Source organism: Zingiber officinale, chromosome 8B, assembly GCF_018446385.1.
Source record: "Zingiber officinale cultivar Zhangliang chromosome 8B, Zo_v1.1, whole genome shotgun sequence".
NCBI lineage: Eukaryota > Viridiplantae > Streptophyta > Magnoliopsida > Zingiberales > Zingiberaceae > Zingiber > Zingiber officinale.
Window position 1 is genome coordinate 48,137,163 of NC_056001.1, and position 144,179 is coordinate 48,281,341.

At 37.8% G+C, this 144,179-nt stretch overlaps 4 protein-coding genes across 4 annotated transcripts; 2 read left to right on the top strand and 2 right to left on the bottom strand.

Moving 5' to 3' along the window:
• The first annotated feature begins 28,268 nt into the window (after nt 1-28,268).
• On the top strand, nt 28,269-32,077 carry LOC122016626 (calcium uniporter protein 5, mitochondrial-like). Its single transcript, XM_042573998.1, has 2 exons — nt 28,269-28,816; nt 31,510-32,077. Exons 1-2 carry the CDS (start codon nt 28,421-28,423, stop codon nt 31,948-31,950), a joined length of 837 nt encoding a protein of 278 aa, XP_042429932.1. The 5' UTR covers nt 28,269-28,420; the 3' UTR covers nt 31,951-32,077.
• Nucleotides 32,078-38,615: 6,538 nt separating this feature from the next.
• LOC122015317 (probable magnesium transporter NIPA1) lies at nt 38,616-77,403 on the top strand. Its single transcript, XM_042572142.1, has 9 exons — nt 38,616-38,757; nt 38,876-38,932; nt 57,703-57,793; nt 57,866-58,026; nt 58,474-58,601; nt 58,677-58,814; nt 60,635-60,727; nt 71,052-71,154; nt 77,336-77,403. Exons 1-9 carry the CDS (start codon nt 38,631-38,633, stop codon nt 77,401-77,403), a joined length of 966 nt encoding a protein of 321 aa, XP_042428076.1. The 5' UTR covers nt 38,616-38,630.
• LOC122015316 (FHA domain-containing protein FHA2-like) lies at nt 72,345-77,363 on the bottom strand. Its single transcript, XM_042572141.1, has 3 exons — nt 76,691-77,363; nt 73,322-73,479; nt 72,345-72,757 (listed from the first exon to the last, which is right to left on the bottom strand). The coding sequence occupies exons 1-3, from the start codon at nt 77,361-77,363 to the stop codon at nt 72,548-72,550; spliced, it is 1,041 nt and encodes a 346-aa protein (XP_042428075.1). The 3' UTR covers nt 72,345-72,547.
• A 53,333-nt stretch (nt 77,404-130,736) lies between the features above and the next one.
• Nucleotides 130,737-131,825, bottom strand: LOC122013766 (adenylate isopentenyltransferase-like). Its single transcript, XM_042569994.1, has one exon. The coding sequence runs from the start codon at nt 131,823-131,825 to the stop codon at nt 130,737-130,739; it is 1,089 nt and encodes a 362-aa protein (XP_042425928.1).
• Between the last annotated feature and the right edge of the window lie 12,354 nt (nt 131,826-144,179).

Consider the following 144,179-nt stretch of genomic DNA (forward strand, 5'->3'; position numbering starts at 1 on the left):
CCCCAATCGATTGGGAGTCTTCGAATCGATCGGGATCCGACCGTTGCGTCGTATTTGAGCTGCAGGCGGGCGTCTCCTTCAGCATCCCTTCACCGATTCATTTCAGATCTCTCGTCAGCACCTCCATAGCTCTCTCCAAGCTCCAGATCGCTAGTTCTTGAAGATTCTTTGAGGCTTTTCCAAGTCAAGAGGCGGATCAAAAACAAGAAGAAGAAGTTAGGGTTAGGGTTTTTATTGCACATCTTGTAAGCTTTTGCTTATCTTGTATTTTCCTTTCTTCTTCTTGTATTGAGAGTGTTGTAGAGCTTCTCCACCTTTGATAGTTACCATAAAGGAGTGTTATTCATAGTGGAGGGTGCGTGAGTAGGTGTGGATCCTTGGACTAGTCACCTCTTGTGAGGTGGATACCAAGTAAACCAACCTTGTTAGCGTTGTGTGGTTTGTTTCTTGTATTTCTGCTGTGCATCTTTGAAGAAACAAGCAACGACGAGCATCTAGCACGCGACGAGCTATTCACCCCCCCTCTAGCTACTTTTCGGTCCCAACAAGTGGTATCAGAGCGAGGCCGCTCTTCACCGGAATCATCGCCGGAAGGGTCAAGCATAACAAAAAGAGCTAGAGGGTGAAGAAGTTGAAGCAAAATTGTCAAAGTCAAAGAAATTCAAAAGCTCAACTTCTACAATGGAATTCCGAGATGGGCTCGGATTCGACACGAGGGTGGCTCCACCATACACTTCCACGAGCTTCGATTCTTGGAAATCGAGAATCGAAAATTTTCTTATGATGGAGATTGAGCAATGGTTTGCTCTTATCGAAGGCTTCAAGACTCCAACAAATTCAAAGGGCAAAGTTCTCAAGAGGAGTAAGTGGAGCCAAGAGCAAGTTCAAAGATGCGAGGCCAATGACAAAGTGACCAAGCTTTTGGTCAATTTTTTGCCAAGCACCATCCTTTGCAAAATTGGAGAATTTGAAGATGCAAAGGAATTATGGAGTAAATTGGCCAAGCTTCATGAAGAGATCCCCTCCACTGTACAAGAGCAAGAAGAATCCAGAGAGGGTGACTCCTTGGAGCAAGACCAAGAGGAGGACTTCGAGGTTGAGAGATGCTCAACCTCCGAAGAAGAAGTCCAAGAAGAAGCTTCATGTTCAAGGGAGTGCAATGAAGAGAACAAGGAGGGAGCATACTCCTTGTTTCATGAACAAGATGATGAAGCCTCCACCTCTAGGATTGAGGGGGAGCAATATTTGGTGACGCCGGATCAAGAAGAAGGAGAAGCTTCTACATCCGGGTCAAATGGAGAAGAGGCTTCCACCTCTACAAGTCAAGCAAAATCTAATGGAGGAGCATCATCATCGGATCAAGAGGAAGTCTCAACCTCCAGATCCAAAGGATAAAATGCCATCCCTACACAAGAAGGTATAAATGTTTCAATTAAAAATAAAAATCATATAATATGTTTTGAGTGTAGGGAAAGTGGGCACTACAAGAGCAAGTGTCCCAACTTGGCCAAGAAGAAGGGTCAAGTGACACAAAAGGGCAAGGAGAAGCCCAAGGAGACCACCCCCGGGACAAAGAAGAGCAAGGAGCACATTGTGTGCTTCTTGTGTCAACAAAAAGGGCATTACCGAAGTTAATGCCCCAAGGGGAAGAAGATGGTCAAGGCTCAAGGAGACACTAGTCAAGGGGGAGCCTCCAAGGTAAAGAAGAAGGTAACGTTTATTGAACCTACCCTTTTACGTTATGGTAAAAAGCATGATAGTTCTAATTTCTATCATTTTAATGCTATTTACCATGAAAATAGGAATCATGATAGTGTTAAGGAAAAACATATAGCTTTTCATGCTAAAACTACCACACCTAGGGTTAGGAAGGTAGATGAAAATCTAGGTAAGAAAACTAAAGGTTTTAGTTATAAGCCCAGAAATAAAAATGCTCATGGGTTTAATGAAAAACCAAAATCTAAGGATTTAATGGTAGAAAATCAAGCCTTGAGGTCAAGGCTTGATAAAATTGAAAAGACCCTAAAAAGGATGAAAAATATCCTATTAGGGCAAAATGAGCATAACCTAGGTTTAGGGGTACAAAAGTCATCCAATGGCCATAGAGGTTTGGGATACAAACCCAAAACTAAAAAGGATGTGCCTAGTTATCATAGGGTTCCATATAGTTATGGAACAAGCCCTAAGTCTAGTGGGCAAGCCAAAAATACAAGGGAAGATATCCCTAGAAGTATCTTTGCAACCAAAGTGACTAAGACTTCTAAGAAGTCTAAGAAAGTCACTAACAAGGTCACAAGGGAGGCTATCCCTAGAGTTGACCTAGAAAATGTGACCAAGGCTTCTAAGAAGCCCAACAAGGTCACTAGGAAGGTATCTAGGGAAGTTATCCCTAGTGAGTACTTAGAGCATCCAAGGAGCACCAATAGGTGTTGGGTTCCTAGGAGCATCTTCTCTACCCCATAGATGGGTTAGAAAGTGTCAACTCCGATTAGAAGGGTAGTTAACCCAACTTTGAGGAAATTGACACTCAAGGAGCATTTTCAAGGTTTTTGTTAACCTTTGAAAATGAAATGGAATTATTATTTACTCTTTGAAAGAGTAAAATGTGCCTAATGGTGGAAAATTTGATTTTATCTTTAATGGCATAAATTGGGAAAACCTAGAGAAATACCAAGTTGGGATTTTGGTATTCTCTTAGAAATTTAAGGTAATCCGGGCCTTGATTTATGCGCTTACTCTTGAGGAAAAATGGAATATGCCAACATTTGAGGATATGCTTAATTTTTAAGTGGCATAAACAAATCAAGAGAAATAGAAATGTCAATTTAGGTTTTGGCACTTCTTTGAAGCATTTAGGGCAATCTAGGTTTAACGTTTTAAGTTAAAACAAGTGGAGATAGCTAAGTGGTTAAGGATACTTAGATAGACAATCTAGATATATTTTATTTATGCTAAACCTTGCCATGATTGTTTGCCCATCATATGTCATGACATCATGTCTATTTTTGCATTCATGTTTTACTATGAAAAAAATCCAAAAATACCATGTCATGACATTCATACATCATGTAGTTATAGGATATTTTCGTTTGAAAAATTATTTCCTTTTGATGTATGCCATAACATGCATCATGTCTATTTCCTTAAAATTAAAAATGGCATTTAATAATACTTATTAACAAGTGACATCCTAGGTGGATGTCTAATATTTCTAAAATACCTAGATATATATGCATGATCCCTAGAATAGGGCAAAACCAAAATCTCACATCTCACAAGGACTATAAGGTGACTTGTATGTGTTTTAGTGCACATTAGGTACAAGTGAGATGTTAGGAAGATGAACAAAACTCAAGATGCTGATTTAGTGCATTCTTTTGAGTTTTAGGTTCATCAAAACACATAGTAATGTGTTTTCCCATCATTGGGAAAGCTAATGTACAAGTCATGTGCATTAAGCCCAAGGAACATGGTGAGATATTGGTTTTGAAAATGTTTTTAAAATAATTTTGGAAAACATTGGTGAAGGCTATCTTTTGATAGTAATAACCATTGAATTGTTAGACACAAACTTGAAGAAAACACTAAAGTTTTTGCAAGTTCTCAAGTTTGTGTAAATCTTTGAAAATATGATGTATTTTCATAGAAAACTATTTTTCCATGATAAATTATACCCTAAATAATGTCTACACAAATTTTTACGATTTTTGGAATTTTGTAGAATTTTCTAGGGGTTTCTGAAATTGGCTGAAATTGAATTTCAGCAATTTCAGGCCTTCAATCGATCAGTGGATCGATTGGAGTGCCTCAATCGATCAGCCGATCGATTGAGAAGGCATTTCTCGCGAGTAGAAGCTCGCTGGATCGATCAGCCGATCAATCCAAGAAGACTGAATCGATCAGTGGATCGATTCAGCAGGGTTCAATCGATTGGAACCCAACTCCAATCGATTGAAGATGCTAATTTTGGCTGGGAAAACTTATTTTCAGCATTTTTGAACCTATTTTAGTCTAGGTAACCATTCCTAACCCTTCAAAATACATGTGTATACATAAAAAGGGTGTTTTCATATTGAAAACAAGGATGGATTGGTTAAGAAAGACTAAATTGAAGTTTAGGTTGAGGTTGATTTCAATATTGAATTTTTGAACCTTAAAACTTCTAAATTTGGATTTCCTAAAGGTTTAGGGATTCCAAGTCATTATTGGTGCAATGATAGAAGTTACCACCATGTCTTTAGGGGGAGGGACTTTTTAAAGACATGAACACTATTTTTTCATGAACCTTGGAAGGTGGTTAACCTTTTTTTTTCGGAAAATGCTTATGAATGAGCGTTTGAACTTGAAATGGGGAGTGTATATCCTCATTATTTCAAGTGGTATTTCAAATGTAGGGAAAATGAAGGGTATGGGACCTTCATTATGATGTTGATTGCGACCTTGAGAAACTCTTCAGGGGGAGAGTTTAAAAAGGGATAAAGGTTCAATGAGTGAAGTTGTAACCAATGATGAGTATCTCTTCAGGGGGAGAGATAATGGTTGTTTGATGTGTGCCAATAGGGGGAGAATGTGTGGTTTAAGTTAGGTCTTTATTACCTATGGGGGAGGTCATAGGGGGAGAATGAAGGGAACCAACATTCATACTTTGGCATGAAGAGAGTTAAGGCTGTGGGATTAGCTTAACTCAGAGTAGTCCTAACTTAAAGGTATTGTCAAACATCAAAAAAGGGGAGATTGTTGGTGCAATATCCCTTAGGTCAAGGTTGACTGGTTTGACCAAGCTTGAGTCTTGGTCATAGTTTCGATGTTTGACAATACATGTAGACACATGGACAATGCAGGTGCAGTTGTTCATATGGGAAGATTCTGATCAGGGACTGATCAGTATGAATGAAGAAGAGTCAAATAGGTCAAAAGTGACCGGATACCTGACTGGGAAGTCCTAACTGGAAGGTTAGGCAGAGTGAAAGTCTTAGTGAGTGAAGCTAGGTAGAAGGAAATCCTGGTGAGTGAAGCTAGGTGAAAGTCCTAGTGAGTGAAGCTAGGTGAAAGTCCTAGTGAGTGAAGCTAGGCAGATGGAAAACCCTAGTGAGTGAAGCTATGTGAAAGCCCTGGTGAGTGAAGCCAGGCAAGGGAAAATCCAGATGGATCAAGGATGATCGAACATCTGGTGTTGGGAAGTCCAAGTAGGTCAAAGGATTGACTGGATACTTGGCACGAGGAAATCTAGATGGGTCAAGGTTGACCAGACATCTGGTGGAAGTCCAAGTAAGGTCAAGGGAGTGACCGGATACTTGGCACGAAGAGAAAAGTCCAAGTGAGTCAAAGGGATTGATCGGACACTTGGTGGGTCAAGGGAGTGACCGGATACTTGGCACGAAGAGAAAAGTCCAAGTGGGTCAAAGGGATTGACCGAACACTTGGTGGGTCAAGGGAGTGACCAGATGCTAGGTATGATGTACCAACAGGTCAAGGTTGACCGGATGTTGGTTTGAGAGGCTTGGGACTTAGTTTTGGGCAAAAACCAAGAGCTGGATCGATCCAGGCCTTTCCTAGCGAACAGAGAGCCTCTGAATCGATCAGTGGATCGATCCAGAGGTCCCAATCGATCAGCCGATCGATTGGGACACTGTTGCTTCGCTCGATAAGCGCTGGATCGATCTGTGGATCGATCCAGGCGTTTTTCCAGAGCACAGAGGCGCTCTGGATCGATCCGTGAATCGATCCAAAGCCTCCCCGATCGATTGGGAGTCTTCGAATCGATCGGGATCCGACCGTTGCGTCGTATTTGAGCTGCAGGCGGGCGTCTCCTTCAGCATCCCTTCACCAATTCATTTCAGATCTCTCGTTAGCACCTCCATAGCTCTCTCCAAGCTCCAGATCGCCAGTTCTTGAAGATTCTTGGAGGCTTTTCTAAGTCAAGAGGCGGATCAAAAACAAGAAGAAGAAGTTAGGGTTAGGGTTTTTATTGCACATCTTGTAAGCTTTTGCTTATCTTGTATTTCCCTTTCTTCTTCTTGTATTGAGAGTGTTGTAGGGCTTCTCCGCCTTTGGTAGTTACCATAAAGGAGTGTTATTCATAGTGGAGGGTGCGTGAGTAGGTGTAGATCCTTGGACTAGTCACCTCTTGTGAGGTGGATACCAAGTAAACCAACCTTGTTAGCGTTGTGTGGTTTGTTTCTTGTATTTCCGCTGTGCATCTTTGAAGAAACAAGCAACGACGAGCATCTAGCATGCGACTATCTATTCACCCCCCCTCTAGCTACTTTTCGGTCCCAACACATGTGTCCATGAATATAATACTCTTAATATGTGATGCTTTAGCTAAAGATTTTGAGTAACAATCCTGACAAGTGGTCATAAGTGTTAGTGCAAGAAGCATCCGATGATTGAACCTATGTTTTGATTATGTCAAAGGGTTCAAGTTAAGTTGGTTTGTTATTTAATGTGCTTGAATGAGCTTTGCAGGAAAGTCCTAATTAGTGTTCTTAGGCAAAAGTCCTAGCTGCGGTTAGGCAGGAGAAAAACCCTAGGGGGTGGTAACCCTAGGTGGTGGAAAACCCTAAGGGGTGGTAACCTTAGGTCCTAGGGGTGGTAACCTTAGGTCCTAGGGGTGGTAACCCTAGGTGGAGGAAAACCCTAAGGGGTGGCAATCTTAGGTCCTAGGGCGTGGTAACCCTAGGTGGAGGAAAATCCTAAGGGGGGTAACCTTAGGTCCTAGGGGGTGATAACCCTAGGTGGAGGAAAATCCTAAGGGGGGGTAACCTTAGGTTCTAGGGGGAGGTAACCCTAGGTGGAGAAAATCCCTAGAGGTGGTAACCCTAGGTCCTAGGGGGTGGTAACCCTAGGCGAAAAGTCTAGTCGGTCTGGAGGACCAGATTAGCATCAGGTATGCTCTCCTGGATGGAGTAGGTGAGGACGTGTTCCCCGGAAGAGGGAATAATAGGCGTCGATTCGACCTAGGGTTTCCGGTCGGAAATCCAAAGTCAGAACCGGACAGTCTAGAGACTGTCAAAACTTTCATATTATTATATTTATTATATGTGCTAACTTTGTTTTACAGGATATGTTGTTGTGTTGTGGACTAATATGTTGTGCAGGAACAAAGGAGCAAGATTAGCCTCGGATGAATAGTACCCAAGGCACCCTCATGGAGCTTGAGGCGCCTCGGGTGAAAAGGTGGGCTGGCTGCGCAGCAGGCCTGGAGGCGCCCTCAGAGACAGCTGAGGCGCCCTGGACGCTTGGTTGGAGGCGCCCTTAGTGGTTGATTGAGGCGCCTCCAGGCATATAACGGGCAGGCAGCGAAGACTCATCACAGCGCTCAAATCGGGATAAAGCTTCACCTTTAAGGCACTTCCATGAGGACTTAGAGGCGCCCTCAACAACCTATTTAAGGATTCTTCAACCAGTAGCTAAGGACAACAAATTCCAAGTGATCTTCTTCATCTTGCTGATCAAAGAAATGTTCCAAGAAAGACTCAACCTAACGCCGACGACTTGGAGCTTCGAGACTGCTATTTCTAGTTTGTCGTTGGTATATTTTACTACTGTCGATTGTACTTCGTTTGTAAACACTTTAATGCTATTATAGTTGTCGCCCAATGTAAACGCTCAATGAGCGTGGGCTTTGGAGTAGGAGTCGCCCTAGGTTCCGAACCAAGTAAATAACTTGTGTTCGCGATTGTTTTCTGTTTTATTCTGCTGCATTACTCGTTACGTTTTCGATTACGTCAAGTGAAAGCCACGAGTGCTATTCGCCCCCCTCTAGCGCTTCTCGATCCAACAATTAGTATCAGAGCGGAGTCACTTTGATTTGGTGCAATCACTAATCAAGCAAATTTTTCATGGTGTTTTTCAATTTTTTCAGAGTCGATCGGAATCTGTATTCTTACCGTATTCCGATCTAGTTTTTCGTAATCAGATTCTTTTCTCGAAGTAGGTGCAACACCACTCGAGATTGTATTTTATTTCTATTTTTAAATCGCACTACTAATCCAGGATCAAGTCCTGTGACTCGTTTCTTTTCTCATTTCTCGTGCTAGATCATCAATGGCTCTCCAAGAAGGCTATAGCACCGCTCACCCACCGCTCTTCACCGGAGATGACTTTGGTTACTGGAAAGGACGAATGGAGGCGTACCTTCTAACCAACTTCGAAGTCTGGATGATCATCAAAATTGGACTCGAGCTTCCACTCGACGGCTCTGGAGAACTGGTTTCTTGCGTGAACTGGGATGCAAGCATAATCAAGAAGGTAGTGTTGGTGCAATTTGCACCAGAATCAAACCTAAGTTTTGATGTTGTCAAAGGTTCAAGTTAAGTCTTGTTGTGAATCTAACAAGTTGACTGAGTGTGCAGGCTGTTTAATCAACCAGAAAGACCTAGTTGGAGGCTAGACAGGAGAAATCTTAGCAGATCGTGAAACCCAGGTGCAAGTCCAAGTGGGTCGAGGGGACCCGAAGCTTGGCGGTACGATCGAGAGGTCTGGAGTACCGAAGATCAAGGAGAAAGTCCTGGCAGGCCGATCAAAGCTAAGTGAAAAGTCTAAATTAGATCTGGAGGATCTAAGTTTGGCAGGTAGGTTGAGGTAAACAACTGGAGGAGCGACAGTGAGGTCGGGTTCCTGTAGGGAACAACCTTAGGTCGCTGATCCAACTGAAGAAACCGAGAAAGTTTTCAAGTTGAGATCGAGACAGTTCTACTGTCTTTTATATTACTCATGCATTATTATTGTTGTGCTAACATCTGTTTTACAGGTTTATTGCCTAACACTATTTTGTAGGTCCGATTGGATCGGTCGACCGAACCGCTGGATCGGTCGACCGAACAAGGCAAAATCAATATAGTATTCAGATCAGGTCAGAACAGATCAGAGTTTGATCAAACATTGATCGGTCGACCGAACAGTATGACCGGTCGACCGGACCATGATGACTCAGCACCAGTTCATCAGCACCGATCAGCAGCAAAGGAAAAGAAGCGGATCGGTCGACCGAACATAGGGATCGGTCGACCGAACCAATCAGCATTAATGGTGCATTAACTGTTGATCTCGACAAATCATGACGAACAGGGAAGGAAGCTGTTCGGTCGACCGAAAAGTTGGATCGGTCGACCGAACCCTTTATGATCAGTAAATGTAAAAGATCGAGCCAGCGTCAGACTCCAGCCGGGAAGGAAGGGAGCGGGTTCAGTCGACCGAACAGTGGGATCAGTCCACCGAACGTCCAGTACACCTATAAAAAGAGGCTCAAAGTCTGCGTCCAAATAACACTACTGATAATCTAAAAGCTCTTCTTTGTAAACAGATCGTGCTACAAGTCATCATCCGCTGTGCAAGATACTCCATCTGGAAATACTGACCGCGCTTCAACCTTCAATTAGTACTGTCGGTATACTTTACTCGTATTGCATTTAAATACAAATAAGATAGTAGGATTGTTACTATCTTATATTTTTGTATCTGTACGATCTGCTTCTTTCCGAAGAATTTCGGAAAGAAGAGTTATAGTGATTGCCCATCGGTGTGGTCAAGGATCGCGGGCTTTCGAGTAGGAGTCGAGCTAGGCTCCGAACAAAGTAAATGAATTCGTCTCTCTTTATTTTCCGCTGCACAATTCTGATTTTAAAGTTAAAGAAGAGTTTTAAAAGAGCGCGATATTCACCCCCCTCTATCGCTCGCATTCGATCTATCAATTGGTATCAGAGCCTCGTTAGCTCTGAAAGTTCTTAACCGATTTTCAAAGCACTCTTTAAAACTGTTTTCTTTTCTTGTAGAATAATTCTTTTTCTCATTTCTATTTTTCAAGCACTACTAATCCCAAGACAAAAGTCTTAGAAATATTTTCTCTTTTAATTTTTTCTTACGAGGATGTCAAACTCGTATCAAGAAGGTTACAGTACGGTCTGACCTCCACTATTCAAAGGAGAGAATTTCAGTTATTGGAAGAATAGAATGGAGTGTTACTTGAAGTCCGACATCGAGCTCTGCTTCACAATCTTAAAAGGCTATACTCTTCCAATGAAAGATGGAACAACATTAGAATTAGAAGAATGGACTCCCCAAATGATCAAGAAGGCACAACTGAACTACAAGGAGATCAACATCATTCAGTACGGGCTCACAATGGAGGAGTTGAACCGAGTCGGCCCCTACGACAACGCCAAAGAACTGTGGGACTCGCTAGTCAAACTACACGAAGGGACCGATGAGTCCAAGGTAAACAAAACGAGATCTACTTTTAAATAATTTATTTAATATAAAAATATTTCGCGGAGAGACGGCCTTGCAACTACACGCTCGACTAAAGGACATCCTAAATGGCCTCCACCTGATCGGGCATAATCTTGAAAATCGCGACACGATAAAGTATGCTCTGAACGCTTTTCCGAGGAATGCTTTGTGAGCATCAATTGTAGATGTGTACAAAGTTTCTAAGGACCTTTCAATACTTAAGTTAGATGAATTATTTTGCGAGTTGGAATTACATGAACAATCTAACATAAGCCATGTCGAGAAAGGAGTTGCTTTGTATGCAGGTCCAAGCAAGGAGACAAAATCAAAAACCAAGATTGAGTCTGAAAGCGAGTCAGACTCTGACTCAACTAACGAAGAAGAGTTAGTCAACATGGTCCGGAGACTTCTGACGAAAAAGTTCAGAAGAAATGTCAAGAAGACACTGCTCAACCAGACCCAAAACAAATCAGAAGTGATTTGTTACGGATGCAACAAAAAGGGGCATTTCAAAATCGACTGCCCAAATCGGAAGGAAGAAAAGTCTAGATCGACTAGACGAAAGAAGGTTCTTCAAGCGACATGGGACGAGACTTCTTCCAACGAATCCGACACGGAGCAAACAAAGCATTCGAGCCATCTTGCATTTATGGCAAGAAACAAAAACTCCGACTCCAAGTCCGATGAAGAGTACGAGTCCGAGAATGACATCGAATTCGAGGAAGGTTGCGGATCCGAAAATCCAAATATGGTAACGATTTATTCCAAGTCTAATTTACTTACAGTAGTTAAATGCTTATTTAAAAAATTGTCAAAAATCTGAAAAACAAAATAATTTGCTACTTAAGGAAATAGACCACCTTAAGCAACAAGTTAACTTGAGTAATTTGACTAACCAAGTTCAAGTCGGAACCTCAAGTCAAGTTGAAAAACTTGAGGAAGAGAATTCCAACTTGAAGGGTCAAGTCTGTTAGGACCAAAAGTAGCTAGAGGGGGGGGGGGGTGAATAGCTCATCGCTCGCTCGTTGCTCGACGTTGCTTGTTTCTTCTAAGATGTGCAGCGGAAAATACAGAAACAAATCACACAACGCTAACACGGTTGGTTTACTTGGTATCCACCTCACAAGAGGTGACTAGTCCAAGGATCCACACCACGCACGCACCCTCCACTATGATAACACTCCTTTTCGGTAACTACCGAGGGCGGAGAAGCCCTACAAGACTCTCAGTACAAGAAGAAAGGAAAGGGAAACAAAATACAAGCGCAAAGCTTACAATGAGTACAGAAAACCCTAACCCTAGCTTCTCTTCTTGCCTTTGATCCACCTCTTGACTTGGAAAGCTTCCAAGATCCTTCAAGAACTGGCGATCTGATCTTTGAGAGCGCTGTGGAGGAGTTGGCAAGGGATCTGAAGTGAATCTGCGAAGAGATACCGAAGACAACGTTCGCCTGCGGCTATAAACCCGACGCAACGGTCGGATCCCGATCGATTCGAATGTTCCCAATCGATCGGGGAGGCTTTGGATCGATCCACGGATCGATCCAGAGCGCCTCTGTGCTCTGTAAAAACGCCTGGATCGATCCATGGATCGATCCAGCGCTTATCGTGCGAAGCAGCCGCGTCCCAATCGATCCACTGATCGATTGGGACATCTGGATCGATCCACGGATCGATCCAGAGGCTCTCTGTTCGCTTAGGAAAGGCCTGGATCGATCCACTGATCGATCCATCTCCTGGATCGATCCAGCACTTGGTTTTTGCCCAAAACCAAGTCCCAAGCCTCTCAAACCAACATCCGGTCAACCTTGACCTGTTGGTACATCATGCCTAGCATCTGGTCACTCCCTTGACTTACTAGGACTTCCCACCAAGTGTCTGGTCAATCCCTTTGATCCACTTGGACTTTTCTATTCATGCCAAGTATCTGGTCACTCCCTTAACCTACTTGGACTTCCATCAGATGTCTGGTCAATCCCTTTGACCTATCTGTATTTCCTCGTGCCAAGTATCCAGTCAATCCTTTGACCTACTTGGACTTCCCAACACCAGATGTCCGATCATCCTTGATCCATCTGGATTTTCCCTTGCCTGGCTTCACTCACCAGGACTTTCACCTAGCTTCACTCACTAGGGTTTTCCATCTGCCTAGCTTCACTCACTAGGGCTTTCACCTGGCTTCACTCACCAGGACTTTCACCTAACTTCACTCACTAGGGTTTTCCATCTGCCTAGCTTCACTCACTAGGGCTTTCCCCTGGCTTCTCTCACCAGGACTTTCACCTAGCTTCACTCACTAGGACTTTCCTTCTGCCTGGCTTCACTCACCAGGACTTCCATTCTACCTAACATCCCAGTTAGGACTTCCCAATCAAGTATCCGGTCAACCTTGACCTACTTGACTCATCTTCAATCAATTTCTTATTGTCAAACATCTAAACTCAAACCAAGACTCAGCTTGGTCAACCAGGTCAACCTTGACCTGAGGGATGTTGCACCAACAAAGTCGAGCGATTCAAGAAAATGTTGGAAATGTTCGAATTGGGAGCCAAGTGTCTAAATATGGTACTTGGGTCACAACGAGCCGTGTACAACAAATCAAGACTTGGCTACAACCCTAAACAAACAAACAAATCATATTTGTCTTTAATTAGTCAAAAAGTTAGAAGTCAAGTCCAAGCATGGGTCCAAACAAAACATTTAATCAACCCAATTAAACCAAACCTCTACTTAGTCCCTAAGAGTCAAATTCATTACTTAGATAGACCTTATCTAAGCTATGACTCAGGGGGAGCAAGTAGAAAAATAATACAACCAACTTGATTAACCAAACTCATACACTTAGGATTAGGTTTATTTTCTGCTTAGAATGGTTAGATGAAAAAGGTTTACCAAACTCTACAACATAGCATCGGAATGGATTGGGATGATAGTACGTCAAGGAAGCTTTGTCGAAGGCATGTCTAGGCTGAATATGGAATTCTACCTGGTGCACTAGACTTAGTGGATCTGACCGAAGCTACCCCAGTCAAACATGGGCTAGTTGGACCAAAATTTAGTATTAAGTTTTTTGAGCGGGAACAGTTTGAAAAGTCTTCAGCAAGTGGTCCACCGTTGATACACAAGAAGGTCACAAGCCTCACCACTGAACTGAAAACTTATCCATAGGAAGTCTACTTGATTAACCCAAAGTTAAGTTTGAATCTAACATGGGTTCAATGATATTTTTCAAACCTAATTAAATTTCAAATATAATTAAAATTTAAAAATTTATTTTAAACTTAATTAAAAAATTATTTTAAACTTAATTAAAAAATTATTTTAAAACTTAATTAAAAAATTATTTTAAAACTTAATTAAAAATTATATTAAACCTAATTAAAAAATTATTTTAAACTTAATTAAAAAATTATTTTAAACTTAATTAAAAATTTATTTTAAAACTTAATTAAAAATTATTTAAAACTTAATTAAAAATTATTTTAAAACTTAATTAAAAATTATTTTAAACCTAATTAAAAAATTATTTTAAACTTAATTAAAAAATTATTTTAAACTTAATTAAAAATTTATTTTAAAACTTAATTAAAAATTATTTTAAACCAAATTAAAAAAATTATTTTAAACTTAATTAAAAAATTATTTTAAACTTAATTAAAAATTATTTTAAAACTTAATTAAAAAATTATTTTAAACATAATTAAAAAATTATTTTAAACTTAATTAAAAATTTATTTTAAACTTAATTAAAAAAGTTATTTTAAAACTTAATTAAAAATTATTTTAAAACTTAATTAAAAATTATTTTAAAACTTAATTAAAAAATTATTTTTAACCTAATTAAAAAATTATTTTAAACTTAATTAAAAATTATTTTAAAACTTAATTAAAAATTATTTTAAACCTAATTAAAAAATTATTTTAAACATAATAAAAAATTATTTTAAACTTAATTAAAAAATTTATTTTAAACTTAATTAAAGAATTATTTTAAACTTAATTAAAAAATTTATTTTAAACTTAATTAAAATATTATTTTAAACATAATTAAAAAATTATTTTAAACTTAATTAAAAATTATTTTAAACTTAATTAAAAAATTATTTTAAACTTAATTAAAAATTTTTTTTAAACTTAATTAAAAAATTATTTTAAACTTAATTAAAAAAATTATTTTAAACTTAATTAAAAAATTATTTTAAACTTAATTAAAAAATTATTTTAAAACTTAATAAAAACATTATTTTAAAACTTAATTTAAAAATTATTTTAAACTTAATTAAAAAATTATTTTAAAACCTAATTAATTTTTTTTAAACTTAATTAAAAAATTATTTTAAACTTAATTAAAAAATTATTTTAAAACTTAATTAAAAATTATTTTAAAACTTAATTAAAAATTATTCTAAACCTAATTTAAAAATTATTTTAAACCTAATTAAAAAACTATTTTAAAATTAATTAAAAAATTATTTTAAACTTAATTAAAAATTATTTTAAACTTAATTAAAAATTATTTTAAACTTAATTAAAAAATTAATTTAAACCTAATTAAAAAATTATTTTAAACTTAATTTAAAAATTATTTTAAAACTTAATTTAAAAATTATTTTAAAACTTAATTTAAAAATTATTTTAAAACTTAATTAAAAATTTATTAAAAAATTATTTTTAAAACTTAATTAAATAATTATTTTAAACTTAATTAAAAAAATTATTTTAAAACTTAATTAAAAACTTTTTAAAACTTATTTGAAATTATTTTTAAAACTTAATTAAAATTATTAAACTTAATCAAAGACTCATTAAACATTAAAAAAAATTAAATGCAACTCAACTAACTTAAATTGAAAAACTTACCCACTCAATTTCATCCTGTAACCAAACTTTAGTTTAAATCCTACGTTTTGTAGGAATCCAAAACTCTGGATAAATGGATCTTGGGCAGCGGCTGCTCCAGACACATGACTGAGGATTAGCACAAATTTATCGACATTGAATTAAAAAACTTAGGGTCAGTTGCCTTTGGAAACAATGACAAGCTAAAGGTAATTGGTACAAGTGAAATTCAATTACAGTCTAACATTTCAATTAAAAAAGTTTTACTTGTTGAACATTTTAATTATAATCTACTTAGTATAAGTCAACTCTGTGATTCATGATTTAAGGTTAAATTTTTTTCTTCTGAATGCTTGATAAGTTACAATGACTCAACTAATATATTATTAAAAGGCTTTCAAGATAAAAATATATATTCAATTCATCTACCTAAAACGATACCTAAATGTTTTTTAACAAATGATGATGAAACTTGGTTGTGGCATAGGAGATTAGCTCACACTCACTTTAGAAATTTACTAAATTAAATAAGAATGGTTTAGTAAGGGGTTTGCCGAAGTTAGAGAATCCTATAAATAAATTTTGTAATTCTTGTCAACAAGGAAAATAAATTAAATCAACTCATAAACTTACTAATCAAAATAGAACAAATAGAATACTTGATCTAGTACACCTAGATTTATTTGATTCTCATGGAATAAAATCTTTAAATGGAAGTCTTTACTGCTTAGTAATCATTGATGACTACTCTAAATATACTTGGGTTAAATTCTTATCTAATAAAAATGAAACCTTTGAAATATTTAAAAATTTCTGTAAACAAGTAGAAAACGAAAAAGAGATTAAGATTAAGAAAATAAGAAGTGACAATGGAGGTGAATTCAAAAATCAAAACTTTAATAATTTCTTTTTAGAAAATGGTTATCACCATGAGTTTTCGTGCCCTAAAACTCCACAATAAAATGGCTTAGTAGAACGTAAGAATAGAACCTTACAAGAAGCTGCACGAACAATGTTAAATGAATATGATATACCAAAATATTTTTGGGCTGAAGCTGTTAATACAGCTTGTTATGTCCAAAATTGAATTATAATTAATAACGATCAAAATAAAACATCTTATGAAATTTATTTTAACAAAATTCCTAACATAAAATATCTTAAAGTATTTGGTTGTAATGTTCACATTTTAAATCTTAAAGATCACTTAGGTAAATTTACTTTAAAAACTAACCAAGGAATCTTTCTTGGGTATTCATCTACAAGTAGGGCCTATAGAGTTTACAATAAATCTACTTTGAAAATTGAGGAAACCACCAATGTAACCTTTAATGAAAATGATCATATTTCTATTACTCAAATGATTCAGATCCTAATCATCTAGTTAATCAAGAAGAAGAAGAAGACTTAACACAACCTAAAGAATCTGAAAATTCTAATCCAAGAATAGTAAAATCTAATCCTAATCATCCAGTTAACCAAATCATAGGAAATCCTGAATTAAGGGTTCAAACAAGATATGCCTTTAGAAACCTAAGTCAAATAGCATTAATATCTAAAATTGAACCTAAACACATAAGTGATGCATTAATAGAACTTGATTGGATAATTGCAATGCAAGAAGAGTTAAATTAATTCGAAAGGAATAAAGTTTGGGATTTAGTACCTCCACCAAAAGGTAAGACAATTATAGACACCAAATGGGTATTTAGGAACAAATTAGACGATCAAGGTGAAATCCTAAGGAATAAAGCTCGTCTAGTAGCCAAGGGGTTCAGTCAAGTCGAAGGACTAGATTACGATGAGACTTATGCCCCGGTAGCCAGACTTGAATCAATTAGAATGCTGCTCGCCTATGCAGCATTTAAAGGTTTCATGTTATACCAAATGGAAGTTAAATCCGCTTTTTTAAATGGATATATTAAGGAAGAAGTCTACGTGAGTCAACCACCCGGTTTTGAGGATATAGAAAACCCAACATATGTCTTTAAGCTAAAAAGGAATTATATGGACTAAAACAAGCACCTAGGGCTTGGTATGAAAGACTGTCTAGTTTTTTAAAATCTAAAGGGTTTAAAGAAGGACAAATTGATCCTACACTTTTTATTAAAACCTTTAATTCAGACATTTTCATAGCTCAAGTTTATGTTGACGATATTGTATTTGGTTCAACCAACTCAAAATTCTTACACGAGTTTGTAACTTTAATGGAAAATGAATTTGAAATGAGTTTGGTCGGTGAATTAAACTATTTTTTAGGTCTTCAAATTATACAGACTAAAGATGGTAACTATGTACATCAAACTAAATACACAAAAGACCTTATTAAGAAATTTGGTATGGAAAACTCCAAAGAAATTAAAACACCTATGGCAAGTAATATAAATCTTGATAGTGACGAAAATGGAAAATTTTTTGACTTAAAATTGTACAGAAGCATGATAGGAAGTTTACTTTATCTAACGGCAAGCCGACCCGACATTTTATTTGCCGCTAGTATGTGCGCCCGATACCAAACTTGTGCGAAAGAGTCCCATTTATCATTGGTTAAAAGAATTATTAAATATTTAAAGGGAACTATTAATGTAGGAATATGCTACCCTAGAACTTCACAATTTGACTTGGTCAAATATTCTGATTCTGATTATGTAGGGTGTAAGTTAGATAGAAAGAGTACTAGTGGAGGATGTCAATTACTAGGATCATCTTTAGTTAGTTGGTTTAGTCGTAAGCAACAATGTGTTGCATTATCAACCACTGAAGCCGAATACATTGCAATGGGCGAATGCGTAGCCCAATTGCTATGGATGTCACATACCTTAAAAGATTTTGATCTAAATTATAAAAATGTAAAAACTTACGTTGATAATATTAGCTCTATAAATCTAACTAAAAACCCAGTTCATCACTCTAGAACGAAACATTTAGAAGTAAAACATCATTTCATTAGGGATCATGTTTCAAAAGGGGACATTGAACTTAACTATATTAAATCTAAATCTAACTTAGTGGATATCTTCACTAAACCATTACCTGAAGAAGAATTTAGTAACTTAAAAAGACAATTAGGAATATGTTTTATAGAGTAGGTTCTTTTATTTTTAAAAATTATTACTCAGTTTATTTTTCAAAATTATTTTTGTAAAAATCCCTCTTTCAAAATTTTTATTTTCAAAAATATTTTAATTTTCTGGAGTAGCCTAGGTTCTACCGTAGAACTACATGTTCCTATAGTTCTAGAAGTCAGCATCTCACAAGCACAGTAGAATCCCTTGCTTGATAACTTAGAATGAGTGAGATGCTTAGGACTTAGCCTAAGATTTCAGATGCTTATTTCAGTGCATCGCTATAAATTTGAGCTTTAAACAACATACATGAATCAATTTGAGTTAACTAGCTAGTAAAAACCTAGTTGGTCCTAAACACTCAAATTGACCAACCTAAGTCAATAGCTACTATCTTGTAGTAGTTAGCCTTGGACAAAGATTGGACATTTCATCATAAGGACATTTTTCCCTAGTCTTTTTGCCCATGCTTGGACTTTTAGGTTGTCATCAATTCTAGGGGGAGCCTTGAACTATATTTTTTATTATTTTTTTTGAAAAACTTTTTCAACTTCGTTAAAATTTTCACATTTTTATGTATCTTAATTTCAAAAATTTTGAAAATCCAAAATTTTCAAAAATTTATTTTTCAAAATATTTCTATAATTAGATTTCTAAGTTATTTTCCAAATTTACTTTTTATATCTAGTAGATTTCTAGACTTATAAAAGTGTTCAAAATTATTCAAAAACTTTTTATATTTCAATTTTTAAATTTCTATTTTTCAAAAACCTTTTACACTTAGTAAAATTCTTATTTTACACTTGGATTTCATATTTTTAGACTTTTAAAAGTGTTTAAATTTATTATCTTTGAAAATTCAGGTAAAATATTTTTCTAAAAACTTAGTAAAACTTTAAAACTTAGTAAGATCTTTTTAAAATTTGGTAAACCTTTAAAAATTACTATACCTTGAGAATTTTAATGGATTGTTAGTGTTCTTTTACAAATAAAAGGTTAACTCTCTTTATAAACCTAGCTAAACTTTTTAAAGTGTTAAATTTTTCAAACTTCAAGGTTCAATCTTACTTATACTTGATTTTTGTGTCTTCCCCTATTTTTGATGTGTGTCAAAGGGGGAGAGATAGTGAATTCAAGGGGAGTTGTTTAACTCAGGGGGAAGATTAAAAGATAAATTGCTTGTTTATTTAATTTTTGCATATTTTAACTTAACTTTGAATCTTGGTTGCCAAACATCAAAAAGGGGGAGATTGTTGGTGCAAGTTGCACCAGAATCAAACCTAAGTTTTGATGTTGTCAAAGGTTCAAGTTAAGTCTTGTTGTGATCTAACAAGTTTACTGAGTGTGTAGGCTGTTTACTCAACTAGAAAGACCTAGTTGGAGGCTAGACAGGAGAAATCTTAGCAGATCGTGGAACCCAGGTGCAAGTCCAAGAGGGTCGAGGGGACCCGAAGCTTGGCAGTACGATCGAGAGGTCTGGAGTACCGAAGATCAAGGAGAAAGTCCTGGCAGGCCGATCAAAGCTAAGTGAAAAGTCTAAATTAGATCTGGAGGATCTAAGTTTGGCAGGTAGGTTGAGGTAAACAACTGGAGGAGCGACAGTGAGGTCGGGTTCCTGTAGGGAACAACCTTAGGTCGCTGATCCAACTGAAGAAACCGAGAAAGTTTTCAAGTTGAGATCGAGACAGTTCTACTGTCTTTTATATTACTCATGCATTATTATTGTTGTGCTAACATCTGTTTTACAGGTTTATTGCCTAACACTATTTTGTAGGTCCGATTGGATCGGTCGACCGAACCGCTGGATCGGTCGACCGAACAAGGCAAAATCAATATAGTATTCAGATCAGGTCAGAACAGATCAGAGTTTGATCAAACATTGATCGGTCGACCGAACAGTATGACCGGTCGACCGGACCATGATGACTCAGCACCAGTTCATCAGCACCGATCAGCAGCAAAGGAAAAGAAGCGGATTGGTCGACCGAACATAGGGATCGGTCGACCGAACCAATCAGCATTAATGGTGCATTAACTGTTGATCTCGACAAATCACGACGATTAGGGAAGGAAGCTGTTCGGTCGACCAAAAAGTTGGATCGATCGACCGAACCCTTTATGATCAGTAAATACAAAAGATCGAGCCGGTGTCAGACTCCAACCGGGAAGGAAGGGAGTGGGTTCAGTCGACCGAACAGTGGGATCAGTCGACCGAACGTCCAGTACACCTATAAAAGGAGGCTCAAAGTCTACGGCTAAATAACACTACTAATAATCTAAAAGCTCTTCTCTGCAAACGGATCGTGCTACAAGTCATCATCAGCTGTGCAAGATACTCCGTTCGGAAATACTGACCGCGCTTCAACCTTCAATTAGTACTGTCGGTATACTTTACTCGTATTGCATTTAAATACAAATAAGATAGTAGGGTTGTTACTATCTTATATTTTTGTATCTGTACGATCTGCTTCTTTCCGAAGGATTTCGGAAAGAAGAGTTATAGTGATTGCCCATCGGTGTGGTCAAGGACCGCGGACCTTCGAGTAGGAGTCAAGCTAGGCTCTGAACGAAGTAAACGAATTCGTCTCTCTTTATTTTCCACTGCACAATTCTGATTTTAAAGTTAAAGAAGAGTTTTAAAAGAGTGTGATATTCCCCCCCCCCCCCCCCCCCTCTATCACTCGCATCCGATCTATCAGGTAGAAGCAAATGCCAAAGCAACCTGTATACTACAGTGCGACCTAACCAAGGAGGAGTTGAACCGCGTCGGCCCATTCTCGAGCACCAAAGAACTATGGCAAAAGCTGATCGAGTTGCACGAAGGAACGTCTGACACGAAGGTAAGTAAACGTGATTTACTGCTTAACAAATTGTACAATATTAAAATGCAGGAAGGTGAGACGGCTAGCCAGATCCACGCCCGGATACAAGATCTACCCAACGGGCTTCACGCGATCGGACAAAGAGTGGAAAACCACGACATCTTAAGGTATGCCTTAAACGTCTTTCCGAGGAATACCTTGTGGGCATCCATGGTAGATGCTTACAAGGTTTCTAAGGATCTCTCCTTAATTAAGCTAGATGAACTTTTTGCTAAATTTGAATTGCATGAACAAGTTAACGCCCAATCGATCGAGAAAGGTATAACTTTGATTGCAGGTACAAGCAGAGCACGCAAATCAAAACCAAGACGCAGAACCGAACCGGAGCTTGAAGAAGAACTGGATTCCGACGATGACGACAACGAGATCACCGCAAAACTCATCAACTTGGTAAGAAAGCTCTGCAAAAAGAAGAACATCAAGAAGGTGATCCAGTCCAAGAAGGACAAGACTGGAGTCACATGTTACGACTGCAATCAGAAGGGACACTACAAGCCGGATTGTCCAAACCAGAAGCAATAAAGAAAGAAGGTATTAAAAGCAACATGGTCTGAATCATCAGACGAGTCCGATGAAGAAGAACAAGCAAGCTTCCTCGCACTACCAATTCAAGCAAATATTGTCAAAACTGAGTCCAAATTCGAGTTCGATTTAGAAACCGAGGATGAATCGGAAGCTGAGTCCAAGAGAAGTCACGGATCCGTATCCGTTTCCGAAGGGCCTAACCCCTCTGTAAGTGTTTCTTGCTTATACAATTTAATCAATTATTTAATACATAAATTAGCAAAATCCAACATTCAGATCAAATCACTTCTAAAGGAGGTAGCATTCCTTAAAGAAGTGACTAACTCCGAATCCTTGACTGAACTTGTTCAGACTAGAACCTCAACTCAAGTTCAAAAGCTTGAGGAAGAGAATTCCAACCTGAAAACTCAAGTCAAGGATTTGAAGATTGCATTGGAACGGTTTACACTGAGTTCCAAGAATCTTGACTTGATTTTTGGAAAACAGAAAGTCGTATACAATCGATCCAGACTAGGGTTTAAAACTAAAAGGAAATATCGGTCTTATTTATCGCTTATTAATAGACCGAATATAAAGATAGTCCAAGCATAGGTACCTAAGTCGAACTTGGTCAATCAAGTTGGACTTGGTCAATATTGGGTCCCCAAGGATTAAGTACATTACCTTGATAAACCATATCGAGACTATGATCTAGGGGGAGCCAATAGGAAAACTATCTTAATAAATAGATAAAATTGCTTGATGCTTGTTTATTTTCTTTTCCTTGCAATCAGTATGTTTAGATTAGGATAGATTAAGGACTTAGGTATAATTTACACTTGTTTAGTTAAACCTAGGGATTTCAAAAAGGAAATTAAATATATGATTTCTTTGAAAGACTCTGTCTAGAAGTGGTGGATGATCTCATACCCAAGAAAGTCTAGTGCCTCACCACAGCCTGGGAGCCAATATTTGAAATGTGTATTTAATTAACCAATTGGAAAACCTAAGTTTAACTCAAATATAAATTAATCCTTATAAATAATCTAAATCTAAAGATAATCATCTCACAAAAATCAATAAGGTTCCCTAGTTGACAACTTAGAAAAGGGTGAGATGGATCTAGGCAAAAATTTAGAATTAATTTACCAATTTAATTAACAATTTAATTCACCAATTTAATTTACAAATTGTAATCAACAATTGATTAAAATACTTAATCAATTCAATTAAATTAACTTAATTAATTTTAATATTAATGTTTAAATCATAATTAAATTATATATATATTTTTAATTAATTTCAAAAATATAATTAAATCAAAGTAAATTAATTATTTTTGATATTTTCAAAACTTAAAATCATTATTTACAAAGTTATAATTTCAAACCATAATTAATCTCACTCAATTTGAAAATTATTTTAAGAACCATAATTAATCTTACTCAATTTGAAAATTATTTCGAAATCTTACTTAATTTCATAATTATTTTTAAAGATAATTAATTTCATAATTATTTTTAAACTCATAATTAATTTCATAACTATCTTTAAAATCATAACTATCTTTAAAATCATAACTATTTTTAAAATCATAATTAATTTCAAAATCTCAATTAATTTGAAAATTATTTTAAAAATCATAATTAATCTCAATTAATTTGAAAATATTTTTAGAAATCTTACTTAATTTTGATTTTCAAATCTTAATTAATTGTTAAATCATATTTGATTCAAAATCTTAATTTTAATTAAATCATATTTGATTCAAATAATAATTAATTTTTAAATTATATTTAGAGTCTTAATGATAATTAATTTTTAAATCTTAATTAATTTTCAAATCATATGTTCAACTTATAATTTCAAACTCAATTTTCAAAATATTCATAATTTTAAATGTTTACTCATTTGAAATTCAAACTCAAACTTATTTTAAATATCAATTACAATTTAAACAAAGACAACTCCGTCTCACACTCACTCATAAGTTGAACTTACTTGATAACCTAGAATGGGTGAGATGGTAAATTAGGAAAATAATTACCTTTAAATACATGCTTGGACTATAGGCATTAATTAAGGGGGAGTGAAATTTTTTTTCCCAAGTTAGTTTTTTTCTTTAAAATAAAAATTATTTTTGACTTAACTTTAAAATTGAAAACTATTTTTGGCTTATCTTCAAAAATACAGAAGTACTTAAACTAAAATCAAGAAAATATTTCAAAAGTCAAGCTTTTATCGATACTTTTAATCATCTTAAGAGTTCAGTTTTTCAAACAGTAATTATTTTTAAATGCTAAATTTTGCTAAGTTTTTATTGAAAGCGCTAAGCATTTTCCAAAGTATTTTCAAAATTTAGCTAAATATTTTTCAAAACAATTCTTTTTGAAAAACTAAGTCTTTTTAAGGCTATATACTTGACAAAATTATTATTTTCAAAAGTTTAACTAAGTCTTTGATAAAAATATTTTCGAGGCTAAAAAATTTAGCTAAGTTTATTTGTCGAAAGAAATATGCTTATCTAAGTTTTGTTGAAAAAGTTAAGCATTTCTAAATTGGCTAAGTATTTTTAAAACCTCATTCATCTAAGTGCTACTCTTCAGGAGGAGTTTAGAATTACATAGAATATTTTTTCTATTTTTCTCTCTACTTATTCTTTTTGATTTATGTGGGGGCGAGAAAAGTCAAAGTAAAAGAAAATTAAGAATTAAGAATTTAAACATAAGGAGGAGCATAAGTTTTACAAATTTTTACATTCATGCTCATGTTTAAGTTTCTTATTTATTGTCATATTTTTTATTTAATTTTGAACCGTATTACTATAATAAAAAAGGGGGAGATTGTTGGTGCAGAAAGCATCCGCCGATTAAACCTATGTTTTGATTATGTCAAAGGGTTCAAGTTAAGTTGGTTTGTTATTTAATGTTCTTGAATGAGCTTTGCAGGAAAGTCCTAAGTGTTCTTAGGTAAAAGTCCTAGCTGCGGTTAGGCAGGAGAAAAACCCTAGGGGGTGGTAACCCTAGGTGGTGGAAAACCCTAAAGGGCGGTAACCTTAGGTCCTAGGGGGTGGTAACTCTAGGTGGAGGAAAACCCTAAGGGGTGGCAACCTTAGGTCTTAGGGGGTGGTAACTCTAGGTGGAGGAAAATCCTAGGGGGGGTAACCTTAGGTCCTAGGGGGAGGTAAACCTAGGTGGAGGAAAACCCTAAGGGGTGGCAACCTTAGGTCTTAGGGGGTGGTAACTCTAGGTGGAGGAAAATCCTAGGGGGGGTAACCTTAGGTCCTAGGGGGAGGTAAACCTAGGCGAAAAGTTCAGTCGGTCTGGAGAACCGGACTGATATTAGGTATGCTCTCCTGAGTGGAGTAGATGAGGACGTGTTCCCTGGAAGAGGGAACAGTAGGCGTCGGTTCGACCTAGGATTTCCGGTCGAAACTTCGAAGTCAGAACCAGATAATCCGAAGACTGTCAAAACTTTCATATTATTATATTTATTATATGTGCTAACTTTTTTTTGCAGAATATGTGGTTGTGTTGTGGATTAACATGTACAGGGACAAAGGAGCAAGATTAGCCTCGGATGAACAGTACCCAAGGCACCCTCATGGAGCTTGAGGTGCCTCGGATGCAAAGGTGGGTTGGCTGCGCAGCGGCCTAGAGGCGCCCTCAGAGACAGCTGAGTCGCCCTTAGAGACAGCTGAGGCGCCCTGGACGCTTGGTTGGAGGCGCCCTCAGTGGTTGATTGAAGCTCCTCCAAGCAGATAATGGGCAGGCAGCGAAGACTCATCGCAGCGCTCAAATCAGGATAAAGCTTCACCTTTGAGGCGCCTCCATGAGAACTTGGAGGCGCCCTCAATAGCCTATTTAAGGCTTCTTCGACCAACAACTAAGGCCAACAAATTCCAAGTGATCTTCTTCATGTTGCTGATCAAAGAAACGTTCCAAGAAAGCCTCAACCTGACGCCGACGACTTGGAGCTTCGAGACTGCTATTTCTAGTTTGTCGTTGGTATATTTTACTACTGTTGATTGTACTTCGTTTGTAAACACTTTAACGCTATTATAGTCATTGCCCAATGCAAACGCTCAACGAGCGTGGGCCTTGGAGTAGAAGTCGCCCTAGGCTCTAAACCAAGTAAATAACTTGTGTTCGCGATTGTTTTCTATTTTATTCCGTTGCATTCTCATTACGTTTTCGATTACGTCAAGTGAAATCCACGAGCGCTATCTCCCCCCCCCCCCCCCCCCTCCTCTCTAGCGCTTCTCGATCCAACAATATGATATATATCTTCTTGTAAGGAGTGGTGAATCCTTTATTGGCTATCCAAACACCTTCGGACACTTCGACTTATACCTAATTATCCCAGGTCAGCACCTCTACGAAGATACTTGCTTACGATGTCAAAGTATAACTCTCCATAACCAAGGTGACTTGAATACCTTAAGTCGAAGGAAACTTGCACTCGAGCTGCAATGAGATATTTATTAACATATCTATATATGTAGAGAATCATATGAAGTCTCATAGTAGGTCACTACAATAAACTAGTTACCATAACTAGCATCCACGTTTAACTCTCAATATCCTAATATCTCAGACTAGTGATGAACAACTGCTTGGTTAGACCAAATAGTATAACTTATGCTAGTCTCACAGAATCAATGATGTTTGAACTCATCAATTCTTCGACTAAGGATTATTTCAATATATTCATAATTACGCATATAGATATGCTTACAAGTTGTGATCCAATCATAAATTCTCTCATACTATGAATCGTGTTGCAGACATTCAGTAAATAAGTTTAAAATCAAATCATACACATAGAGATTGTGCACTCAAATAGTGAATTTATATTTATCCAATAAATAGTACATACCATAAAGTGATTGCTTTAGGACATCTCTCAAATATAACATTTTGCATCCGTTGAGAATTGACCCCAAAACCTATTAGAGTAAGCACCCATATACATACAAACTACATCAATCCATGGGGACAATTCACCACAAACAAACTTAAATTCTTCGTTGCTATCATCTAAACAAACTTAAATTCTTCGTTGCTATCATCTAAACAAACTTAAATTCTTCGTTGCTATCATCTAAACAAACTTAAATTCTTCGTCGCTATCATCCAAACTAGGAATGAAAGTTCTAACCATCTTTCTGTTTTTTTTCTTTTTAATTAATGATTGACAATTTATTTAAATTAGCTAAATAATTAGAATGTCAAACTCCCCTTTTACCTATGCTACCCTAACACTGTCGGGATGAGGTTAGCAAATTTTCATTAACGGAAGGGAAAGGGAGGAGAAGTAAAGTATTTAATTTAACCTTGTTTGGGAGATGAAGAAGGTTTATTAATGTAATATGTGTTACTTTATTTAGGAGGAAAAGAAGGAGAATGAATGTTAAATAGATAAAGTTAGAAAAATATCTTTACTTTTTAAATTAGATATTTTTATAATATTAATATTTATTTTATAAATATAAATTAGATATTTTTAAATAACAAAATTAATTCTTTTATATTATCATTTAAATTAGTTATTTTTTAATAAAAAAATTAATTCTTTTATATTGAGAATTATGAAAATAATGAATTACTGATAATAAAGTAATTAAATGAAAAATTATGAAGATAATGATTTTGAAACCTCAAATAAAAAAAATTGAAAGATAATGCTATAACAAGAATTCTGGTTGTTTTAAAACTTATTAAATTTTGATGGCAAAATTAAACAAACTATAGATTTTTTTTTTATTTTGATGAAAAAAATAATTTTTTCCTGTAATTCAGTCAAAAGATGTGTCAAATACCATCTTCCGACGATTCAACGATAAATGAGCTGTGAAGAAGGTAAGGTAATTGGACTTCGGCACTTCGCCAGCATAGCAATGTTAGAAATTGGAAAATTTCTTAAACTAATAAGAATAAAAATAAAATTGGGACAAAAAATTTTATATTTTTCCTTACTCTTCCTTACACTCCAATTCGGAGTGTAAGAAAAATCTCGCTGGTAGAAAAAAATTAAAACTTACCCTTTTTTTATTTTTCTTTTCTTTTTTCACTCCTTCCCAAATAAAATTTAAAGTACTCCTTCCCAAATAAGATTTAAAGTTCACCTTCCCTTTATTTTTCCATCTATTTTTTCTCCCTCATCTCCTCCTAAATAGATGGTAGGAGATAATTTTTTTTTAAAAAAAAATATAGCATTACTTAAATGTCATATTCTTCCCCTTTTCCGCATGCAAAAATGTAATTACTTAAATTGAAGTATTAAATTTATGGTTATGATTAGTGCACTTTCAAAGATAATTTATATTTGTAACCGCTTGAAAAAATTAATAGTCAAGAGGTACAGTTAGTCACATTCATAGATCGAACCCAAGTTTGACAAATAACTCATGCAATTGTTAGTAAATAATAGTCACCCCGGAATTTGGCAGAGTTAGTAAGCGTACAGGGAGCTATTCGGTCTATCTATCCTAATTTAAATTATAATTTTAATAAAAAAGTAAATTAAAAAAAATCATAACAAATTACAATTGAATTACAGCCACGATTTGATATAATTATATTATGGATCTCTTGATCCATAAGAAATTGATCGGGGATCCTCTCTCACCGTAGTAGTTAAGTGATATATAAAGTCAAGTCAAATTTTAAAATGCCAAAAATAGAAAATAGAAAATAGAATTGAAACATAGTAATAGTTAATTGATTCAAACACGTCGGCAAAGACGTTCATCCTCCAGTCGCGATCCCGTTCGCCGCGTTTGGTTTGACCTCTTCCTCTCCCTTTGATCGGTTGTTGCCTTAATTGATTCGCCTTTTACTCTCCCGCCTTCTCCTTCCTCCGCGGTCCGATCCGATCACGTTCCCCGCCAAGCACAATGTGGCGTTCCTTCTCTTCCTCAACCTCGCGAACCCTCCTACGCAATCTATTCACCTCCAGACCGGCGAAGCACCCTATCCCTCCCTGCCTCCTGCCGCTTCCCCACCGCTTCTGCTCCTCCGGCAACGATGCGTGCGACCATAGATCGCCGCCGACGGAGTCGATCACGCTCGAGGAGGCGAAGCGGATGATTCGTCTGGCGAACGTAGAGGCCCTGAAACGGAAGCTGGAGAGCGAGGGAGAGGAGGTCGTCGGGTACGCTCAGCTTCTGGAGGAGTGCGAGGGGATGGGAGTGGCGCGCTCCCGGAACGAGGCTGCCGCCTTTGTCCGAGCGTTGGATGAGGTCGGCGTCGTCCTCTTGTTTAGGGACAAGGTCTATCTCCGCCCCGATAAGGTAATCCAATTTCTTCGATGGTTTGCTCGCTTTTTGCAAATATAGATTTTTTTTAAAAAAAATATTTCTTCGATTTATTTCTGCTTTAATGATCTATCTGGTCCATCCTTATTCTCGGCTCGACTTTGATCTGAATTGGTTATGGAACTAGAAAGATTCGACCTTGGAATTCTCCTGTGTTTAATACGTACAAATCTAGTGCCTTCACGATCCGAAGAAAGATCGACTAAAGAACAACGAATTACAATTTTCTTCGCAGATACTATAAATATAATCTATAAACTGTTACTTATCACACACACACAAAAAAAAAGTTATATCTTTTTTTAGCTAAATGAGTTGTTCTTTTTCTCACATTCTGTCTTTATGATTAATATTGTCCTATCCAAGAACTCATAATGCGTTCCAATTTTTTCTGCAAATTATACCTAATGTATGAAAGATACATTTCCAGGCTCAGGAAAATGAATTCTGATAAGGTGAGATCTTAAGTAAAATTTGGACCATCAAATATCCAAGTGGTGTTATGACTCTTATGATAAATTATAAGTTTTCCAATTATGTTAAGTTGTCTTGTACCTAAATCTGAGATCGTAGCCAAATGAGTGCAAGTCGGATGGGTTTGATCAATATTGATTGGAGTTTGTCTCAGTTTGCCCAAGTTGGACACATTTCAGTTGAGGTTGTTTCACTTAGGTGAATTGTGGCTACTTTGGTCCGCTCAAAGGCAATGTGTCTAGGCCAAATGTTAATCCTTCAAGTTTGGCTGAGGTGGTTGAAGGTCACCTGAGGTGAGTTAGTTGAATGGTAAAGAGCTGGATTACATGTCAAAGTGTGGATAATGAGTCAAAGTGAATCACTTAGCCAAGATCATGTGGCTTCTCTCTCTGGGGAAGCTTCTATTAAGGGCTTAAAACACTAAAAAGCTACTCTAACCACTCTAGCACTACCATTTTTTTTTGTAGGTCCTTAAGGTGAGTGCCCTTTAATAGCTTCGACAATGTGATGACCTTTGGTTGGCACAACTCTAATCCCACAGATTGGCTCATTCTCACACTGTTAATCATTGTTTTTATTACTGAGGTTGTACATATGGAGGCTATTTAACAGTGTTTGACTGTCAATATTATTTCCTTCAAGTTTTTTATATGAAGGGTGTAAAATATGTTTCTCAACAAAAAAGATTTGTTAGATGGATGCATGAGAGTACAATTTTGTCAGCCGTCCTCATAATATTAGATATTTGCACTATGATGTTCTGGCATTCTAATAAAGTTTTATTAAAGAAATTTTGTTAGGTTGATGTTGAGATATTCTTCTAAAGATGGTTGAATTGTTCTATTTTTCTATGATCTTAGTGTACTTAATTTTTAAACCAGGTATCAACCTTTAATGATATTTCATTGATATTATGCGCTTACATATTCCTAAATTTTTGGTTTCCACTAGGAACTTTATCTTTATAAGAAAACATTACTCAGTCTAATAAAAATGATTTAATTCGTATGAATATGATTAGTGATATTGCATACAGAGCTCAATGAAGTGATAAGATTAATCTTAATTAAAAGAAAATTAAAATAGTTGAGGCATAATGACTTGATGATTATAATGATTGTTGGGATTTATTTTGTGTGTGCTCCATCAATCTCGATTTTTGCAGCGTCATCTAGATAATACATACCATGATCTTGTTTGATGCTTTCCTATAATGAGATATATGTTCCTTGATATGACCAAGTTCAAGACTTGTTAAAAAAAACAAAACACAAAGAAACTGGTAATGTTGAATTTTCTTCCTTTTTTCCCCCATCACTGCAAATTTTGGGATGCTTTCCTTCTTTTAGAGACTCTTGTTGAGATATTTGATGAGCAGTTTGGTTTCAAACACCTGTTATCTCTAACATTGTTCCTGCTTGTTCTCACAATTGTGGGACCACTATCATGACTATTTACTAAAGATTTGTAATGCATTTATTGTAGCCAACAAACTACATGAACATTCATCCATTTTCTGGCTTCTTAAACAATATTCAGCTGAAAAAAAAAATCTTAGGATCTTAGAATGAAGAACATAATCCAAGAGTAATTTGATGAAGAGTAAGTTCTTACTGCATGCTTTGAAATTTGACAACTTGTAGAATCAGTAATGACTATTCAAGAAAAGTTTCAACAATCAATGATTCAAATTCTAAACTATAATGTTTTTTTACTTGACTTGTGATCTGAAACTTCACGACTTTGCATGATCAATGTTGACTGAAATATTCATGAAATTTTCAAGAAATAATATTCTTTTATAATAGGTTTCCTCTTGGAAAGATGAACTTCTGTAATATAAATCATTCTTTATTTGGGTTTGTTTCTAAGGTTTTCGTGCTCTAACTGCTCTTATTCATTCTTATTTGGATTTTGAGTACTTGATTTCCCAATCATGTCAAGGTCAGAAAGTATGCAGAACCAGATGAGATGAATAATTTATGTTTCATTTAGATGCCCATCAGCCTAATTAGATTCATGCTATTTAATCAGTATGTGTTTATATGAGGGTGCATCCTACTATTTTACACTTTGATCTTTTATTTTGTTGGCTCTTTTCTAAGTAAAGCCAGTTCTTTCTTTTGGCACGGCTAACCAGTTAAAATCACTGGGTGTTCAACAGTCTGACGCTTCCAGAACTCGATATTCTACAGGTTTTGGATCTCGTCAGAAAGGTTGTTCCCTTTGCTCTGACACCTGAGAATGATCCCAGAAGAGAAGAGTTGAAGGAATTGCAGAAAAAGAAAGAAGAAATTGACCAGCTTGCCCACAAGCAGGTTCGACGCATGCTTTGGTCAGGGTTAGGCTACTTCGTTCTTCAGATTGGTCTATTCTTTCGACTTACCTTTTGGGAATTCTCATGGGATGTCATGGAGCCGATAACATTCTTCTCCACCGCAGCTGGTATCATTGCAGGATATACCTATTTCCTTGTTACCTCAAGAGACCCAACTTACCAAGACCTCATGAACCGGCTGTTCTTGTCTAGGCAGCGGAAACTAATTCAGAAACACTATTTTAACGTCGAAAGATATATCGAACTGCAAAAACAATGCAAGCATCCACGGGAGAATGTAGAGTCATGGCATTCTTAATCTAAAACTACTAATTGCCCTTGTTTTTATTTTAAAAATAGATAAAAACTTGCAATCTTGGATGCATTGCAGAATGCTTCATGACAAGTTTGTAGCTGAAAGTAAAGATTATGGCATCGAATGACTGCTTTATCTTAGACACGGTTGATGAGTTGTGCATCCTAATTACTTACCCTTTATCACCATAATTGAAGTTTGTTTCTTTGAACATGTAAAGGCTTTAATTAGGGTGGGCTTGTCTTCTCTACGAGTCTTTCACCAAACATACACGAACACTCGGTACATTTTTTTGCATTCCCCTTCTCCGTAATGCTACTGTAATTGGGCATTGAATATAAGCCTTCGTTGATCATGGTAGAGCACACGAGGAAGCCACCAATTAGAAAAAATAAAGTTAAAAGAATCATCGATCGTGATGTATGTCTAGGCGGTATGACCGATTCACCACTTAGCACTCTTTATGCTCCATAGAATAGGAATAGACTTGAGGTTGAAGAGTATCCACATCAATTTCTCTATTACTATATCTTAAATTTAAGGTAAATGATCCACTTTATTAAATTTAGATAATCATTTTTCACTACACACTACATCAAATACCCTAAAATTTCTATCATCCTTAATTTTTTATTATTTTCTACTCTTTTTTCTATTTTTTATTATTATATTTATGGAATTAGTGGAAGGAGAGAGATTGAGTGGAAGGAGAAAAATTAAAAAGAAATATTATTTTATTTTTAGGGTAGAAATTTCATTTCCTAAATTTAGAGAATCATTATTCATCAAATCTAAATTTAGAGAATGAATAGAATAACTGATGCAGAGGATTTTGAATTAACCTATCCAAAATTTAGGGTAAAATCTTTGAATAGGGTAACTGACGTGGATCCTCTAAAGGTGTAGTAATAATTTTATCTGTCAAATTTCACTTCTTTATTAGTAAAATTTTAAAAAAATATGTTAACTAATTTGACAATAAATAATAAATTATTATAATACTATTAATATGCATTTTAATTACTATTCTAAAAAAATGATCAATCAATTTTAACTTTGATGAAGGAAAGACTTGACATAACGGTAAAAATTAGTATTGTGTGACCTAGATATAATAGATTCGAATAGTAGATATAGACACTGTGTACAATAGACTCTTCCCTATGATCACATATTGACAGGACCTTCATAAATCAAGTTGTTTTTTTATCAATTTTAATTTTGATAAATGATAAATTAAATTTATTTAGTCAAAAATATTTAACTAGTAAACATCGATGGTTTTGAAGAGTAAGGACACAATAATAATGGTATAAAAATGATAATAAAGTAAAAGAAAGAGAAAAATAAAATTTAGAGAAAAATAATAGTACAATATTAAATATGTTTTTGACTTTCCAAAATATTTTTATAAAAAAATATCAATTAGGTATAACCAATAAGTATTTATAATTTATTAACCAAATTTAATTTTGATTATTAAATTAAATTTTCATAAGTAAAAAATAAAAAATTATGATTTAAATTTTAATAAAAAATAAAAAAATTACCAACTAAATCTAATTTTAAAATTAAAATTATCAATCACATCTAATACAAGTAAACAAAATAAAAATGATTAAATTTAACTTTAATATATAAAAAATTAAAAATTATTGATTAAATCTAAAAATTAAAAATTATTAACCAAATATAATTTGACTAGTAAAAAATTAAAATTATCAATGAAAATAAACCTTAACTAAAATTTATTTTAACTATAATTTTAAATAATTAATATCCAAACTCATATATTTTAAATTTTAACTATATAGATATATAGATATAAAATTTGATGGGCCCCAATATAATAGGAGCCCTGGCATACGCCTTAATGACCTATACCTTGAGTCTGGCCCTGGGAATGGTTCACCGAGTTGATCATGTGCTCGTTAAGAACGGCTCACCGAGTTAATCAACTCACTTAAAGATGATGCAGAATTGAATGACCTAAAGAGATATCGATGAAGCAAATGGTGTGATGGTAAGAGGTGAGACAATCTTCCATGCAACGCGGGTTTGTAGGACTTAAAGAGCTTGTGATGTTGGGTCACGCGTCAGGACTCATTTGCGCTTTCAGATTTATCTTGGTGGCCTATAGAAAATTTTCGTAAGACCAGATCAATCACCGAAGAGCTAGACTTTTATCTTCTTGGTGTATGGTCTTCCTAACCATCAGGACTTCTTTTGTATGGTATTTGATTTTGTTATTGTTGGTTAATCCTAGGAAAATGTACCGGTTCCACTGTACAAAAATTTTTTGTACAAGTGTCGAACCTTTCCTTAAATAACCTATTGTATTATTTAGAAATTAAATCAGGAATCGCAGACGGAACTTAACATCATTGATTCCAAATTTAACTTATTTGTTCTTAATGGTTTAGATTTGAATCGCAAGCGGAACTTAACACTATTGATTCAAATCTACCTAAATTATTAATTCCATAAATATTAATTTCCAAAATTGGCTTCCAGGACTGCATGGCGAGGCACATGACCTTCTTGGATATGGGAGCAACCACCACTGCCTAGGCAAAGCTTTTTAAGGAAAGCTAATATTTATTTCCTTAAATAACTTTAGGTTAACAAAAAAGAACAATCGAATCACAAATTCGAAAAAGAAGAAAACACAAAATCGAAAAATAAATTCGATAAACTAGATCTAATTGCCTCTTGTATTTAGAATTCATACAAAAAAAAAACTAGTATGATGTGGAAGAAAAATACTAGTTATACCTTCTCTTTGTAAGCTAATGACCTCAAGATCTTCTGCCGTATTCCTCGCCTCGCCTTGGACGTCGTGTGGGCGACGATCCTCCAAGATAAACACCACCCAAAAGCTTCCTCCTTCTTCTTCTAAAATCCGGCCACCACCACCACCAAGGAGAATAGAGCAAAGGGAGAGGAAGAAGGGAGAGGGCCGGCCACCAAGAGATCACCCAAGCAAAAGAATAAGAGTTGTGTCTCATGAAGCCCCCTCACCCCTTCTTTTATATTACTTGCCCAAGGCAAATAAGGAAAAACCTTTTACAAAAAATAAAATCATCCAAGAGTTTTTCCTTTTTCCTTTTCTTTCCTTTTGATTGAATCAATCATCAATCAATGGTTGAGATCAATCCTATTTGGTTTAGGATTGAATTTGGTTTAATCCTATTGGCCGGCCCTTGCTTGGGCACCAAGCAAGGTGGTCGGCCACAATTAAAAGGAAAGGAAAAATAATTTTTTAAAAATTTTACAAGAAGAAATTCTCTTATAAAATTTACAAGCTCTCTTTCCTAAAGTATGAGTTAAAAAAGGAAAGTTTCTAAAAATTAAAACCATGTTTTAAAATTTAAAAACTCTCTTATAAAATTTCTTTTTTTAACATGGTGATAGAAAATTTAAATTTTAAAACTTCTTTTCCTTTTTTTTCTTAAACCATAAGGATGGTTAAAAAAGGAAAGTTTTAAAATCTTTTAAACTGTCTATTTAAACATGTGGCTTAATTCAAATAAGGAAAGTTTTTAAAAATTAAAATATCTCTTTTAAAACTTATAGTTTTCTACATAGAGAAGATTTAAAAAAATTCAAAACAACCCTCCCTTTTTGAATTATTATGGCCGGCCCCTACAAGCTTGGTCACCAAGCTATAGGGTCGGCCCCTTCAAGAGGATGTGGGCGGCCATTGCTTGGTCACCAAGCAATGGTCCGGCCCCCTTCTTGGACACCAAGAAGAGCCTTACATTTGGATAGACTTGAGACTATAATGAGGCTACGACAGAGACCTAGAGGAGAAATTGGTTTTGGCCTTCCGATGAGCTTGAGTGTCCCGTGTTCGCCCCGAACACACAACTCAAGTTCATCGATAATAACTCATTCCACTAGAGAGTTATTACCGCACTATCGCACCAATCCCAAATTACATTATGGGTTCCTTCTTATCATGAGTGTGTTAGTCTCCCTGTATTTAAGATTATGAATGTCCACTAATTAAGTAAGTTACCGACAACTCACTTAATTAATATCTGGCTCCAAGAGTAGTACCATTCAACTTTATTGTCATGTCGGACTAGGTCCACCTGCAGGGTTTAACATGACAATCCTTATGAGCTCCTCTTGGGGACATTCTCAACCTAGATAACTAGGACACAGATTCCTTCTATAATCAACAACACACACTATAAGTAATATCATTTCCCAACTTATCGGGCATATTGATTTATTGAGCTAAACCTCACCCTTTGATAAATCAAAGAAATAAATATTAAATATATGTACTTGTTATTATATTAGGATTAAGAGCACACACTTCCATAATAACTAAGGTTTAGTTCTTTTACTAAGTCAGTATAAAAGAACATACATAAATGATCCTACTCAATACACTTAAAGTGTATTAGTATAATTTATTAGTCAAGATAAACTAATACTTAATTACACTACAACTATACTGATGAGTTGTTCCTTTCCATCTTAGTCGTGAGCAACTGTTTATAATTTATAGAGAGCCGACAACATTATCTTCTGAGTGTGACACTACACTCCATGTTATCTACTATATAAATTAATTGAACAATTATATTTAACAAATAAATACAGAAATTGACCAATGTGATTCTTTTATTTCAACAAATAAATGTTACAAAAGTTAAGCTTTTAATATACACTCTAACAGTTATCCCATCGAGATTTTATCTACATAGTATGTGATTCTTTTGACTCATTGGACTTTCTCTTGCTTGCCGTTTAGTCTCTTCTAATCAACTGGGACTTTATTTGCTCGATGTTAGGTTCTCTGGCCTATCAAGACTTCACTTGCTTGGTGTGTGATCCATTCAACCCACTGTCAAGTTATCTGTACTTAATGCATATATTAGAACATTTAATGTTAATGTTCAATTTTAAACCCTTTGTTATATATCAAAAATATTAATTTGATATCCACGCCTGCACCACCAATAGTGTCTTCCTCTTTCAGCTAGTTTTTTGTTCTTTAATATCCCCTTGAGACACCTGCATCATGTGATTTTCATCCTCCTAATGTATTATACAATAATAAATTTAATAAATTTCCATAGAAGTCTAAACTAGAAGACATTTGGGAACCAAAACATTTACTTTATTGCAATACATTATTAGAGGGGAAGAATGGGCAGAGCGCAAGATATTCAAGAGCGACTGAAATTAGTCATTCTGAACCTAGAGGTCTATCATTAAATTTTGGACAAAACTTATTCTGAAACCTCAGATTTTGAACATGATAACAATGGGTTATTTAGGACTTCTTGAGATAAAAAAAAATTTCTTAGTTTCAAACTACCATGTGATCCTAAACATTTTAATGCTAAAAAAAAAAAATCTTTGGAGATGATGGAGACTTTGAAACACTATCTTATGTCATTGTGTAAAAGAAGTTGAGTTGAAAACAGAAACTTAGCTTTACCCTAAATAAAAGTGAATTATAGAAGGAGAGCAAGGGCGGAGCCAGGACTAAATATCGAGGGGGCCAATAATAAATTTGAGAAAAATCAATTATTTATTATATATAACAATAAAATTTAAATATATCATATTTACATCAAATAATACATCAATATAGAACATCCACCATCAAAGTTTCCACGAATAACAAAAGTTCTGACATAAACAAAGTAGCAGAAGTCGGACATTTAAATATAACAATAAACTTCTGCTACTTTAAATCCTTATTTCTAAGGACGTATTTCTGAAGGGGGCCAATACATAGTATCCCTCCGCCCCTAAGGAGAGCAAGGAATAAACTAAAGGAAAGGAGCTACCAATGGGACATTGACCTCCAGGAAGCTTGTATTAGAAATTCTATGTTTTCCCATGAGAACATCTAAAGAGGGAAGCTACAATTAGGATTTCTGTGTTTCAAGGATCTTACTTGAAGAAGAAAATAGTGAAATGAAAGATTAGGTATATTTAAGTCAATTTTTTTTATGGTAATTATTTAATTCTTCGAATTGATTAATATTAGAGAAAGTCAGTCCTACACTCCTACTCTACATATGTGAAACTGAGGTGGTTCGGATTGTTCAATTGGTTCGGAGCAATAGCAGTTTGGGAGAAAAGGTATTTTTGAATTAGGTGCGCTATTTATTAAAAATTAGAATATGATGTGTGATTTATAAATTCTCGAAACCTATGTACCATATTCATAATGCTTTGACAGAAGTGGAAATTATTTGGGGGAAAAAGTAAAATTGAAGGAACAAAGTGAAAAATTCTTTCTCCAGCGCAACGGTCCCCTATTTGAGGCCAAACTGTATTCGATCGACGGTGCATTGTTCTGCATGCGACTAAAATGGCGGAGGCGGAACGGCGGGCACATAAATGGCGGAGGCGAGGCCTGTCTTCTCTCTCTAGAGCCCCCGGAAATCGAAAGGATGAAGTGCCTCAAAGCGGTCTTCTGCACCCTCCCCCTCTCCTCCTTCGATGAACTTCTCCCAATGCGCTGATCCGCCAATTCCTTCGGCTTTCTCGTCCGGTGCCGATCGTTTTGGTGGGTGTTCATCTTGGTATGCAATATTGTCTTTGTTTCTAGGAAAATATACGCCTTTTTTAGAAAAGGATGCAGTTCTATGTGAACTTTGTTTTTGTTAGAGCCAGGGATTTAACTCGACAAATTTGGGTGTTTCGTGATGGGGGTGTCGGAAGACAATGTTCGTGGGCTCGTGTTGGCCATGTCCTCCAGTATTTTTATTGGATTAAGCTTCATTGTGAAGAAGAAGGGGCTGCAAAAGGCAGGGGCCAATGGAGTCCGAGCAGGTTTGTTTAAAATGGGAAAAATGACTGTTTTCCCCCTTTTGGGTATGAGGCCTTGTGTCGAAAAATTGCTTTTTCCTCGTGCCTAAATTGCAATGATGTTTTCATTTTCAAATTTCAGGATCCGGGGGTTTCTCATACTTATACGAGCCTATATGGTGGGTGGGAATGCTCACCAGTAAGTAAGAATGTTGAATATTTTTGATTCGTTAGGTATTAGTATCCAAGTAGATGAATAAGTAAGTCTTTGATTGTAGAATTTCTACATTCTGTTTTGACTGTATGAATCCTTGGTTAACAGTATTATTACATCAATAGGTAGTCCCTAGTCAGCAGGAATCAACCATCATATGCATAACTACTTGCTTTAGTCTGTGTATCGTTGTCATTCATCATATTTTTTCCATCATGTTTTAGTTTTCACATTACATTATAACCAGTATTTCATTATTACTGACCAATATATTTAAATGAATGAGAAGCAAAACTATTGATAATAAATACATGAAAAATATAACTAGTAGAAGGGAATAAAATCAGTTGCACACATATAGAGGATGGGTTTAGATTCATAGATACTTGGTTGAATAATACAAATATTTTATTGAATATTATCCTTCATACACAACTTTATTCATATTAGGTACCTTTGTCTATGACCACACTATTCTATGCCTAGAGAAGAATTAAGTTGTTTTCTCAAACATAGGCATCTTAACACAGATGCCTCTAACTTTGATGGACCATTACACCCTAATACAAGCTTCTTGATTAGTTAATTGAAATAAAAGACTATCTTGATCAGTATGACATGACCGTTATCAAACAAGTATAATGTATCGAATACAAACTAGAGCTGCTAAGAAATTCAACAATTTAGACAACCACTAAAATATAGAACTGAAATGCAATGTAATCTTGAATATGGATATTCCTAAATGTTTCATTTCTAAATATCTTGCTGATGAATTATAGTAAAATTTATAAATCTAAAATTATCATTACTAAAGGTGTCAAAATCTTATGGAGTTGATTGCTTGTTTACTATTTGTAATCACTCAGATTTCTACTTAAACTTTTATGTGAGAGACACATAGATAAGAGAAAAGAAATTATACTATGTAGGGATTCTTTTTTAGTGCCCAATGCTATAGTAAGTTATCTTCATGCATCCATGAACATGAATCCTAAGAGTTGTGTAATTTATTTAGCCTCACCATTAACATTAGTTTAATTTTTGAATTTGAGGATATGATATTTTACTAGGAGACATTCAAGCTTTTCTTCTTATATGTTGTCTTTATCATAGGGTGTTCTTCTATGGGGTTTCAAGGATTTCAGTGTTGACCCATGCTATTCGAAACAAACGGTTTTTACATTCCGGCACAAGATCGACATTGATACCCTATAAGTACGGATGTGCCGACAGCTATGCAAGAATCCTATGCTCACATACATCCTAGCATGAATTGATTCCTTTTGTCGATTACAAGAAATTAAAAGGCATGGATGGCTATAAATGCTTGAAAACTTACCCAGTAGCAACACATGTAGATTAGTGAGAGAGATTAGCAGCAGCAAGGATGGGCGATGACTCTTCTGTTGAATAAATGAATGGAGAAGAAATGGAAGAGGAAAGAGGCTCCATTGTGAATGAGACTTTAGTCCCACATTGGAAGTTTCAAGGCAATTTTGTTGGTTTATATTGATTCACATACATTGAGGTTGTGAACAAATGCATGAGGAGAGGCTCTCTCTCACGTGTGGGTGCGCAGGGGGGGTGCAAATCTAGGGTCCAGATTTGCACTGAACCAAGTTGACTAGTGTGCGAGCGCGACCTGCGCACACAAATGCCGGACCGGTCGGGGCAAAAATTTGCCCAAGTGGAACAACCAACATTTTACCACATAGATCTTTGGCTGCTGTGAAACGGACGCAATAAATTCGAGATTAATGTAGAATAAAACCGGCCGAGTAATAATGAGTGAAACGGTGGTCGTTTCATTGCTCGGCTAATAATGACCATTAAGGTCATTAACTCTGGCCACTGATCCGAGCTACTATATAAGGAGGCTCCGATCATAGACAGGACACACAAGATAGCAAAGGCTCTCCATTTTCTTCCTCCTCCTCTGTCATGCAGCTCCTGCTCAGCGGAGTGCCCGTGGTAGCATTCGGGTGCCACCCAGTTCGCCGGGACCACCAGTGTTTGGTCGGATTCACGGTCGGCCGTTGTATCCTGGGAAACAAACGACCTTTGTAAGCCTCGAAACACAGCAAAGGTGGGCGTATCTGTTTCAAGGAAACTGCGACTCGCAGGCCTCAGTCAGCTTTTCTGCCCATTAGGCCGAATTGCCCGGCTGGTCTTTCGCTCTGCAGACCAGCCCTGTCATTCCGTTCTGCAGACCTGGTCTTTCGCTCTGCAAACCTGGTCTTCCGCTCTGCAGATCAGCCCTGTCGCTCCGCTCTGCAGACCTGGTCTTCCGCTTTGCAGACCAGCCCTGTCGTTCCGTTCTGTAGACCTGGTCTTCCGCTTTGCAGACCTGGTCTTCCGCTCTGCAGATCTGGTCTGGCGCTCTGCAGACCTGCTCTACCTCTCTAGTCTTCCGCTCTGCCTGCAGACCTTGTTGTAGGTGCAACGGAGGCCGGCAAGAGGGGGTGAATTGCTGCAAACAAAAATAAAACTACCCTCCTCGGATTTCAACTCAGAAAAGCAATAGTAAAATTAAAACAAGCAAGGAAATAGAAATTCAGTAGAAGACAGGATTTAACTTGGTTACAACCAAGGAGGTTGTTAATCCAGGGCAGTAGAAAAAGCTCAGTAGAAAAATCTCCTTTGCTGAAGGCGGAGAAGCCTTTTACACTTTGGAAGCTTAGAACTATTGCTAGGAAAGAGTACACAGTTGATTGCTTGAGTTGTTTTGAATTCCTAGCTCCAGGGGTCTTTTTATAGCCCTTGAAAATTCTATCCCGAAGCTCCAAGGCGCCTCCATTAAGGGTCTAAGGCATCTCCAAGCTGGGTCAGCGGATAAAACTTTATCCGCGCACGAACGGTCTATTTGACCAGGTTGAAGGTGCCTTGAACAAGCCTTGAAGGCGCCTTCAAGACTGTTGAAGGCGCCTTGAGCTGGATTTTCCAGCTCAGCTCCTTTTTCCAGCTCCTTTGCGTGGGCTTCCGATGCTCCGATCTTTTGGGTGATTTCGGCCAACCGGAATAGAGCTCACCCGAACCCAATTCTCGGTCTTCTCCTCGAGCAGCCTTCCGTCCCGGCTTAATGTCTCTCGAACGCCGCGCACGCTCTTCACGCCCACCGGAGTACTCTTCCGCAGCTCTCTCGTCCTTCGGACGCACCGAGTCCGTCGGCTCCCTTCCCGTGCCGTCCTTCACGCTAGCTGCGTCTTCCGCTCGACTTCCTGTGCTCCTAAGCTCCTGCACACTCAGACACAGGGATCAAACACAGCAGGACCTAACCAACTTGGTTGATCACATCAAAACTACCACGGGGTCCAACAATCTCCCCCTTTTTGATGTGCATCAACCCAAGTTCAAGTTAGGGTTAAAATAGACACAAATAGTAATTTTAAAGGAAATTACTAAACTAACATAATTAAGCATAAGTTTTGCAATAAATAAAATTGCAACACATTTTGAAAAAAAATAAATAAAATTTTAATTTTCCTAACTCCCCCTAAACTTGTACTTTTCTCTCCCCCTTTGATCACAGCAAAAATGGGGTCCTAATTAGAGGGAACTTAAAAAAATTCTAAGTAAATGAATTTTCAAACAGAACTTTCCAGAAAAAATATTCCTACCAATGAATTTATAAACAAAATTTTCAAAAATGTTTGATTAAACTTTCAAAGCATTATTTAATTCTAATTTTTAATGCTTTTTCAGAAAGTTAATTAAACATTTTCTTTCAATATTTTAGCTTCCGGGTTGTGGCGAGGCACTAGGCCTTTTTGGTTATTGGAGCAACAACTACTTCCTTAGACAAAGCTTCCATAAAGAATTTCAATGTTTAATTTTCTCTCTTAAAGCTTTTTTAAAAAAAACATTAATTTAGCACAGATTTTGAAACCCAGTAGAGGTTCCTTCGTTATTCAAAAATTTAGGGGGTATATAGTTTCTTGGTACTTTTCTAAGTTGACCCTGATGATTTCTAATGTACCAATTTAATTTACCATAAATTCTAATTTTTGAATTTGGAAACTTCTTTAAGCATGCATCGTTTTTTAATTTTGTATTTTCTAATTTCAAAGTTTCATTTTTCTTTTCAAATTTATCTAATTCTTTAGAAAGTGCTTTTATAAATTTAAAGGACTGAGTCGGGGTTAGATTGCATACCTTACTTACCTGACTTGGTGATGCTCCCCCTTCACTGCAGTTTTCCTCTTCTGACGTTCCTCCCCCTTCATCGATGTTCATCTTTGAGCTAGACGTTTCTTCTAGCTGATGGTTGACCATCAGTGCTAGTCTCGAGAATTCTTCGACTTCCGATTCGGAGGATGACGTATCATCCCACGTGGCCTTTAGGTTGTGTTTGGTTCGAGCTGGCTTCTTGCTCCTTTCCTTATCCTTCTGTTTGCTCTTCAATTTTGGGCAGTCCTCCTTGATGTGACCTTCTTCGTTGCAGTTGTAGCAACGGACTGTCCTTCTCTTTTGACGATGTTTACTTAACTGCGATCTAAATTTGTTAGAGTTAAAAAACTTATTAAAATGTCTTACCATTAATGCAGCTTTGTTTTTGTCGATTGTCGCTTCGGAGTCAGGATTGTCCTTTTCGGCTCGTAGGGCAATGTTGAGGTTCGACTTCTCTACTAGATTCTCTGCAAGTCGAGATTCGTGAAGTTCGAAGGTTGAAAACAATTGTTCCAATGTACTTACCTCGAGATCCTTATAGATGTAGTAAGCATCTACTAAGGAAGCCCAATCGGGAGTTCTCGGGAAGGCGTTGAGCGCGTACCGGATAGAGTCCCGGTTGGTTACCTCTTCTCCAAGATTGGTTAGTTGCGTGATCAGCTTTTGATCCTTGCTTGGAGCTGCGCTACCTTTTTGCCTTGGTTCATCCGGAGGTTCGTCAACTGGTTCCGGAGGATGTCGCGCCTGACTAGCTTTGCTTCAAAGGTACCTTCATGAAGCTCCAGGAATTTCTTCCAGAGATCTTTCGCAGAGTCGTAGCTTCCGATCCGATTTACCTCCTGAGGTGGCAGTACACTGAGTAGATGGAACTCAGCCTTTCCGTTGGCGACGAAATCGGCTTGCTCCTTCTTGATCCATGTGTTTTCTTCTTTATCTTTCGGCGCTGCAAAACCATATTTCATTGTAATAAGAATATCAAAATCTGTTTTAAAAAATACCTCCATTTTGCGCTTCCATGTGGCGAAGTCTCCGTCGAACTTCGGGGGATGAATGTTCGCTCCGGCCATCGTCTTGATCGTAGTGCTTCAATTGGCGGTTAGTCCTTATGAGGCGATCAGGCTCTGATACCAATTGTAGGTGCAGCGGAGGCCGGCAAGAGGGGGGTGAATTGCTGCAAACAAAAATAAAACTACCCTCCTCGGATTTCAACTCAGAAAAGCAATAGTAAATTTAAAACAAGCAAGGAAATAGAAATTCAGTAGAAGACAGGATTTAACCTGGTTACAACCAAGGAGGTTGTTAATCCAGGGCAGTAGAAAAAGCTTAGTAGAAAAATCTCCTTTGCTGAAGGCGGAGAAACCTTTTACACTTTGGAAGTTTAGAACTATTGCTAGGAAAGAGTACACAGTTGATTGCTTGAGTTGTTTTGAATTCCTAGCTCCAGGGATCTTTTTATAGCCCCTGGAAATTCTATCCCGAAGCTCCAAGGCGCCTCCAAGCTGGGTCAGCGGATAAAACTTTATCCGCGCACGAACGGTCTATTTGACCAGGTTGAAGGCGCCTTGAACAAGCCTTGAAGGCGCCTTCAAGACTGTTGAAGGCGCCTTGAGCTGGATTTTCCAGCTCAGCTCCTTTTCCAGCTCCTTTGCGTGGGCTTCCGATACTCCGATCTTTTGGGTGATTTCGGCCAACCGGAATAGGGCTCACCCGAACCCAATTCCCGGCCTTCTCCTTGAGCAACCTTCCGTCCCGGCTTAACGTCCCTCGAACGCTGTGCACGCTCTTCACGCCCACCGGAGTACTCTTCCGCAACTCTCTCGTCCTTCGGACGCACCGAGCCCGTCAGCTCCCTTCCCGTGCCGTCCTTCACGCTAGCTGCGTCTTCCGCTCGACTTCCTGTGCTCCTAAGCTCCTGCACACTCAGACACAGGGATCAAACACATCAGGACCTAACCAACTTGGTTGATCACATCAAAACTACCACGGGGTCCAACACTTGTCTTCCGCTCTGCAGATTTGATCTTCCACTTTGCAGACCAGCTCTGTCGCTCCGCTCTGCAAACCTGATCTTTCGCTCTGCAGACCTGGTCTTCCACTCTCCAAATCTGGTCAGCCGCTCTCTAGATCTGCTCTGACGCTCTGGTTTGCCGCTCTGCAGACCTGCCTAGCCGCTCTTTGGCACGTAGCAGAAACCAACCCCTGTTGGCAGCCTGAGATTATCCGCTCAGGTCATTCAGACTGTAAGTTGAATTTAATTCAGTGTAGCTTAAATTCAACTAATAACTGTAAATCTCCGACATTAGATTGTTTGTATCCAACAATCTTGAAACAGAGTCGACTCTGTTGAGATGGCCACGGAATGAAATGTTGAGGTGCAACAGACTCAACACGTGCAGGCCTCCTCCGCCCCAATTAGAACTGTGACAATCAACCACGAGGAAAAGCCAGAGAAGTTCAGTGAACTGAACTTCAAGAGATAGTAGCAGAAGATGCTCTTCTACCTGACCACGCTCAATCTAGCTCGGTTCTTGACCGAGGACCCTCCCAAGCGTGCTGAGGATGCTGATGCGCAAACCATCAGTACAATGGAGGCATGAACTCATTCTGAGTTTCTTTGCCGAAACTATATCCTTAACTGTCTTGCCGACTCGCTGTACACTGTGTATAGCATGAAGAGAACGGCTAAGGAGCTATGGGAGTCCCTGGACAAGAAATACAAGACGGAGGACGCAGGGGCAAAGAAGTTCATTGTGGGTCGATTCCTGGACTACAAGATGGTTGACTCCAAGACGGTGATCAGTCAAGTCCAGGAGCTTCAGGTGATCTTGCATAAGATCCACTCAGAAGGGATGGTTCTGAGTGAAACCTTCCAGGTGGCTGCTATCATTGAAAAGCTGCCTCCCGGCTGGAAGGACTTCAAGAACTACCTGAAGCACAAGCGGAAGGAGATGAATGTAGAGGAACTCATTGTTCGACTTCACATCGAAGAAGACAACAAGAGTTCAGAGAGGAAACTGTTCTCTCAGGCTACTGTGAAAGCCAACGTGGTCGAGCACAGTCAAAGCTCGAAACGGAAGAACCTTAAGTCTTCCAAGATGGGACCCAGAGGAGGCATCAGCAAGAAGAAGTTCTCTAGGAAGTGCTTCAACTGTGACAAAGTGGGTCACAAATATTCGGAGTGCAGGAAGCCGAAGAAGAAGCAAGAGGTCAACCTGAACGAGGGACCAGAAATGGACGACCTCTGCACTGTGGTCTCTGAGTTAAACCTGATCGGTTCAAACCCGCGGCAATGGTGGATCGATACTGGAGCCACCAGACATGTGTGCTGCAACAAGGAGCCGCTCCACAACTTCGAAGAAGTCACTGGAGACAAACTATTCATGGGGAACTCAGCAACCTCGGACATCATGGGCCAAGGAAAGGTGGTGCTGAAGATGACTTCGGGCAAGGATCTCACTCTGAACAATGTGCTGTATGTTCCGGAGATTCGAAAGAATCTAGTGTCCGGATCACTATTAAGCAAGCATGGCTTTCGCATTGTCTTTGAGTTGAACAGAGTTGTATTGTCCAAGAATGGAGTGTTTATAGGAAGAGGCTATGTATCTGATGGGTTGTTTAAGCTCAATGTAATGGCGATTAGGCCTAAGATAAATAAAATTGAAAGCTCTTCCACTTATATGCTTGAGTCTTCGTGTTTGTGGCATGGTAGACTAGGACATGTTAACTATGATGTATTGCGTAGATTAATTAATATGCAAAGCATACCTACATTCCACCTTGACGCAAAACACAAGTGTGAGATTTGTGTTGAAGCGAAAATGACAAGGTCATCCTTTCAACATATTGAAAGAAGTAATGAACCACTTGACCTAATCCGCACTGATGTGTGCGACCTAAAAGGTACACCAACACGTGGTGGTAATAAATACTTCATCACTGTTGTATATGATAACACAAAAATATTGTTATGTGTATCTTCTCAAAAGTAAGGATGAAGCTATAGAGAAATTTGCTCTCTATAAGAATGAGGTTGAAAACCAACTTAATAGGAAAATTAAGGTGGTTCGAAGTGACCGAGGCGGTGAATATGTGTCACCGTTTGCTGAGTTGTGTGCTGAACATGGGATCAGACACGAAACAACAGCTCCTTATACTCTTCAGCAAAACGGAGTTACTGAGCGAAAGAATCGAACTCTAAAGGAGATGATGAATGCTCTTCTATTGAGCTCTTGATTACCAGAGTTCATGTGGGGGGAAGCTATGTTAATAGCTAATTACCTTTTAAATAAGGTGCCCCGGAAGAAAATAGATAAGAGTCCTTATAAGTTGTGAAATAGAAGACAACCATCCTATAAATATTTACGAATGTGGGGGTGTCTTGCCAAAGTGTTGGTGCCTGATCCGAAAAGGGTTAAGATAGGACCAAAGACCGTTGATTGCATATTTATTGGATATGCACATAACAGCAGTGCTTATCGATTTTGTGTGTATGAGTCACACATACCAGAGATACACAAAAACTCGATAATCGAATCGAGAAATACCTCGTTCTTCGAGCATGTGTTTCCGTATAAGACCCGAAAGGATGCTAGCTCCTCAAAACAGGCAAATGAAACACAAGGCGAAGAAGAAGATGATGATGATGATGATGAACCAGTTGAGGTTGAGCTTAGACGGAGTAAAAGAGCTCGGGTAGAAAAATCCTACAAATCGGATTTTATCACTTTCATGCTGGAAAGTGAGCCCCGGAGTTACTCAGAAACAGTAAGCTCGTCTGATGGACCTCACTGGAGAGAGACAATTGCATCTGAGATAGAATTTATCTTGCAAAATCACACTTGGAAACTCGTGGATCTTCCTCCGGGAAGTAAACCACTAGGATGTAAGTGGATCTTCAAGAAGAAAATGAAATCAGGTGGCACAATCGATAAATACAAGGCCAGATTGGTTATCAAAGGATACCGACAACAAGAAGGCCTTAATTATTTTGATACATACTCTCCGGTGTCGAGAATAACTTCCATTAGAGTACTGTTGGCTATCGCCGCTCTATGGAATCTCGAAATACATCAAATGGATGGAAAGACAACTTTTCTAAACGGAGATTTAGAAGAGGAAATCTACATGGACCAACCTGAGGAGTTTTCTGTGCCAGGACAGAAAAACAAGGTATGTAGATTGGTGAAGTCATTATATGGCTTGAAACAAGCTCCAAAGCAGTGACATGAAAAATTTGATAATGCCATGAAGGAATGTGGATTCAAGATCAATGAATGTTATAAATGTGTCTACATGAAAGTCACAAAGAGTGACTATGTCATCTTGTGCCTCTATGTAGACGACATACTTATCATTGGAAGTAATGATAAGATAATAAAATCCATAAAAGGTATGCTGAGCTCAAGATTTGATATGAAAGACATAGGCCTAGCTGATGCGATTCTAGGAATTAAAATTCTTAGAACGACAGAAGGACTTGTTCTTAGTCAGTCCCATTGCGTGGACAAGATTCTTGAAAAATTCACCAAGGGTGATACAGTGTTGGCATGAACGCCGATAGATACGAGTCAACATCTAGCGAAAAATCGAGGTGAAAGTATCTCTCAAATAGAGTACTCTCGAGTAATTGGAAGTCTGATGTACTTGATGAGTTGTACACTACTAGACTTGACCTACGTAGTAAGCAAACTGAGTAAATACATGAGTAATCCCGGTGTTGAGCACTGGAAAGGGATAACAAGAGTACTAAGGTACTTGAGGTATACTCGTGAATATGGACTGCACTATACAAGATATCCTGCTGTGATCGAAGGTGTAACGACCCGCCTTCTAGGTACTAGGCTGTAAGACGAATCGCTACAGTTATTGCTAAACTATACTGTGCGGAAAGCTAGGCTAATTAAAATTTTTCTACTAAACTGATCAAAACTTAATGCTTTGGGTGTACCTAGGAGTTGTACACTTGCTAGGGGAGACAACCTATGCCTCCCGGATGACCTGCTAGCTGTAATCAGGCATTTCAATCGATCCACAGATCGATTGGGCTGTCGGATCGATCACGGGATCGATCCAGCTTGATACTGAAGTCCCTGGATCGGTCGGCTGACCGATCCATCTTCTCTTCTTCTGTACGCACCTGGATCGGTCTGCCGACCGATCCAGGACCTCACTGATCGGTCGGACTGACCGATCAGTGAGCCTCCGTGCGTCTGCTGCGTTGGGCGCAGCTGGATCGGTCGGTAGACCGATCAGTTCACCTCCCATGTCTCTGTTCGCCTCTGGATCGGTCGGCTGACCGATCCATGAGGATACAGTAGCATACTGTATCTGTCTGGATCGGTCGGCTGACCGATCCAGTGACACAGCCAGGCCCTGATCGGTCTGGAGACCGATCAGAGTTCTGATTTCGAATCTGAACTCTGATTTCAGCCCCTGGGTTGTGCCAAGACTCCACCTATCAACTATCCCATGCATGATAACTATTCTAACAACATGTAATAACAATTTTAGACTTAAGCTAGAGTAAGGTTCACTGGTTCATGGCATTTTAAGTCACTAAACACATTTAACAATTGAAAGTGTATGAAAGTAAAAATTGCTAGAGTTCTAATTGGTTAAACTTGCTAAGTCCCCTAAGGACCTTTGATTCCGGTTCCTGCCACACACACCATCTTTGCATTGCCCTCCAGCTTCTTCTGTTAGTCCATCTTTCCTTTACCTTTATCTGCAGTATAAGGAAAAGTAGAATCTGTAAGCTTAAAGCTTAGTAAGAAACCATCTACCTCACAAAATCATGCATTCGATGCAATATGCTTTTAAATCATGCTATTTGAAAATATGCGCTGAACTTGCTAAGACATGGTATACTGAAATCGTAAGGCATAACATATAAGCATGGCATAAGCACTGAATCTTGGCAAAGCAACCAAATAAACACTGAACTGAATATAGGCTAAACTAACTGAAACTAAATCTGTAACTAGAAACAAACTCAACTAGCATAATTGATTTTGAGTTTTGAAATCTAATACATAATAAGTGAAAATACATAATCATCTTTTACTACGGCGCACATCCCTAACTAGACCGGGTTTGCAAGTCCGAATCTAGTAGGGTTAACTAGGTTATCTAAACCTAGAGGCACGTGTGGAGTCCAACCCAATGGATATCTCGATCCAGTACAGTGCCAATAAAATACTGAATATAGCTAACTGTTTTAACTTGCTCTAGGTTATCGAACCTAGAGCTAGGTTATCTGAACCTAGAGGCGATGGGGAGCCACCCATTGGACCGTAGTCCCATATAGCTAAAATAAACTGATTTACTTGTTTAAACGCTTCTAATGCATTTAATCGTACTATTAAAATGCCTAAGTTGCATTTTTATTGATCTAGTTATTTTGTCGAACACTTAGTGTGCCCCACTCTCCTCTTTATTAGGAGATCACCTTTAGGCACCCGACAACGTCTACAACCCCAACTGAAGGAGTAAGCGTGTCCCGCCCATCTAAAGGTGCTCAACTAAATCCTAAATCTAAGAGGAGGGTTAAAACACCCTACATGTCAACAAAATCTGCATATTACTAATCTAATGCATAGAAAATCCAAACGGAGCTATTATACTGCAGGTGAGGGGTTTCTTACCTCTTGATCGTAATTTCTTACGATTCTATTCGCTAGAGTTCCGGTGGAGATGATCCTCTCGACGATCCGATCACGTCTTCGCGTTCCTCTCGCGGAGAAGAACCTCTTTCGTGTTGGAGTCGTCGCCGAAAAGTGATCCGAGAGCTCTTGGGACTTGGGCGCCGAGAGAGGAAGAGGAGAAGGGGTGTTCGGCGTTGAGGGTTTGGAGAGGGAAAGTGGCGTGAGGCTTTCGTGAGGAGGAATTGCCGAACCAACTTGAAATTAAACCAAACCCCAACTTAAGTTCTTATTTATATTAAGTGGGTAACTAGGCCCAACTCTAATATAAATATAATCGATTCCTCTTTCTTTCAGCACGGCCCTGCTGGGTTCACCGGTTACTAAACTTACCCGTAAACCATAGGTCTCGGGTTCGATTCCCGCCTAAGCTATTTTACGGTTCTAATTATTTTTGTTACTTCCGCTACTCGGAAAATTCCGGAAAAATATCTAAAAATTCCAGAAAAATCATACTATATTTCTAAAACAGTTTTGAGAATTTTCGGGCTTTACAGAAGGATACAGTGATGTAAGTTGGATATCTGATATAAAAGACTCTAAGTCTATGAGTGGATATGTCTTCACTCTAGCAGGTGCAGCCATTTCCTGAAAATCTTCTAAGCAAACTGTAATAACCAGATCCATGATGGAATCTGAGTTTCTAGCTCTTGACAAATGTGCTGAAGAGCCTGAATGACTACGACAATTCTTAGAAGATATTCCACGATGGCCGAAACCTGTGTCGGTGATTTGCATACATTGTGATAGTCAATCAGCAATCGGTCGGGCACAGAGTCATCTGTATAATGGTAAGTCTAGACATATACGTCGTAGACATAATACCATTAGACAACTACTCTCAACAAGAGTTATCACTGTTGACTATGTGAAGTCAAAGGATAACCTAGCGGATCCGCTAACCAAGGGGTTAAATCGAGACTTAGTTGCAAGCTCATCATGAGGAATGACCTTGATGTCGTTGTCAGCGATCAATGCAGAGGACACCCAACCTATGCTGACTGGAGATCCCAAGAACTAGGTTCAAAGGGACAACTAATGTGCACTGGCTAGACATACTGTAGGGGGATAGCCCAATGAAACAGTGACTAGACCAGGGTAAGCCGATGGGCTTTTAATGGTCAAGAAGAGTAGATGACAACTCTTGAGGGATCACCTATGTGAGAAAGAAGTGGGGCCGCTTCGAAGAGAATTAGAGGCACAATTCTTAGAGCTTCTCACAGAACCAGGCGTGTTCATGGCCAAGAACGAACACACTCATGAGAACTGAGTTGTATCAGGGAGAGTCTTGGGTGAGATTTGTCACTGCTTACACAGACGACAATATAGTTCAAGGACATTGTGTCTACTATTGGCCAGTAAGTAACCAAATCTTCACAAGGGAAGGTTCAAAGGGTAAAACCTACCTATCCTATACTTGACTCAACTGCTAAATGCTATCACTTACCCTATCTCCATTCATGTGGGGGATTGTTGAATAAGTGAATGGAGAAGAAATGGAAGAGGAAAGAGGCTCCATTGTGAATGGAACTTTAGTCCCACATTGGAAGTTTCAAGGCAATTTTGTTGGTTTATATTGATTCACATACATTGAGGTTGTGAACAAATGTATGAGGAGAGGCTCTCTCTCACGCATGGGTGCGTAGTTGGGGGGGTGTGTGTGTGCAAATCCAGGGTCCGGATTTGCACTGAACCAAGTTGACTAGTGTGCGAGCGCGACCTGCGCACACAAATGCCGGACCGGTCGGGGCAAAAATTTGCCCAAGTGGAACAACCAACATTTTACCACATAGATCTTTGGCTGCTGTGAAACGGACGCAATAAATTCGAGATTAATGTAGAATAAAACCGGCCGAGTAATAATGAGTGAAACGGTGGTCGTTTCATTGCTCGGCTAATAATGACCAATAAGGTCATTAACTCTGTCCATTGATCCGAGCTCCTATATAAGGAGGCTCCGATCATAGGCAGGACACACAAGATAGCAAAGGCTCTCCATTTTCTTCCTCCTCCTCTGTCGTGCAGCTCCTGCTCAGCGGAGTGCCCGTGGTAGCATTCGGGTGCCACCCAGTTCGCCGTGACCACTAGTTCTTGGTCGGATTCACGGTCGGTCGTTGTATCCTGGGAAACAGACGACCTTTGTAAGCCTCGAAGCACAGCCGGAGGTGGGCGAATCTGTTTCAAGGAAACTACGACTCGCAGGCCTTGGTCAGCTTTTCTGCTCATTCGGCCGAATTGACCGGCTGGTCTTCCGCTTCGCAGACCAGCCCTGTCATTTCGTTCTGCAGACCTGGTCTTCCGCTCTGCAGACCAACCCTGTCGCTTCGCTCTGTAGACCTGGTCTTCCGCTCTGCAGACTAGCCCTGTCGTTCCGTTCTGCAAACCTGGTCTTCCGCTCTGCCTGCAGACCTTGTCTTCCGCTCTGCAGATTTGGTCTTCCGCTCTGCAGACCAGCCCTGTCGCTCCGCTCTGCAGACCTGGTCTTTCGCTCTGCAGACCTGGTCTTCCGCTCTCCAGATCTGGTCAGCCGCTCTCCAGACCTGCTCTGACGCTTTGGTCTACCGCTCTGCCCAGCCACTCTTTGGCACATAGCAGAAACCAGCCCCTGCTAGCAGCTTGAGATTATCCGCTCAGGTCATTTCGACTGTAAATTGAATTTAATTCAGTGTAGCTTAAATTCAACTAATACCCGTAAATCTCCGGCATTAAATTGTTTGTATCCAACATCTTCAACTCATAACATCCATGTTTAGGTAATATTTTGATGTCTTTGGAGTCTCAGAGGAGAGGAGAGGAGAGGAGAGGAGAGGAGAGATGGTCGGTCGACTAGCAATTGTCGTGGTTGTTGACCAATTCGTGTTTGTCCAAACAAATCACAACCAACAACGACCTAGGAAGGAGAAATAGCGAAGAAAATCACAAGGGGAGAAAAGTGATTAGAGATTCTAGGAAAAAGAATTTTAAAATGACTATTAATTGAAACAAAAAAAAGTGATATAAATTTATCATAATGTTATAAATAATTAGTATATATCAATTTTATAAGTTGTTATAAGATATATATGAGTCGTTTAAATGCATAATAGTGATATGATTAATTATATTAATGTTATATGGTTTTGTAACAGTGTTATAAAATCTTTATAATATCGAAATAGGGTTATAATAATTGTACATATATTTTATATTTTTTTATTATTTTTAAATAAGTTAAAATAAAAAATTAAAAATATTTGAATTGAAAATTTTAGTATTTTCAATTAATTCAAATTCATAATCAATCAAACCTTAAAATTTTAAATTTTTGAATAATTTTAAATTAGTAAATAATTTTTTAAAATAGTAAATAAATTTAAAAATTAGTAAGTGATTTAAAAAATTTTAATTTATTATTTTTAAAAAATATATATATGATTCTAAATGTTTTAAATAAATTTCCAAAATATAATTTTAATGTTTAAATTAATTTTTTTAATGATAAAATTTCAAATATATTAAAAAAATAATTAAAGACCTTAAATAACTTTAAAATATGATTAATAATTTTTACAATTATCCTTGACTCTTTAAAAGGTTTTTAGAATTATATTTGAACTCTTAGTTTTATTAATCTCTATATTTTTAAATACAAAAAATACATTAAGAATTACATTAATTACAAGAATAATTTGACGTTGTGAGAACTTGAGTTCATTGTAGATCTATATAAATATAACATGGCAATATCAATAATCATGAAATCTCCAAATTTGTGACAATTTGAAGTCGAAGACCCATCTTCATGACATGCACATGTCCTCAGACTCAATGTATTTGCAATAAAAATTTAAAAGATTAAGACTATTTTATTATATGCAATAATAAAAAAATATAAATTTTGAATACCTTGTTATAGCTGTTGCAAAATTTAATAGACATCAAACATTTCAAGAGAACACATTGAAAGAACTTAGCAATAAACACCTGAAATATAAAATCAATAGTAAACACTTATAGCAAACAAATATTAATAAAAACACGCTATGGTAGTACTGAGATCGTATTGTTCCCGACCATACCAAAACTTCTATATAGCTCAAAATTTTAACTTCTCAACTTTATCATTTTCATCCCGCTAACTAATTTTAGAGATGAGAACATCATCCTAGCCTAGTGATCAATTGAGATATCTTTTATTCATTGGAAGAGACAATCAAAAAGAAATAAAATGCACACATTTCTTACTCATGGAAGGAATGCCAAAGAAAGATAATGAATCAAGTCTATGCTAAACAAATTTGGAGAGTTAGTGATGCTATTCTTCCTTGTACTTGGAAACAAGGACCTAAAAAATATGCAGACAACTTGCTTGAAGGTGACTTCTTGTTTGGGGAAGAACAACTTGCTTGAAGGTGACTTCTTGTTTGGGGAAGAATAGTGTAAACTAGGAATCAATTTTTTAAAAAATGTTTTTAATTATTTTGATAGGTTGCCTTTTCTAGGGCTATATTGAAGTGCATGTAGAAGATTAATTAAATTGGTTCATTTTCTAATATGTAATTATTTCCTAGTTTAGATGAGTAGTTAATGTTTTCTTTTTGATGATTTTAGTTTATTTTCATTTTTTTTTCATTTTGGAGGCATTAAAAGGACCTCAACTTCCCCTATGTTAATCAACCTTTGACCTAAAAATATTCCTCTTTATGAGTTTTCATTCTCTATGTGAGATCAACACAAAATTTCTCATGAGACGTGTCTAGATGTTGAAACTTTTGCCAGACCATATGGAAGTGATGAAAACTATGAAACTCTCACGATTATGTCTCCATGATATAGTTGTCTACTTGACTCTTCTAATTTTACTTTTTTTTTTCTTTTAATAAAAGGAAGTGCAATCTGTCTACCCAGGTGTTGTGCATATCTCTGATCCACCATTTACTCTATGTAATTATATATCATTTCTAATATTCAGATCCTGTAAGCCACTTCTATTTTTGTTAAGAAGATTTTGTTTTTTTCCTCTACAATTGCATCTTTAATCCTAATTGTTTTGACTTCTCTAATTATAAAAGTTATTTTGTTTTGAACAAGTCTATAACATCTTAAGCAATTTTCTGCTCATTTATTATCTATTATCTATTGGAGCTATGTTTAACTTCTCTAGGTTGGTAGTACCTTTTTTCTAACATTCTTTTTTCTACTATCTTATGTATATTATTTTTAATTATCCAACATTATCCCATAAAGTATAAGAGACACAAGTTTAAGCTTTGAAATCTCTCCTACACTTCAATCTATAAGTCTTTATACTATTTATGGTATCTTTGCCAATATTGCCTAAGAAGCCTACCTAGCTTTAACTAAAAAAAGAGGAGTGCTTCACCTAATGATTATGCGGTTCCCTTTAGGGAATTGTTCCAAAGAGTTGTCCTCTTAGGCTGGAGTAGTCTAGGAGGAAGTCTAGCCGTCTAGGTGAGTTTATTTAAAAAATAATTTATTTATCTTATTGGTTCACTTGAATACAACGCTAATTGCCCAACCCATCACAACAATCCTCTAATATATTATATGATTATCTAATTACGTTATATGTTTTTTCATTGGAATGTGAAATATGATGTGGTTTATTCTTTTTTATGTAGTTACTTATATCTTGTTTACAGGTGGTTATTTTTTTGATTGATTAATACACTTAGTTGGCAATAATACATGCAATGTTTATGTTGTCTTGTACAACTACTGAAGCATTATTGTAGATATGCCAAAGTGTGCCACATATATTGTAGGAATTTTAGTCAAGTCATAATGCATGCTTACAACTCTAGGCCAACAAATATGTGAAAAACATCAAGAATAATGGGTCTAAAACTAATTCTTTGTTGATATATATACTCTTTGTTATTTTTTTTTACTTTTCTATTTTATTGTAATGTTATCCGCTTAGACCGTCGTATAATGTCTAGGGTTTATGCAGTGAATCAATCACCTATCACTTGAAACAACCGTTTAAAACCTTGAAAAAGGAATAAAAATATTGAGTGGGAGACGGGTCATCTATGGTTCATACATGATAACTAAACATACCTTTGTCCCCAAATATTGAGTCTCCAAAGTCTAAACAATCATTTAATGGTTAAAATTATTATTATTAGTATTTGAAGGAATGGAAGGTTGGTAGCCTGCCATATGTTGATCACTACGGTTTATGTACTCATCCAGTCTTTAAATGTTGAGTGGGAAAATAGGAGTGTTTTTCCATTTTTACTCACTATGATTATCATTTTTTTCTCTATTTATCAGTATGATGTTGGTGATGATACTTATAAGATCTTGGATGCTATATTTTCCATGCCAAAATATGTACCTCAAATGGATAACTGAGTTTTTAAATTAGGAAATTTAGTCTGTTTGGTAGTTGTCCTAACTTTTAGTGTATATCTGTCTTCCACCTTTATAATTCAAAATCAATAACCAAATATTTTGGACAACACATTCATATTTTTCTTGCAACAAACAAGAACTTTACAGTTGATTTTGTGGTTTTATTGAGGATTTTCTTCCTCTTAGTTCTGAGTTCTTGGTGATCCGCCCTTTGAATATATTGATAACATTTAGTACAACTGTATGGAGGAATAATGCTGAAGATTTTTTGATGTTCCTAATGCTTTTCTTTTTGAACAAGTAAATAGGACGCCTATAAGAGTGAAATTATCTTATAGTAGTAAGAACATTCAGGAAAAGAATGCTCATACTTTAGTGTTCACAGTCATCTAATTCACCATGCCGCTGCAGTTTTATGATTTTTTTTACCAAACTTGATCAATGTCTCGCTTTAGATTATGTCCACTTTACATGTATCTGACCATTTTTAGTGATTAGCTCATGTCAACAATTTATCATCTCCAGTGATACTTGGCGAGGTTGCTAACTTTGCTGCCTATGCATTTGCTCCTGCCATCCTTGTCACTCCTTTAGGAGCATTGAGTATAATTGTCAGGTATGGTGATAATTTTGCTGACTAGAAATTATCCAGTATTGTACATTATCTAATGAAAGCTATTTTATGCAGTGCAGTGCTAGCTCATTTCATGTTGAATGAAAAATTGCACATATTTGGTGTCCTCGGCTGCATTCTCTGTGTTGTGGGTTCTGTTAGTATTGTATTGCATGCTCCAAGAGAGAAAGATATTGTATCAGTTAAGGAAGTATGGAGCCTTGCCACTGAACCAGGTTATCCATGCATGCATACCAAGATGCTTCAATTAGCAATTTCTAATAAATGTTAACATAACCACATCTCATGCCAATTTGACTAATATATTGCATCTATAGCAATTTCAACATAAACCTTTAATTGACGTATAAATTATGTTTGATGTGTTGTATTGTGCAAGTAATGTGGTAACCCTGTAGTTGGTATGTGAAAAGGATAATTTTGTTGTATGATTCTTCTCTTTCTGCTGCACTCATTTTTTTATGCCTTCTATTCTAAGCTGCAGAATACTGTACTAGTATTTTCTCCTCTATGGTAGAATTTATGATGAGGTTCAACTAGCTTAATCTACTCTGTGCTACTTCTAATGTTAAAATATAAATTCGTAACAAATTAGAAGAATCTTGTTGATATTCAAACTTAAGAAAATAGCCAAAACTAATAAAGTAATTTCTTGCCTTCAGGCTTTGTTACTTATTCTTGTCTTGTCCTGTTCCTGGTTGCGTTCCTCATTGTCCAGTTAGTTCCACGTTATGGTCAAACACATATGCTGGTATACGTTGGAATTTGCTCACTAATGGGTTCCCTAACGGTATGTCTAGTGCATCAAAATGTGTATTTTTTGGCTATGTAAGTTGTATCTTACTTTTCCTTTTCCTTCATTCAGGTCATGAGTGTAAAAGCAGTGAGCATTGCATTAAAGCTAACATTTTCAGGAATGAATCAATTTGTCTATTACCAGACTTGGTTTTTTGCAGCTACTGTAGCATTTTGCTGTGTTATGCAGATTAACTATCTGAACAAGGTAACCAACTCTGAGGCATCTGTATATCAATCAATAAGCTTATTCAAAATATTTTCTAATTGAAGTTGAATAATAGTCTACAAGCAAAGAGTTTGACAAATATTGAGCAGTATATTTTAAACCAATCAAGAATTTAGTTACTACTAAAACAAACAACTACTGTTCAGTTGTCAGAAAAGAGGTCAGTCTAAATAGGTTTTACCTTTGTAGCATGGTTTCAAGTGCACAAAGGCATCAGTCAACACCTTTGAAAAGTATCATTCTGGTTGCCCATGACAGATATTTTCTTGTATAGAAAGATTATATGACTTATTCTATTTGCTGGTCATGAGGAGGAAATGAAAATAAAAAAGAGGGGAGGGAGAAGTGCCAATAGATAATTCCAGTTGAGACAAGAAGATTTTCTTCTCATGATTCAGTCAGCAATCCTCTGGTCATGAGGAAGCAACAAAACATTAAAAAAGAGGAGCGCTCAAGATGAGATGCAGTAATTGAAGCATTAGTACTGGCAGAGAAGAGTAACTACATAGTCAGAGAAAGACTGAGTGTTTAATGGCCATATTGAGTGGCAATAGATTTTTTTTTTTTCCATCTGTCCATAGGAGAATTTTTTCTTTTTCCTTCGTCCATCCATGATTAATTCATGCATCCACGAGGTACACATAGAGAGAGAGAAAAAAAAAAGACCTTTATAAGGATGAAGATACAAATTATTAAGAAAAAAAATATATAATATGATATAATTTCTAACTTTATAAAATATACTATTACTAATGAATTAAATTATTTTATATATAAATTTAGTTTAATTTAAAATTTATTATAATAAATTCAAAATTAAATCATGTTTAACCTCCTTGATCATGTCATGTTTACATGGTGAACTTAAGTTAATCTAAATCGACTTTTGCCAATCAAACATTTCACTTGCAATAGACCCAATGTGCAACGGTAAAGTTGCTGCCGTGTGTCCTTATAGTTATGGGTTCAAGTCGCATAAACAATCTCTTATAATGTAGAGTAAGGCTGCATACAATAGATCCAGTGTGATCTAACCCTCCCGCATGACGCGAGTTTCATGTATCAGAATGCCCTTTATATTTTAAAAAAAAATACCAAAATTATATCAGTATTGAAACCGTATTATTTTGGTCATAAATCAAAATTCTGGTACGCTTCAAAATTTTAAACCTAAGTGTGAATCTCTTTTCTGATGATGTGGATTAATTGTTGTATGAAATTGGCCTTGTTAGAGCATGCTTTATACAAGAAGTAAATACCCTAGTCTAAATACGAAACATAATTTCATGCCATGGGATCCTAAAGGCAGTACCAACATGGATAAGCACTAAAGTTACTTCCAAGCTTGCTTGATTCAATTATGAATAACTTGGTCTAAAGAGAATTTATAGAATTAAAAGTTTCAGTATCATTCATATTGATAATACTTTTGTTACGCTAATGGTATGGTTAAATTCTGGGTGGGGATATTAGCATTAGGTTTCATTGTATATATACTATACTTTCCGAAGAATAAAAGGTTAGTATTTATTTCATCTTATGAAATTTCCACATATTCATTCTGGTTTAATTGTCTTCTCACCCCAGTGTATAGGAAATTCTCGTGTTAATATATTTTGTGTAGTTAACAGAAATGTTATTATAGTTGGAACAAACACATGTTACAGGTTCATTAGGATGATGAACAGAAAAGTAATTATGATCATTGAAGAGAAAGTTCAAGCTATTTTGAATTCTGATGCTCTGATATTTTTCTGCCATTTTTCACTCTTAATTTCATCAATAGGTTGTTCTTGCAGGCACTTGACACCTTTAATACAGCTGTTATATCCCCTGTCTACTATGTGATGTTCACTACTTTTACCATATGTGCCAGCATGATCATGTTTAAGGTGATTTACTATTTTTACTATTTTCTGTTAGTGGCTATTGGTATTTTCCTAATCTATCCTTCTAAATATATGACAATATATATTATTTACCTGGGGTTAAGTACCTTAATGAACCCCATCCTTAGCATAATACGGTTTCACAAAAGGGGAGTTTAAACCTTTTTGAAGCTCGATGACAATAATTTTGGCCTGTCACTTTGTTCCCCTAAATAATCACTGAGACAAAAGTAATGTTGCCACATGGACAATGTTTTATCTCACAAAATATTAGAAGGTATTATATCCCATCTACCGTAGATAAAAAAGTTGGCTTTGCCCCTCTATTGTGTGGCGTTGCAGCCACTAGGTTCAGACCCATACTTTCCTAGTACATTTGCATAGTTTTCATCTTCAATAAGTGGAGAAGAAAAGGGTTGATCACCGTCAAAAATGGCTTCTTTTGTTTGAGTGAAAACTATTTTCCTTGAAATTTTCAATTTTTGAAAAATAAAATCATTATAATTTTTTATAGCACTAGATATGGAAAATATGGATCCTTTCTATTAAAAGGAAGAAACAAATAATGTAAGACATCAAATACAATTATCTAATTAAGCTATCAAATTAAAAGATAATGAACCAAAATAGTCTAATTACTAAACAACTTAATATAAAATTCAAAATCCTAATCATATTCCTACTCTGCATCAACAAAACGCTTGGAGTACCCTTCTTGGGCAGGCTACTTGCATGGGAAGAGGACACAAGGAGAATGACTTTTAACCGCTCCTACTGCCAATGAAAAAGATCATTGCATGTGTTAGGAAAAGGTAAGCCTCCCATTATCTTTGTAGGGCCTTGTTCAACATTTAACACCATTTTGATGTGAAGCAAAAAGGGAAGGGAACAGTTGATGCTTAGGTGCATGTATCAAAAGTAATTAGGAAAGCTTATGAGTAGGTGTTGATCTTGTCGAACAAAAGGAAAATCAACATAAGAAAAAAATACGTAGGAGAGGTTGATGAAGTCTTGAATCCACATCAAGTTAAGGCCAAAGCACTCTCAAGGGGCATGAAGTCTTCTTACTCATAAAACAGGGTCACATAGAAAAAAAGGTAATAATTAGGATTCCTAATGGGCTTTGTTGGTGCAATATTCCCTAGGTCAAGGTTGACCTGGTTGACTGAGCTTGAATTGGTTCAAACTCGAGTCTTGATGTTTGGGTTTCGATGTTTGACAATACATGTAGACAATATATGGAGATTGCAGGTGCAATTGTTCATGTGGGGAGATTGTGAAGGAGAGTCAAGTAGGTCAAGGTTGATTGGATACTTAACTGGAAAATCCTGGTGAGTGAAACCAGGTAAAAGTCCTAAGTGGGAGGTTAGGCAGAGTGGAGAATCCTGGTGAGTAAAGCCAAGTGAAAGTCCTGGTGAGTGAAGTCAGGCAGATGAGAAGTCCTAATGAGGGAAGCTAGGCAGAAGGAAAGTCCTAGTGAGTGAAGCTAGGAAGAAGGAAAGTCCTGGTGAGTGAAGTCAGGCAGATGAGAAGTCCTAGTGAGTGAAGCTAGGCAGAAGGAAAGTCCTAGTGAGTGAAGCTAGGCAGAAGGAAAGTCCTGGTGAGTGAAGTCAGGCAGATGAGAAGTCCTAGTGAGTGAAGCTAGGCAGAAGGAAAGTCCTAGTGAGTGAAGCTAGGCAGAAGGAAAGTCCCGGTGAGTGAAGCCAGGCAGATGTGAAGTCCTAGTGAGTGAAGCTAGGCAGAAGGGAAGTCCTGGTGAGTGAAGTCAGGCAAGGGAAATTCAGGTGAATCAAGGTTGATCGGGCACCTGGTGGAGATAAGTCCAAGTGGGTCAAGGATGACCGGACACTTGGCACGAGGAGAAAAGTCCAAGTGGGTCAAAGGGATTGACCGGACACTTGGTGAGGGAGTCCTAGCAGGTCGGGGGTGACCGGATGCTAGGCATGATGTACCAACAGGTCATGGTTGACCGGATGTTGGTTTAGGAGACTTTGGACTTGGTTTTGGGCAAAAATCATGAGCTAGATCGATCAGCCGATCGATTGGCTCATGCCCAATCGATCGGCTGATCGATTGGGTGAGTCCTCGCGACAAGCCTCCTCCCAATCAATCAGTGGATCGATTGGGAGAAGCTCGCGATCGCACAGAATAACTCTGGATCGATCGGCCGATCGATTCAGAGCCTCCAATCGATCAGTCGATCGATTGGGAGCTGCAATTTCGCGCGATAAGCCTTGGATCGATCGGCCGATCGATCCAGGCAATTCCCTAGAGCACAGAGGCGCTCTGGATCGATCGGTCGATCGATCCAAAGCCTCCCCAATCGATTGGGAGCAATCCAATCGATTGGGATTCGACCGTTGGCGCTGGATAAAGACGTTGGCGTGCGATTTCATCGGCAGAACTCTCGGCTTTCTTCTTCAGCGACACCAGCGATTCCACAGCTTCTCCATAGAGTTCTCACCGCCAGTTCTTGAAGATTCTTGGAGGCTTGTGCTGGTGCACGTCCAAGTCAAGAGGCGAGGAAGAAGTTAGGGTTAGGGTTTCTTGTGCAAACTTGTAAGATCTTATTGTATTTTGTTTCCCTTTCCTTTCTTCTTGTACTGAGAGCTTGTAAGGTTTCTCCGCCTTCGGTAGTTACCGAAAAGGAGTGTTTACATAGTGGAGGGTGCGTGAGTGTGTGGATCTTTGGACTAGTCACCTCTTCTTGAGGTAGATACCAAGTAAATCCCTAGAGTTAGCGTTGTTGTGTTGTTTCTTGTATTTTCCGCTGTTATCATCTTGAAGAAACAAGCAACGACGAGCACGAGATCGCGCCGAGCTATTCACCCCCCTCCTTCTAGCTACATTTCGGTTCCAACAAGTGGTATCAGAGCGAGGCTGCTCTTCACCGGAATCATCGCCGGAAGGGGCAACAAGGCTAGAGGGTGTAGAAGTTGGAGCAAATTCTATCAAGTCAAAGACTTCATCATCAAGCTCAACTTCAAATGGAATTCGGAGATGGATTCGACACGAGGGTGCCTCCACCATATGTATCCACGAGTTTTGATTCTTGGAAATCTAGAATCGAAAACTTTCTTATGATGGAGATAGAGCAATGATTTGCTCTAATGGAAGGCTTCAAAGCTCCAACAAGTTCAAAGAGCAAGATCCTCAAGAAGAGCAAATGGAGTCAAGAGCAAATTCAAAGGAGCAAGGCAAATGATAAAGTGACCAAGCTTTTGGTCAATTTGTTGCCAAACAATATATTGGCTCAAATTGGAGATCTTGAGGATTCCAAAGAGCTATGGAGCAAGTTGGCCAAGCTTCATGAAGAACCCTCCACTGTACCAATCCAAGAAAAATCCAAAGAGGGCGACTCAATGGAGCAAGATCAAAAGGAAGAGGATTCCGAAGTTGATTGATGCTCAACTTCCGAAGAAGAAGAAGTCCAAGAAGTCTCATCTTCAAAGGAATACAATGAAAAGGGCAAAGAGGGAGCATACTCTTTGTTCCATATACAAGATGAAGATGAAGAAGCCTCCATCTCTAGAATTGAGGGGGAGCGACTTTCGGTGACACCGGATCAAGAAGAAGGAGAAGTCTCCACATCCGGGTAGAAGAGGATGAAGAAGCTTCCACCTCCACAAGTCAGGTCAAATATATTGGAGGAGTATCAATGTCGAATCAAGAGAAAGCCTCTACCTTCGGATCCAAATGAGAATATGTCACCCCTACATGTGAAGGTATAAATATTTCATCTAAAAATAAAGATCATATCATATGTTTTGAATGTAGGGGACATGGGCACTACGAAAGCAAGTGCCCCAAATTGGCCAAGAAGAAGGGTCAAGTGGCACCAAAGGGCAAGGAGAAGCCCAAGGAATCCGCCCCCACAACAAAGAAGAACAAGGAGCACATTGTGTGTTTCTTGTGGAACCAAAAAGGACATTATAGAAGTCAATGTCCTAAGGGGAAGAAGGCGGTCAAGCCTAAGGGAGGAAGCATGAGTAAAGGGGAGCCTCCAAGGTAAAACGAAAGGTATCATTTATTGAGCCTATCCCTTTAAATAATGGTAAAAAGCATGCTAATTTCAATTTTTATCATTTTAATGCTATTTACCATAAAAATAGGAAGCATGATAGCATTAAAGAAAAACATATGGCTCTTCATGCTAAAACTACCTAACCTAAGGTTAGAAAGATAGAAAATAATTTAGGCAATAACTCTAAGGATTCTAGGTATTTGCCTAAGAAAAAGAAAAATCAAAGTGTAAATAAAAAATCTAAGGTTGAGGAGTTATGGAGAGAAAATCAAGTCTTAAGGTCAAGACTTGATAAATTGGAGAGGACTCTTAGAAAAATCAAAAATGATACACAAGGGTTCAAGAGTCAAAACCTAGGTTTAGAGAAACAAGGGTCATCCTATGGTCGTAAAGGTTTGGGATACAAACTTAAGGCTAAGAAGGATGCAATTTCTTACCATAGGGTTCCATATAGCTATGGAACTAACCCTAGGCCTAGTGGTCAAGTCAAAAATACAAGGGAAGTTATCCCTAGAAGTATTTTTGCAACAATAAACGTGACTAAGACTTCTAAGAAGTCTAAGAAAGTCACTAGGAACATCACAAGGGAAGAAATCTCTAGAGTTGATTTAGAAAAAGTGACCAAGGCTTCTAAGAAGCCTAATAAGGTCACTAAGAATGTATCTAGGGAAGTTATCCCTAGTGAGTACCTAAAGCATCCAAAGAGCTCCAATAGGTTTTGGGTTCCTAGGAGCATTTTCTCTACCCCTTAGATGGGATAGAGAGTGTCAACTCCGATTAGAAGGATAGTTAACCCAACTTTGATGAAGTTGACACTCGGAGAGCATTTTCAAGGTTATTATTAACCTTTGAAAATGAAAAGGATTATCATTTACTTCCTAAATGGAGTAAAATGTGTCATAATTTGAGTATTTGGATATAATTTTAATTGGTACAAGAAATCAAGCGTAAAGAAATGCCAAGTTGGGATTTTGGCATTTTATTGGGAAGTTAAAGGTAAATCTAAGCCTTGTGTTATTTGGTTACTCTTGAAAGAGTAAATTGTGCCAAAATTTGAGGAATATACTTAATTTAAATTGGCACAAAAATTTATAAAAGCAAAAGAAATGTCAAATTTGGGTGTTGGCATTTTCTTGGGAACTAATAAGTTAGCTAAGGTTTAAGGATACTTAGATAGTCATTCTAGGTATTTTATTTATGCTAAGTTGTCATGTTTTGTTTGCCCATCATATGTCATAACATCATATTTATTCTTGCACTCATGCCTTATTATGAAAAACACAAAAATACTATGTCATGTCATACATACATCATGTAGTCATAGGAAATTTTCTTTTGAAAATTATTTATCTTTGATGTATGTCATAACGCATCATGCATTATTTTAATTCCTTGCAAACTAAGAACAAATGACATTCATTAACAAGTAACAGGGTTCAATCGATTGAGACCCAACTTCAATCGATTCAAATGCTGATTTTGGCTGGGAAAGCTTATTTTCAGCATTTTTTGTCTAGGTAACCATTCCTAACCCCTCAAAACACATTTGTATACATTTAGGGGGAGTTTTCATGATGAAAACAAGGATGGATTGGTCAAGGAAGACTAAGTAGAGGTTTAGGCTGAGGTTTGGTTTCAATATTGAATTTTTGAACCTCAAAACTTCTAAATTTGGGTTTCCTAAAGGTTTAGGGATTCCAAGTCATTGTTGGTGCAATGACAGAAGTTACGTGCATATCTTTAGGGGGAGTTACTCTTTAAGGACGTGAAATCTATTTTTCATACACCTTGGAAGGTGGTTAACCTTCTTTAGCGAAAATGCTCAAGGTTGGGCATTTGAATGTAATGGAGAGTGGATATCTTCATTATTCAAGTGATGTAGGCTCACAGATGTGCATTTGATGACAATGAAGGGTATGGGACTTTCATTTGAATCATGTGTGAATATATCAAGTGGTATATGCTCAAGGTTGAGCGTTCAGAATAATGAAGGGTATGGGACCTTCGTTATTATATTGTGAACAACGAGTGAAGGTGTAAACAACATTGGGTAACTCTTCAGTGGGAGAGTTTTTGATGTGTGTCAATAGGGGGAGAATATAGGGTTTAAGTTAGGCCTTCATTACCTAAGAGGGAGTTTGTTCTCTAGAAAAGGAAGAGAATGAAGGGAATCCTCATTCATATATTGGCATGAAGGAGGTTGAGGCTATGAGATTAGCCTAACTTAAAGGAGGTATTGTCAAACATCAAAAAGAGGGAGATTGTTGGTGCAATATTCCCTAGGTCAAGGTTGACTTGGTTGACTGAGCTTGAATTGGTTCAAGCTCGAGTCTTGATGTTTGGGTTTCGATGTTTGACAATACATGTAGACAATATATGGAGATTTCAGGTGCAATTATTCATGTGGGGAGATTGTGAAGGAGAGTCAAGTAGCTCAAGGTTGACTGGATACTTGACTGGAAAATCCTGGTGAGTGAAGGCAGGTGAAAGTCCTAATTGGGAGGTTAGGCAGAGTGGAGAATCCTGGTGAGTGAAGCCAGGTGAAAGTCCTGGTGAGTGAAGCCAGGCAGATGAGAAGTCCTAGTGAGTGAAGCTAGGCAGAAGGAAAGTCCTAGTAAGTGAAGCTAGGCAGAAGGAAAGTCCTGGTGAGTGAAGCCACGCAGATGAGAAGTCCTAGTGAGTGAAGCTAGGCAGAAGGAAAGTCCTGGTGAGTGAAGCCAGGCAGATGTGAAGTCCTAGTGAGTGAAGCTAGGCAAAAGGGAAGTCCTGGTGAGTGAAGCCAGGCAAGGGAAATCCAGGTGGTTCAAGGTTGATCGGACACCTGGTGGAGATAAGTCCAAGTGGGTCAAGGATGACCGGACACTTGGCACGAGGAGAAAAGTCCAAGTGGGTCAAAGGGATTGACCGGACACTTGGTGAGGGAGTCCTAGCAGGTCGGGGGTGACCTGATGCTAGGCATGATGTACCAACAGGTCATGGTTGACCGGATGTTGGTTTAGGAGACTTTGGACTTGGTTTTGAGCAAAAATCATGAGCTGGATCGATCAGCCGATCGATTGGCTCATGCCCAATCGATCGGCTGATCGATTGGGTGAATCCCCGCGACAAGCCTCCTCCCAATTGATCAGTGGATCGATTGGGAGAAGCTCGCGATCGCACAGAATAGCTCTGGATCGATCGGCCGATCGATTCAGAGCCTCCAATCGATCAGCCGATCGATTGGGAGCTGCGATTTCGTGCGATAAGCCTTGGATCGATCGGTCGATCGATCCAGACAATTCCCTAGAGCACAGAGGCGCTCTGGATCAATCGGTCGATCGATCCAAAGCCTCCCCAATCGATTGGGAGCAATCCAATCGATTGGGATTCGACCGTTGGCGCTGGATAAAGACGTTGGCGTGCGATTTCGTCGGCAGAACTCTCGGCTTTCTTCTTCAGCGACACCAGCGATTCCACAGCTTCTCCATAGAGTTCTCACCGCCAGTTCTTGAAGATTCTTGGAGGCTTGTGCTGGTGCACGTCCAAGTCAAGAGGCGAGGAAGAAGTTAGGGTTAGGGTTTCTTGTGCAAACTTGTAAGATCTTATTGTATTTTGTTTCCCTTTCCTTTCTTCTTGTACTGAGAGCTTGTAAGGTTTCTCCGCATTCGGTAGTTATCAAAAAGGAGTGTTTACATAGTGGAGGGTGCGTGAGTGTGTGAATCATTGGACTAGTCACCTCTTCTTGAGGTGGATACCAAGTAAATCCCTAGAGGTAGCGTTGTTGTGTTATTTCTTGTATTTCCGCTGCTATCATCTTGATGAAACAAGCAACGACGAGCACGAGATCGCACCGAGCTATTCACCCCCCCCCCCCCCCCCCCCCCCCCCCCCTTCTAGCTACATTTCGGTTCCAACAGGTTTGAGTTAGGAAGTAGATGGGTTTTAGCATGATAACTTCCTTTCCCTTGATTACAACACATACCAGTGTTCTAAATGGTGGTCGATCGCCTAGGCGGGAGGCGGGCATCAACCGCATTGCCTTTGCCTGAGGCATGCTTTAGGCGGAACTCACCTCCTTCTGCCACCGCCATGCCTAGAACCACCATTGCTGCCGCCTCCCCTGCCACCGCAATGCGTCTGAATGAGTCGTCTGGGCTTGGCGATGAGTCCGGACGCGTGGCTCGAGCCCGACGACGTGTCTGAATGTATCTCTCAAGCTCGTGTGACGAGCCCAAGCGTGTCGCCCGATCTTGGTGACAGGCCCGTAGGCGTCGCTCGAGCCCGACGACAAGCTTGGAGGAGTCGTCCGAGCCCAACGATTGGCCCGGGCGTGTCGCCCGGGCCTAGCAAAGTGTCCGAACTCGTCGCATGAACCTAACAATGCGTCGAACTTGTCGCCCGGCCAAAATAGGGTACGTTGGTAAGTTAGGGTTTAATTAAATAACTTTAGGTTAATAATTTTAATCAACTCCTAGTTATGATTGAGATTGTTTAAATAGACTTAATTAAAGTCTAATAAAATTACCCCATTATATATATATAATTAAATATTTAGATTTAATTATTAGTTAATATGTTTTATTAAAAGTAAATATTATAAAGAATAATAATTATTTATAATATTATGTATGAAAAAAAAATCAACGGCTTAGATGATTGAGGTGATAGGTGGTCCCTGGCCGTCCGCCAGGGCCTACCACCATTTACAACATTGACACATACACACGCAATTAGGTAAAGAACTACTCATATCTTGAAAGATGATCTTCCAAATATTCATATCTTCATAATTCTTCTAAGAGGCTAATTAGCTAATTACCTGAGTTATAGATGTTAATTTTGCTTGGTTTGAATTTTAAATCTTTAAAGTTCTTCCATGGTACAACCTTAGTGATATTGATGCAATCACCCATGCATGTATGTTGTATGTTTTCAAGGGTTGTTGATATGATCTAACTAAGCATGCGTGTTGCACAGTTTTGATATTTGTATCATGTTTAAGTTAAGTATTTATTGTGATTTAATGCTATGTGACAAGTGTGGAGGAGCATATCATTTGACAAGTTGGACGGAAATCCTAGCAGACATGGGATGTTGAATGCTAGGCAGACATAAATGATGAAAGTCCTAGCAAGCATGAGATGTTGGATTCTAAGCAAATGGATATGGTAGAAGACTTAGTTGGAAGGAGTGTCAGATGTTAGGTGGAGAAAGTCCTAGAAGGATCTTGGCTAGGAAGACTCAAAGTGGTAAGTACGAAAGTCCAATTGACATAGAGGTCTTCTAGTATTAGGTATACTTTTAACCTGAGAACTTCTAGTTACTTAACCTTGGGACAATGATTGTTTCGGAGCTAGAAGGACTCAACATGTAGATGTAGATGGGTGTGTCATGGTGTCTTAGTCGACTGATATTGAAGTAACAGTCGATTGATGAACAGGATTATGCGCAAACCTGAAATTTGAACAAGCTCAGATTCGTGATATGGTCAATTGACTGTGTGGACTACTAGAGTCAATTGTTCGATTCCATGAATCACAATTGAGGATTGTGGTTTGCATGCAATAGACTGTTGTGTATGTATAATTGATTGATGGAAACCACAATATCTTTGAATTCGTGGTTTAGCATGGAGGAGACAGAAGGATGAACAGTCGACCAGAATAGTCAACTAGATGAGTCAACTAATGAAGGTCGGAAAGGAACAGAAGATTGAATGGTCGACTGGACGAGTCGACTGAGAAGAAAACAGAACATTGAACATCGACTATGTGAGTCCTAACTTCTAGAAAGGAACAAATTGTTGCATAGTTAACTAGGCGAGTGATTGCTAACTTCCAAAAAGGAGCATATTGTTTGAGTAACTCTGGAAGTCAACTCTTCATCAACACACGCCACAGTCAAAGACATTGTAAATCGGTCAAATACAATAAGATCAAAATATTCAGTCGGCCAAACACAAACTCCAAGGAGATCTCTATGAGATCATCACCTCATCTTGGAGGAGTTTTCCCTGATCCTTCAGATCAACCTATCTTCTTAGAAGTGAAACCCCATCTTACAAATTTTGGAGCGGGGAAATTGTCATAAAATTCAAGATTCAAATCTGAATAAAGACACTCCTGTGCAAACATATTCTACTTTCCAACTCTTTTGTTAATTTTCTTCCCTAAATTTTGCCACCTAATGTTCTTGTCTATATAGATACAGATATTATTGCATTATCCTAAAAAAAATTGCATCTTTTTCATTTGCACGTGTTTTAGCAGAAAACTAGTAAGTTTCTAGTGCAAAATTCTGATCTAATATGGCATTATGAACCAGGACTGGGACTCGCAGAATGCTTCACAGATCGTAACTGAAATATGCGGATTCATAACAATACTTTCTGGAACTTTTCTTCTCCACAAGACAATGGATACGGGATATGAGATGCCGCCTCCACTGCCCCCACCTGCCAACAGCTTGTAGAATGCATATGAACAAAGCCTCCATCTTATATATATATATAATATATTTCTTGCGGAATCAAGTTTAGTGGCAAGTAACACCTTGAAATCAGATTATGAGGATGCAACTTTCCTACAGACCTCACATAACGTTGAAATTTTGAAGCTAAAAGATGCAATTTAAAGGACGGCAAAGATGATCATTCCTGGTAAGTGTTGGAGGCATCTTAAGCTCTCATTGCGTTTCTTGTTTACTGTTGAGCTTATCTTCGCATTTGTTATTGAAAAATTTATTTGGAAAGATTAGAAATATTACCATTCTTTTCATTTGATAATAACCTGCGTCTTTTTTTTTTCTTTTGTCTTGCAGCAGTTTGCCTACATATACCTCACCGTATTAATACGAATAGCACCTTTTTTTTTTCTTAACTCAATTGTTTAGGAAAAATGAATTATTTTGGCACTTTTAGGATGAAATTCCAAAATATACATTTTAGGTGGGCATGAACTCAGCATTAGTCTTCAATTACAGGTTGATTTCATATCATTTTGTGCAAATTCGTTCTAAGCAAATTAATTCTGAAAAGTTTGTCTCAAACCGAGTTGTTTAGAAATCAATAAAATGTGAACATCCTCAAGATGTCTCATAGGTGAAAATGAGCCGCCTTCCGGCTATGGTAAGATGGTAAGCAGTGGGACGAACTTCTTAGACACATTACACTTGAGGAGTTCAAATTATTTGTAACGTTGAGCCATATATCAGGATCCATCTATACTTTCTGATTTATTCTGATGACTAATAAAATTTTTCATAGAACTAAATCAATCTCCTTCCAGAATTAGTCTGATCATACAAACTGATTACTTAAAAAAATTGAAAATAAGCCCACATATGTTGTCCATTCTAAAATCATTTTACTGATATCTGCAAACTTGTCCCAAGCAGATTAATTTTGAAATGAACTAACTTGGATCCCGTTAAAGCATCATTGGGATGAGAATCTTGAAAATGCATTGTGAATCAAATAAACAACAAAGAATTTTGTTAATTAGTTGGTCTTTTAGCCCAGTGAACTAACTGGTAGCAACATGAAATACTATTGTCCCTCATTTCCACACGTAGGAACAAAGCACAGAATTTGCACAACACCAATCAAGTACAAAACCATTTGATAAAAAGTGTTTCTTTAATATTTAATGATGGGAATTAACTAGCAGCTGCGCTGTCGCAAATGATTACAGCAAACACAAAGTTCTCTGGCATCCAACACTCTAAACTAAAGACCACACATGTATGTAAATTTCTAAACTCTGCGACATAGTTTTTATTTTCAAGACAATGCACGTACGAGCTGCGTTGCAGTGACAAGGTTAAGATAGCAAGGACACCAGGGAAACAAACTCAGATGTTATCCTCCCTTTCGATCTTGTATTGATCACAAAGTGCTCTGGGTATTTCCGAAGCAGCGTAAGGAGGCCAAACCAAGGTCTTCCTTTGGTTTCAAGAGGGGGCCAGTCCTCGGATGTGAGGTACCTCTTAACTCTGCTGTGGTGCCACACATTGCTATATTGTTCCACAAGCTGAACCAAATGATATGAAAACCGTAAAATTGCTTATGTTGTATAGACTGATTCAAGATTAAAGACATGAGAGTTTCTAACATATTGGGAAAAAAAATAATACTGACTGATCATCACATTGTAGATAGAACAATTTTTTCCAAAGTTTTTCCAGAAAGCATTTGGAATGTCTCAAGTTAAACTTTGAGTTTGGAAAAAGTTTCCAAAACAAATGAAATATAGAAACCTGAACCCATTGGGCCTAACTAAAATTTAAAATGCTTGCAAATCATGTCAGCTAGTACATAAGCTCAGAAAGATTCACATCCTTAATGTGTCAATAAGAAAACTTGAGAACTTGGAATCAGAGTCCGAAATGTGATGCCACTGAAATTCTATATCGCTTGTCCGAGAAGGCTTCAAATTATAACCTAAGCAAATTGACTTGCAAAACTAAGCAGCCGAAATCAAACAAAAGTTTTCTAAAACCCTCCTCAGCATAACCCATATATATAAAAATCACCATGTTATTTAAGAACATAATAATTCAAAAACTCTAGTAAGATCACTGGTTTTTGAGCTAACCTCTGCATGAAGTTTTACCATAGGCATCCACTCTCCAGGTCCACAAAGATCAGATAGTACTGTGGCTACAGATGAGACAACATCCTTCTCTTCCAATTGTAAAAGTTGATGGTTATCCGAATCCCTGTCAATCCTTGATCTTGCTTCAGACTTTCTCTCTGTGAACATTGAGAAAGGTATGATGTTCCTTAATAATATATATTGCAGGCAATCACAAGATAATGCAGATGTAGAGCTAGGGGAAAAACATTTAAAAAATAAAGAATATGCTACATCAGAATTCCAGGTCATTACATTTCCAATTATCTGTTTTCTTAATTATCCACCTTCAGCCTGGTTTTAGGAAGGTGAGATGATCCTTTTACCAGCTTTAAAAAATCCTTTTGGACAATTAAAACTGAGTGATGATGTTCAGGCAATCACAAGATAATGCAGATGTAGAGCTAGGGGAAAAACATTTAAAAAATAAAGAATATGCTACATCAGAATTCCAGGTCATTACATTTCCAATTATCTGTTTTCTTAATTATCCACCTTCAGCCTGGTTTTAGGAAGGTGAGATGATCCTTTTACCAGCTTTAAAAAATCCTTTTGGACAATTAAAACTGAGTGATGATGTTCTTACACAATGGATAGTGGATGCAGAACAAGCTTACTACTGTGATGACATGCAGCTGGCAAAGGAATGAAGGATTAAGGCAACCAATTCTAATATTTTTTAACAGTCAAATTTAGAAATTTAAACTTTCACCCCCTTTTCCTTTCCTTCCAGAGAATCATAAACTGGGGACATCTATATCCTCCAATTTTTTCCCCTACCTCCTTTTTTGCTAAATTATTGTTTTTCCTTGTAGAAGATTAGGCCTTAACAATCTTTCTACACATTGTTCCATAGTGATATTATACACTTCTATGACGCATCATATATTTACAACATGTTAGTGTGTCAAGGCATTTGTATCACAGAGACATCAGTCTAATAACCTTTAAGATCAGAAAATATATCAATTTTTTATAGTACCAAAGTGGTCCATTTAGGAGAGCAAACAACAGCTATCAATTAATTTATTGATTTACCAGCAAATCTTCTTCTTACATTAAAGCCCTAAGTTTCCTAGTATGAATTCAGTCAATGGAAATGGAGGAGAATCCTTCAGTTCATTTAGAAATTTGCTCCTTAAAACTTGGGTAATCAATATTTGAGTAACTGAAATAATGTAGTAAGAAAGCAGCACAAGATACTACATATGTAGTTATTCCTTCTTCCCAATTCCCACATTAGGAAGATCCTCATGCACTAGAAACATCCAATCTAAAATTGGAAAAAAGTCAAGAGGACATCAATAATCTTGCCTAATGATATTTAGGATGGAACTTCTGTTCGATTGCTACAGATAACCAACTAAAGCAAGGTATTTGATCTACTACGTTGCAATTTGATGTCTAAAGATTTTTCAGCTAGACAAATTGAAGATATTACAATTACAGATGATATAGTCTTGCCTAGAATTCAAGGCAGACAAAAGCTAGTTGCAACCCTTAAATAGTTGGGTCTAACATGTATTGCCATTGTAGTTGTTTCATTTTGTACTGGGAAGTACAACAGCTAAGTTTGTCAAGTTTTGTTGGAGTAAATGGGTTATGGACTTTATGTTAGCTATGCCTGTCATGTTTTGTTGACGGAAATGGATTATGGACTTTATGTTCTTCCTACAACATAAAAGTAAGCATGGTCACTGTAATGACAGAAACTTCCAAGAAGAAAAAAAAAACAACAGGATATAACTGTTACAGAAAACATAAGCTAATGTATAAATTACTAATACTCCACAATCCCTGGCTGAGAAAATTTACTACTAAAAAATCTTTTGAAGAATAGGAGCCTAAGATATTAAGGTAGAAGTATATAAAATAACCCTAATTTTGTGATTTCTACTCCACAAGTTTAAGTGAAAATCTAGCCCTCAAATTATTCTAATAAATAAAATAACATGAGACAGTTAAACACAGGTATGAATAATCATGAGTATGATTACATTGACTTGATCCATTTGAACCCGCACAGAAACAACTAAGAAATCTAAAATGCCATTTTTTTAGAAGCATTTTCCAAAGTTTAACTTTTCTCCATAATGTGCAGTTTAGTTTACTTCAGAAAACTCTTCTTATGGGACTAAAAACTCTAATTCTTTATTTTTCAAATAGGCATGTGACCATATACCTTCACACAATTTCTCCTTGCCCAAATAACCAACGTGAATTCTAATTTTGCATGAATAACCTTAAAACATGAGCACATTTCCAAAGTATCCAAATGAAATGAAATGTTCACATGGGGCTTGCTAAGTCAACAAAATTGCTTTCCTTGTCCAAAACTTACAACTATTTGTTCTTAAGGAAACTAAAATCCCAAAAGTTAGTCCAAAGTAGCAATATTCACATTGCTAATGTTCCTTGTAACTTACTATATAAACTAACTAAAATTCTACTGTACCTACAAATATAGTCTAACCAGATAAGCTCTCTCACTAAACATCCATTATCATTTAGAGGGGGGTTACCTTTACTATAAAACCAAAATGATGGCCAATTCTTACCAGTATGACATAGAATGGTACCAAGCTGGCTGAATGCGCAAATGTTGAACTGAAAGCCAAAGCACTTGATAAACCATTGCTTAAACTGAAAAGGTTTAGTTGACATGATTTCAAAAACTGGTTGGTCCAAGTAATGTGTTCAATACATGATGACTAGTTGCAATTATGCTTGTCATGCTAAGCCCAAAAAATCAGAGTTTGCTGACTCACACAAGAAACCAAGACTCCAAGAGGGCTATTTATGTAGTCAATAATATGATTGCTAATTAGAGAGCGGTAACATAGCAAATATAGAGGGAACATGGAATGGTATTAATGATACAACATACAGCTTAAGAAGCTCAAAATTTAAAACTTTGCTTCAAATCTGAGACCATAATTTCGCCATGATTCTTCAAATTTTATATCCAATCGATCCGCCAAACCTTGCACAAATACTCAATCAGAATCATCATTGACATCCAGAACAAACCACTCGCCATTTCAAACTACTCCCTCATTAAAAAGCTAAATGTTCTTTGCAATCATGGCTTGTTCTCTCCAGGCCTATCGCAATAAAACTATGTAATCTCAAACTTTACCACCCAATTGTGAAGATAGTTGACATTTACAAGTGTTCCTCCAAAACTTTGTGAAGAACCTTTTTTCCTTTTTTCCAAGCATAAATTAGTGCCATTTCGAGAAAGAATAATCATGAAAGAAGAATACAAGGGAAATTTTGAAGGACTAGGAGAAGGGCAAGAGATGCCTTTCACTGAACCAGTCAGTGTACCTGAAGGTCCAGCCTTCCCAGCGACAGTCACTCCGAGCCCAGCCCCATAACCTGCTCCGGACCCTTCTATCTCACCAGACACCTTTCGCACCTTCATCAGCCCAGCTCGGGCGAAACCATCATTCTCCAATCCGTCCCCCTCGTCCTCCTCAGCCTCGTCGTCGTATGAACCATCCCACAAGTCTGTCTGGCGTGGCCGCCCTTTTCGACCGAAAGGCGGCAGAATCGGAGGGACAGGCATCGTCGGGGGCGGAGCGGGGACAGGGGGGTGGAGCTGACGGACGGCGGCGGATGTGGCGAACATGGATCGGATGGGGAGGAGGAAGTAGAATTTCTTGTCGCCAATCTGGAGGAGGTCTTGGGAATCGAGCTTGACGGGAGGGTTACCGGGCAGGTGCAGAACGCCCTCGACGAGGCAGCCGTTCTTACCGATGACCTCGAGGGCGAAGCGCCGGCGGGGGAAGTCGTAGAAGATGCGGGCATGGTGGCGGGAGATGTTCATGCCACCGCCGAGGCTGGATAGGTCAACGTCGACAGTTGACTTCTTACTGGTGCGGCCGAGCATGATGGAGTAGGTCTGCATGTAGTACTCGAAGTCCTCGCCCTGAAGTTTGGCGAACCCCGCCTCCACCTCTCCCGACCCGGCGCCACCGCCACCGCCTCCGCCGGCCATGTGCGTTGTGGGAATGGATTGCGATTCGGCTGTCTTCTAGAATCATCCATCCTCTACCTGCTGGCTTAACTCAAGGGTTTTGGTTTCTGATATGAACTCAAAGAGAGGAATGTCTTGTGAACCAACAACAAAGTGAAGGAAGAAATAAGAAAAATAAAAAACGATAAGATGGATGATAAAAAACTCGATCCAATGTTCTGATGCACTTAGGTTGATAGACATGATTATCCTTATGTTATTATTTTTACTTGCTTTTCTCTAGTTTCTTGTATCTTGAGTCCATTATGCTCGATGTTTGAGAGTTGGTGTATTTTTTGAAAACAAAAAGAAAAAACAGAAAGGAACTTACAATACAGAAACAATTAATATAGAAGTAAAGTGAAAACAAAGAATTGTATTTGATTTTTAATTGACTTGGAAAAACTTATAATAGGGTATATAAACAATTATTCTGGTGGGTTTAGAGAACAAAGAAATATCCAATAACTCTATGAATGTAATAAGGATGTATGTGATACTATAGTTAATAGGTTTTGAGCTACTGTTAGGGCAACAAATGGTTTTCCAATTATTGTGCATTTACATAAAAGGTCAGTTCTAAGTTTCTTTTTTACATGAGTAATGAATTCAATTGTTGCATTCAAACTAAGACTCTCTACGTACATTATTTGAAGAAGAGAATATGGTAATTAATGAGTCTAAATAAGAAAAAAAAATATGAATGTTGAATTACAGAGAAACTTTAAAAAAGTACTGAATTTAAGTAGAATTAAAATTAAAAATATAAAATGTAATTTCAAGAGAGAGTAGAGAGTAGTTAAGATGGATGGACATGAAATTTCCATAGGAATTATCAGTTATCATAGATTTATTATCCAACACAGAGACATTAATAAAGATAAATTAATAAGAGAAAGAATCTAGATTAAAATAAAGAGAAACTTCTGAAGTAGCATGCCATTAGGATAAAGGAAAGTTTAAAAAAGATAATGGTGCCATCCAAAATATTTTGTAGATCAAAAAGTTAATTTAGTAGAAATAAGAATGTTAAGATATGTATGCATGGAGATACTAAAAAATTAAAATTAGGAACATTATTATTCAAAAGCAATTAGTTGAAAATAAGTTAAGATGGCATGAATACATTCAAAGAATAACTATAGATACACAAGTTGAATTGATTAAAGTTAGAGATGTGAGGGGAAAAGAAAAACAAGAAAACCCTCAATAAATAGACTTCACTGAAGGGATAAAATCTACCACGCAAACGGCAAACCCCAAATGGTGGGACTAAGACGATATTGTGTTTCAGATAATGATGACGGTCATGATTTCCTGATAGAGGTGTCTTATTGACATGTTTATTATTTGTTTTGTTATGATTACGCACATCTAGACAACATCAGCAATTCACAGATCGACCCTATGCGGGACGTAACACCTCTACAAAACCAAGCAGGAAATGTAGTAGTTCGTAATAGCCCGTCCTTAAAGTTTTCCTCGAATCATAAACTGGAATGTTCCTAAATCACCACGAACAATAAAGACCGACTTGATTCGTCTAACCATGTTTTTAACGTCGAACTGCATCAGGGATTCTCTGCCAGCCAAAAGCAGCGGGTTCCGATCATTCTCCCTTCTAGTACGGCCACCAGAGAACAATCTCTCCGCCAGGGAATACAATGCGATCACGAGAAACGCAGCCGCGGCGGCGACCTCAATCTCCCATAGAGAAGGGAGAAGGAGACGCAAGTTGGATCCTTTGGGTAACATGGCCGCCTCGGAAACCCGACGGGAATAATGGGGATCTATGGCTCCAGGATTTGTGGTCTGTGCGAGCGTGAGGAAGGAGGTCGTATCATGGGCGAAGACGAGGACGGGCCAGTCTATCGCTCTTCCTCTCTTCCCTCTCCGTGTATCTCGCGCTTATGTGAAGAAGGCGAGGTGGAGGTGGGCCGGAGGGAGACGACGGGATGTGATTGACGCGATCAGGGTTGGGAGGGGAAGGTAAGCCGAACAGTGATCAAATAGTTATTAAAATGCAGAGGATTAAAATTTGCCCTCTCGAGAATTCCTAAAAAAATCAAATATGTTAATTGAAATTTAAGAAAAACTTAAAAAACATTGTGTAAATAGTTATTAATTTCTAATCTGCACCATGAAAATTACTTTTAACTGATAATATTTTACAGTAGTTTTATATATCACTTTTTCAATAAAAGAATCAAGCTCTATTAAACAATATGATCTAATTTAAGATCAGGAGATGGACAATAGTAGTGACACAATGTCTGAAAAATTTAATGTGGAAATGAGTCGATTGGTTTAGAATTAGTAGTTATAAACTATATATATATACACTATTGACACAATGTCAAAATTTACGTGGAATATATATATATATATATATATAGGATTGTTATACTACGGACTCTATCCTGTGGATTGCTACGAACCAATTCACATGTCATATTATATTATTTTTTTTAATACAATATTTTCTCTTTCTTAATTTTTTTCTTCTTCTCGCTGTAACGAAGCAACCGCGCCTCGTCGCCGCTGCCACCCGCCTGTCTGCTGGCCGCCTGACCCATTGCCTCCGGACGCTCCGGAATCCGACCGCGATCTCGCCGGAATCCGGCCGCGATCCCACCGGAATCTGGGGCGATTGCGGCCGGACTCCAGACGCTATCACGATTGGATGCTCGCCACTGGACGCGATCGTGCCAGATTCCGGCGAGATCGCGGCCGGATTCCGGCGCGATCGCGGCCGGAATTTGGCGCGATCGCGGCCGGATTCCGGCGCGTCCGAAATCCGGCCACGATCTCGCCAAATTCCGGATGCGATCGCAACCGGAATCCGGCGGGATCGCGGCCGGATTCCCGACGCGCTCGCGACTGGACGCGATTGCGCCAAATTCCGGCCGGCCGCGATCTCGCCGGAATCTGGTGCGACTAGATCCCCTCTCAACTCGGCGGTGGGCAGCGGCAGCAGCCGCGATCCCCGACGGGTTCACCCCTTGGCCTATAGTATGGGTGCGTCCAGGCGGCCGAAAGCCGCCGGCGGTGGCCAGATGGCCGGTGGTAGGTGGCGCGGTGAACTGGTTCTCGGTGAAACGAGAATGAACGAAGCAGAAGAAAAAAACAAAAGAAGAAAGAGAAATTTTTTTTATAAAAAATTAATAAAATAATGACATGGCATTTAGTCCGTACCAATCCGTAAATAATGGTCCGTAGCTTAACATTTCTCTCTCTCTCTCTCTCTCTATATATATATATATATATATATATACACACGGTGTCCATTAAAAAATTAAAATAAAAAGGAGATGAAAACTAATGATAAATTAGAGAAAAATTCTTAATCACAATTTTAACTTTGGATACAGTCTCCAATAACAAAAAAAAAATTATTTTCATTCCCTGCATGCAAAGTTTTATTTACTTCAACTCTCTTATGCAAATATTGTTACCTAATTACCCCTCAGATTTTTTTATATACAAAATGTCTAAAAATTAGTATAATTCCTCTTAAATTCAGCACTTAATGAGTCAAGCCGCTCGTGAGCTATTTGAAGCTCGAATCGATAAAAGCTCGTTTGAGCTCATTTAATGAGAATCGTTAAACAAATCAAGCTCAAGCTTCACAATATTCGGCTCGTTAGCTCATGAACATGTTCGTTAAGCTCATGAATCAACTTTTAAATAAAAAAAATAATAGTTTTGATATTGAATTTATAGATTTTACACTCTACTTATGAAAAACATAGACAAATATATTAAATTTATTTATTAGAATAAAATTATAAATTTTAACAAGAATATTATAATTTTAAAAATATATATAATTTAGTTTTTAATGAATATTTAAATTTATAATTTATATTTATTAAGCTCATTTAGGCTCGATAAAAGTTCGAATAAGCTCGTGGGCCATAAATATATTCGTTAAATAAAGCTCGAGCTCGGCTCGATTATAAACGAGTCAAACTCAAACATCCAAGAGTTCGGCTCGGTTCGGCTCTACTCGATTATACCCCTAAGCACTTTACACTAGAATTGAATATATTTTCTATTAAATTAAGTACGACTTTTTTTCTGCTTAATATAATTTCTCCTAAATTAAGCACCATTTAAAGAAAATATAATATATTTTCCATCCAATTGAGTATCATTTAAAGAAAATATAATATATTTCCCATCCAATTGAGGTAGAAAAAAAAACGTGCTCAATTTAATAGAAAATATACTAAAATGAGTATAATTTTTCTTAAAGTCAACACTTTATACTAAAATCTAAGTATATTTTCTATCAAAATGTCTTTCATATTTTTTAGGTACAAATAGTCTAAAAACGAGTACAATTCTGGTTAAATTCAGCATTTTAAACTATAATTGAGTATATAATTCCTCCTAAATTCAGCACCATTTAAAGAAAATCTAGTATATTTTTCATTCAATTGAGGTGGAAAAAGAATCGTACTCAATTTGATAGAAAATATACTATATTCTAATTTAATGTACTGAATTTAAGAGGAATTATACTTATTTTAAATTTTTTATACCTAAAAATACCAAGAGAAATTAGATAAATATATTTGTATAGGAAGTGGAAACAAAGACTTTTATCAATGGAAACTACATAAAAAAATTTATTTATCAATAGGGACTACATGTAAATTTTCCCATGAACTAAGTACTTGATGTATCAACGACTGAACTCTTTTGGTAGGTTGGATGCATGTCAGATCACAATGTATCTCAATGTCATCATCATTATCTTCTATAAGGAGCGAAAAAGGTGGCTAGAATTATCAAAGGATCTTAGAGCTCGCTAGTAATTAGATGATCTTAGAGCAATAAAAAAAAACACAATTTATCTTTATCAAGTGCATGATATTTGCGCCTCGTGCTTGACAACTTTTGTAAGCAGTGTAAGAGTTTAATTATATACATAGATCTAATTCTAATTGCTAAAGCTAACTCTAGGCTAACTAGGACATTGTAACCAAAGGTTTCACCTCGTTCATGGTACGAGTGCAGCACATCATGATGTGCTAGTGGCTGCTGCCTTGCACCGGATTATGTGGGATAACAAAGGCATGTTCTAGTTGGCTAAGTGTATAAAGACTTAACACACTTGAGTGGATGTATGAAGATAAGTACATGAAATTCAAGACTTAGTGTTGAGGAGTCATTGAACTTTGGTCATTGCATTGACTTGTGTTGACCGAATTTGAATGAGGGCAAACACTTATGGGATTCATTTAGACAGTTTGGGACAGTTTGGGATAAGACATGAGTTCAATCCTGATGCTGACAAGTGGCAATAGTTACTTGACAGTTATTTGCTTTGTTCCTTGTCTGCTTATATTTATGCATAGGCCATGAGTTACTTAGGGTATTCAAAAGTCTGAGCCTTCTTCGTGTACAATCTGTGGTTTTCATTGAATTGGAGCAAAATTTAAGCTGCACAAGGTTGAAGAATTCGAGTGATACTTTACTGCCTATGTCGGCCTTGTGACACTAGCCATGGTAGTTTGAATCTCTGGGAATCAACATCCTATGGCTCATTCCAATATCTAAAACATCTAAGACTACTAGTATGGGAAGGGGAGTTAGACGTAGGACTGAAGATAACGCTAGAGGGGGTGAATAACACTCATCATTTTTCTTTCGCTTAGTTTCATTCTTGTTTACAGAATTACTCTACGTAGCATAAATAATTAAAAGCTAAACAAATAGAGACAAGGAACACTATCGATTTATTTGGTTCACACCCCAAGGTGTTATGTCCAAGGCCTGCATATGAAACGTCATCCACTATTCTTTCTACTTTTTGAATACCTTATAGTAACGGAGAAACCTCTTACACATTTTAATCAAGTATAAATACAATTAAAACATAACTTGAAATTAAAACATGGATGAATGACAAACAAACAATGGTGTTGATTGGCCTAGAAGCCTTGAAACACTCCTCGTGGTGCTTCCCAAATCACACAAACGGACCTTGAAAGCTTTTTTGAACACAAAATAGAAAGGTTAGAGAGTAGGTGAGTGATTAAGCCTTAAGCCTTTGCCACCCTTTTATAGACATTGTTCTAGTGCTGACATGGCACTTTCGCTCGACCTAAAAACCTTTTCTAGTTGACTGAAACATAGTCAAATCTCACATGGAGATCGAGCCTTGAGATCTCGACGTTATCAAGGTTTTTTGGTCGATCGAAACTTTTCACGATCGATTGAAAACTTTCGATTGACCGAACTAGTGTTTGATTACCTGAACCATATCCAATTGACTGAACCCATGTTAGGTCGCTCGGACTAATCCAGTCAATTAAATTAGATAGGTTTAGCTTCACCTTGTCGTGCTCTGATCTTCGAACACTCCTGTCATACTTTTAGTCTTTCGAATGTTCATCCATCTCCTACTCCTACAAGATAAACATACAAACAAGGCTAGTTCTCAGTCTACCTGACCTATTTGGTTTACTTGTCTCTTGCTTGGAGTTCACTCCTCCAAGATTTCCATTTGCTTAAGTTCACTCCTCTGAATGTTTTTACTATCTAGGGTTCACTGCCCTAGGATTTTTACCTTTGCAAGCATCGGTCATCCTTGATATGCTTGGGTTTCTATCTTACTAAACATTTGGTTATCTTTAATCTACCTAGACTTTCACCTTGCCTAACATCTAGTTCTCTTAACCTGCTAAGACTTTCCATTTTCCAGACATCCGTTTAACCTTAACTTGCTTGGACTTTTCCCTTGCCAAACATCTGATCACCCTTAACCTACTTAGACTTTTTTTCTCTGTCAGATTTTATTAGTGAGAGCCCTAGAGTCAATCATGTGATGATTGTTGTATGGACTCGATGTATCTTATTCCTATATATATAAAGGCATTTCTTTATGGTTATTATAGTTGCTTGTATTGGTGCCAAATAACTAAGTATAATAGCGTCCTTGAGTGAAATGTTCTTATCTATATCAATCGATTGGTTGAATTGATAGTGAGATGATATAGAGAACACTACTCTTAATCATTCATAGTCAAGTATTAACATTCAGGGACAATGTTAATGCGCTGAGACTAGCATGTAGGTCAACTCGATGACTTGATCTCACAAGTCATGGATATTAGATATCAAGTTGACACATGAGTATGCATTGGAGAATGTATACTGAATGACCCGTCATGAGAAAGTATCATGGATCGTTATATGAGTCTCATATACTTTCTCATGTGACTATTAGTATGACTATCAGTCCTTGGACCTGAAGTCATCATGGTTCCCTATATAAGGAGTTACATACTTTGGCTTTGTCAAACGTCACCCGTAAATGGGTGGATTATAAAGGCGACTACTGGGTATGTAACAAGTTATGCGGAGGGATGTGAGTGATGTAGATTGGATCTATCCCTCCTATATGACGAGAGTGACATCATGATTCTTGATAGAGTGAGACCACTAAGTGCATGGTCATGCTCAAATGAGTCAATATGAGATATTGAGATCATTTGATTAGAGTGAGTCTACTTGGAGTTCAAGACATAACTTGATTAGAGGATGATGTTGGTGCAACCTTAGGTCAAGGTTGACTTGGTTGACCCGACTCGAGTTGACCTGACTCGAGGTATATTTTGATGTTTGACAAGAATAGAGAATTTGTATTTTGATGTTTGACAAGAATAGGAACTTGGGAGTGTGGGTGCAACCTTTGGTCAAGGTTGACCTGGTTGACCCGACTTGAGTTGACCTGATTCGGGAAAAGTCCAAGTATGGAGACTTAGCACGGGAAAAGTCCAAGTATGGAGACTTGGCACGGGAAAAGTCCAAGTATGGAGACTTGGCACGGAAAAGTCCAAATATGGAGACTTAGCACAGAAAAGTCCAAGCAGGGAGCTTGGCACGGGAAAAGCCCAAGTATGGAGACTTGGCACGGAAAAGTCCAAGTATGGAGACTTGACACGGAAAAGTTCAAGCATGGAGCTTGGCACGGGAAAAGACCAAGCAGGGAGCTTGGCACGGGGAAAAGTCCAAGTATGGAAGCTTGGCATGTGAAAGTCGGAGAGGGATCGGTAGCTCATTCTCCGGACTAGGTCAGAGAGGGCTCGGGAGCTCGTTCTCTGGACCGGACGTGAAAGTCGGAGAGGGCTCGGTAGCTCGTTCTCCGGACTAGGTCAGAGAGGGCTCGGGAGCTCGTTCTCTGGACCGGACGAAGTCGGAGAGGGCTCGGTAGCTCGCCTCCGGACTCAGAGGATCGAGAGCTCGTGCTCTGGACCGGACGTGGAAGTCGGAGAGGCTCGGTGGCTCGCCTCCGACTAGGTCGAGAGGATCGGTAGCTCGTTCTCCGGACTAAATCGAGAGGGCTCTAGCTCTCTCGGACCGAACGTGGAAGTCGGAGAGGCTCGGTAGCTCGTTCTCCGGACTAGGTCAAAGAGGGCTCGGTAGCTCGTTCTCTAGACCGGGAAGGCTTTAGGTTTAGGGCCGAAGTTTAGGCATTGGATCGGTCCGTGACCGATCCTGATAGGTCGATTGTCCGATCGATCGGTGACCATCGCAACCAAACGTAATGTTTACGTGGGTTAACCGATCGGTCTGCACCGATCGTGAAACGATCGAGGCGTAGGGGATTGCGTGGACCGATCCATTTATAGCCTGATCGGTCCACGCATCGATCAGCTTCGCCAACTCACAGAGTTGGTTGATCGGTCCGGGACCGATCAGTTTAGCCCGATCGGTCCACGCATCGATCAGGTCCTCCGGACCGATCGAATGGAGCTCGATCGTCGGGCTTAGCCGTGACTCAACGCCAGATTTCTGGATTCTTCTTTGTCTTCTTCTTCGCAGTGCGGATATAAGGCCGCTCAGTGAAGGTGGCCTTACGCTCTTGACGCCTCCTCTTTGCGATTTGAGCTTTGCTGAGCTCTCCTCGACGGGTTGATCAGCCGCTGTTGGCATCATCCGTGAAGTTGTTGCTTCATCAACGGACTCCAGTCGACGAGAAGAAGGCAAGCAAACTTGGTAGAGTGTATTTACATTCATATTATCCATTGTTTCTTGTTTTATTTCTTGTACTCCTTTATTGCTGTTGCAAAAGAGATTGTGGCGAGGTTTCTCCACCCAGAAGGAGTTCATATTAGCCGGTTATCCGGGGTCTCATCCACCGACGGATTGATAGGCTTCGTCCACCTTACGGACACGCCGAGGAGTAGGAGTATCATCTCCGAACCTCGTTACATCATCGTGTTTGAGGTTTGATCTTCTCCACTTTCGTTTCTACATTGTATTTCCGCTGCGCTAACCTAAATTGTAGGAAGAAACGATAATTTGAGGTCGGCTATTCGCACCCCCCCCCTCTCTAGCCGCTATCCGAAGGTCCTAACAAATGACACAGTCTATGCCTCAATTGATCAATTTAGATGTCAATGATAGAAGGACATTGTCACATATTGTGAGAGTCACAATTAGTAGTCACAAAGGTGATGTTGGATCTCAACATTCTTGTAACTTGGGTAGTAATGATGTGTTGCTAGATACCGCTCATTACTTATGTTTCTAAATGGGTTTAGGAGCATTGTCAACGTTACAAGAACCTATAGGGTCACATACAAAGGCAATTAGATGAAGATTAGGTTTATATGATGGATCAAGAGGATTAGGTTCATATGATGAACCAAATTAGATTAAGAGTAATCCAAATTAGACTAATTGAGTTGGACTCAATTTGATTCATGTATTGAATAGGTATAATTTTGACTATGATTCATTGAGTCAATTTAATTCAATGAATATAAATTCATTAAATTAAATTGACTTGAATCAAAGGTTAGGTTTGATCAACCATGGGAGATAAAAAGGTCAAGTTTGACTTGACTTGAGAGGGAAGATGAAGGGTCAAGTTTGACTTGACCAAATGCCACCTCATTGTGACTTGGTATGAGGTCGGCCAATGATGATGTTCTACATCATCAAGGCTACATCATTGTGTGCCACCTCATGAGGAAGACCAAGAGCCATGACTCTTGGTGTTCCATGGAGGTATTAAACCTCCATTAAGTGGCCGACCACTTTAGGTGTGTGAATGAATTGCATGGTGTGTTCATTCACTTCTTCTTCTTCCTCTCTAGTTTTTCTCTCCCTCTCATCCTCCATTGCCGAGACTTCTCAAGGGTGCTAGCACACTCTAAGTTGTTCTCTCCACCTTTTTGTCCGTATGGATATGTGTAGAGAAGTGTTCACTTGACATTCTACGAGATCCGACAACTTTGGACGAGCGGGATAAGCGAAGGACATCGCTACAAGAGAAACGCTCTTTTCATGTAGATCTAAGGTAGATCTAGTGTAGACAAACATGTACAAGATTATTTTATATATTTTCACACGGATCCGTGTGGCTAGCTTCGGGGTTTCTGCAACGCAAAAAGTAATTTTTGTAGCTCGAAAGTCTAACAGATTTCCGAGCAACCTTGACCTGTTAGACTTTTTCCTTGCCTAAGTCAACCTTGACCCCATTGTTGGTGCAACCTTAGGTCAAGGTTGACCTGGTTGACCCGACTCGAGGTGACTTGACTCGAGTTGTATTTTGATGTTTGACTTGGGAAGATTGTCGGTGCAACCTTAGGTCAAGGTTGACCTAGTTGAGTTGCATGTTGATGTTTGACACTCGTGAGAGAGTTCTATTCTTGATGTGAGACAAGAATAGATGGTTGGGAGTTTATTGGTCCAACCCTAGGTCAAGGATTGACCTGGTTGACCTGAAAAGTCCAAGTATGGAGACTTGGCACTGGGAAAGTCCAAGCAGGGAGCTTGGCACGCAAAAAGTCCAAGTATGGAGACTTGGCACTGGAAAAGTCCAAGCAGGGAGCTTGGCACGGGAAAAGTCCAAGCAGGGAGCTTGGCAAGTGGGAAAGTCCTAACTGGGATGTTAGGCAGTGTGGAAAGTCCTGGTGAGTGAAGCCAGGTGAAAAGCCTAGTGAGTGAAGCTAGGTGAAAGTGGAAGTCCTGGTGAGTGAAGCCAGGCAGTGGGAAAGTCCTGGTGAGTGAAGCCAGGCAGTTAGAAAGTCCTGATGAGTGAAGCCAGGCAGTTGGAAAGTCCTGGTGAGTGAAGCCGGGCAGATTGGAAATCCTGGTGAGTGAAGCTAGGTGAAAGTCCTGGTGAGTGAAGCCGGGCAAGGAAAAATCCAGATGGATCAAGGGTGATCGGACATCTGGTGTTGAGAAGGTCAAGTAGGTCAAGGGAGTGACCGGATACTTGACACGAAGAGAAAAGTCCAAGTGGGTCAAAGGGATTGACCGGACACTTGGTAGGGAGTCTTAGCAGGTCAAGAGAGTGACCAGATGCTAAGCATGAGATACCAATAGGTCAAGGTTGACCGGATATTGGTTTGGAAGACTTGGAACTTGGTTTGGGCAAAACCCAAGCTCTTGATCGATCAGTGGATCGATCGATCTGTTGGTATCCGATCGGTCCGTGACCATCGATATCGATCGATGGTTATCGAGGTTCTTGATCGGTGCGCACCGATCGTAAAGCGGAAGGCAAAGAGAAAGGAGGATCGATCCGTGGACCGATCCATGCACCTCGATCGGTCCACGGGCATCGATCAGAGACGATCGAAGAACTTGGGCGAGTTCTTCGTGAAGAGTGTTGATCGGCGGGACCGATCAGCACAAGTCCTGATCGGTCCCAAGACCGATCAGAGAGATTTTACGCTCGATCGGGCTTCACCTGATCGCACAATCTCGTAGCAACGGCTAGTTCTCTGCTCTTCTTCTTCGCAGGTATAAAAGAGGGCTACAGGACTTCTGTGAGACTCTCTCCGCAGCTACTTCTTCTTCCTTCTGGAAGTTCTCTCCTGCCTGAAGCTTCTGCTTCTTCTTCCTGCTGAGCTTTGTTGAGCTCGTTGGGTGCTAAAGCTTCGCGTGAGCTTCTTCCTGTTGCTGGTTTTCTAGCTAGGCTTGGATCCGAGAAGCTGCTGCTTCACCAGGGTTCCTGCTGACTTCAAGAAGGCAAGCAAGTGTTGTTTACATTTCTGTTCTTATTTTCTTGTTCCTATTTGTACTCCTATTGCTGTTGCAAAGATTGTGGTGAGGTTTCTCCACCCACAAGGAGTATCTATTAGCCGGGTTTCCGGGGACTCATCCACCGACGGATTGGTAGGCTTCGTCCACCTTACGGACACGCCGAGGAGTAGGAGTTCATCTCCGAACCTCGTTATATGGTTTGTCTTTCTTCTCCTGTTTTCTTTCTACGTTGTATTTCCGCTGCACTAACCTAATAGTAGGAAGAAACGAGAAAGATTGGGGTCGGCTATTCACACCCCCCTCTCTAGCCGTACGAAGGATCCTAACAAGTGGTATCAGAGCGAGGCCGCTCTTCGACGGATCAACACCCGGGGGAGCACGGGCTAGAGATGGATCAACTCGGAGAAGACATCACCATTCCACCCTTCTACGATCGCGACGACTTCGCGTATTGGAAGGTAAGGATGAAGTATTTCCTTATGACTAACATTGAAAATTGGACTTGTGTACAATTAGGTTTCACTCTTCCGATGGATAAAGAAGGAAAACCTCTTGAGAAGAAGAAGTGGACGAAGGAGCAAATCCACCAATCCACAATCAACGACGAGGTAATGAAAATATTTGAATTCTCATTACCTAACGATATATTGTGTAGGATAGATGGATACAACAATGCCAAGGAGTTGTGGAACAACTTGGCTAAGTTCCATGAGGGGAACTCCACTTCAAGCCATGAAGAGGAGTCAAGTGAGCCAAGTAGCTCACATCATGGAGAAGAGGAATTAAAAGTTGAGGGCTACTCAACATATAAGGAAGAAGAGGAGGAGAGTTCTTCTTCAAGAATGGAGCAAGAGGAAGAAGCTTCTATCTCCGGAAGGGATGAAGAAGAAAGCATACATCCCACCTCAACCCTAGGTAACTCAAGCATTTCAATTTCAAATAAATTACACATAATGTGCTTTGAGTGTAGGGAGTATGGACATTACAAGAGTAAATGTCCAAAGAGGGTTAGAAAGACTCCACCGGCACCAAAGGTCAAGGAAGCCGGAGTCCCAACACGCAAGGGCAAGGAGCACGTGGTGTGCTTCCAATGCAAGCGAAGGGGACATTATCGGAGCCAATGTCCGAGAGGGAGGCAATCTCACAAGGACAAGAGATCGAGCACATGTATAGGGGAGCTAGGGCAAACCCTAAGGTAATCTCTAAGGCACATTCTTGCAATTCTAGTAGGATGCATGCTAGTAGCCTTATTGCTATTGTCAAGAATGATAAGCATGTTAATTATAGAAATCGATACACATGCTTAGGTGCCAAACATGTGAGCCTAGATAAGGATAACACTAGGAAAGCCAACCCTAGAATTAACTCATCTAAGGCTAAGGAAAATCTAGGTAGAAATCCCAAATCATCTAGACATATGCCTAGGAATACCTCAAAGAAAAATGACAAATTAACACTTGAGGTATTAGAGAGGGAAAATCAAGTCTTGAGGTCAAGACTTGATAATTTAGAAAAGGCTCTTAAAAACATGGAGAAGTCATCTCTAGGGTTTAAGAGTCAAAAACCCAAGTCCAAGGACAAGAAAGGTTTGGGTCGCAAACCTAAGTCCCAAGTGGTCAAGCCCACTTATCATAGTGTTCCATTCGATTATGGAACAAAACCTAGGGCTAGGAAGACCACCACCAAGGTCACAAGGGGAGTCACCCCTAGAGTTGATCTTGATGAGTCCCAAATGACCAAGGCTTCAAAATCTAGGAGGGTCATTAGGAGGGTTGCTAGGGAAGTCATCCCTAGTGAATATTTAGTGAACTCAATGAGCTCACATAGATATTGGGTTCCTAGGAGTATCTTCTCTATCACATAGATGGGTTAGAGAGTGTCAACTCCAATTAGAAGGGTAGTTAACCCAACTTTGAGGAAATTGACACTCAAGGAGCATTTTCAAGGTTTTGATAACCTTTGAAAATGAAAAAGAATTATTATTTACTCCTTGAAGAGTAAATTGTGCCATATTTGAAAAATATCGATTTTAATCTTATTTGGCACAATTTAAGAAAACCTAGAGAAATATCATAATTGGGATTTTGGTTTTCTCTTAGGGATATATGGGCAATCTAGGGTTAGATTTTAAGTTAGCTAAGGCTAAGGATACTTAGATAGGGAATTTATGTATTTTATTTGTGCTAACTTGCCATGATTGGTTGTCATATGCCATGCCATGACATCATATTCATTTTATTATCATTTGAAATGTCATGATAATGCTTAGGCTAGTTTATATGTCATGCTTTATTTAAGTTTTCAAACTTTATGCCATGACATCATGACATTGGCACATGTTTTTACTTATGATATCATTATATGCCATGTCATCATCTCTTGCATTATAATCAATGAAATTGATTTGAGGACAAACATATAATTTGATATTGAGATCAAATTGGTGTTTAGAAAATGCATGAGAACTTAGCCTAAGTTGACCTTAACCCATATCTCACATCAAATTGACTTGAATGTGGTTTGATACACCTTAGATGTGTGTGAGATATTAGGATCATGAGTTAGGATCAAGGTGCATTGTCCTTGTACCTAGATGACCCTAATTCAAGAAATTAAGGATCATAGGGAAAGCTTGTGTACAAGTCATGTACATCTAGCCCTAAGATTATGGTCCTAAATTCAAATGGTTTTAAAAGCATTTTAAAATTGATTTGAAAAACCTTGATGAAGCTTTCCTAGTGATAGCATTCATCATTGAACATTGTGATACAAAGTTGAGTTAAACTTGAACTATTTCAAAGTTTTTGAACTTTGTATCAAGATTGAAAAATGGAAACTATATTCATAGAAAACTATTTTTCCTTGATAGTGTATGATATGAGGAATGTATCCTCAAAGTTTCGTAATTTTTGGAATTTTCTGTAATTTTCTGTGAGTTTCTGAACCTCTCCCGGAGAGAAAATCAGAAATCTCTGATTTCAGTGGCTGGATCGGTCCGGGGACCGATCCAGGGAAGATCTGATCGGTCTGCGGACCGATCCAGAGTATTGTGGATCGGTCTGCAGACCGATCCAGTGAGTTCCAGTAGCACGAGTGCGATCTGGTGAAGGGCTGATCGGTCTGGGGACCGATCAGGGCGTGCCGAATTTCTGATTTTTCAGCTGTTGTCTGAAATTTCAGTTATGGAAGTGGTGTTTTTGGATTTCTAAAGGTTTGGAACTCTCAAAGACATTGTTGGTGCAATGGTCAAGGGGGAGTTGACCTTTAGGGGGAGTCTTAACTAATTGTCAAGGGGGAGTTGACTTTTAGGGGGAGTTTTTACTCCTTAAGACTTTTGAGGATTAGTGATATGGGATTATCACTAAGTTGATTGTTGAGTTTAGTATCAAGGGGGAAATTAAGAGTTTCAATGAAAGGTATGGGACTTTCATTAGGAAGAAACTCTTGACCTTGATACCTTCCTTTTCTTTTGATGTGTGTCAAAAAGTGTTCATTGGAGAGTTATTGGAGAACCCAAGTTAGGTTATCGGGTTAACCTAAGCTAGGGGAAGAATGTCAAGGAATGTTCGAGGAAGAACATTGGAATTCTTTTTGATGTGTGTCAAAAAGGGGGAGAATTATTGGAGAACCCAAGTTAGGTTATCGGGTTAACCTAAGGGGAGAATGTCCAGAGAATGTTCAAGGAAAGAACATTGGACATTGGAAGATGAGTGGAAAACCTAAGTTAGGTTATCGGGTTAACCTAACTTGATTATGGGTTTTGTCAAACATCAAAAAGGGGGAGATTGTTGGTGCAACCTTAGGTCAAGGTTGACCTGGTTGACCCGACTCGAGGTGACTTGACTCGAGTTGTATTTTGATGTTTGACTTGGGAAGATTGTCGGTGCAACCTTAGGTCAAGGTTGACCTAGTTGAGTTGCATGTTGATGTTTGACACTCGTGAGAGAGTTCTATTCTTGATGTGAGACAAGAATAGATGGTTGGGAGTTTATTGGTCCAACCCTAGGTCAAGGATTGACCTGGTTGACCTGAAAAGTCCAAGTATGGAGACTTGGCACTGGGAAAGTCCAAGCAGGGAGCTTGGCACGCAAAAAGTCCAAGTATGGAGACTTGGCACTGGAAAAGTCCAAGCAGGGAGCTTGGCACGGGAAAAGTCCAAGCAGGGAGCTTGGCAAGTGGGAAAGTCCTAACTGGGATGTTAGGCAGTGTGGAAAGTCCTGGTGAGTGAAGCCAGGTGAAAAGCCTAGTGAGTGAAGCTAGGTGAAAGTGGAAGTCCCGGTGAGTGAAGCCGGGCGGTGGAAAGTCCTGGTGAGGAAGCCAGGCGGTTAGAAAGTCCGATGAGTGAAGCCGTTGGAAAGTCCCGTGAGTGAAGCCAGGCAGATTGGAAATCGTGAGTGAAGCGGTAAAACCCTATTGAGTGAAGCTAGGTGAAAGTCCCGTGAGTGAAGCCGGAGGAAAATCCAGATGGATCAAGGGTGATCGGACATCCGGTGTTGAGAAGGTCAAGTAGGTCAAGGGAGTGACCGGATACTTGACACGAAGAGAAAAGTCCAAGTGGGTCAAAGGATTGACCGGACACTTGGTGGAGGTCTTAGCAGGTCAAGAGAGTGACCAGATGCTAAGCGTGAGATACCAATAGGTCAAGGTTGACCGGATATTGGTTTGGAAGACTTGGAACTTGGTTTGGGCAAAACCCAAGCTCGATCGATCAGGATCGATCCCGATACGCTGTTGGTATCTCGATCGGTCCGTGACCGATCAGATATCGATCGCTGGCTTATCGAGGTTCTTCGATCGGCCCGCACCGATCGAAGCCAATGTAAGGCAAAGAGAAAGGAGGGGATGCGTGGACCGATCCTACGCACTGATCGGTCCACGGCATCGAACGTCGCCTGCGAAGTAGGCGAGTTCTTCAGGAAGAGGCCGTTGGTCCGGGGACCGATCAAGACAGTCCCGACGGTCCCCAAGACCGATCGAGAGATTCGACCGATCGAGGCACCGATCGGTCCACGACCAGCCGCGTAGCAATGGCTAGTTCTCTTCTTCTTCGCAGTATAAAAGAGGGCTGTGACTTCGGTGAGATTCTCTCGCTACTTCTTCTTCCTTCCGGAAGTTCTCTCCCTCAAGCTTCGCTTCTTCTTCTGCTGAGCTTTGTTGAGCTCGTTGGGTGCTCAAGCTTCGCGTGAGCTTCTTCCTATTGCTGGTTTTCTAGCTAGGCTTGGATCCGAGAAGCTGCTGCTTCACCAGGGTTCCTGCTGACTTCAAGAAGGCAAGCAAGTGTTGTTTACATTTCTGTTCTTGTTTTCTTGTTCCTATTTGTACTCCTATTGCTGTTGCAAAGATTGTGGTGAGGTTTCTCCACCCACAAGGAGTATCTATTAGCCGGGTTTCCGGGGACTCATCCACCGACGGATTGGTAGGCTTCGTCCACCTTACGGACACGCCGAGGAGTAGGAGTTCATCTCCGAACCTCGTTATATGGTTTGTCTTTCTTCTCCTGTTTTCTTTCTACGTTGTATTTCTGCTGCACTAACCTAATCGTAGGAAGAAACGAGAAAGATTGGGGTCGGCTATTCACACCCCCCCTCTCTAGCCGTACGAAGGATCCTAACACCCATTAGGGCATCTCACTTGACTACTAAATATCTATTTGATTGAATTTCTCACCAATTCGACGAGTCAAAGGTATGTGCACCACCAAATAAAGAATCATGATGGTGGAATGAGAACACATAGAGAAAATGAAGGAAAAAATAAAACGTCTAGAAGGTATTGTATACTTGTATGAATGAGGAAAACTTTAAAAAGCATATAGTAGCCAAAAAAATAAATAAAAGAAGTGAATGAAGCCAAGAACGAAATCTTTGAACGCTTAAATGGATAACTAAATGCAAAAGAAGGGTAACATGACATTTATAAAATAGTTCAAGCGAGAAAGAGGATGATAATAGATCTTATCTGAATAAGATGTGTTGGTAAATCACTCTATTTTTGGAAGAAGATAAAATTCATTTTTTGATTCCTTGATTAATTAATTCTTTCCTTTATTCTTTATCCTTTTATAGTAAGTAAATATTATGGCATGCATGCTAAATCTTTTTTCATTTTCTTTTAATGGATAAAGTTGTATGTATAAGTTGGTTAAATATTTGAATAATGTGTGGAATATTTTTTCTAGTAATTGACTTCATATCAGAGCCATAAAAAAAAATTCTTCTTTGTTTCTCTCTTTCTTTTCATTTCTCTTAGAATATTGAGTTTGAAGACTAGTATGGATAAGGATGTGTCTTCATCTTGCACATCTAAACAATTGAATTCGTCCATGATCACACAACTTTTTAGAGAAGGATCATCACTATAAATCACAAACCATAAGTTGGATGACAAGAACTTTCTTTAATGGTCTAAATCTGTCTTATTGGTGATCAGAGGAAGGGGGAAACTTGGCTATATTATTGGTCAGATTCAGCATCCAAGCATAAAGGACCCAAGTTAGGAACTCGATAACTTGTTATGGCATGGCTGATCAACTCAATGGAGCTGCATATTAGTCATACCTATTTATTCTTACGAACTACTAAAGCAATTTGAAATGCTATGAAGGAGAATTATTCAAATCTCGAAAACTCATCACAAGTCTTCAAGATAAAGAATAAACTCAAGGATATTCAACAAGGTAATCTAGATATCATTGAATATTATAATGTATTGCAAACACTTTGGAAGAAATTAGACATGCACTATAAGGCAGATTGGGGTGATTTAGAAGATAAAAGAAGTTTAAGAAGCATCTACAAAAAGAATGCTTGTATGAGTTTCTAGCTGGACTCAATAAAGAACGTGATGAGGTTTGTGGATGAATTCTTGGTCGAAGACCTCTCCCTCTAATTGGTGAAGCATTTGCAGAAGTGCGATGTGAAGCAAGTAGGCGTCGAGTCATGCTTGGTGTTAAAAATGGCTCGCATGAAAATCCTATCAATGAAAGATTTATAGAATGTAATGTTGGGGTTGCAAGGTTGCAAACATAGTCCCACATTGAAAACACATAGGAAAGATCATGGGTTTATAAGAGAAAGATATCTCCATTTGGCATGAGGCCTTTTGGGGAGAACCCAAGAGCAAAACCATGAGGGCTTAGGCCTATAGTGGGCAATATCATGTAATTATGGAGATATCTAAATTCTTTTCGATCCTACAATTAGTATCAGAGCCTGGACTGCCAGAAGGTTTAACCGCCGACTGTGCACAAGAGTTATGATCTGATTGAGTCATGTGGGTATAATATTGACCTCGAACAAAGAAAGTGGGGTTCCTATGTTCGGATAAAGAGGACCAAACACCAGGCAGGAAGTCCTAGTAGGTCGGGTGGATCGAGGGGCAGGAAGACCTAGTGGGTCAAGGATTGGACGTGGGAAGCTTGTGGTCCTTTGTTTGAGGGGGGGATTGTTGGGGTTGCAAGGTTGCAAACATAGTCCCACATTGAAAATACATGGAAAAGATCATGAGTTTATAAGAGAAAGATATCTCCATTTGGCATGAGACCTTTTGGGGAGAGCCCAAGAGCAAAACCATGAGGGCTTAGGCCCAAAGTGGACAATATCATGTAATTGTGGAGATATCTAAATTCTTTTCGATCCTACATGTAAATATCCCAAGTTATTTTTGATGTGATCATCCGAATTAAATTAAGTCGTGTGTTGTTTTGATATCTAATGTCTAAGTGTGCATGAACTTAGGAACATGAGAAGTCTAGCGGAAGACACGATGAGCAAGAAGGGTGGCATGGGAAATGAGGCAATGGGCTAGGTGCATCCGAGGGATAAAAAGTCATAGAAGAGTACACAGGTGAGTGAGAATGATGGGTGCGAAGTGTTCGAGGGATGAGAAGTTAGGAGAAAGTCTGCTCAAGGTGAAAATCAGAGTTAGGTTTGGGTGAGCTCAACTTCGGATGAATAGAGCATCACCCAAGCAATTGGAGTTATTCATTCCCAGATGAACACTACTAGAAGCACCTTTAATGGAACTGGAGGTAGCTCGAATGAATAGTTCCAAGACGCCTCAGGGCTACTAGAATTGCCTCCAATCTGCTGAGCGCAAGGGTGCATTAGGTGATCTGAGGTACCTCGAATGAACAATGCCAAGGTGCCTCCAATCATATTGAAGTGCCTCCGGCCAGTGAAAGTCGTTGGTTGACCGTTGATAAATGGATAAAATTTTATCCACTTGGAGGCACCCTAGATGACTTTGGAGGTGTCTCCAAGTAATGGTAATTTATTCCAAAAGGCTATAAAAAACCCTCTGAAGTTAGGAATTTAACAATAATCCTTGTATTCATTTCTTAATAATTCCTAAGCATTTAAAATCTATAATAGGCTACTCTACCTTCACAAATGAGTCTTTTTAATAAAGTTTTTCAACTTTCTTGAATTAACAACTACTTATGTTGTAATCAAGTAAATTTCTAAGCTTTTTTACTTTTTTAAGTTATTTCTTTTACTGGTGCTAGGACCAATCAACTGGTCCACTTCAGTTGAGAGAATAAAAATATTCTGTTTTCTCCCCAGTCGACTGATACATACATCAGTCGATTGGTTAACCCTAGACATGAGGTTTACCCTGAGTATATTCTCTCAACACTCGTCCTCACCCGTACAACATTGACCTTGCCTTGTAGCCTCTTATATCAACCTTGCATCCCTTAGATGCTTCCCCGTTCTTCACGCTTTGCCTTCAAAAGTTTCCTTCAGCCTTGTCCTTACTGTCGGGTCTTCCATTGCCAAGAGCTCCTCACTCCAGGACTTGAACCTTGCTAAGTCACACTTGGACTTATGTTGCCAAGACTACATACTTGGACTTACACCTCCAAGGCTCCCCTTAGACTTTCATCATTGTCAAGATCACACTTGAACTTTTCCTTTGCCAAAATCACACTTGGATTTTACCTTATTTTACATGCATCCTGCACACTTACAAGAGCATATCAAATATAATAAATAATCTAACTTAAATCTTTGTCCAAATATAAAAACCTAGGGTTACACCAATTGCTCCAACATAAGTGTGCAAAAACTTAGGAATATGAGAAATCAAATGGAAGATGCGATGACTGAGAAGGGTGGCAAGGGAAACGAGTTGACGAGTTTGATGCATCTGGGGGATGAAAAGCTACGAATGAATATACCGATGTATGAGAAAGATACACGCGAAGTGTTCAAGGGACAAGAAGTTGGGAGGAAACCTGCACCAGGAGAAGATTGGAGTTAGATTCGGATGAGCTCAACTTTGGACGGATGGAGCATCGCCCAAGGAATTGGAGTTGCTCATTCTCGGATGAACAATGCTAGAGGCACCGCTAATGGAGCTAGAGGCATCTCGGATGAATAGTACCAAGGTGCCTCAGGATTATCGGAGGCATCTCCAATCTGCGGAGCACGAGGGTGCCTTAGGTGATCCGAGACGCCTCCGATCACATTAAATGCACCTCTAACCAGTCAGAGTCATTGGTTAACTGTTGATAAGTGGATAAAACTTTATCCATTTGTAGGCACACTAGATGGCTTTGGAGGCGCCTCCAAGCAACGATAACTTATCCCAAGAGGCTATAAAAAGCCCTCTGAAACTAGGAATTTAAAAACAACTATTGTATTCATTTTTTAAGTAATTCCTGAGTATTCAAAGTCTGTAAAAGGCTACTTCGCCTTCACGAAGGAGTTTTTTTTAGTAAAGCTTTTCAATTGTCTTGGATTAATAGTCACCTAGATTGTAACAAAGTAAATTTCTGAGTTTTTTTTACTTTTTAAGTGATTTTTTATGTTAATTGTTTATTTAAATTAATATTGTGTCCTTGCTTGTTTAAAAGTAAGAGAAATTTATAACTTCATTTTAGGGTTATTCAATCGTTTCTAGCTAGCCACTATTAAGATCCATAAAAATAATGAACGATGTGTTGCAAAAAGAAATGTCAACCCATTCATTAGATATCAAAAATCCAATTTATGTCCACGATGTTCTCACTGCAATAAACTTGGTCATACTCTAGAAAGGTGTTGGGATCTCTATGAGAACCTTATAGATGCAAAACAATTGAAACAAAGTCACTCTAAAGTCTTCCAAACAACTGCAGAAAAGGAGTCTGATGAATCAACAAACTCATGGGTTTTCTTAAACAAGGATCAGTTCGAGCAGTTGTGTAAACTATTAAATCAACAAAATATAAGTAATTTCAATACTATAGCAAGCAATTTTGCTCATTAAGGTATTGCTCTTAGTATACAAAAACAAACTCCTTAGACATTTGATTATAGTGCATCCAATCATATGATAGGTAATCTATCTCTATTTTACATCCATACACCATGTGATACTATCTCTTGGGTAAAAATAGCAGATGGAACTATCTCCTCTATTATTGGAAAAAGGTCTGTCCATTTGCTAGATTCTATTATTCTGTATTCTGTACTTTATGTCCCCAAGTTAGCATACAACTTGGTGTCAATTAGCAAGCTAACTTATGCTCTTGACTGCACGACTAAGTTTTTTGCCAAATACAGGAGCAGGGATTAGAGAGGATGATTGTCATTACTAAGTAGGATGGTGGACTGTACTACTTTGAGGATGATGATCATATAGAAATATGATAGGCAAGCTACTGTGGCTAAGAATAGTTCTTCTTATGTTTCCAACAAGGATGTAATAATGTGGTATCATAGGTTAGGTCACCCTAATTTTTATTACCTTAAACACTTATTTCCACATCTATTTATATAAGAGTCCTAGTTTGTTTACTTGTGACTCTTGTTAATTAACTAAACACATGAACATCATTTCCTTCCAAACCATACAAAGAGTCTCATCTATTTTCTTTAATTCATAGTAACATTTGGGGACCTTCTCAAGTACAAAATATCACAGATATTGGATGGTTTATTGCATTCATTGATGATCACACTCAAGTATGTTGGGTTTCTTTTTTCAAAGAAAAAATAGAGTTTGTAATATTTTTTTTTCAAAATTTTTGTTCTATGATAAAAAAAAAATAATTTCAAACATCAATCAAAGTCCTAAGAACAGATAATGGAAAAGAATATGTTGATTATGCCATAGGAGAGTATCTAGCAACTAATGACATTATTCATTAAAATTCTTGCATTGACACACCACAACAAAATGTTGTAGCTGAAAGGAAAAATCGTCACCTACTTGAGATTGCTAGAGCCCTTATGTTCACTATGTATGTTCCTAAATATCTTTGGGCGGAGCTATCTTAACTACCTCACATCTTATAAATCGTATGTCTTCAAAAGTTCTCAAATTCAAATCTCTTATGTCTATTCTCCTTCAAACTTATCTATCATTCTGATTTTTCTCTATTCCCCTTAAAATTTTTAGGTATACAATATTTGTTCATGTCCATGTCCAAAATCGTTCAAAACTTGATCCAAAATCAATCAAGTGTGTTTCACTAGGTATTCTCCTGTCTAAAAGGGTTATAAATGTTACTCACCTTCACTCCGTCGAGTGTTTGTGTTCATGGATGTCATATTTCATGAATATGAACCAGTTAGTCCAAAACCCCATCTTCAGGAGGAAATGTTAGAATTAGATGAGTCTTAGGAAGAACTTAATCCACAGTCATTAACCTTGTCACCACCTTCCTTAACCAATATAGATGAGCCTATGCTGTCACAATTAGAATAAGGATTGCAAATATCAGAAGAAAATCCTGAAGTTCCTCTGCTACTTTCTCATCCGTGGAAGAATTATTCTTAAGATAATGACAAATCTGATACTCAACAAAGTAAAGAATCTAATTTAATTCCTCTCTTGAGTACTGAACCCTCTGATAGTAAAGTCAATGAAGATTTGGGGTATGATTTAAACATACCCATTGCTTTCAGAAAAGGTACAAAGTAGGGCACTCAACATCCCATCTCAAAATTTATTTCATATGGAAAATTACCATCTAAATTTTCAACTTTCACTACTACTTTAACAAAATTGAGATACCAAGAGATATTAAGGAGGCTCTTGCATATCCAACATGGAGGGTCACTGTTCAAGAAGAAACGGGAGCATTGGAGAAGAATGGTACATGGGAAGTTCTAGAACTACCTAATGGAAAGAAAACAGTGGGATGCAAGTAAATATTCAGATCAAATTTAATGTTGATGGTAATATTAATCGATCCAAAGCAAGGCTCATTGCTAAAGGTTTCACTCAAACATATGGTTTAGACTACAAGGAAACATTTTCTCCTATAGCTAAACTCAATTCAATTAGAGTTCTCTTATCACTAGTGGTAAATCTTGATTGGTCTCTGCAACAGTTAGATATAAAAAAAATACATTTTTAAATAGAGATTTACATGAAAATGTGTATATGGATCCTCCTCTTGGTTTTCAAAAAGAGGATAATTTAGTATATAAATTGAGAAAATCACTCTATGGCTTGAAGTAATCACCAAGAGAATGGTTTGAAAGATTTACTCGAGGATTTCTCCAAGCACAATCAGATCATACATTATTTTACAAACACTCTAAGAATGGGAGAAGAATCATTCTTATAGTATATGTGAATAATATAATTATTACTGCAGATAATCATACCAAAATAGAATCATTGAAAAGGTACTTGGTAAGTGAATTTGAATTAAAAGATTTAGGTGCTCTCAAATACTTCTTAGGTATGGAAGTTGCTCGAAGTAATGCAGGAATTGTCGTTTCTCAAAGAAAATATATACTTTATCTTTTAAGAGAGACATATATGTTGGGGGTGAAAACCATTTAAGACACTTGTAGAGCCTAATATTAAACTTAGGCTTGAAGGCAGAAAGGAGGTTAATCGAGAATAATATCAAAGACTTGTTGGCAAGCTTATTTATCTATCACATACACATCTTGATATAGTGTTTGTAGTAAGTGTTGTTAGTCAATTTATACTTGTTCCTAAGGAAAGACATCTTGAGGCAGTCTACAGAATTTTAAGATATCTCAAAGGCACTCATGGAAAGGGTTTATTTTTCTGTAGGGATCTAGCACACTAAACATGTGAAAAGTACAGTGAAAATTTTACTAGATCCTCTCCAGAAGATTCATGCGAATGAAGAAAACATCATATACTAAGCTTCAAGATTATAGGGAGTTATACCTTTGGTGCGTGTACACGAACTCCTGACAGCTTGGATCTCATCACGATCACACGTCTACGCCTCTAACGGTATCCACACAAACAAGTCTTCTGTACCGTCTATCTCACGAACTCATGAAGTGGAGAAGAGAACAACCTTTGGTTGTGTTAACAACCACAAGGTGAGTTTCGGCCAAGTGAAGGAAGAAGAGGAGAAGGAAGCTCAATGGACACAGCAAGTTTTCATATAATGAAAATTCCATTCATAAATCATATTTATATCCATCTAATGAATACCAAAGGGGGTTTCCCTTTAGTCTTCCTCTCTTCAATCCAATGGTTCAAAATTGACCATTCAATCCAATTGTTCAAAATTGACCATTCATCTTCCTTGATAAATTTAAGTTCATCGAATGAGTCTAACTCATTGAACCTAATCAATCCAAATTAATTCTATGAATCTAATTCAAATTAGACTCAATCTAATAATTGGATCCAATTGAGTCTAACTCAATGAGTCTAATTCGGATTAGATTTAATCCAATGATCTATCATATGAACTCATCTCCAAATTAACTTATTCTTTATGTGTGACTCAATAGGTTATCGTAACGTTGTCAATGTATCCAAAGCAGCATTTTAGATACATAAATAATGAGTGACATCTAGCAAGGCATCATTACTACCCAAGTGACGAGAATGTCAAGATCTGACTTAACATTTCCGTGGCTATTATCTTGTACAACTTGGTCCTTCTATCTTTGATATCTAGATTAATCAATGAGACATGGACCATGTCATTCTCTTATTAATCTTTGTATTTCTTGATCTCTAAGTAGACACACTCAATCAAACAAGCTCAATATCTCATATTGACTAATTTGAGCATGACCATGCTTTCTTGTGTCCTACTAATCAAGGGGTCCACAGATATCACTTTCATCATATATAAGGGATAGATTCTATCTACATCACTCACATCCCTCTACATAAGTTATTACATACCCAATGATCGACTTTATAGTCCACCTTATTACAGGTGATATTTGCCGATACCAAAATATATAGCGTCTTATGTAGGGAACTGTAGTAACATCAGGTCTAAAGATTATTCATGCCAATAGTCACATGTGAATGTTTATAACACTCATATAATGATCTATAAAATATTCTTATTATCAGACATTTAATATATATTCTCTAATATATACTCATGCATCAACCTGATATCTCATATCCATGACTTGTGAGATTAAGTCATCTGTTGACTTACATGCTAGTCTCAACCCATTAATATTGTCCTTGCATATTAATGCTTGACTAGGAAATGTTAAGAGTAGTATTCTATATATATCTACAATGTCTCACTATCAATTCAACCAATTGATATATTGTAAATTAGAACCTACTACCCTATGACATTATTATACTTATTCATTTGACACTAAACTGAAATAAATATAATAACCAACTTTGACTTTTATTAATAATGAAATATAATATAAAAGGAGCCCTTTATAATTATCTCATAATTGGTACTAGGGTTAATACTAACAATCTCCCACTAGCACTAGTGTGAATCACTGAGATATCGAATACCCATTGACCTAATGTGACCATTATGCTTCCTCTGTGCCAAAACCTTGGTCAAAGGATCTACAATGTTAGCATCGGTCAGTACTCTGCATATCCTCACATCTCCTCTAACGATGATCTCTTGAATGAGATGGAATCACTGTAGTATATGTTTAGATCTCTGATGAGAGCGAGGTTCCTTAGCCTGTGTAATAGCCTTATTGTTATCACAATAGAGGTCTATTGGGTTCGCTATACTAGGAGCAACACCAAGTTCTGTAATGAACTTTCTAATCCAAATAGTCTTTTTAGCTGCAGCTGAAGCGGCAATGTACTCTACCTCTATATAGAATCAACAACTATGTCTTACTTTGAACTTTTCCAACTCATAGCACCACCATTTAAGAAAAATACATACCTTGACTATGATCTATAATCATCTTTGTCAATTTGGAAGCTAGCATTGGTGTAACCCTTTACAGCAAGCTCTTCATTACATCCAAAGATCAAGAAATAATCTTGAGTTCTTCTCAAGTACTTAAGAATGTTCTTAACTGTTGTCTAGTGACCTTCTTCTAGATCTGATTGATATCTGCTCATTATGCTTAACGCATACTAGATATCTGGGCGAGTATAAAGTATAGCGTACATGATAGACCCTATAGCAGATGCATAAGGAATCTAATCCATGTGATCCCTTTCTTCCTTAGAAGACGGGCATTGAGTCTTCGAAAGACTCACACCGTGTGACATTGGCAGGAATCCTTTCTTGGAATGTTGCATGGCAAAATGTTTAAGCACCTTGTCAATATATATACTATGACTTAGACCAAGTAATCACTTAGATTTATCTCTATATATCTTGATGCCTAAAATGTAGGCAACTTCACCTAAGTCCTTCATTGAGAAACAATTCCTAAGCCAAGTCTTCAATGACTGAAGATTAGGAATATCATTTCCATTGAGAAATATATCATCTACATACAATATGAGAAAGATGATTGTGCTCCCACTAACCTTCTTGTAGACACAAATTTCATCTTCATTCTTGATGAAACCAAACACTTTGATTGTATCATTGAATAAAAAATTCTAGCTTCTAGAAGCTTGCTTTAACCCATATATGGATCGTTGCAATTTACACACCTTTCTAACATGCTTTGGATCGACAAAACTCTCAGGTTGTGTCATGTACACATCCTCGAGGAGATTTCCATTAAGAAATGTAATTTTAATATTCATCTGTCAGATCTCATAATCATAGTAAGCTACAATAACGAGCATGATCTGAATGGACTTTAGCATCACAACTGGTGAAAAAGTTTCATCATAGTCTATACCATGAATCTGCTTGAATTTTTTAGCCATCAATCTACCTTTATAGGTATGCATATGACCATCCATGTCAGTCTTCACTTTGAAGATCCACTTACACCCAATAAGTTTGATTCTTTCAGGTGGATCAAACAAAGTCCATACTTGGTTAGTGTACATGGATTCTATTTCGGATCTCATGGCTTCTAGCCATTTCTCAAAATCTGAGCCCTATACAGCTTCCTGATAAGATGTAGGCTCATCAAGATTAATAAGCACTACATCACCGTGGCCAGACAGAAAAGAATATCTCTCAAGTTGACAATGAATTCTATCAGATCTGTGTAGAGCTTGTGCTACTTGAACATGTTGTTGCTCTATAACTTCTTGCGATGTAACAAAATCATGATCCATAACATCTTGTGGTACATATTCAATTTCCATCAAGGCTTCAATGCTAGATTATGTATCTTGGATTTATTCAAGATTGACTTTACTCCAACTAATTTTTCTAGAAATAAACTCCCTTTTAGGAAAACATCATTTTTGGTAATAAACATTTTACCTTGTGTGGGATTATAAAAGTAATATCCCTTTGTTTCCGTGGGATATTCTATAAAAAATAGCACTTGTCTGATTTGGGTCTTTGTTTATTTGGGACTTGTCATCAAGCGCAAGTCTCACAACCCCAAATCTTCATAAAAGACATCTTAGGATTCTTCCCAGTCCATATCGCATATGTTGTCTTTATGACGATCTTAGATGGAACATGGTTAACTGTGAAAGCAGCCGTCTGTAGAGCATGTCCCCAGAAGGAATAGGAAGATATGTTTAACTCATCATCGATCGTACCATATCTAATAAAGTACGATTTCTCCTTTTTGATATACCATTCTATTATGGTGCTCCAGGCGGAGTGAGTTGAGATATGATCCCACACTCAACAAGATGGTCATGAAACTCTTGGCTAAGATATTCCCCACCTCGATTTGATCAAAGTATCTTAATACTCTTACCAAGTTGGTTTTGTACTTCATTTTTGAATTCTTTAAACTTTTTAAAGGATTCTGACTTGTGTTTCATCAGATACACATAACCATACCGATAAAAATCATCAGTAAAAGTAATGAAGTAATGGTAGTCTCCTCTAGCTGCTATTCTAAAAGGGCCACATACATCAGTATGTATGAGTCCTAATAAGTCATTAGCTTTTTTACTGTGTCTACTAAATAGAGTCTTTGTCATCTTGCCTTGAGGACAAGATTCGCATACCTCATATGATTCAAAATCAAATGAGTCCAATAGTCCATCCTTATGGAGTTGAGATATGTGACTCTCATTTGTGTGACTCAAGCGATAATATCAGATATATGTTTGGTTCAAATCATTAGACTTGAATCATTTAGTATTTATGTTATAGATTGAGTTTTCAAAGTCTAGAACATAGAGTCTATTCATTAGAGGTGCACTATAGTATAACATGTCATTTAAATAAATGAAACAACATTTGTCCTTTATTAAAAATGAAAAACCCTTCTTGTCCAAACAAGAAGCAGAGATAATTTTCTTGGTTAAAGCAGACATATAATAACATTTTTCTAGTTCTAAAATAAACTCAGTGGGTAAAGATAAGAAATATGTTCCTACAGCGCTAGCAGGAACTCTTGCACCATTGTCTACTCGTAGGTCCACTTCGCCCTTTGTCAGTGATCTATTATTTTTCAGCCTCTGCACATTAGTACAAATGTTAGATGCACACCCGGTATCTAATATCCATAAAGAATAAATAGATAGATTGACTTTGATAACATATATACATGAGGCAGAAGTCTCACTTCTCTTCCGTTTCATTTCCTCTAGGTACTGTTTGTAGTTCCTCTTCCAGTGTCTGGTCACACCGCAGTGGAAGCAGGTTCCTTCCTTAGCAGCCCCACCTTTGGGCTTCAATGCATGAGTCTTGCTTTTGGTTTGGGTCCTACCCTTGCCTTTGGGATTCCATTTACCTTTGCCCTTTTGTACCATCAAAATGATACTAGGCTTTGCCTTCTTAAGGTTAAGTTCAGCAGTTCTCAACATGCTCAACATCTTAGGTAATAGTTTCTCAATTTCATTTATGTTATAGTTTATGATAAATTAACTGTAGCTCTCAAGCAATAACCGCAGAATAAGGTCAATGGCCAATTCTTAGTCTAATGGTAATCCCAATTGTTGTAGGTTTTTGACATACCTAATCATTTTGAGTACATATAGTTCTACAGGACTGCCTTCTTGCATCTTACATTGAAATAGTGCCTTAGAGATCTCAAATCTCTCATGCCTTGCTTGTGTTTGATATAGTTATCTAAGATGTTCAACCATATCATAAACATCCATGTTCTCATGTTGCTTCAGAAGCTCATAGTTCATGGTGGCGAGCCTAAGGCATGATACATCTAATGCATCATCATAATACTTCTTATAAGCATCCCTATCAACTCTAGTGGTAGTAGTGGGGGGTGTTGGGACCTTGACGTTCACTAGAGGGGGTGAATAGCGTCTCACCCAAAATGTCGCTTCCTACAATGATTAGTACGCACAGCGGAATACAAAAACAAATACTAACAATAGAAGCAAACCTAACATGTTGATTTAACGTGGTTCAGAGATAAAGCTCCTACTCTACGACTGTCCGTAAGGTGGGCGATCCCGATCCTGTTGGTTACTACTTGAAATTCCATTCTGCTTCCCCTGTACAAAAATTTGTACAAGCACAGAACTTTTTGAACAACCTATGTGTTCCTCATGAGATAAACTTGAATTGAAAACGGAACTTAACATTTTTACTTCAAGTTCAACTCATGTGTTCTTCAGTAGTTAAAACTTGGATTGCAAACGATACTTAACATTATTAATCCAAGTTCATCCCATGTTACAGAAGTTGATTAAATATCTATTTCAAGAATTGACTTCTAGGTTAAACATGGCGAGACACTCGACCTTCTTGGGTATGAGATCATCCACCACTTCCTAGACAAAGTCTTTCAAAGAAATTGGATATTTAAACTTCTTACAGTAACCCTAGGTTTAACTACAGAGACATCAATAGAAGCACAAGATCAAAACACTAAATTGAAACATAAAAAAATGAAACACGAAATCGCTAGCCTCTAGTGTTGGTATTTCAGGATCCATATAAAGAAAAACTAGTTTCGCTACAGAATTAAGAACTAGTTATACCTTTCTTTGTAAACAAAGACCTCTTGATCTCTTTGCTGTATTCCTCTCCTCCTCTTAGATGTCGTGTGTGCGACGATCTACTAAGATGAAATCCACCCAAACCTTCTTCTTTACCTACAAGTTTCGGCCACCCAAAGAATGCCAAAATAGAAAATTTCCTTCTCTTCTCCTTCTTCTCCTTCTTCTCCAAGCAATCGCCGACCCTTATATATGTTCTTACCCTCCAAGCAAGGTTTCGGCCACCAAGCAAGATGAGAAGAAGAATAGCTAAAAATAGTGGTCGGCCCTAGGAGAACAAGCAAGGAAAGAATAGAGAGAGGGGTGTCGGCCACCAAGGAAAAGAGAGGAGCTTTTGAGAGATTTTTCACCTCTTGTAAGACACCCTTTACCTCTCTTTTATAATCCTTGGTCATGGCAAAAAAGAAAATTTTAATAATAATTAAAATCTCTCTCTTTTAAATTTCCTATTGTAATGGCTACAAAAGGAAAGTTTTAAAATTAATCTCTCTTTTTTAAACATTGTAGATGACTACAAAAAGGGAAAGATTAAAATTAAAGCTTCTCTTTTATATCATGGTTACAAAAAAGGAAAGTCTTATCAAAATTAAAATCTCTCTTTTAAACATTATAGATAACTACAAAAAAGAAAAGATTTTGACAAAAATAAAATCTCTCTTTTAATCCTTTATAGATAGTTTTAAAAGGAAAGATTTTAAAATTTAAAACTCTCTTTTAAAACCATGTGGATGACTTAAAAAAAAAATATTTTACCAAAATTTAATTTTAAATAAAATCTCCTTTTCTATCATGCCATGGTCGGCCCCTTGCTTGGGCACCAAGCAAGGCTTGGCCGGCCACTACTTGTGCTCCAAGCTAATGCTTGGTCGGCCCCCTTGCACCAAGCAAGGATGTGTCCGGTCCATTACTTGGGTAAGAAGTGGACTTTGTGGATACAAGACTTTATAGAGGCTACAACAGGGACCGAGAGTAGGAATTAGTTTTGGTCTCTCGATGAGCTTGAGCTTCCTGTGTTCGACCCGAACACCCAACTCAAGTTCATCAATAATAACTCATACCACTAAAGAGTTATTATTGAACTATCACACCAATCCTATATTACATTATGGGCTCCTACTTATCATGAGTGCATTAATCTCCCTGTATTTAAGATATCGAATGTCCATTAATTAAATGAGTGACTGAAAACTCACTTAATTAATATATAGCTCCAAGAGTAATACCACTCAACTTCATTGTCATGTCGGACTAAGTCCACCTGCAGAGTTTACATGACAATCCTTATGAGCTCCTCAAGGGGGCATCATCAACCTAGATAACTAGGACACAGTTTCCTTCTATAATCAACAACACACCATATAAATAATATTATTTCCCAACTTATTGGGCCTATTGATTTAACGAATAAATCTCCCCCATTGATAAATTAAAGAAATAAATACTAAGTATATGTGCTTGTTATTATATCGGGATTAAGAGTACGCACATCCATAATAACAGAGGTTATGTTCTTTTATGTAGTCAGTATAAAATGAACAACCTCAAATGGTCCTACTCAATACACATATAGTGTACTAGTGTAATTTTATAGTCAAGATAAACTAATACCAAATTACACTACAACCATTCCAATGATTTGTCCCAATCCATCATGGTTGTGAGCTACTATTTATAATTTATAAGGAACTGATAATATGATCTTTTGTATGATACCACACATCATGTTATCTACAATATAAATTAAATGGACAACTGCATTTAACTAAATGCAAACATTCGACCAATGTGATTCTTATTACAAAATAAATGTCCATTCAATAAATGTTCATACAAAAGCTAGGCTTTTAGTATACATCCTAACAGATCCATCAGTGGATGATTCCTCGGAGCACTTCCGGCTAGCTCACGTAGCTTCTTGTGGGTGGAGAAACCTCGCTACAACATCGTATAAGCACGTTAGATCACTTGAGCACTTGGAGACTCTAATTAGGGTTAATCATCACTAATTTCATCAACCTTGGCCAAGCACCCCGAGCTCTATTAAATAGAGCTCGGGAGGAAAACACCTACTATTTTTCCCGCCACCAGTCGACTGGTACAACCACCAGTCGACTAGTCCTAAGTGAAATTCGACCGTTACAAGCCAACGGTCGGCTACCAGTTGACTGATGAAAACACCAGTCGACTGTTATAGTAACGCTACAGTGAAATCCTAATCCTAGGATTTAACCCCCGAGTACATTCACTCAGCACTCGTCCTCGCCTGACCAACCTAGACCTAGCCTTCTAGCCTCCTCCATCAGCCTTGTATCCCTCGGATGCCTCCCAATCCTTCACGTCTTGCCTTCTGGAGCTTCCATCGACCTTGTCATTATTGTCGGGTCTTCCTTTACCAAGAGGTTGCGCCTCCGTGACTTCATCCATTGCCAAGTCACACTTGAACTTACGTTGCCAAGACTACATGCTTGGACTTACACCGCCAAGACTCATCCTTGGACTTTCCTCCTTTGCCAAGATTACATTTGGACTTTCCTTGTTGTACTTGTATTCTACACACTCACAATGCATATCAAATATAACAATAAATCTAATTCAAACATTTGTCCAAATATCAAAACCTAGGGCACCTAAATTGCTCCAATAGGGGGTGCTTCAGGAATGAGCTACTCTAGGACATACAATTTTCTTTCTTTCTTGAGAACTACTCTCAAGTTCCTATACTAGTCTAGGTAATTAGCTCCATTGAGCTTGTCCTTATCAAGGACAGATCGCAGAGAGAGTATATTTGATATACTAGATGACATGGTGATCTATAACAATAAAATACAAAAAAGTATCATATTCAATCATTTAATTAGGCCTTTAATTAAATGATTCTCCCACTGAATTCTAAAGCTTGGTAGGAGCAAGTCACTACTAGCTCTAAACCTAGGAGCAAAGACATTCAAGTGGGACAAGATCCATATTATATCTCATCTTGAGTTAGTTTTGGCTAATCACCCAAGACTTGTATAACTTAGGTAGGCAACGCGTACCAATTGGACAAGATTCATATTATACCTTATCTTGAGTTAGCTTTGGCTAATCACCCAAGATTTATATAACTTAGGTAGACATTGTTTACTAATTACATCCTATGTAACTCTTGTATCATTGGGTGAACAAAACTATTTGTTCATTTACCCATATTATAACTCATCTTGAGTTAGCTTTGGCTAATCGCCCAAAACTAGTATAATTTGAATTACATCGCATGGGATATGTCTCTAAGTTCTCAATCCAATTGAGATAACTTAATTAAGTCATACCCAAAGTCCAATAGTCAGACATCATAATTATCCTGTTGCACTCTACTAAGATAAAATGAGTCATTTTACTTTAGCAAAATCTGACTACAAATGATCGAGGTAGTAGTGAGTATCAAACTTTGGTAAATATATGATTACGATAGCTACACATGCATCATATACGTTCATGGCATATCATGGCATACATCAACATATATGCTAAATAAAATGTGACATGGTTATGATCCCATTGTCTACGATATTTTCAAGCCAATGAGAAGATCAAAAAGTAAACCTAGATCTAAGCATCTTCTCCAAGTGCTTCCTTGTTCGTCGTGTGTTGTTATCCTTTTTCCTTTTTCACCATCATCCAGGAGACTAATTCTCTCTAATTTATACATTATAAAATCTAAAGAAATCTCGGGTTATATTCGAGGGTAGTCTAAAGTTACAATAAGAGTGATAAAAGATAAAGGCACGATACACAGACCATATTATGAATTACAACATTACAAGACACACATCCAATTACATTGGGGGTAGATGACCATAATCATGCACCATGTCATATATATTCACAATATGCTTATGACATAACATCTACTATCATTTCAACAAAGAGTTATGAGTCGCAACGCCATGGTGTTCCCGCTAGTCGGTTAGCGGGCGAGGGTCAAGGGGGCAACGCCCCTGGCGGGGTGAGGAGGCAGCGCCCTCGGTGAAAAATTATTTCACGTACTCATTGTATGAGTTGTTGTCATACCTGAGACCTCGCTACCCATAAAACCTTTGTCCAAAATCTTTCTGTTCATAACAGTGTCTAGGTCGAGACCTTTGGCTAAAATCTAACTCATAATCATACAAATCATAGTAAATATCTCATGCAATTTCTATATCACATATAAAAATCTAACTACAACTTAGTATATGCCTTCGTAAGTGGCTCTGATACTACTGTAGGGATCTAGCATGCTAAACACGTGAAAAGCACAGTGAAAATTTTACTAGATCCTCTCCAAAAGATCCATGCGAAGGAAGAAAACAACATAAACTAAGTTTCATGACTATAGGGAGTTATACCTTTGGTGCGTGTATATGAAATCTTGATAGCTTGGATCTCAGCACGATCACACATCCGTGCCTCTAACGATATCCATACAAACAAGTATTCTGTACCATCCATCTCACGAACTCATGAAGTGGAGAAGAGAACAACCTTTGGTTGTGCTAGCAACCACAAGGTGAGTTTCGACCAAGAGAAGGAAGAAGAGGAGGAGGAAGTTCAATGGACACAACAAGTTTTCATCTAATGAAAATTCCATTCATAAATCATATTTATATCCATCTAATGAATACCAAAGGGTTTTGCCCTTTGGTCTTCCTTTCTTCAATCCAATGGTTCAAAATTGACCATTCAATCCAATTGTTCAAAATTGATTATTCATCTTCCTTGATGAATTTAAGTTCACCAAATGATTCTAACTCATTGAACCTAATCAATCCAAATTGACTCCATGAATCTAATTTGAATTATACTTAATCCAATAATTAGATCCAATTGAGTGTAACTCAATGAGTCTAATTCAGATTAGATTTAATTCAATGATCTATCATATGAACCTATCTTCAAATCAACTTATTCTCTAATAGGTTCTCATAACGTTGGCAATATATATCCAAATCAATATTTTAGATACATAAACAATGAGTGACATTTAGCAAGACATCATTACTACCCAAGTGACGAGAATGTTGAGATCCGACTTAACCTTTCCGTGGTTATTATCTTGTACAACTTGATCCTTCTATCCTTGATATCTAGATTGATCAATGAGGCAAAGATCGTATTATCCTCTTATCAATCTTTGTATTTCTTGATCTCTAAGTAGGCACACTCAATCAAATAAGCTCAATATCTCATATTGACTAATTTGAGCGTGGTCATGCTTTCTTGGGTCCTACTAATCAAGGGGCGCACAGATATCACTTCCATCATATGGAAGGGATAGATCTTATCTAAATCACTCATATTCCTCTGTATAAGTTATTACATACCCAGTGATCAACTTTATAGTCCACCCTATTATAGGTGACATTTGTCAATACCAAAGTATATAACACCTTATGTAGGGAACCGTAGTGACTGCAGGTCTAAGGACTGTTCATATCAATAGTCACATGAGAATGTTTATGACACTCATATAATGATTCATAAAATATTCTTATTGTGGGTTATTCAATATATATTCTCTAATATATACCCATGTGTCAACCTGATATCTCATATCCATGACTTGTGAGATTAAGTCATCCGTTGACCTACATGCTAGTCTCAACACATTGATATTGTCCTTGCATATTAATATTTAACTAGGAATAGTTAAGAGTAGTGTTCTATGTATATCTATAATGTCCCGCTATTAATTCAAGCAATTGATATATTGTAGATTAGAACCTACTACCCTAGGACATTATTATACTTATTCATTCGGCACTGAACTGAAATAAATATAATAACCAACTTTGTCTTTTATTAATAATGAAATATGATATAAAAGGAGCCCTTTACAATCATCTCATAATTGGTACTAGGGCTAATACTAACATTTTCAAGAAAATAAATCATAAAATGATAGAAATTTATATTTATGCTAATTGGACAGGTTCCTCAATAGATAGAAAATCAACCTTAGGATCTTGTACATATGTTTGGGCTAACTTAGCGACATGGAGAAGTAAAAAACATCTAGCAGTGGCTCAAAGCAGTGCAGAAGCATAATTTTGAATACTCGTACATGGGATATGTGAGGGGATATGGCTTCGAAGATTGTTGGAAGAATTGAACTTTTCTTATGACTCTCCTATAATGTTCTACTGTGATAATTAAGTAGATGTTAGCATTGCTCATAATCCAGTTCATCATGATTGAACAAAGCATGTTGAAGTGGATCATCATTTTATCAAGGAAAAATTGATAAAGAAATTATTCATATGATATACATTCCAACTAAGGAATAAACTATAGACATCTTAACAAAAAGTCTTCAAAAATCAATACTTGAGCATACGGTAAATAAGCTATAAATGACAACTATTTACATTTCATCTTAAAGGGGGGGGGGGGGGGGTGTTGATAAATCACTCTATTTTTAGAAGAAGATAAACTCAATTTAACTTAAGTATTTAAATAGGTCAAAGGAGTATAAAAATTTAAATGTTTATCATAGAATTCTAATTTAAAAAATAGAACAAGTTTTAAATGAGATATAAAATGTTGATGCACGACCTCCAGGATTTTGATATTTGTTTCACAATATGTTTAATGAAACTTGGTTAAGACTGACATAGTTAATTGAGAAGTCTAGCCAAGCTAAGGTTGACCAGGTGACTCGCAAGTGGAGAGTAGTTTATTGAGTAATTGTAAGTGGTGAGTAGTCTACCAAGTGACTAGCAAATCCATGTAGAACAAGATGACCTAATGCTTGGCAAGAGGAAACTCCTAGGGGGAGGCAAACCTAGGTAAAGAGAAAAACCCTAAGGGGAGATAATCCTATGTACCTAGAGGAAGGTAACTCTTGGTACCTAGAGGAAGGTAACCCTAGGTAAAGAGAAAAACCCTAGGGAGAGGTAACCCTGGGTATCTAGGGGGAGGTAACCCTAGGTCTTCTTGGAGGAGTGAACTCAAAGTAAAAGTCCTAGTGAGTGAAGGTAGGTGGTGAATGTTGGGATATGCCCGATACGGGTATGTGCTAAAATAAATTTCGTAAACATGCGTAGCGAAAAATAAAATAATAATAATTCCTAATTATTACATCACACACACCACACTACATAATTAAATTTTTTTCAAAAAGTAAATTTACGCTAGGTATACCTTACGGATGACTTGTAACTAGAAGGACATTAACCGTAGCGATGTTGTCGAACATCATCTCTATTCCTATCCATACCGAGCTCCTCAAGATAACTCCTTGAGTACAAGTCTCTCCTTCGGAAGTTACTAGCCACGAGCGAAGAAGAGGGATCAAGAGAAAGAAGAAGAGAAGCACACAAGGGAGAGTTTTTCTCCCTTATGGTGGTCACGACAAAAAGAGGGAGCACCCTCTTATTGACGGCGGGAGAGAGAGGAGAGGGAGAGAAGGATTGGGTTTCCAAAAATCAATCAACAAAATAATAAAACTTGTATCTAATTCTCTCCCAATTACATCTATATATAATTCTCTTTAATGAGTTAGATTAGAAAGCCCAAATCTAACCCATTATTCCTTAACAAAAAATTAGCCCATTAACTCATTGGTTTAGTTCATAACTAAACCAAGTTGGTTCATAATTAATTCATGATTAAACTAAATATGGTTTAACTCTACCATAAGAGATGTAACTCATCCGCGCTTTCATCATGATAAATATTTTCATATTTATCTTATGTATGGTTCAACTAAACATTTATCTCTTGATCTAAGAATCCTATCGTTTAACCTATTTTACATCTTTTAGAGACTTGTTAGTGCATGTGACCCAATAAGTTTCCAGTTTATTTTGGATATCCATAATTAACTACTTAATTATAAAACGATCATAAGTGACACCTAGTAGTACATCATGATCCACAATTAGCTAGAAAATCATAGTTGATTTTAGAACTAATTCTAAACCCTTCAACAGCTATAGTGAGTCGTATCTTATTTCTTTTACTCATTTTATACCCATTTGATTCAGGACATGGTCTATTTGTCTGTCCCCACTAGACTGACCATATTACACCTAGCCCAAGTAATACTTCCTCATTCTATGGATTCATATTACTCATACATGTGTACAAGAGTCTTGTACTCTTAACACGTGATGCTTTGACTAAAGACTTTGAGTAATAATCCTAACGAGTGATCATAGGGTATACGCTCTGTTGGTGCAATATTCGTCAGGTCAAGGTTGACCTAGTTGACAAAGCTTGAGTCTTGATCATGGTTTCGATGTTTGACAATACAGGTAGACACATGGACAATGTAGGTGCAGTTGTCTATGTGGGAAGAGTCTGATCAGGGACTGATCAGTGTGGATGAAGAAGAGTCAAGTAGGTCAAAGTTGACTGGATACTTGACGAGGAAAGTCCTAGTGAGTGAATTTAGGTGAAAGTCCTGGTGAGTGAAGCTAGGCAGTATGAAAGTCCTAGTGAGTGAAGCTAGGCAGTATGAAAGTCCTAGTGAGTGAAGCCAGGCAGTATGAAAGTCCTAGTGAGTGAAGCCAGGCAAGGAAAATCCAGATGGGTCAAGGTTGACCAGACATTTGGTGAAAAGTCCAAGTAGGTCAAAGGGATTGATCGGATACTTGGTACAAGGAAGAAAAGACCAAGTAGGTCAAAGGGAATGACCGGATACTTGGCAAGAAGAAAAAAGTCCAAGTGAGTTAAAGAGATTGACCGGACACTTGGTGAGAGAGTCCTAGCTGGTCAAGGGTGACCGGATGCTAGATTTTATGTACCAACAAGTCATGGTTGACCGAATGTTGATTTGGGAGGCTTGGGACTTGGTTTTGGGTAAAAACCAAGAGCTGAATCAATCAGTGGATTGATCAATGGATCGATCCAGACTTTTCCCAGTGAACAGAAAGCCTCTGGATCGATCAGTGGATCGATCCAGGCCTCCGGATCGATCAGTGGATCGATCCAGGCTTTTCCCAGCGAACAGAAAGCCTCCGGATCGATCAGTGGATCGATCCAGAGGTCTCAATTGATTAGTGGATCGATTGGGATGCTGCTGCTTCGCGCAATAAGCGCTAGATCGATCCAGACATTTTTTCAGAGCACAGAGGCGCTCTGGATCGATCCGTGGATCGATCCAAAGCCTCCCCAATCGATTGGGAGCAATCTAATCGATTGGGATTCGACCGTTGGCGTCATTTATAGCTGTTGGCGTGCGATTCCTTCAGCAGAACTTCACCGATTCATTCCAGATTCATCACAGCTCCTCCCCAGCACTCTCTAAGCTCCTCACCGCCAGTTCTTGAAGGTTCTTGGAGGTTCATCCAAGTCAAGAGGCGAGTTGCAACGAGAAGAAGAAGAAGCTAGGGTTTTTACTGCATCTCTTGTAAGCTTTTGCTTATTCTTTACTACCCTTTCTTCTACTTGTATTGAGAGTCTTGTAGGGCTTCTCCGCCTTCGATAGTTACCGAAAAGGAGTGTTTATTAGTGGAGGTGTGTGTGTGTGCGTGGATCCTTGGACTAGTCACCTCTTGTGAGGTGGATACCAAGTAAAATCCTATTGTTAGCATTGTTGTAGTTTGTTTCTTTGTATTCCGCTGCGCATCACTTTGAAGAAACAAGCAACGAAGCACGACGAGCACACGCGAAGCTATTCACCCCCCCTCTAGCTACTTTTCGGTCATAACAGTCTCCTCACAAGGAGCGATGAATCCTCTATGGGTTATCTAAATATTTTTACACATTTTGACTTATACCCAATCATCCCAGGTTCACACCTCAATGAGGTACTCGCTTAAGATGTCAAAGTATAAGTCTCCATGACCAAGATGACTTGTATACCTCAAGTCGAAGGAAACTTGCACTCGAGCTGCAATAAGAACTTCACAGACATATCTATATATATAGATAACCATATGAGATCTTACAATGAGTTACTCCAATGAACTAGTTATCATAACTAGCATCCACGTTTAACTCTCGACATCCCAATATCTCCAGCCAATGAGAAAATAGTTGTTTGGCGAACCAAGGAGTATAACTTGTGCTAGTATTACAGAATTGATGATGTTTGAATGCATTACTTCGAAAACTAAGGAAATTCTAATACATTTATAATTGCACATGTAGAGATAATCACTAGTTGTGATCCAATCATAATTTCTCTCATGCAGATATTCAGTAAATGAGTTTAAGGCAATCAAACATATAAAATACACTCAAATAGTGAATCTATATTTAGTAAAAACTGCAAGGTGATACCTTAGGACATCCCTCAAAATCTAACAGTAAAAGTTTTGGCGAGTGAAGTAAGGCAATGGAAAATCCTAGGGGGAGATAACCTTAGGAAATGAAAAGTTTTGGAGGAGTGAACTCCAAGCATATGTGACCGATTTTGATAAACCTAAGTATAATTTTACCAATACTATTTTTACATTATTATTATTGTTGTTGTGCTAATTTAGTATTAAAGAAAAATTCTTAGTGGATCAAGAGATTAGATACTAAGTAGAGAAAGTCCAAACAGGTCTAGGAGATCAGATGTTTAGTAGGTGAGCTGAGGTAAGCTACTGGTGAAAGTACAGTGAGGTCATGTCCCGATAAGAATAAACCTTGGATGTTGATTCAACTGAAGAAACCAATAAAGATTTCTAAGTTGAGATTATGACAATTCTAACTGTATCAATCATGTATACTATATTTGTACTAATCATGTTTTGTACGTTTATGCTCTAACTCTATTTTGTAGGATAAATTTTCTAATCTATTTTTTGTAGGATCGTTTCATCAATGAAAAAAGGTGTTCAATCGACGAAACCCTAAAAACCAGAGCAGTGAGATTTGATTTAGACTGCAAATGGAAATTTCAGTTCCGTCGATGAATCAAGGTGATCAGTCAATAGATAAATATATTTTCAACATTAATCAAGATTTGAATTAGAGCACAAAAGTTAAAAAGATGTTCAGTTGACGAAAAGACTGTGTTATGTTGACAGAACGATGAAATTTTCATAATCGAACGGATTGGATTACAATAAACGAGGAAGGAACAGAGGATCAATCGACATATATAGTGATCAGTCCCTAGATCAGTTCAGTCCACGAAACCCTTTATCACTCGATGAAACGAGCCCTATAAAAGAATCCCTCGAGCACCAAGCTAGAAACAACTCATGCTTTTCACTTTGCTACTGCGTTCATTCTCTTTTCGTGCAAGCTGAAACTACTATGACACCGAGAGGCTTCCGACAACCTACACTTTATCTTCTAGACCTTGTTGTCGATATATTTATTTTAATTATGTTGGGACACTCCGGAGCTAGAGGGGGTGAATGACTAGTCTCGCTTCGTCGATGATGATCTTTTGCAGCGGACAACCTCGAAGCGAACTCTTTAACCTAACATAAAGAATTTACTTAGTATGCATCTCTAGATGAGGTGACTAATCCAAGGATCTACGCTCGATTACACTCTTCACTATAAAAACACTTCTTCTCGGAACAATCAGGAGGTGGAGAAACCTCGTAGAAGCTCACACAAGAATACAACTTAAAATAAGAAGTAAATATACAAGAATATAAATGAAAACATTTTCTTGCTTGATCTCTTGTATCTTGTAGATGCCTCTTGTAAGCCTGAAAATGCAGCAGCACCTCAACTCCAAACTTTCAAGAATTGGCGGAGAAGATTCAATGAAGAGTCAAGTCTGTTTGAACTCATCGTCGCCTTTATATCTGCGCTTTTAGGGCTCCCAATCGATTGAGTCTGCTCCCAGTCAATTGTCATGTCTGATTTAGTCGATCCTAGCTGTCTAAACCTCGTAACATGTGTAACAGTCATATCATAATTGATTGATCAATCAATTAGGGAGGTTTCGATCGATCAACTGATTAATTCAGAGTGTCTCTGTGCTCTTCGCGAGAGACCCATAATCAATTAGCCAATCAATCCCATTCTCTTCATGATTTCTTCATCCCCAATCAATCAACTAATCGATTGGAGCATTCCAATCGATTACCTTATCGATTGGGAATGCTTCCGTGCTCGTAAAGGGCTCCCAATCAATTGATTGATCTATTGGGCTGCCCTTGCTCATGAGACTCTCCCAATCAATCGATCGATCAATTGGGCTTTGGTTCAATCAATTACTTGATTGATTGACCAACCCTAACTTGCTTCACTCAAGTCTAGGGTTCTTATTCCCAACATTCGGTCAATCGTGACCTGTTGGAACTCCTTGTGCCTAGCATCCGGTCAACCTTGACCTACTAGGACTTTGTCACCAAGTGTCCGGTCAATCCTTTCACCCACTTAACTTTTCTCCTTGTGCCAAGTGTCTGGTCAACCTTTGACCCACTTGGACTTTTCTCGCCGTGCTAAGTGTCCAGTCAATCTTGACCCACTTGGACTTACTATCTCGTGCCAAGTATCCGGTGTTGGATCGAGACGCGCTAGAGGGGGGGGGGGTGAATAGCGCTCGTGGCTATTTTCAACGATTATCGGAATCGTAAGAGTTAAAACGCAGCGGAATAAAGAAAACAAGCACACAAAGACAGGAGAATTTACTTCGTTCGGAGCCTTGATCGACTCCTACTCGAAGGCCCGCGATCCTTGATCGCTTTCCGTGGGCAACAACTATAAGCTCGCAAAAACTATTACAAACTAATTACAATTCAAAGTAGTAAAAGATTATACCGACACCAAAAGACTAAATCTGAAGCTCCGGGGTGTCGAGGTGTCGTTGCAGCACTTCGGGATCGTCTCGTAGGCAGCTTGTAGCAACCAGTTCACTTGGAAGAAGATATCTCAAGCTGCTGGTCGAGATGTCCTTTTATTGGACGTTCAAGGCGCCTCCAGTGCCAGTCAAGGCGCCTTGAACCCCAAAACTTATCCCTGTTCCTGCGCTGTGATAACCTCCGTTGACTGTTTGCTTATCCCAACCTGAAGGCGCCTTCATCAAGGCTCCAAGGCGCCTTCAATACCTATGAAGGCGCCTCCAGCTCCACTTCGCAGCAAACTTCAAGTTTTGCACCCGAGGCGCCTCTAAGCTCCATGGAGGCGCCTCGGTACTGTTCATCCGAGGTTAATCTTTGCACTTTGGTCCCTGCAAGATACATTAATCCCAAATATACCCTGCAGCACAAAGTTAGCAGATAAAACATAATAGAAATATGATAAATATGAAGTTTGACAGTCAACGGTCTGTCCGGGTTTCCAACCGGAAACCCTAGGTCGACCCGACGCCTACTGTTCCCTCTACGGGGAACGCGTCCTTACCTACTCCCCTCAGGAGAGATTACCTGTTGCCAGTACGATCCTCCAGATCGACTGGACTTTTGCTCAGCACTCGACGCTTCCGGACTTTCTGCTGGACATCCGCTTCCCGGCTAGTCCAGTCTTTCACCTGGTTCGCGACACCAGGACTTTTCACCTAGGGTTACCACCCCTAGGACTTTTGCCTGAAGCCATCGACCTGCCAAGACTTTCCGCATAGGGTTACCACCCCCTATGACCTAGGGTTACCACCCCCTAGGGTTTTCACCTGCCTAACCGCAGCTAGGACTTTTGCCTAAGTATCACTTAGGACTTTCCTGCAAGCTCCATGAACTTTGTTAGATAACACCACCACTTAACTTTGAGCCCTTTGCCATAATCAAAACTCAGGTTCGATCATCTGGTGCTCACTGCACCAACAATCTCCCCCTTTTTGATTATGGCAATCTTGGTTCAAAGTTAAGTAAAACATAACTTTTAAATAAAGGAATAAATAATGAAAGTTAACCAGAAGCATCAATGCATAAATAAAATTTAAAGTTTATGCTCCCCCTTTCATTCTTGATTTCTTAACTTTGACTTTTCTCTCCCCCTTTGACATAAATCAAAAGAATTAAGAAAAGAGAAATAGTCTAGTTAATTTAAGCTCCCCCTAAAGGGTAGCATAGTTAAGTACTCGGACTTAAAAAATTTAGGTGAAGTACTTAGCTCAATTCATAAGGTGTTTGAAAAGAATTGTTGCATAGATAATTTAAATTTTAAGTTAATGCCTTAATAACTTCTTTGAGTTTAGGTGTCCAAGCATGAGTCAAATTAAATTATTTAACTTGATTGGGTATCAGAGACCTAAAGGAATTTGTTTAGCCTTAAAGTACTAGCATGACTCTGTTCATTCCCCCTTAATTAATGCCAAATTAAATTCTTAGGGTCTTAGAGTACAAGCATAAGAAGAACTTTATATTATCCTAATTCCAGCTCATCCATTCTAGATTATCAAACATGTGCAGCTTATGAATGAGTTTGAGATGAGATTATTTGAAAATATTGAAAATTTAAGTTCCAAATGAGAAAATGCTAAACTTTTGAGAATCTATTGAAAATTAATTAGTGTTAACTTTAGCAATCAGAATTTGAGAATTAAATATTTTAAAATCCTTTTAAATTAATATTTTGACAGTAATTGAATTAATTTTAAAAGATTTTGAAAAGAATTTTCAAAAGATTTTTGAAATGAATTTTCAAAAGATTTTTGAAATGAATTTGAAATTAAGTTTAAAATGATTTTTTATTTAAATAAATTTTTCAAATAATTTTTAAATAAGTTTTTCAAAGATTTTTCAAATAATTTTGAAATGAATAAAAGAAATTTACAAACAATTTTGAAATGAATTTTCAAAGGATTTTTAAATAAGTTTTTCAAAGATTTTTCAAATCATTTTAAATAAGTTTTTCAACGATTTTTCAAAGGATTTTGAAATTAAGTTTAAAATGATTTTTTATTTAAATAAAATTTTCAAATAATTTTTAAATAAGTTTGAAATTGATTTTCTAAAATAATTTTGAAATTAATATTCAAAAGATTTTTGAAATGATTTTTAAGTAATTTTGAAATTGATTTTCAAAATATTTTTGAAATGATTTTTAAGTAATTTTGAAATTGATTTTCTAAAATAATTTTGAAATTAATTTTCAAAAGATTTTTGAAATGATTTTTAAGTAATTTTGAAATTGATTTTCAAAAGATTTTTGAAATGATTTTTAAGTAATTTTGAAATTGATTTTCTAAAATAATTTTGAAATTGATTTTCAAAAGATTTTTGAAATGATTTTTAAGTAATTTTGAAATTGATTTTCAAAAGATTTTTGAAATGATTTTGAAATTAAGTTTTAAAAGATTTTTGAAATGATTTTTAAATAATTTTGAAATTGATTTTCTAAAATAATTTTGAAATTAATTTTCAAAAGATTTTTGAAATGATTTTTAAGTAATTTTGAAATTGATTTTCAAAAGATTTTTGAAATGATTTTGAAATTAAGTTTTAAAAGATTTTTGAAATGATTTTTAAATAATTTTGAAATTGATTTTCTAAAATAATTTTGAAATTAATTTTCAAAAGATTTTTGAAATGATTTTTAAGTAATTTTGAAATTGATTTTCAAAAGATTTTTGAAATGATTTTTAAATAATTTTGAAATTGATTTTCAAAAGATTTTTGAAATGATTTTTATGTAATTTTGAAATTGATTTTCTAAAATAATTTTGAAATTAAGTTTTAAAATAGTTTTGAAATTAATTTTGAATTAACTTGATTTAAGTTAATTTTAGTTTTAATTTCTTAGTTATCTCACCCGATCTAAATTTTCAATCAGGTAATCCTATAATTGTGGTGAGATGAATTGTGGTTCAGTTTAAGGGGTTGGTTTAACTTTGTGTTAGATTCAGGTTTAGCTTTGGGTTCAACAAGTAAGCATTCTTTGGATAAACTTAGTCACAAGGAACTCATTAAAGTAACCATGCCTTCGAGGTTTTCCAAATAGTCTTACCCATTGAACTTAATACTAAAACTTGGTCTAACTAGTTAGGATCCATTTAAGGGTAGCTTCGGTCAGTTCCACTTGGCCAAATGCACCAGGTCGAAGTCATATCTTCCTAGACATGCGATGCCCAAGCTTCCCTAACGTACTATCATCCAAAAACTTCACCAGTACTGTTAGTAAAGTTAAACCTAGCCTATTTTATCTAACCTTAATTACCCTGCCGGGTAGTCTACTCTTGTTTACCCATTTCGGGTAGATTAAGTTCGGTTACCCAGTCGGGTAATTTAGTTGGGAGTGCCAGCTATTCTGGATCCTCCTTCTATTGAATTTTAAATTTCAAATTTTGAATTTAATTTTGAATTCGAATTTTGAATTTGTAATTTGAATTTTGAATTTTTGAATTTTAATTTCGAATTTTGAATTTTAATTAAATTTTGAATTTTAATTTTTGAATTTTAATTTAATTGTGAATTTTAGATTTATGAATTTTGAATTTAATTTATTAAAATTGTTTTCCTTCTTGCTCCCCCTGGATCATAGCCTCGATATGGTCTATCGAGGTAGTGGACCTGATCCTTGGGGACCCAATATTGTCCAAGTCCAATTTGATTAACGAGGTTGAACTTGGGGACCCATGCTTGAATTATGTTCCTTTTATTTCTATTTACCAACGACAGATATGATCTATATTTAGTTTTGGGCTTGAATCCAAGTCCGGATTTGTTGTAAACGGCACGCTGTTTTCCAAGAATCAGATCCAAATTCTTGGAACCCAACGTAAAGCGTTCTAACGTATCCTTGAGTTCTTTAATTTGAGTTTTCAAATTGGAATTTTCTTCCTCAAGTTGTTGGACTTGAGTTGAACTTCCAACTTGAACTGACTCAGTTAAAGAACTCGAGTCAGTCGCTTCCTTAAGGGCTATTACTTCCTTTTGGAGCGACTTAACCCGGATGTTGGATTTAGCCAATTTTTTAAGCAAATAAGGAACTAAATTTCTTAAGTCATCTATTTGAGTTTCGGAAAGAAAATGGATGCGGATCCGTGGCTTCGCTCGGACTCTGTTTCTGACTCGTTCTCGGCTTCGGACTCGAGTTCGGACTCGATTTCGTCAATTATGTTAGCCTGCACCGGTAATGCGAGAAAGCTCGTTGGTTCTTCTTCCTTGTCAGTCTCGGATTCGTCTGACGACTCGGACCAGGTTGCTTTCAATGCCTTTCTTCTTTTCTTCTTGTTTGGGCAATCTAGCTTGTAGTGACCTTTTTGGTTACAGCCGTAGCAGGTGACATCTGATCTGTCCTTTGTGTTCATTTGAGTTGCCTTCTTCGACTTGCACATCTTCCGTACGAGTTTTATCAACTTGGAAATAACTTCGTCTTCATCTTCTGCGTCTGATTCATCGTCTTCGTCCTCTGATATTTTAGATTTGCGCCTTGACGTCGGTTCACGCGTTCTGCTAGTACCTGCAACCAAAGCAACACCTTTCTCGACCGGGCGTGCATTAGTCTGCTCATGCAATTCTAATTCAGAAAACAATTCATCTAGTTTTATTGAGGATAAATCCTTGGAAACTTTGTAAGCATCAACCATGGATGCCCACAAAGTGTTCCTCGGAAAAGCACTTAGCGCGTACCTTATTACGTCGCGGTTTTCCACCTTTTGGCCGATCGCATGAAGCCCGTTGAGTAGGTCCCGGATGCATGCGTGAAGCTGGTTCACCGTCTCACCTTCCTGCATTTTAATATTATATAATTTATTTAAAATTAAATCACGCTTACTTACTTTAGCGTCTGACGTGCCCTCGTGCAGCTCGATTAGTTTGTTCCACAGCTCCTTCGCACTTGAAAATGGTCCGACTCTATTCAATTCTTCTTTTGTCAACCCGCATTGCAGCATACAGGTTGCTTTGGCATCAGCTTCGACCTTCTTTCTTATGCTGGTATCCCAGTTAGTGCATGAAACGAGTTCTCCAACGCCGTCAAGTGGTAGCTCGAGACCGGTCTGGATGATGATCCACATCTCGACTTGCGTCTTGAGATGGTAGATCATCCGGTTCTTCCAATAGGTAAAGTCTTCGCCGGAGAAGAGCGGGGGGCGAGAAGTGCTAAAGCCTTCTTGGAGGGTCATTTAAAAGAACCTTGCCCACAAAAAAAATAGCAAAAAATGTACTAGGACTTGATCCTGGATTAGCAGTGCGGTATGGAAGGATAGAAATAGAAGTTCACCAGTTTCGAAAAAAAATAATAAAATATTATTAAAAAAATATTTTAAAAAATATTATTTCAAATTTTGCCAAATTCAATATTTTATCAATACTAATAAACCGTGAAAGGATGAAAATGAATTTTTCGAAAATAATTTTGGAGGGAAAAAACGAAAGGCGTATACCCTATACACACGACAAAGCCACGAAAAATGCTTGAATGGTGGTTGCACCAGTTCAAAGCGACCCCGCTCTGATACCAATTGTTGGATCGAGACGCGCTAGAGGGGGGGGGGGTGAATAGCGCTCGTGGCTATTTTCAACGATTATCGGAATCGTAAGAGTTAAAACGCAGCGGAATAAAGAAAACAAGCACACAAAGACAGGAGAATTTACTTCGTTCGGAGCCTTGATCGACTCCTACTCGAAGGCCCGCGATCCTTGATCGCTTTCCGTGGGCAACAACTATAAGCTCGCAAAAACTATTACAAACTAATTACAATTCAAAGCAGTAAAAGATTATACCGACACCAAAAGACTAAATCTGAAGCTCCGGGGTGTCGAGGTGTCGTTGCAGCACTTCGGGATCGTCTCGTAGGCAGCTTGTAGTAAACAGTTCACTTGGAAGAAGATATTTCAAGCTGCTGGTCGAGATGTCCTTTTATTGGACGTTCAAGGCGCCTCCAGTGCCAGTCAAGGCGCCTTGAACCCCAAAACTTATCCCTGTTCCTGCGCTGTGATAACCTCCGTTGACAGTAAGAACCGAACCAACATCGAGCTACAAGCGTTGGTAACTTTTTAAGTTGTTTATTGTTATACTTGCATAGGAAAGTGCAAGGTATTACATTGTTCTCATCCGTGTATTCAACCTCTCTGCCTAAAAGTTCTTCGGGGGCCGGGAGATTTTAGTGGATTGTCTAATCAAAATGTTCTAAGGGATCGTGAGACTTGAAATAGTAGTCGTTGTGTTATGAACTAAGTACAAAATAAAAAGTGTTTTTTTGTGCGATTTGTAGTTTTTGTTTTTCTACTGCGTACTCGAGTTTTCAAAAAAGTTTTAAAACGAGATTCACCCCCTCGCTCATTCATTTTGATCTTACAAAAATATAATATATAGAATTTAAATTTAAAAATATTAAATATAATGAGATAATTGTTAAATAGGAAATAAGAGTTGTATGTCTTACATATAATACAAATAGGATGGTTGAAATAAAAGAGAGCATCAAATATACTTTGTAATTGTAAATTATCCTTAAAATTTAAAGAGAAGTTTTATAAAATGACAATTAGGTTTATTATGTCATATGGAGTTAAATATTGAGTCATGACTCGAGCACATAGCAGAAATGAGATTTACAGAGATGAGGATGTTATGATAGATGTGTGAATATATGAGAGGATGGATATAATAAGAAATGAGAATATTAGATAGAAAGTCATGGTTACACCTATTGAAGAAAAATTTAAAAGACACATTTTAGATGACATGAATGTGTAATTAGATAATCAATAAATACTTTAGTTAGGTAATATGAAATTAGGTTAAATATACATATTAAATATGAAAGTGTGAGACTAAAAAAAAACTTAATTAATAATAATAAAATAAAATAAAATTTATTTAAATATATAATTAATACAATAGAGGATAGAGGTGATGACCGATAAGAGCATCCACATCAGATACTCTATTCAAAGATTTTACCTTAAATTTTGAATAGAGTAGATAAAAAAAATTTTATATCAACTATCCTATCAATTCCCTAAATTATGTGTGTATGAACAACACTTCTCTAAATTTGGGGAATGAAATCGATTCCCTAAATGTTATAGAGGAGAGAGAAGAAATAGGGAAATTGATATATGATGTATTGTAAAAATGAATATTCAAATTTAAAGTAATTTTTTTACCCTAAAATTATATATTTTGAATAAAAAAAAATTAGTATGAATGCTCTAAGGATGTATATAACACTTCTGTATCTCAGTGGCATAATACTTAATTGTATTAATTAATATATTAGGTACTTGTTTTTTTATTTAAAAAAACAAATGATAAGGTCATCATCTCGAGGATTTAATAAGGAGAATTAAGTCTACCTATCTTGCAGCAGGCTTCCTTTGATCCCATTAAAAAAACAAAATAAAATAAACAAACTACTAAAAGATGAATGTATTTATCTCAATTTCTATGTAATTTTCAATTCTTGCTTTATGCTACAAGTACATTATGATCCATGCGACAGTGATTGAAAAAGTATATTAGAATGTCCCCATGCACAAGTTGTACTTTTATAATTCTTCCACTGCAATTATCCACACACTCTAATTTTTCTTAAAACTTTTATAACTTTTAATTAATTATGTCAAATTGCAGTTTAGATTTTTGCCCCCGCGAACTGCATCCAGCGTGAAGCCGACAGCTGATGATAACTTTTTGTTTTAGAAATTATAATCTACGAGCCCAGGCTAATAAAAAAAAAAATCCATTTAAATGTTATAGATTTAATTTTTCTCTTTTTCAATTTGTCACCTATCTTTCTGTCTTTCTTTTGCACATGTTCTTCTTTTCTTCTTCCCGATTTACTCTACTGTACTGATCGATGAAATTTTCATAGAACCAATGAAATTAATTGAAATTATTATTTTTTTTCTCATTCGCAAATTTAAATTATAATTTCTTTTTAACGACGTCAGACCTAGACTTAAGCCCATGTTGACACCAACTATGAGACATGAGTTATGATATAAACAACTAAGGGTGCGTTTGGTTCGGGGTTATTCTTGATAACCTTGGTTATCCATCCAAGGTTATCAACAAAAACCTTGTTTGATTTAGGTATTCGATTATTCCCAAGTAATGTTCCATGTCCGACACGTCAGCAAAAGGGTCATGTAGCCCGGAATCGGAAAACCTCAGAAAACTAAGGTTTTTCTTGATTCCGGGGTTAACGAATTTTTTTTACCAAAAATACCCTCCGATAAGAAAAAACATGAAAAAAAAAGAAAAAATGTAAAAAAATATAAAAAAATAAAAAAATGTTTTAAAAAATTTTAAAATTTATTTTTAAAAAAAAATAAATAATTTTTAAAAAAAAATAAATAATTTTTAAAAAAATAAAAAATAAAAATTTAAAATTTTTAAAAAATTTAAAAAATTTTTAAAAAAATTAAATTTTTTTTAAAAAAATTAAAAATTTAAAAAAAAAAATTTAAAATTTTTTTAAAAAAACAAATAAATAAAAATTAAAATTAAAAAAATGTAAAAAAATATAAATATAAATAATATAAAAACATTAAAAAATAAAAAAACACATAAAAAAGTAAAAAAATATACAAGAAAAATAAAAGTAAAAAAACATTAAAAAATAAATAAATAATACTAATAATAATAATATTATTATTATGTATAGTTAGTTTTGTAACTGAGGGTAATACGGTAAAATATTAAAGTAGGGTATTCATTAAAACCTTCAAACAAATAAGTTTTTGTTGCATTACCTAAGTTGAACCAAACAACATTTAGTTATGTTTTATTCCCTATAACCTTGGTTATGTGATTACCTGGTAATCACATAACCAAGGTTATACATGATAACTTGAACCAAACGCATCCTAAATGTTAAAGAATTATTGTAAGGCCGTGTATATGTATGCAATTGTTTATACTGTTAGTATAGTAACATTAGTGATTACTATTTGTTTTAGTGAGATGATTACACTAATTTACTGATGGTAACTTTTTTTTTTCATCAGTCACACTTTGGTTGCCTAAGTACTAGCGTACCAAGTCACGGGCAAAATGTGAATGTGAAGTTGGCACTTGGCAAAACACTTAAATTCAAGTTTAAAATAAACAGGTTTTCAGTTTATTTGTTATTTAGAAATTTCACACACCACCAAAGAAAACAATCAACGAATTTGTCGCAGAAAACAAAATCGAAAAACAAAAAACAAAAAATAGGAAACAAAATGCAATGAACTCGAACCAAAATCGAAAATAAACAGGAGGAAAATCGCGTTGAGAAGGGCGAAGACTCCAATGGCGGGAAAAGATCGAAAGAGGAGAGTTGAGCGCACTCGAGCAACTTTAATGGAGGCGGATTGCGGCGCACATGCGCGTGTGTGGACGGTGATCATAAACATCGCCGTCCTTCCTCAGAAGCAATTGTTCTACGGCCACGAGGCTGGGCCCCTCCACGTCCCTCTTCCAGCAGCTCGCCGTAGTACTGGCTCCGAGACCGGCGCCGAGTCGCGCCTCCACAGTTGCAGTCGCGTCCACCCGCCGCAGCGGCCACCCGATCGCCACCAGCCGCTCCATCTTCCTCACCTGCGACTCCGCCAGACGCCGGGTGTTAGCCTTGATCGCCGCCACCGCGCTGTCATACTCGGAGTTCGTCCGTGAGCCCCGCGCCGTGAAGTAGCGCTTGAACTCGGACACCCCAATGGCCTTTCCCAGTCCGGGGTGCCTCCGCTCCGCCTCCTCCCCCTCCGTCGCGAAATACTCCTCTAGCTCTTCCACCATCCCCTGCCCCAGCATCTCCTCCACCCTCCGGTCCAGGTACTCCGCCAGCACGGCGGCCTCCACATGCACCCACAAGAAGCAGCACCTGTACCGGAGCAGCCGCCGCCGCCGCCGCCCCTTCTCTTCCTCCTCCCCAGCATCCTCATCCACGAATGGGTCGCTCTGTGGGTCAAAACGCTCCGACAGCAACGCATGGACGAAGGAGTTGGAGCCACCTGCGATCACCGGCAGTCGGTCTCGCGCAGCGATGTCACGAACAGCGCAGGCAGCCAAAGCCCGGAACCGCGCACGGGAGAGCTCACCTGCTGCTGGATCGAGCGCCCCGAGCAAATGGTGCGGCACGCTGCGCCGCTCGGCCAAGGAGATCTTATTGGTGGTGATGTCGAGGCCACGGTACACCTGGATCTTGTCGGAATTCACCACCTCCCCGGCGAAGGCAGAGGAGAGATCAATGGACAACTTCGACTTACCCGTGCCAGTGGCACCCATAATCACCACCACTGCCTCCTCCTCCTTTGTGTCTCCATAGCCACTGTACAGATGGTGTCTTTGCTGGTGGTAGAATTGCTGCTGCCTCTGCCTCTGTCTCTGGCTGTGAGGGAAATTAGGGAGGAGTGGAACCCTGAAGCTTATTCTGTTGAGAAAAACTCTCATATATACCAATTGTATGTAGTTATGACAATTGTCAATTGGGTTCTGCTCAGAGCTGCAGCTGCATGCTCCGAATTAAATTCAAATATACAAGCTGGAAGGAAGCTGGGAGCAGGGAGGCGTTGGACGCTGAGCTGGGTTCCGTCTGGCAAGCAGGAGTTTTGGTGTGAGAGAAGGAGAGGTGAAGTGGTGACGAGTCATTCAAGTTGCAGCAGCAGCAGCAGAATTGCAGAAGGAACTGGAAATTAATTGTATTACTCTGATGGAGTAATGGTGCTATATTAATTACTCATGCTCTTCTCGCTGCTTCTGCATTTTTTAGCTCTCTCTTGGAGGGCGCAATATTTATAGTGATAGGCCTCTGATTACGCACGTATATTGGCAGTAATCCCATGAGATAGTGATCGAACTAATTGATGCGGAGCAGCGGCTGGAGTTTTGGAATCGCTTTGATCGATGGCCACGGTGGGTAAAGTTTAACGGTTATAATTTTTTATTCGAAGTGAATCATGTGGCCTTTTAACAGTCACATTAAAATTCGTTAAATTCGTTCAAAGATCTAGGATTAATTATCGGACGAATCCATATAATAGTTCAGTTTTAAATTATAAAATAAAAAACATTTAAGTCTTGAAAAAGCTCTTAATAATTTTTATCATTGTCTAGAATTCTTTTCATTTTTTACATCTTTAGATTTTTGAAAATTATTTAAACTATTTATTTAGTTGTTTTAGATAATTTTTAATTAATAATAATTTTCAGTCGTCGTTTGCGATATTCACAATCAAATCAACGGGATCAACAGCTTGCGCTACATCACTAATCCAACGGTTCATCTGTTAGCATATCTATCTAGGGGTGTAGCCAAATGGAGATGGGAGAGTGCAACTGTCCTTGAGATTTTTGAAAAAGTTATATCTCATCGTCACTTTGATCGGTCGATTCACGACCGTTCATTGTCGAAAAATTGAAATTGACCATATATTTGGAAAGTTCTCGACATAAGTTGTCTATTAATATCATTTTTTAAAGGAAATATAACGGCTTCAAATGTTAAGTATTGAATTTTTTAAAAAATATATAAAATAATAAATAGATGAACTAAATTGTAGAACACGAAGTGAGAACTAAATCCAACAGGATGGCGTGGGGATAATTAACGGTCTTTTACTTCTTCCTCCCTGTCTTCTTTTCTCTATTTTTCTCAAAGGCAACGGTCTTCTTTTTATTTTTTCCAACGAGTAATCTTTTATAGGCAACTCTTTTTTACCTTTGTCCAACTACAACTACAACAAGAGGAATAAGTTGTTCCTTTCTTTTTTATATATTTCATTAATTGAAGGAGAGTGATAAAGTATAAATTTTATTTTACTAGGCAATTGCTAGTTAGGATGATTATTTAAATCAGAATATAGGTCTCATATATAGGAATGCTAAATGTTATAAGGAAGTGAGGTCACTAGTGATTCTTTTACTTTGAGTCATAGATAAACTTTAGGAATCAATGGATCATTATTTCAATTATAACCAAGGGCTAATATTTTATATTATATTAATTTTTAATTTATTGAATTCGTGCTCTCTGATTGAAAATTCTAGCTACATCACTGTTAGGCTAACGCTTAAGGGCAGGTAGCTTCCATATAAGTTGCTAGTGGATTTAATTTCTTAATTGATGAGTTTACATATTAATTTAATAATACATCCAATTGTGTCATTGATCCTGATCGGAAGTTGAGTAGACGGAGGGTTGGTCAGGTGGCAAGAATGTTGACAGAAGAGAGATTTTGAGCTGGGAGCTGCGGACCTGGAGCTGGGAGCTGCGGACTTGCACATACCACAGACAGAGTCAATAAGAACATTAGAGTGAGAACTAGGGAGGAGTCTCTGATGTAGACACTCTAACACTCAAGTCAGAACAGTAGCCGAGCGAACAATCGAGAAGAAGATAAATAGTAGAACAGTAAATATGGATGTGTAGACGTGCGTACATGTGAGTATGAGCATTTGAGCATACTTGATCAATGGAGAGGACCTCCTTTTTATACACCTCATATAACTCTCGCAATAATGAGACAGCAGTGAATATCTTGTATCAGAATATGTCGGGTGGTAGAGAATGTACGACAACCTTCCTCATGCTAGAATAAGGGAATATTCTCTGTTGAGTAGCTATTATTCTCTGATAAATTGTTATGATTCCTTGACAATGCTGTCTCTTAGAGGAGATCCGATTGACTTTAAGATCGGGCGAATGTAACTGGAAGCTGCGCCTAGGGGAGATGAGGAACTGAATCTGGAGGTCCGACCGACTCTGGGGCGGGGTGGATATAAGCTAGGAGTCACGCCCAAGAGAGACAAGGAATTGAGTCTGGAGGTCCGATCGACTCTGGGTCCGAGCGGATATAGGCTAGGAGCTGCTCCCAGGAGAGATGAGGAACTGAGTCTAGAGGTTCTGTTCATGAGGAGTGGGGAGTTGAACCCTATATGTCTGATCAATTCTAGGGCTCGAATGACTGTATACTGAGAGGCCTGCACAGGAGAAGTGGGGAGCTAAGTCTCGTATACTCGGCCGACTCTAGGGCCCAATGGGTTGTATGTTGAGAGATTTGTACAGAAGTGGGGAGTTTGTAAGGAATTAGGGCACTAAACATGCAGAAAACGTAGCGAAAAACATCTAGTTCCTATCAGAAAATCCATGCAAAGGAAGAAAACAACAACATATACTAAGTTTCATGATAATAGGGTGTTATACTTTTGATGCGTGCACTCAATCTCCCAACAACTAGGATCTCAGCATGATCACGTGTCCGTGCCTCTTTCGGTATCCACACGAACACAAGAAAATGGAGAAGACCAACACTCAAAGTTGTGATAGCAACCCTCTAAGGAGTTTCGACCCAAAAAAAAGGAGGAGAGGAAGAAGAATGAAATTCGTCTAAAAAATGAGAGAAAAATGTCTTTTGTACTTCATCCAATGAAAATACTTAATGAGCATTAACTCACTTAATGAGACTTAATGAGCATTAACACTCCATTAAGGCCATTTTGAAACTCTTCATTTTTTAATTCAATTTTTGAAATTGAATGAATTTTAAGATTAATTCTTCTAATGTTTCATTAATCTCCATTAATCCTCTTTAGTGAATGAATTCACTTAAGTCTAACTTAAGTCTAATTTGGATTAAATTGAATCTATATGGTTGAATTCACTTGACTCTAACTCAATGATTCTAATTCAGATATGTCAATCATCTCATAATTAACTCTCTTAGAGTTAATACTAACAGAGTTAAGCCCCGTATGCCCTGTCGGCTCTAGGGCCCGACCGGTTGTATACTGAGAGACTTGCACAGATGAAGCGGAGAGCTAAGCTCTGAATGCCCGGCCGACTCTAGGACTCTACCGGCTATATGCTGAGAGACTTGTACAGGAAAAATGGAGAGCTGGGCCTCATAAATCCGACCAACCCTGTGACTGCTCAAATTTATGTTGGGAATCCTACTTTTGAAAGGTGATTTGTTCGAATATGTATACTTGGATTTTGACTGTCATCTCATCTTAACTTTGACCGTCACATCATCTTAACAAATGACCCTACATTATCTTTGAGGTCACTCATAGTAGATCAAATCCGACAAAGTGATGTAATAAAAGTATTCGTGAGTTTTAGAGAAGAGAGCTTAGGTTTTCTGTGACTTAAAGTTCCAGATAAAATTTGTTTTAGAGAAGAGAGTTTCTTCTCGTTGAAAGTTTTTAATACCCAGTGAGAAAATGGAGGTGAAGTTTTTGAATTTTCTTCAAACAAATTGAGAGAGGTGCGTGTTTAGGGAGGATTAAGAGAGTTTCTGTGGGAAATGTAAATATTAATTAATTGGTTAGATTTTCATCATATCTATTAATAATATATTATACACTTGAGTTCTCTAGGATTACATTTGAACTACATTAGTTGCTCCTACCGTTCTTTGTGCATTTGTTATTCCACCAATGGATTTTTCATAACATTGGGCTTGTGTCGAAGTTAATCCATATGCTAGAGGCACACAAATTTAGTTCTAATTTTTCATTTGTAGCGTTGAATTTTAGCAAGTGTGTTAGAACAATCTCCAACTCCATTAGGCGGTATTAGAGGTGTTTGTAATTCCAATAAGTGATTTTAGAGCCAAGGTTGTGATAAATCTAGTGCTTCGAAGTGGGTGGAACAAGTAGCACATGAAATTGAAAATCTATCTAACAACTAGAGTGACTTTAGTTAGAACTAGAGGGTCCTTTATGTTGGAGAAATGATACATTCAAAGGTTGGATTCAACCAGGTTATTTTGGTGTGTTTGACAAACAATTTACGTTAGATTTGGCTTATGTTACTAATATGCGCATCAAGTGTCCAAACAACTTAAACTAGTGCTAATGGCTTAGAGATAAGTTGGAGTAACCAGAAGCAATTGTATTGCATTATCTTCAACTATAGTCAGAGTATGTGTCCATGAATGAATGTGTGGCATAATTGCTTTGAATTGTGGTAAAAGGTGAATAAGTTCGCCCTCAGCGTCTCCGTCAATTCATCCCAGGGCTAACATAGAGGAGGTAAATCACGGACGGCTACTAGCCTTTGGAATAGTGACTAGCACATAAAGGAGGTATTTACCTCGGCTTTGCCGAGATTCGAACCCTATACCTCATTGTGACAACACCTCATGTGCTAGCCACTAGACCCATCCGAGGGGATGACATAATTGCTTTGAATGATTCATACTTTAGAAAACTTTGTACTTTACTATAAATATGTTCAAGTCTTATGTGATAACATTAGCTGTTGGATATTGGCGTCTTAATGGACCAATACGGTTTTGTGGAAAAATCGGAATACCATCAATAGATAAAAGTCGTAATTGACTTCAAAATTGAAATCTACGTTTCGAGTAGATAAATTTAGACTATTAATTTGCTCAAAACCGATTAAAGGTGAATGAGAAATTAATTGTTTAAAGTCGGCCCAAATAAACATTAATTATTCATTAATGATATATATAAGGAAATGCATGGGAGAATAGTCCCACATCGGAAATTTTCGATGTGCATTCTTTGCTTATTAATGATACTGTGTTAATGAAGTTAACTCAGAAAAAGACCAGGTGATCTCTTCTCAGGGGCGAGCAGGTGCTCGCACCTGTGAGCCCGCCACCCGCCACGTGCGCAATGAGTGCTTTGCACTTTGCACGTACGGCACTCGGGTGACGTATTATCATACATGACAATGCCTATGTGGCATCCACGTGGGGAAGAAGAGATGACTGGACTGTTGATTGGGCAAACGGATGACAACCGTTGATCAAAGAGGTGTGATGAATCGCTTGTGATGCGATCTAGAGCAGGTGCTCGCACCTGTGAGCCCGCCACGTGCGCAATGGGTGCTTTGCACTTTGCACTTTGCACGTACGCGTCGTCGCGAGGAGCATTGAGGAGCTTAAATTTATGCTCCAGAGGACATTTCAGTACCTACGTGGCACTCAGGTGACGTATTATCTTACATGGCAATGCCTATGTGGCATCCACGTGGGCAAGAAGAGATGATTGGACTGTTGATTGGGCAAACGGATGACAACCGTTGATCAAAGAGATGTGATGAATCGCTTGTGATGGGATCTAGAGCGTTGGATCACGAAGAGTCACGATCTGACCACTTGGGATGAGACTTGATCTGAAGCGTCAGATCGAATGGATCAGTAGATCCAGATCTGATGGCTGATGACAATAGGCGAGATCTGAGGGTCACAACTCTTCAGATCTGATGGATGAGATTAAAGTGGGATATGTGAAGGGTTATAACTCTTCTTGCCCAAAGAACACATCCTCTCACCCAAAAAGGCATTCAACCTCTTCTTTGGTATAAATAGAACCCTCCAGATGCTGGAAATATCAATCGAATCATCGAATTCATCTATTCTACTCTCTCTTGAGCATTCATCTCATCTTGTGCATTTAAGAGTCCAAAAAGCCTACGAGAAGGTTCCCTGGTCTCGGAATTCGGAGTGCTACGATTCCGAGACGTTCGTCGTTGTATCTTGAGAATGAATTGCTGCTATCCGTTAGCACCGTAGAGGAGCAATATCGTTTACAGAGATAGTGTTGAACACTAGCCTCGACGATCAGTATCAGTTTGCGCACTCCGGGAGATACCGGGAATAGCAGTCGTAAACGATATTCTACAAACTGATATGGCTACTTCCAACGACGTTCCGACCGCCATTCCACCAACATCAATTCCGCACGGACAAAAGCCGGAGAAATTCAGCGGAGCCGACTTCAAAAGATGGTAACAGAAAATGCTGTTTTATCTAACGACGCTAAACCTTGTACGATTTTTGCAGGAAAACCTGCCAGCCGCTACGGAAGGTAGTAAGGCTGCTTGCGATGCATGGTCACATGGAGATTTCCTGTGCCGCAACTATATTCTCAACGCCTTGGACAACACGCTGTATAACGTGTATTGTTCATTGGAGACGGCGAAATCTTTGTGGGAATCACTTGAGAAGAAATACAAGACCGAAAATGCCGGATTGAATAAATTCATCGTCGGCCGGTTTCTGGATTTCAAGATGGTGGACTCTAAGAGCGTCTCAGCTCAAGTCCAAGATATGCAATTAATACTGCATGATCTGGACGCCAAAGGCATGAAGCTGAACGAGTCATTCGCAGTAGCTGCGGTAATTGAGAAGCTCCCTCCGTCATGGAAGGACTTCAAGAATTACCTCAAGCACAAGCAAAAGGAGATGAGACTGGAAGACCTGATCCTGAGGCTACGAATAGAGGAGGATAATCGAAAATTATCCGACTCTAGAGGAACCAAGCGGACTATTGACGAAATGTCCAACCTGGTCGAGCCAAACTCCAAAAAGCCGAAGCAGTTCAAGAAGAAGGCTCAAGTAAAGAAGTTCAAGGGCTCTTGCTACAACTGTGGAAAGTCAGGACACATGTCAAAGGACTGCAGACACTCGAAGAAGCCAACCAAGGGGCCAAAAGATGCTGCAAACCACGTCGCAACCTCTCTTGAGGACTTGGATCTCACTGCGGTCATGTTTGAATCCAATACAGTGGAGGATAACCCGAAGCAGTGGTGGATCGATATTGGAGCAACTCGTCATATCTGTTCAGATAAGGCGATGTTCTCCAAGTATACTCCGATAAATGGAAGGAAGCTCTATATGGGCAATTCCACGACATCTCCGATCGTCGGACTCGGAAAAGTTGTTCTGAAGATGACGTCTGGAAAGGAGCTAACTCTGATTGATGTGCTCCATGTTCCCGACATCAGAAAGAACCTAGTTTCTGGATCAGTACTTGTTAAGGCCGGGTTTAGACTAGTGTTCCAGTCCAACAACTTTGTCCTTACGAAGAATGGTGTCTTCGTAGGAAAGGGGTACTTAGAACAAAGTCTATCAAAATGGTTGTAATGACTGTACTCTAAAAATTTGATGGTAATAAAATAATTACTTCCAGTTATGTGGTTGAGTGTTTCAATTTGTGGCATGATCGACTCGGACATGTGCATAATAATACTCTGAAACGTCTCGTCAAACTAAATTTATTACCGAACGTCAATGTTGACGAAACACACAAATGTGAAGTGTGTGTAGAAGCTAAAATGACGAAACTACCTTTTCATTCGGTGGAAAAGTCAACGACTCCTCTAGAGTTAATACATAGTGATCTATGTGACTTGAAATTTGTGCAAACTAGAGGAGGTAAAAAGTATTTCATTACTTTTATCGATGATTGCACGAGGTTCTGTTATGTCTTTCTTTTAAGAAGTAAAGACGAAGCCTTAGAGGTGTTCAGAACCTATAAAACAGAAGTTGAAAATCAACTTGACAAACGAATTAAGATAATTCGTAGCGATAGAGGTGGAGAATATGGTGCACCGTTTGATGAATTTTGTTTAGATTATGACATTATCCATCAAACAACGGCGCCTTACTCACCTCAATCGAATGGTATTGCTGAACGTAAAAATCGGACACTAAAAGAGATGATGAATGCCTTGTTGATAAATTCAGGCTTACCTCAAAACTTGTAGGGGGGAGCAATATTATCGACAAATCACATTCTCAACAAAATCCCTCATAAGAAAAGTGATAAAACTCCATACGAACTATGGAAAGGCCGCAAGTCATCATACAAATACCTGAAAGTGTGGAGGTGCTTGGCAAAGGTCGAAGTACCTAAACCAAAGCAAGTAAAGATCGGGCCTAAAACATTCGATGCGGTATTTGTCGGATATGCCCATAATAGTAGTGCATATCGTTTCTTAGTTCACAAATTAGACATTCCTGATATTCATGTGGGAACAACCATAGAATCTCGGAATGCGATATTCTTTGAAAACGAATTCCCAAATAAGAAGGAAAACATTGAAAATGATAACAACGGAAGTTCAAATGAAAATGACGTTACCGAACTTAGCTGTTATAAAAGGACTATTGACGATCAAAGCGAAGGGCCACGTCGTAGCAAACGGGCTAGAGCTGAGAAATCGTTCGGGCCAGATTTCATGATTTTCATATCGGAAATGGACCCAAGAACATTAAGTGAAGCTCTCTCTAGTCCCGATGCTCCAATGTGGAAAGAAGCTGTCAACAGTGAAATCGAATCCATCATGAATAATCATACTTGGGAATTAGTAGACCTTCCTTCTGGTAATAAACCATTAGGTTGTAAGTGGATACTAAAACGCAAGTATAAAGTTGATGGATCAATTGACAAGTATAAGCCCAGACTTGTAGCCAAGGGGTACAAGCAAGAGGAAGGCCTTGATTACTTCGATACCTACTCACCGGTGACAAGGATTACGTCCATACGAGTGCTAATAGTCATTACAGCACTGCATGACCTTGAAATACATCAAATGGATGTTAAGACTGCGTTCTTAAATGGTGAGTTGGAAGAAGAAATTTATATGGAGCAATCCGAGGGGTTCGTGGCTCCAAGAAATGAGAAAAAGGTGTGTCGACTTGTTAAGTCATTATACGGACTTAAGCAAGCGCCTAAACAATGGCACGAAAAATTTGACAAAGTAATGCTGTCAAACAAATTCAGAATAAATGAATGTGACAAATGCATTTATGTCAAAGACACACCTAAAGGTTATGTAATCATCTGTCTATACATAGACGACATGCTAATAATGGGCAGTAATCATGATATAATCATGACTACAAAGAAAATGTTGACCAAAAATTTCGATATGAAAGATATGGGTCAAGCAGATGTTATATTGGGAATTAAAATTCTCAGGACATCAGAAGGGATAGTTCTGACACAATCCCATTATGTAGAGTCAGTATTGAAAAGATTCAATGCATACGATCTCTCTACAGTAAAAACACCTATGGATCTAAGTCAACACTTAGTGAAAAACCATGGTGAGACCTTATCGCAGTTGGAATATTATCGGATAATAGGCAGTTTGATGTATCTCACAAACTGCACACGTCCGGATATTGCCTGTGCGGTCAACAAGCTGAGTCGTTTTACGAGTAATCCAAACGATAGCCATTGGAAAGCATTGATGTGAGTTCTTAGATATTTGAAATATACTATGAACTATGGATTACATTATGGAAAATATCCCGCTGTGCTGTAGGGATATTGTGATGCTAATTGGATATCAGATACAAAAGACTCTAAATTCACTAGTGGATATGTTTTCACAATCGGTGGGGGAGTAGTATCTTGGAAATCCACTAAGCAGACGTGTATTGCTCGGTCAACTATGGAATCCGAGTTTATAGCACTAGACAAAGTAGATGAGGAAGCTGAATGGCTGCGGAATTTCTTGGAAGATATTCCGAGCTGGATGAAACCTGTGTCTGCCGTACTGATCCACTATGATAGTCAATCGACAATTGGAAGGGCACAGAGTAATATGTACAATGGGAAGTCATGACATATACGTCATAAACATAATACAATTAAGCAGTTGATCTCGAATGGAGTGATTGCAATCGACTATGTTAAGTCCAAAGATAATTTGGCAGATCCTCTTACGAAAGGGTTGAGTCGAGATCAAGTATACTGCTCATCAAGAGGAATGAGATTAAAAATCTACAACTAAAAAATGACTGTTGCGGTAACCCAACCTTGTTAACTGGAGATCCCAAGATCTTGGTTCAATGGGACAACGAAATTACAGAAGTTGCGTTACAGCACATGAGATATTTTATCTCTATCCCAATCCTATGATGAATTTGTGCTATCCTACCTCATGTAGTGAGGTAAAGCTTATGCTTTTAGTGACTTCTATACCTTATAAGGTGGAGTATGGTAGGATACTCCTGATAGAAGTGTCACCTATATGAGTGTGAAGACATGCCACTTTAATGAAACACTCATGAATCCAAGATGGTGTCCATGGCCGAAACGGAACCAACCATGAGAACCTAAAGTAGGTGAGATAGGTCTCTGTGTGGGTGTTATTGTCTTAGTATACACCTACAGCTGAACAGTTCAAAACATCACGTTCACTGCGCATCCTAGTATACTCGATAGCATTCCACTACGGAAGGTTCAAAGCCACAAGCTACCTCTCCCGTTGTAATGACTTATCGATTAGACTCTTGTAAAGTGTCAGCATGCATACACGCATTACATTAATTTCCATTCATGTGGGGGATTGTTGGATATTGGGGCCTTAATTGACCAATACGATTTTGTGGAAAAATCGGAATGCTATCAATAGATAAAAGTCGTAATTGACTTCAAAATTGAAATCTACGTTTCGAGTAGATAAATTTAGACTATTAATTTGCTCAAGCCCGATTAAAGGTGAATGAGAAATTAATTGTTTAAAGTCGGCCCAAATAAACATTAACTATTCATTAATGATATATATATAAGGAAATGCATGGGAGAATAGTCCCACATCGGAAATTTTCGATGTGCATTCTTTGCTTATTAATGATGCTGTGTTAATGAAGTTAACTCAGAAAAAGACCAGGTGCTCTCTTAAAGGTGAATGAGAAATTAATTGTTTAAAGTCGGCCCAAATAAACATTAACTATTCATTAAACGAATTGCTGCTATCCGTTAGCACTGTAGCGAAGATAGTGTTGAACACTAGTCTCGACGATCAGTATCAGTTTGCGCACTCCGGGAGATACCGGGAACAACATTAGCAACATCAATTTAACAAAGAATCCAATGTATTATTTTGCAACAAAGTATATAAAAGTAAAATATCAACTCATTAGGGACCATGTGACAAGAGAAGATATAGTATTGTGTTGAATCAAATTCAATTCTTGCTAGCATATTTACTAAGCTTCTTTCCAAAGCCTTATTAATACACTTTGAAAACAACTTGATATGCGCATTATAGATTAGGGATAATGTATGATTACATATATATGTATATTTATTCTAGCAGAACAAGCAATGGCGATAGTGAAATTAGTTCTTTTTTTTATTGAACCAGTTGTACGTAATGGGATAGATAACAAAACATTTCTTGAATATAGTTGACAAGTAGATATTGTTTTGAACTAAAGAAGCCATGCATTTATCACTTTTGTTTGGGAAAGTGATTACGATGTTACACTTGCTTGCTTCATCGATCTATGTCTCATGCAAATGCAAGCAATTTCAATATAATCCTAAGTGGTGGCTATTATTTAAAAATAATATTTTGTAGTTGTCATTATTATCTATTCAACTACTACATGTATATAAAATTTAATGCAAAAAAACATTCTAATTAATTCGTTATAAATAAAGCTAAATATTGGCATGTTGATGGAGGATGTTAATTTTAAAAGAACATAACTTTCGACTTGCATTAAATCATGGGATTTTTAATATATCAAATTAAATTAAACTTATTTAAAGATCAATATTTATTATTGGATGTAACTTGTAACAACTCAGTTTTAGTTTAAAAAATATTATTTAAAATCTTTTTAGAATCTTAGAATAATTTAATCTTTTTTATTAAAATTATTTTTGTCTTTTTACATTATTAAGAGTTTGAAACTATTTAAATATTTGTTCAGTTGATATTAGAATATTATTTTTATTTTGAATCAATTTTAAACTTAAAAAAAGGTTCTATGCATTTGTGATTTCCTATGTCTTCCTTGAAAATTTTCTATTCGAACTAAATAAAAAAAATTATTATTCTATCCGGTGTCACATGTTAAATACTCAACATACTCAGTGGACATGGCAACATGGAGCCCTCAACATAAGTCACTTGACATAGACAAAGTAAGACTAATTATTTTAAGACTTATTTGTAGAAAGGAAATGTAGATAGCTCAAGTCAAATGCTATGAGAGTGGTCATCCAAGAAGATGAAGTTTT

What these genes read in the sequence shown, in the direction of transcription:
- LOC122016626 (XM_042573998.1), top strand. Translation starts at nt 28,421, where the DNA reads ATGTGGCGTTCCTTCTCTTCCTCAACCTCGCGAACCCTCCTACGCAAT. An exon ending in TCTATCTCCGCCCCGATAAG is followed by an intron (nt 28,817 to 31,509) that starts GTAATCCAATTT and finishes GATATTCTACAG; the next exon opens with GTTTTGGATCTCGTCAGAAA.
- LOC122015317 (XM_042572142.1), top strand. Translation starts at nt 38,631, where the DNA reads ATGGGGGTGTCGGAAGACAATGTTCGTGGGCTCGTGTTGGCCATGTCC. An exon ending in GGCCAATGGAGTCCGAGCAG is followed by an intron (nt 38,758 to 38,875) that starts GTTTGTTTAAAA and finishes TTCAAATTTCAG; the next exon opens with GATCCGGGGGTTTCTCATAC. An exon ending in AGATTAACTATCTGAACAAG is followed by an intron (nt 58,815 to 60,634) that starts GTAACCAACTCT and finishes TTGTTCTTGCAG; the next exon opens with GCACTTGACACCTTTAATAC.
- LOC122015316 (XM_042572141.1), bottom strand. Translation starts at nt 77,363, where the DNA reads ATGGCCGGCGGAGGCGGTGGCGGTGGCGCCGGGTCGGGAGAGGTGGAG. An exon ending in TGGGAAGGCTGGACCTTCAG is followed by an intron (nt 73,480 to 76,690) that starts GTACACTGACTG and finishes CAATGTTCACAG; the next exon opens with AGAGAAAGTCTGAAGCAAGA. An exon ending in TGGTAAAACTTCATGCAGAG is followed by an intron (nt 72,758 to 73,321) that starts GTTAGCTCAAAA and finishes CATTTGGTTCAG; the next exon opens with CTTGTGGAACAATATAGCAA.
- LOC122013766 (XM_042569994.1), bottom strand. Translation starts at nt 131,825, where the DNA reads ATGAGAGTTTTTCTCAACAGAATAAGCTTCAGGGTTCCACTCCTCCCT.